A 144,179-nucleotide genomic window follows, 5' to 3' on the forward strand; every position below is an offset into this window, starting at 1 on the left:
GAATGGTGGTTCATCCTCCTGTTTCTTATTTTCTAAAGCACAAGTTTGCCTTTGCGGTGAGAGCACCTCAGATCCATCAGCAGCCGCTGCAGTTATTTCATGTTCTCGTTGTTTATTTCCCGAGAAAGATAAAAAAAAAACCGCTGGAGGAACTCAACGGGTCAGGCAGCAACTGCAGCGATCTGTGGGGGGAAGTGGACAATCGACATTCCAGATGAAGGATCTCGACCAGGAAGGGCGACTGTACATTTCTCACCACAATTCTTCCAAAATCATGTTTCTTACTGCAGGTTGCAGCATGTGCAGTCTGTTGGGCCTCTCTTTTCAGAACTTCTCCCTTTCAGTCCGGCCTCAGACTGAACCAGGCTCTTCTCTCCGGCTTCATTTCTGTTCTGCTTCTTCTTTAGCCCATCACGCCTACGGGTCGCCAACAGCAGCTCGCCAGAGACCCCAATCCAGGGCCTGGGTTGGTGGGCCCTGTGGCTTCTTTTTTCACCACACGACCTCAATCGTCTTCCAAGGGGATGGTCCTTCTGATCCCAGGGATGGTCCTTCTGATCCCGGGGAAGCTCCTTCTGATCCCAGGGGATGGTCCGTCTGATCCCAGGGATGGTCCATCTGATCCCAGGGGTGGTCCTTCTGATCCCAGGGGTGGTCCTTCTGATCCCGGGGATGGTCCTTCTGATCCCAGGGGTGGTCCTTCTGATCCCGGGGATGGTCCTTCTGATCCCAGGGGTGGTCCTTCTGATCCCAGGGGTGAGGCCTTTGGAGATTCAGTTGACGTTTCTGTCGCACTGTTTTTTTTTTCACAAGTCCAACCCTCCTCCTTTCGCCTGGGCTTAGGCAGTCCAGGGACACGTTTTCTTTACAGTTCCCACCTGTTTAACATTTTTCTGATCCCACCCTGATTTGGAAATAGCCAAATTGTTCCCCAATGAACACATCCAGCAAAACCACGGTCAGTGCCCGACACTGCAGCGTGCAGGGGATCAGCAGCTCCCCGAAAGTGAAAGCATTCTGAATCAGGAAAGTGCTGGAGTTAACATGGCTTTGAAAGGACCGGTCGAGAGTTGGGACAAGGAGGTAACTTGTCCCATCTGTCTGGATTTCTTCACCGATCCGGTGTCACTGGAGTGCGGACACAACTTTTGTCACTTTTGTATTACACGGTGTTGGGAAAGGGAGGAGAGAAACTCCTGCCCGGAATGTAGAGAGGTGATTGCTGACCGCACCCTCAGGGTGAATCGGGCCTTAGCAAATCTGGCTGAAAAAGCTCAAAATCTAAACCTGAATCCGAAAGGGAAGGAAAGTAAACGTCACTGCGAGGAACATGAGGAAGAACTGAAGCTGTTTTGTGAAACAGACAAGACACTGATCTGTGTGATCTGTAGAGACGCGCAGGAACACCGAGAGCACCGTTTCATGCCGATTAAAGAAGCTGTTAAAATGTACAAGGTAAAATCAACCTGAATTCGATACTGACCCCATTGTCAAGTGTATCTCCAAACTCCTACCTACCGCAACACGAGCCTCAATATCCAACTTATCCTGACATCTTTCACCATCTCCAGCCAGATTCTACCACCAAACACATCTCTCCCTACACCCAGCCCACTCAGAATCGCTGTCTACGTCACTCCTTTATCCACTCGCTCCTCTCCCTCCTGGCACTGACACCTGCAAGCGGGACAAGTGCTACACCTGTCTCCTACCTGTCTCCAGCTGCTGTTATGTATTGAACCAGAGGTGATTAGGTAAAATAACCCTTAGGAGACAGTGCTCACAACATGACTGAGTTCAACTTGAAATTTGATAAGGAGAAAATAAAGTTTGATGTTGTAGTATTTCACTGGAGTAAAGGAAATTACAGTGGTCTGAAAGAGGAGCTGGCCAAAGCAAACTGGAAGAAGATGCTGGCAATGATGACAACAGAGCAGAAATGGTGTCAGTTTCTGGGAAAATGAGGAAGGTGCAGGATCGATGTATTCCAAAAATAAATAAATACTCAAATGGTAAAATAGTTCAACCGTGGCAGACAAGGGAAGACAAACTATTGTAAAGGCAAACAAGAGGGGACACAACAAATCAAAAATTAGTAGGAAGACAGAGGATTCAAAAGCTTTAAATACCTACAGAGAGGAACTAAAATAATAATTGAGAGGAGAAGAATGAAATTTCAAACCAAGCTAGCAAACAATATCAAAGTGGATAGTAGAAATTTTTTTTTTCTTTTCTTTTTCTTTTCAAATCTTTTTATTAATTTTTAAGAAAAACATAAGTAAAATATAAGTACAAAACATTTGAGAGTACATAATAGATTAATTAACAATCAAATATGTATTAATCAATACATAAAGTCTCCCAAACACATAGTATAATGTAAAGGAATTAAGAAAAAAAAAGAAAAGAAACCCCCCCCAAAAAAAACAACTAAATAAAAAACAACTAAAAACTAACCAACATGGGCAATTGCATAATGTTAAATACATACAGTAGTGCCGATGACTCCCAACCTCCATCCACACAATTCAGGATAGTAACAATACGGTTCAGGATCAGACCATTTAATTCATATGAAAATGTTGAATAAATGGTCTCCAAGTTTCCTCAAATTTAACTGAAGAATCAAAAACCACACTTCTAATTTTTTCTAAACTCAAACAGGAAATAGTTTGAGAAAACCACTGAAATACAGTTGGAGGGTTAGTTTCTTTCCAATTCAGTAAAATAGATCTTCTAGCCATTAGTGTAACAAATGCAATCATTCGTTGGGATGAAGCGGATAAACGCTTCTTATCTATCATTGGTAGACCAAAAATTGCGGTAAAAGGATGTGGTTGGAGATTAATATTTAAGACTCTTGAAATAATATTAAAAATATCTTTCCAATAGTTTTGTAAACAAGGACAAGACCAAAACATATGGGTCAACGAAGCAATATCAGAATGACATCTATCACAGGTTGGATTAACATAAGAATAAAATCGAGCAAGTTTATCTTTAGACATGTGAGCTCTATGTACAACCTTAAATTGTATTAGAGCATGTTTAGCACAGATAGAGGATGAGTTTACCAATGATAAATTTTTTTCCCATTGCTCAGTAGATATAGGGCAATGCAATTCTTCCTGCCATTCCTTCTTAATTTTTTCTGATATATCTGGTTGTACATTCATAATCATATTATAAATGATAGCTACTAAGCCCTTTTGACAAGGATTAAGAGCTAAAATTCTTTCTGTAATGTCCAATGGACATTCTTTCGAAAAAGACTTTAGTTCATTATATAGAAAATTTCTAACTTGTAAATATCTAAAAAATTGGGTTTTAGATAAATTATATTTATTAGATAACTGTTCAAAGGACATAATGTTATCATCCAAAAACAGATCACGAAAACATGTTATACCTTTTGTTTTCCATAAAAGAAAAGCTTGATCTATAGATGATGGTCGGAAAAAGTAGTTAGATATTATAGGACTTGACAGCATAAACTTATTCAAACCAAAAAATTTACGAAATTGAAACCAGATTCGTAATGTATACTTGACTATAGGCTTAGTTATCTGTTTATTCGTTTTGAATAATGAAAAAGGAAGTGAAGATCCTAAGATTGAGATCAATGAGAAATCTTGCACAGATTTACAGAAGTTTTTTTTTCAAAGTAGGTAAATAAAATAAAAGAGATGAGAGTGGTAATAGGATCGCTAGAAAATGAGGCTGGATATACATTAACGGGGGACAAAGAGATGGCAGATGAGCTAAATGAGTACTTTGTACCAGTCTTCACTGTACAAAACACCAGCACTGTGCCCGGTGTTGAAGGGTTCGAGGGAAGAGAAGTGAGCGCAGTTACTGTTACAAGGGAGAAGGTGCTCAAAACTCTGAAAGACCTAAATGTACATAAGTCACCCGGACCAGATGAACTGCACCCTAGTGCTCTGAAAGAGGTAGCACTAGGCATTCTGGAGGCATTTGAAATGATCTTTCAAAACCATTTGACTCTGGCATCGTGTCAGAGGACCTGAAAATTTCAACTGTCGCTGCAGTCTTTTAGTAAGGAGGAAGGCAGCAGAAAGGAAATTATAGACCACTTAGCTTCACCTCTGTGGTTTCGAAGATGTTGGAGTCAATTGTTAAGTATGCCCATATGGAATACTTCGTGACACAGGACAAGGTAGGACAAAGTCAATATGGTTTCCTCAAGGGAAAATCTTGCCTGACAAACCTGTTGGAATTCCTTGAAGAGTTACAAGTAGGATAAAGGGGATGTAGTAGATCAGGGGTGTCATTTTAGGTCACGGGCCGGATTGGGCAAAATGCAGCTTCATGCGGGCCGGATCAGTCGGGCGCGTGCGAACGCAGCTTTCGTTGCCTCCGTTTTTTCAGCCTGCTCTCATGTGTCTCAGTCTCTGCTATAACTACAAAGTGTTTCACTTCACAAATTCCGTTTCTCATGAAGAAGACTGCCGAGCAAGCATTATTTTTATGATTGGTATTAACTTATAGTCATAGGCTACAAGAAAGTTGTGCTGAGGGAGAGAGAAAAGCGATGCTACGTTGGCTGAGATTGTTTTGGGAGCCACACCCTTTACGTTAATAAACTATTTGAAATTGAACATTAGCAGTCACAAATGTAGACCTAACGAAAAAAATTGTAAATGTAGGCTGCACAACTGCACCTAATTTTTAATAGCCTGCTTCCAGCAATCAAACCCAGAAAATGAACACATTTAGCCTCTATTTTTTTATTGAAGTGATCACACTTACAATAGTCAAAAAATGAATGAATCATAATATTATGACACTCAATATTCCATAATGCATTTTGCTTACATGTCGCAGAGCATCAAACAGTGTCACTCATTTTTCACTTGCTGCTTCCAGACACCTGACATCTGTTGGTCTTAACCAGCCTGTCAACATCAGGGACCAGTTTCTGGGCAGTTCCGATTTTCATAATGTCAGTTAGATGTTTGTGTGTCAGCTGCGAACGCAGTTTGGATTTGTTAATGTTCATTATGGAGAACGCCTGCTCACAGAGACATCTTGTCCCGACCATGCAAAGGATCTTTGAGGCAAAGTCTGTCATCTTAGGGTACATCGGTACGAGGTATTGATAGAATGAGTCCAGACTCACAGTCTCAAATTTATATTTCAAAGCCGAGTTACACTGAATGTCAATCAGTTCCATTTGGAGTTCCTCCGGCACATCTGATGCTGCGGTGACGGCAAACGCCGAGCAAAATAGTGAGAATTCCTTCTCGAGCTGACTGAAGACTTGAAAATGATTCTGAAACTTACTTTCCAGCCGTGATATTTTGTCCTTATAGCTGTCCATGTTGTCATTATTACCATGAGCGACACACACAGACTGCAAAGAGGGGAAATGAGCTGGGTTGCTTCGGGATAGTTGCATCTCCCACAGGCCTAATTTAATTTGAAAGGCACAAATGCTGTCGTAATATTCCGTAACAAGTTTGTTTGGGCCTTGCATGTTAACATTAAACACATTTAAGAGCTCTGTTATATCCACCAAAAATGCAAGTTCGTGAAGCCAGTCTGGGTCATCGAACTCTGCCACTGGCTTCCCTTTCTCATTGATGAATAGTCAAATTTCCGCACGTAATTGAAAGAAAATGTTTGAGTACAACACCTATGCTCAACCAGTAGACTTCAGTAGACTTTAGTAGACTAAAGGTGTGCCGTGTCCAATATTACTTTTGGTGCCAAGAGTCGCGAAGGTCGTGTTTAACACACCCGCACCACCCCCCCCCCCCCACCCCCGCTGTCCGCAAGAATATTCGCAATATTAAACCAGTCCACGGTACAAAACAGAGTGGGCACCCCTGGCACTTATGCATTATTTCTACTTCTGGTCTTTTCTGCCCCGGTGTGCATACGTGTGACTAATCAATTTGGAGTCGATCTCGCCTTTTACCGAGGCCGAGGTAGTAGATGTTGGGCTTATAAAGGTTGGTGACCACTACCCTAGAAAATGACACTGGAGAGGAGAAATGTGACAAAGGACATGGCAGAGGTACTTATTCAATATTGTCTGTCAATCCTCACTGTGAATGATAACAGCTGTGCGTCAGAAATGTGAGAGTGTCAGGAGACAGAAATGCGTGTTGTTGCTGTTACTGAGGAGAAAGTACGTGGGACGATTGAAGGTCTGAAGGTACCTGGACCAGGTGGACCACACCCCAGTGTTTGGAAAGAGATAGCTGAGGAGAATATGGGGACATTAGTAATGATCTTTCAAGAATCAGTAGATCATTCAAGATGACTGGAAATTGCAAAGGTCACTTCACTCTTTAAGAAGGCAGAGCAGCTGGGGAAAGAAAATTATAGGTGAGTTAGTCTGGATGTGGTGTGTTTGGGAAGATGTTAGAGTCCAGTGTTAAGGACGAGCTTTCGGGTACATGGAGGCACATGATAAAATAGAGCAAAGACAACATGCCTTCCCTTAGGGGGAAATCTTGCCTGACAAATCTGTTGGAATTCTTCGAGGAACACAAAGCCAAGATAGACAAAGAATGATTTGGATGACAGAATTGTTGCCTTTGTGGCCAAGCTTGCAGACGATATGAAGATAGGTGAAGGGGCAAGTAGTGCTGCAGAAGCTCGGAATCTGGAGAAGGACAGAGACAGATCAGGAAATGGGCAAATAAGTGATAGATGGATTATCGAATAGGGAAGTTGTGCATGCACTTTGGTAGAAGGAATAAAGGCATAGACAATTTTGTAAACAGGGAGAAAATTCAAAAATCAGAAGTACAAAGGGACTTGAGTGTCCTTGTGCGGGATTCCCTAAAGGTTAACTTGCAGTTTGTGTCAGTGGTAAGATCGGCAAACTCAATGTTTGCTGTCATTTTGGGAGGATTAGAATACAAGAGCAAGGATGTAATGCTGAGGTTTTATAAAGATTAGTAAGACCATATTGGCAGTATTGTCAGCAGTTTTGGGTCCCTTATATCGGAAAAGATGTGCTGGCATTGGAAAGGGTCCAGGAGGTTCACAAGAAAGATTCTGGGAATGAAAGAGAACATATGAGACATATTTGTCGGTTCTGGGACTGTACTCACTGGAGTTTAGAAGAATGGCTGATTTATTAAACGCCTCAACCCTATTCTCCCACCTCCTCCCCATAACTTTTGAGACTCTGACTAATCAAGAAGTTTATCTATCAACTTGTGCTTTAAAGATCACACATGAGAAAATCTGCGGATGCTGGTAATCCAAGCTACACAGGTCCTGATGAAGGGTCTTGCCTGGTCTCCTGTCTGGAGAGAGTTGATGTCTGGAGGATGTGGGTGGGTCGAGGACCAGATGACACAGCCTCCGACTGGAGGATGAAAATCTGCGGATGCTGGTGATCCAAGCTACACAGGTCCTGATGAGGGTCTTGCCTGGTCTCCTGTCTGGAGAGAGTTGATGTCTGGAGGATGTGGGTGGGTCGAGGACCAGATGACACAGCCTCCGACTGGAGGATGAAAATCTGCGGATGCTGGTGATCCAAGCTACACAGGTCCTGATGAAGGGTCTTGCCTGGTCTCCTGTCTGGAGAGAGTTGATGTCTGGAGGATGTGGGTGGGTCGAGGACCAGATGACACAGCCTCCGACTGGAGGATGAAAATCTGCGGATGCTGGTAATCCAAGCTACACAGGTCCTGATGAAGGTCTTGCCTGGTCTCCTGTCTGGAGAGAGTTGATGTCTGGAGGATGTGGGTGGGTCGAGGACCAGATGACACAGCCTCCGACTGGAGGATGAAAATCTGCGGATGCTGGTAATCCAAGCTACACAGGTCCTGATGAAGGTCTTGCCTGGTCTCCTGTCTGGAGAGAGTTGATGTCTGGAGGATGTGGGTGGGTCGAGGACCAGATGACACAGCCTCCGACTGGAGGATGAAAATCTGCGGATGCTGGTAATCCAAGCTACACAGGTCCTGATGAAGGTCTTGCCTGGTCTCCTGTCTGGAGAGAGTTGATGTCTGGAGGATGTGGGTGGGTCGAGGACCAGATGACACAGCCTCCGACTGGAGGATGCTCATTTAGAACAGAGATGAGGAGGAATTCTTTTCGCCAGAGAGTAGCGAATCTGCAGCAGGCAGCTGCGGAGGACAAATAATTGAGTATATTTAAAGTAGATTAACACACACAAAATGCTGGAGGAACTCAGCAGGCCAGGAAGCATCTATGGATAAGAGTAGACAGTCGACGGCTTGGGCTGAAACCCTTCATCAGGACCTGTATTGCTTAAGGATCTGTGCATTTTCATCCCGTGTCCTAGTGAGGGGTTGTGGGTGATTGGGTTGTGGGAAAGGGGACAAAGGAATACTCATCCCCCATCTTTGTTCCCCTCCAACTTCTTGTTATGTCTACACACACAGTTCACCCACAGGCATTCCACCCCTCTCCCACCTGGTTCAATCGCCCGTTCATCTCTCCCATACTGGTTCCCATTATCACCTTCTTTACTATCTCGAACCTTCAACTTCCCACTTCACACTCACAAATGAATGTGAACTTTGAATGAAGGGCCTGTTCCTCTGCTGTACTGTTCTATGTTCTCTGTTCCCGCTTTAGAAGAATGGGAGCAGATCTCAGGGAAACACAAAATTCTTTCAGGGGTCAACAGGCAGGATACAGGGAGGATGTTTCCCCTGTCTGAGGAGTCAAAGGTCAGGAGTCACTGTCCGTTTGGAATTCTCAGCCCGGGGGTGCGTACAGCATAGAAATGTTCCCTTTGACCCATCGCCTCTGTGCTGATTTATTTGCCCATCTACATTCATCCCATTGGCCGGCATTAGGTCAGTCTCCCTCTGTGCCTTGTCTATTGAAGTGTCTGCCCAAGTGTCTCTTAAACACAGAGGACTGGAGGCCTGTGACCTGCAGAGGTCGGTGCTGGGGCCGGGTTGTTTGTCATTCATATTAATGATTTGGATGAGAATGTAGATGACACAGTTAGTAGGTTTGTGGGTGACACTAAAATTCATGGTATAGTACACCGGGCTCTTGATCAACTGTAGAGTCGGGTACAGTGACAATGTTTTAAAATACATCTTGCCAGGGACGTGGATAACAAAGGGGGAAAGGAATAATGGGCAAATGGGACCAGCTCATTAAAGCAAGCTGGTCGGCACGAACAAGTTGGGCCGAAGAGCCTCTGTGACCTCCTGTTTAAATCCATTCACTCAACCCCTTCCCATCTGAATCCACCCCTTTCCTGCACTCGTTTCTGCTGTCTCTCTCCCCTATTCATTTTTGTTCTTGAGGGAAGATGTCGCCCTGAAACGTAGACTGTCCATCTCTCTCCACACATGCTGCCTGATCTGCTCGGTTCCTCCAGCATTTTGTGTCTGTTTGATTGGGAAATCTCTGCTCTCCGTCCAGCGGAAAGATATTGGAGAGATATTAGTTGCCCACCCGCTTCCCTGGGAAAGGTTGCCTGTCTGCAACCCGACTGCGCCTAAGGCCAACGGGCTTTCCACTGGTCCTGGGGACTCTTTGCCCGAGTGTTCCCCCAATCTCTGGGGCAGCACTGCCTGAGTCTCCCCACAATGCCCGGGGACTCTAATTCTCTGCTTCTCCCCCCAGCTCTGTCACCCTGGATGTGGAAACGGCGAATCCATGGATCGAGGTGTCTGTGGATTGGAAGAGTGTGAGATGTACCCGGACACGGAGAGAGCTCCCTGACACCGGGAAGAGATTCACAAATCGGGCTTGTGTGCTGGGATCGGAGGGATTCACATCGGGGAGACATTACTGGGAGGTGGAGGTGACGGGGAATCGGGACTGGTATCTAGGAGTCACCGCAGGGTCTGTGGAGAGGAAGAGAGAAGGGTCGGACTGAGTCCAGAGACCCGATTCTGGGTCATTGGGCGGTATTATGAAGTGTTACTCCGGAATTATGACATGATGAAAGTTCGTACCTCCCCCGAGTCCCGTCTCGCTGCCGTTCCCATCCCCGGGAGGGTGGGAGTTTATCTCAGTTACGAGTCCGGGTCAGTTTCATTTTACAACGTGGAGACCAAGTCCCATCTCCACACCTTCACTGGGAATAAATTCACGGGGAAACTTTATCCTTTCTTCGCGACTGGGGATGAAAACCAGTGGCTGAGAATCTGCTCCCATTATGCTCCGGGTCTGTAAATGGGTTGGGTCCTGGGACCGGCGTCAGGAGTAAGATCACTGTAAATGTAAATATGCGGAGAGTGAAATAATCATGAGATGAGAATTGTCGATCCATTAATTTTAACTTATTCACCGCGTCCAACAGCAGAATAGAATAGGGTCCTGAGCTCCCCCGGGTCCTACAGTCCACCCGAACTGAGACAGGTTAAATGGGACAAGTGGGTGTGGTGTTGACTGGGAAAGACAGTGAAGATTGTTCATTAAGTTCATCTGCCATTTCTTTGTCCTCCATTACTACTTCACCAGCATCATTTTCCAGTGGTCCAGTATCAACTCTCATCTCCCTTTCACTCTTCATGTAACTGAAACCTAAACTTTTAGTATCCTGATTTATATTACTGGCCAGTTTGCCCTCATATTTTGTCTTGATCATTCTTATGGCTTTTTTCATTGCCTTTTGTTGGATTTTAAGAGCATCCCAATAATCCAACATCCCACTCACCTTTGCTACCTTATATGCCATTTCCTTAGGCTTAACACAGTCCTTAACTTCCCTTGTCAGAGACGGATTCCTACCCCTGCCATTTGAGAACTTCTTCGGTGGGACATGTCTCTCCTGCTATTCCCACATCCGTCAGCCTCCTCTGTTAAGCCATCATTGTAACGTTCTCGCTCGGGTGTGAAGTAACGCCGAGGTAAACGTCGAGATAAACCAGAATCAATGCAAACGAGACCGCAGTAAGATTAACCATTTACTGTTCACTCTTCACATTAATGCATGGTGAAAACTGTTGAAAAACAATACAGGATTGGTACAGTGTTTGTTCCCTTCTAAATATCACATTTACATTGTGAATACTTGCAAAGGTAAAACTACAATAACTACATTACATTAAAGTGCAGCATACAGTCAGAATCTAGCTGCTCCATTGGCTGCTTTAGATACACTTCAATACAAACTATCCCGACTCTTTAACTGACGAAAAGGTAAACCTTACCGACCGTCGTTACTTTTAACAGAATCGGCGTTAACATTTTAACTCAAAATACCGATTATCTAATGACTTACAGCGTTGCTTTCACTGTGTCTTTGGTGCATAGAGAGACCCTAGTCAGCGTTATGGTCGCACATGTGAGTGACCCCCGCCCTTGCGTGAATCTCAAACCGGTAATTCCCCACAAGACGCGGCGAACCCGGATGTGACGTCATCGCAGCCGCGATGTATTACAGACAAATCAATTGATTTAAACAATCCTAACTTTAACTAAAAAATGCTAACAAATTACTATGCGAAAATATTATAAACTAAATAACTGCCATAAAGGCAGCACACTCCCCGCTTGACCTTCGTAAGGTCACAATGAACATAATACGAACTTCAGTCTCTAAATCAGTCGTTAGGTAGAAGTAGAATGACTTCTGTAACAGGCCTTTGGTAAATTTTCCCATCGCCTTGGTCGGTAGTTTTCAACTCGACTTCCCTGACATGTCCATCCCTACTAGGGAATGTGGCAGTGATTCTGGCCATTGGCCAGCAGTTGCCGGCGATTTGCTTGTCCTTGAGCAGGACTAAATCTCCAACTTGAAGGTCCCTTCTCCATTGCTTTGTGTACAGGTCCTTATCGGAGAAGTCCCCTGGTGGAGGGGCAGCTCCTGCCTTCTGCGTAAGGAGCATTGATGGCGACAGTATGAAGGGGTTTTCCGGGTCAGAAGACACGGGTAGGAGTGGTCGTGCATTCATAATGGCTGTGACCTCTGCCATTGGTGTGCCCAGTACCTCGTGGGTCGATCGGATGCTTTGCTGCATCTCAGGTCTCCTTTTCGTGTTTTTTTGCAAGGGCGTGAACCGCTTGACTACCTGCTCTTTGTTGTTTGGCAAGCACTGGCGTGGTTCTCTGAAAGGTAGTGGGGCGACCCCACTATTTGCTTTGTCTCTGAAGACCTTGGTGTCCTCCGTTTTTAAGATGATGGCGTCTTGAGTCGATGGAGCAAGTTTATTATCGTGCTCCTTATGAGCAAAGACAGACTGACCCAGCGTCTCGTCGGTTACTTTGCGCTTGTTAAAGCCTTGTGGTGCTTCCTGGACGCACATGGAACTTGTGCGGGGTTGAAGAATCATATGGCGGCTACTCTCTAGCACATTGGTCTTGAGTGTGTTAGCCGTTGATTTGTGTTCGTTGCCAGGGCACACCTCTCCTATCACCACCCAGCCCAGATCCAGGCGTTGGGCAAAGGGGGCGTCGTGTGGTCCATTGACCTGCTGCCTAACCTTGTGTACCCGGAGAACATCCCTCCCTAATAGCAGGAGTATTTCTGCTTCTGGATCCAGCTCTGGGATGTGTTTGGCAATGTGGTGGAGATGTGGTTGGTGTAGCACCGCACTTGGCGTCGGGATCTCAGTGCGGTTATTCAAGATTTTCTCGCACTCTACGAGTGGGGGGAGACAGATGAGGACTTTACCATCCAGGGACTCGATCAGGAAGCCTTCGGCCCTCCTTCCGTAAGTTTTCATGTTGCCTGAGCAAGTTCTAAGGTAGTATGGGAACTGCTCACTCTCAATGTTGAACAAGTTAAAGAACTTTGGACTGACTAGCGAGCGGTTGCTCTGATCGTCCAGAATTACGTAGGCTTTGATGGCCTTGTCTTTGGCTCCCTTAGGGTACACCTTAGTGAGACAGATCTTTGAACAAGAACGGCTTGCCTGAGCTTGACCGCAAACTTCCGTACAGCTCGAGCTGACAACAGGTGTGCTGGAGTGAGCTTCTCCCTCCCCGCCGTCCTGTTGTGGGGGTGAAGGAGCTTCGTCGGTTTGCGGTAACGGACCAGGATGCATGGCCCAGTCGTGATTAGTGCTATCGCATTCCAAGCACTTCACGGCGATCGTACACTCTCTCGCACAGTGAGAGGTCGAGGAACAGCATCTAAAACATATTCCTTTCTCCTTGAGAAGGGCCTTCCTCTCTTCGAGGGGTTTTTCCCTAAACGTTCTGCATCTTTTGAGAGGGTGGGGTTTGTTATGCAATGGACAATTCTTGCTAGGGTCGTTGTTAGTTGTAAGGACTTGAGTCTTAAACGCTGAGACTGGTTTAGTAATGTTGGAATTATTCGAAGTGGATTTATCTGGCTTGGTGTAAATTGTACTGCTTCCTGGACCTATGAGGCTAGGATCGTTTCGCTTCTTCGCCTCCTTGCACACGAACCTGGTGAAATACTCGAAGGGAGGGAATTGACCTTCGTGTTCTTCCTTGTAATCTGAGGCAACGGACAACCACCTGTCCTGCAGCCCAAATGGAAGTTTGTCCACGAGTTGTCTAATCCCAGTTGGAGTGTCTAGGTATACTAGACCAGCTGAGTGGCCATCTTCTTTGGCGCCTTGAATCTCCATGAGTAAATCTCCAAATTCTCTTAGCTTGGTGTGGTCCTTGGCTGACACCTTAGGAAAATTTCCCAAACGTTGGCATAGCGCCGCCTCAATAATTTCGGGGGCTCCGTAGCCCTCCTGAAGTCTCTCCCATGCTTTCTTCAATGCTAGCTCGGGTTTGTTGATGTACACTGAATGCATGCGTCTCACCTGTTCGCATGATTCTTTTCCCAGCCATTTTGCCATAAGATCCAACTCCTGGGTTGCTCTGAGCTGGACTCCGTCGATAGCGTTGGTGAAAGTGGAGTACCATGCACGGTAATTTTCAGGTTTATCGTCGAACTGGTATAGTCCTGAAGTGACGAGATCCCGTCGTGCGAAATACCGTGCTGCGGATTTGTCTGCAGGTGGCGTGCGGGCTGAGGGAACATGTCCACAGGTACATGACTGAGGGCGTACATCTGTTATGGGATTTGCTGGTCTGGACTCAGTCTTTGCCTCTCTTCTCCCCAAATCCGGTAAGTTCGGTGTCGAGAAGTACTTGTCGTGAGCCCTTGCATTCCTGGGTTCATCGCGGAGTTGCGAGGGTAAATTATCTTCCTCGGATGGACGTGATGCCGTCGGGCCTCTCCAAGACTCCTCGTGAAGTGGGACGTTATCGAATAAGTAAGGAGAGGAAGAAAGAGTCTTCCATTCCATTTGAGATTGGACATAGTCCCTTGTACGTTCCAATCCGATCTTTTCTGAGGTAGATTTTCCGTCCTTCGGATCATGCATTTCTTCGGCGTCTTCTATTAACTCTGCTTCCACCTTGGCAGCTGCTGCTTCTCGTTCTAGCTTCAGCGCTTCTAACCGTGCCTCTACCCTTTTCCTTTCCAATTCGTTTTCGGCTTCTCTGGCAGCCGCTTCCTTCTGGTTTTCGGCTTCTCTGGCAGCCGCTTCCTTCTGGTTTTCGGCTTCTCTGGCAGCCGCTTTCATCTTTACTTCTAATTCTTCTTTGGCAAAGCGCGCTCGCACCTTGGCGGCTTCTGCTTTCGCTCTTGCTTGGGTGGCCTTACTTGATGCCCTACTGCCCCTGTCGCAGGATGACGACGACTTTGACAACGACTTGATGCTGGATCGGGTTGACATGGCTGCACTTTAAACACCTGATAATGCCGCTTTTTCACTGTAACGTTCTCGCTCGGGTGTGAAGTAACGCCGAGGTAAACGTCGAGATAAACCAGAATCAATGCAAACGAGACCGCAGTAAGATTAACCATTTACTGTTCACTCTTCACATTAACGCATGGTGAAAACTGTTGAAAAACAATACAGGATTGGTACAGTGTTTGTTCCCTTCTAAATATCACATTTACATTGTGAATACTTGCAAAGGTAAAACTACGATAACTACATTACATTAAAGTGCAGCATACAGTCAGAATCTAGCTGCTCCATTGGCTGCTTTAGATACACTTCAATACAAACTATCCCGACTCTTTAACTGACGAAAAGGTAAACCTTACCGACCGTCGTTACTTTTAACAGAATCGGCGTTAACATTTTAACTCAAAATACCGATTATCTAATGACTTACAGCGTTGCTTTCACTGTGTCTTTGGTGCATAGAGAGACCCTAGTCAGCGTTATGGTCGCACATGTGAGTGACCCCCGCCCTTGCGTGAATCTCGAACCGGTAATTCCCCACAAGACGCGGCGAACCCGGATGTGACGTCATCGCAGCCGCGATGTATTACAGACAAATCAATTGATTTAAACAATCCTAACTTTAACTAAAAAATGCTAACAAATTACTATGCGAAAATATTATAAACTAAATAACTGCCATAAAGGCAGCACAATCATCCCTAGAGTAACGTCCCTATACAATTGGGACGTTTCCATTATTATATGCCTTTGCCAGTTCAATACTGTGAATTAATTTAAAGTCAGTCCTATAACTTAATAAAGTATTTATCTGAAAACTATCAACCCTCAAAGATTGTACTGAAGGCTGCATTTGATTTTTTTCACCCATATCTGCTTCACACTGAAATAGTATGTGTTTAAATGTTTCATAATGACAAAATGTACACGACAGTCATATGAAGCAAGGTTAGCAGAGCTGGGACTTTTGTCTTTGGAGCGTAGAAGAATGAGAGGGGACTTGATAGAGGTCTACAAGATTATGAGAGGCATAGATAGGGTGGATAGTCAGTACCTGTTTCCCAGGGCACCAATAGCAAACACCAGAGGGCATAGGTACAAAATTAAGGGATGGAAGTTTAGGGGAGACATCAGGGGTAAGTTTTTTACACAGAGGGTTCTGAGTGCCTGGAATGACTTGCCAGGGTTGGTGGTGGAGGCTAAAACATTAGGGGTATTTAAGAACCTCTTGGACAGGCACATGGATGAAAGAAAATTAGAGGGTTATGGGGTAGTGTGGGTTTAGTACCTTTTTTAAGGATTATATGGGTCGGCACAACATGGAGGGCTGAAGGGCCTGTACTGTGCTGTAGTGTTCTATGGTTCTATGGTCCTATGACACAGAATGAAGTTTTCTAATTAGATACAAGGCATAATTAGGCATAGTGCTGGCAATTCTAAGTCTTGTCAATATCATTCCTTCCCTTCCTGTTTTAAGCCCTTCTTCCATAAACCCAACTTGTTTATGTATTCTGTAAAGGCGTCAGTCTTTATGTCAATTTTCCTACAGATCTTGCCATAAGTCCTTAACTCTTAACCCTACCATCCCCTTAGCTTCTGATTTGCGAAGTGGAATGTCTATATCCTCAGTTGAACTTCTGACAGGTTTTGTTGCTAAACAGTCAACCCCATCATTTCCCTCAACAGTGCGATGTGCAGGGCCCATAAGGTGCAGACATATGAACCGAACTTTGTATATGTAATAATGCTTGATGAGTTTCCAACAGTCAATCTGACCTACTGCTAGAATGTCCTGTTTTAAGGCTCATCGAAACCAAAAGAGAATCTGAACAAATTACAAGTTTGCAAGGACCAATTTCCTCCACCCACTGTAACCCTAAAATCAAAGCAAAGAATTCTGCTCCATAGACCCACAAATGGCTGGTAAGTGATTTCTTTATCATTACCTGCAACTCAAAAAATGAAAACAGACACACCAACATTCCCAGTTAAATGATGTTTTAATCCATCTGTAAAATGCTGACCGTATGATAATAACTTTCATGAATATACTCATGAACCAACAGACTCTCAGGCAGAACAGAATCCAGTTGTGTAACCTAAAATTAACAAGTCATTGGAAAAAACAACAGAGTGGGGTTACCGAGAAAGCTACAGTGGAACTTACTGTATCATCCGATACACCCATATTCCCAGCGTGATAAGAACCCAGCCACCCAAAACTAAAAGTATTCTTCTTGTGATGTTCCCAACCACCCTTTAGCACAGGATGTTCAATCCAATTTGTTAATATCAACTTCCACCTCTGTCCCTGTAAGGGCAATTGTCCCATTTCAACCAGTAAAGCCGAAACAGGGGACGATCTGACTTAACCACAAAACAATCTTAAAGCACGAAATGAATCACACCCAAACATCATAAAGTTGAAGAGGAAGGTGATCTATAAACCACAAACATAATCAAGAACAGATCCAATTAAACAAACGAGATTGGTCAACAAATATTTTCATGTAACACCCCAGAATACTCACAGAGATAACAAAGAGTATTTAAAGTTTCTTTACATTTATCAATTATTTTCTGATCCGGTGTTTCTATGTCAGCTTATTATCGATCCACATGCCTGGAAATCTCACCACTGACACCTTTTAAGGAGTTTGACCATATAATTTCCAATCAAGTGCAGGTCTGCTAATCCTGTTTGTAAAGCACATAATTTGTGTTTTTGCTACTGAAACCTTAAATCCCATCTATTCGCCGACTGTTCGACCTTACTAATTGTTAAAACATCCTATATACAATAAAAGTGAAATTTCTACCTCTAATCCATAAACCTCCATCATTTGCATATAGGGATTTACAGAATGAAAAACTTAAGAAAAATATTATTAATTATAATATAAAATAATAAATACTGCCTGTGGGATCCCAGTCTCAATCTCATAACAACCTGAATATAACTTTCCCACCCATATCTGACACAAAACGTTCAATTAAAACAACTCAAAGTTAGATAATAGCCCCTCCATCCTCATTTCCACAATTTCATAAAAATTCTTTTCTTCCATAAATACCATCTGCCTTTTGAATAGTAAAAGTACTGCTGTTACAACATCTATATTTAACTGGCTTTCCTAATATCATCTTCCAAATATAAAAATGAATTCAATGTCATACTTGCCCATCAATACCTTTACAAGACGTACAAATAGAAACAATCAGAAAAAAATGTACAATAGCCCTCTCAATTGCATTTCCAAATATTAATCAAAAGTCCATCCTTCAATAAATATTATTTGCCTTTTCAATATCAAAAATATTGCTATTACAACATCTTTATTTAACTGTACTTTCCTAATATGATCTTCCAAACCCAAACTGATCCCAATGTTATTTAAGGCAGAGATTGCTGGGTATCTGAGTAGCCAGGGTATCAAAGGTTATGGTGAGAAGGTGGGGGAGTGGGACTAAATGTGAGAATGGATCAGCTCATGATAAAATGGCAGAGCAGACTCGATGGGCCGAATGTCCGACTTCTGCTCCTTTGCCTTATGGTCTTATTCTACCGTTTCAAATTCCCCTCTGATAAAACGTGAAATTATCTCTTTTATCGAAAATATAATTCAAACACTCGATTACCATATAGTCCACAAATTTACATAAATGAGACACTAATGATATTGGCCTACAAGAAGGAGGATCAGACGGGGAGATCCAAGTTTTAGAATGGGAACTACTACAACCATTTTCCATGAGAAAAGTAGATGGCCAAACCTCCAAATACGATTCAGAAAGTTAATATTCTCACAAAAGAAAATTACACACATGCCTGTTGAATCAAGATTTTCTACTACAAGTTCATGATACATTTTGTTCCCATTCACAACACTATACTCTGCCCTTCTCCTTATAAAACTGACAACACCACTCCTCTATCAACTAACCTGTCAAGCCAAACGACAATATAATCCTGCACAGGAATAAAACTCAAAATGTGCAGGTTTCCTGAACAGATATAACATCGGAAGAATCTGACAAATCAGAAATAAATTTCTTAAAGTGTTGACCATGTAAAATCAGGCTTCTTGCATTTCACTTCAATATTTCAATCCCATTACATATCTTCACAAGTAGACTGGGATGCAGAAACCCTCACAAATCAGAGCTTCATTTACAGCTTCCCACATAACACCAGTTACACCAAGATACCAGTCTGCAGCTTTCACAATAATTTTAATTTCCTCAGCAGGATGAGATGTCTGAGCAGTTCAATTCACCACATCGGTTATAAACATCACAAACTTCATTTTATCCAGCAGTGAAGTATCTTTGGTGAGAGAGCTGAGATGCCTGCATATATCCACTGACGTCACAGTCTGTTCTCCGAGTGGGATCACTTTATCCAGTTTACCTGTTCTTCTTGCTGTACTTGTCCTTGAACAGGCCCTTCTGCTCACTGGGTTGTTCTGAACCAATTGAACTGGTCACCTCATGCCTTACTAAACCAATCCCTTCTGCCTACACAAGGAACACATCCCTCCATTCTCCTCACATTCACGTGATATCTAATAGCCTCTATCACATCTGCCTCCACCACCACCCGATATTCACTCCAGACACCCACCTCTATGGAAATGAAAAACAAAACTTGAAACGCAAATCTCCTTTAAACATCCTGAGTCAGGTTTTCAACATCATTGTCTTTTCTAATTGTTTTGTTTTTCAACAGCAGCTACGCAGAGAAAAGATACAAAATTACACTAAATTACAAAATACTTCAACAGTACAAAAAGGACCAATGAGGATGTGTTCCCCCTTTCTCCTGAAGTGCATGCCCACTGGCATTGGACATTTCCTCCTCAGAGAAAAAATCCCGGCTGTTCACTCTGTCTGTGTCTCTCACATTCCTGTAAACGTCTGTCAGACCTCCCTCAGCCTCTGCCACTCCGGAGAAAATTCCCCGAGATTCTCCAGTCTCACTTTATCCAGGCAGCATTCTGTTAAGCCTCTTCCACTCACCATCCAAAACCTCCTCATTATTCCTGTCTTCGAATGCAATTCTCTAGATGTGGTTAAACTAGAGATTTATACAACTGCAGCATAACTGCCTAACAATGGAACCACTATCTGGGAGTTATGAACTCGGATTCCAAGATCCCCCTGTAGAGCAACACAGTCTAATCTCGCCCCATGAATATAACAGCAAAGAGATAATGCTGAGGCTTTATAAGACACGAGTCAGGCCGCACTTGGAGTATTGTCAACAGTGTTGGGCCCCACATCTCAGACAGGATGTGTTGTCATTGGAGAGAGTCCAGAGGAGGTTCAGAAAGATGATTTCCGGAATGAAGGGGTTAAAATATGAGGAGCACTTGGCAGCTTTGACCCTGTGCTCACTGGAACTCAGAAAAATGCGGGGGTATCTCATTGAAACCTACCGAGTGTTGAAAGGACTGGATAATGTGGATGTGGAGAAGGTATTTCCTGTGGTGGGGCACAGCCACAAAGTCGAGGAGCCACCTTTTCAAACAGAGTTAAGCAGCTTATTTTTTTTATTAGCTAAGGTGTATTGGATCTGTGGAATGCTCTGCCACAGACTGCGGTGGAGGCCGAGTGTGTGGGTATATTCAAGGCGGAAGTTGATCGTTTCCTGATCGGTCAGGGCATCAAAGGATATGGCAGGAGGTCAGATATCTGGAATTGAGTGCGATCTGGGATCAGCCATGATGGAAAGGTGGCTGACTCAATGGGCTGAATGGTCTAATTCTGTTCCTATGCCTTATGGACTTATGAACAGAAGCCCCCTCAATCGTGATGAATCTCCTCTGCACTCTTCCAGCACAAAACATCCTTTGTACAGAATGCTACGTGGAACTGAATGCAACTTTTCAAGAACGTTGTCAAGTCAGGCAGCATCTGTTGAGGGGAATAGAGTCGATGGTTGGGACAGAACCCCTCCCTTACGGCACTAACACAGGACCTTCGGCCCAACCTTTCAATGCTGTCCTCCTGTCCATTTAAACTAATCCCTCTGCCTGTCTTTGACACAGAACACAGAAATCTACAGCACATTACAGGCTCTTCAGCCCACAATGTTGTACCGACCACGTAACCTACTCTAGAGACTGCCTAGGATTTCCTAATTGTATATCCCTCTATGTTTCTAAGGTCCATGAACCTATCTAAGAATCTCTTAAAATATCCTATTGTATCCACCTCCACCATCGCTGCCGGCAGTGCATTCCATGTACCCACCACTCTCTGTGTAAGAAACTTACCCTGACATTCCCTCAGTACCGACTTCCAAGCAGCTTAAAACTACGTCCCCTCGTTTTAGTCACTTCAAGCCGGGGAAATGCCTCTGGCCATCCACATGGTCAAAGCCTCTCATCATCTTATACACCTCTATCAGGTCACCTCTCATCCTCCGTCGCTCCAAGAAGGAAAGGCCAGGTTCACTCAATTTATTCTCATAAGGCATGCTCCCCAATCCAAGAGCAACATCCTTGTAAATCTACTCTACACTCTCTATAGTATCCACATCCTTCCGGTAGTGGGGCCACCAGAACTGAACACAGGACTCCCAAGTGGGGTCCAACTAAGCCCACAGCCCTGCCGTGTTGGGGTACAATTACTTATGTACAGGTTAGGAGAAATATAGCTTCAACATCACCTCACAGCTCTTGAACTCAATCTCACGGTTGATGAAGGCCATCACACCAGACCCGTTCCTAACAACACTGCCAACCTCCAGAGAAGCTTTGAATGTCGTATGGACATGGACCCCAATATCTCTCTGACCCTCCACACTGCCAAGGGTCTTACCATTAATATTATATTCTGTGTTCAAATTTGACCTGCAGAAATGAACCTCTTCATCTGTGTTGAACTCCATCTGTCACTTCCCAGTTCTGCATCCGAGGCGAGGAAATAGATTGCTGAGCCTCCGGCTAGGATCATTATGTCCTCATTGTCCACGGGAATGGTACCGGAGGATTGGAGGGAGGCTAATGTTGTCCCCTTGTTCAAAAAGGGTCGTAGGTATAGTCCACATAATTATAGACCATTGAGCCTTACATCTGTGGTGGGAAAGCTGTTGGAAAAGATTCACAAAGATAGGATCTATTGGCATTTAGAGAATCAGTGACAGTCAGCATGGCTTTCTGAAGGGAGATCGTGTCTAACAAGCCTGATGGAGTTCTTTTAGGAGGTGACCAGGCATATAGATGAGGGTAGTGCAGTGGATGTGATCTACATGGATTTTAGTAATGCATTTGATAAGGTTACACACGGTAGGCTTATTCATAAAGTCAGAAGGCATGGGATCCAGGGAACTTTGGCCAGGTGGATTCAGAATTGGCTTGCCTGCAGAAAGCAGAGAGTTGTGTTGGACGGAGTACATTTGGATTGGAGGGTTGTGACTAGTGGTATCCCACAAGGATCAGTTCTGGGACCCCTACTTTTCGTGATTTTTATTAACGACCTGGATGTGGGGGTAGAAGGATGGGTTGGCAAGTTTGCAGAAGACACAAAGGTTGGTGGTGTTGTGGATAGTGCAGAGGATTGTCAAAGATTGCAGAGAGACATTGATAGGATGCAGGACTGAGCTGAGAAGTGGCAGATAGAGTTCAACCTGCAGAAGTGTGAGGTGGTACACTTTGGAAGGACAAACTCCAAGTTAGAGTACAAAGTAAATGGCAAGATACTTGGAAGTGTGGAGGAGCAGAGGGATCTGGGGCTACATGTCCACAGATCCCTGAAAGTTGCCTCACAGGTAGACTTTATGGGGTGTTAGCTTTCATAAGTCGAGGGATAGAGTTTCAGAGTCGCGATGTAATGATGCAGCTCTATAAAACTCTGGTTGGGCCACACTTGGAGTACTCTGTCCAGTTCTGGTCGCCTCACTATAAGAAGGATGTGGAAGCATTGGAAAGGGTACAGAGGAGATTTACCAGAATGCTGCCTTGTTTAGAGAGTATGGATTATGATCAGAGATTAAGGGAGCTAGGGCTTTACTCTCTGGAGAGAAGGAGGATGAGAGGAGAAATAATAGAGGTATAGTTGATATTAAGGGGAATAGATAGAGTCGATAGCCAGCACCTCTTCCTCAGGGCACCACTGTTCAATACAAGAGGACATGGCTTTAAGGTAAGGGGAGGGAAGTTCAAGGGGGATATTAGAGGAAGATTTTATACTCAGAGTGTGGTTGGTGCGTGGAATGCACTGCCCGAGTCAGAGGTGGAGGCAGATACACTAGTGAAGTTTAAGAGACTACTAGACAGGTATATGGAGGAATTTAAGCTTACGGAGGCACAACATTGTGGGCCGAAGGGCCTGTACTGTGCTGTATTGTTCTGTGTTCTATCTATATCTCGCTGGAATCTCTCTTTTGATTTAATTTTTTATTGAAGGCACGACACAGTACAGAAAACGTAATGCATTACATTTTCCTCCATTTTGCTTTTATACCTTACCCCTGAACAACACCACAATGTCATCAGTGGGGCCTTCTGGGGGTTGTAGTCATTGGTCCTCGCTCGCTCCCTGTCAAAGCATGTTTCTTCAGCCACCACAGACATCATCGAAACAGACCCACCGAGGCGCGAAGGGGAATCACACCCGTCCTTGTGGGCGCCGAGGCCAGCGACACCGACAGAAGCGACTCGCTGATCTCTGCCATGGCGATGGAGCGGAAGAGGAGGGGCTGATCATGTGCCGATTTCCTCCAGCCTATCGTAGCTCAGACGTAACACTGACCCCTGCTGTCACTGGCTGCAGTGCCTGTCACTCAAATGGGAACTCAGAGGGTGATTAGTTTATGTGAACGTCAGTCAGCCTTCCTGACTTTATGAGTTTGGATTTGGATTTATAACGGGACAGGAAGCAAATTGGGAGAAATGTGAGTTTTTATGTGATGGTGCATCAGTCTCCGAGTTACATTATTAACAATAAAAGGGCAAAGGCCGTGGTGAGGAAGGAGGTTATTTACTGGAGTTTATATGGAGATAATATTGGAAGGGATATCAAACTTGGAATTGTTTAGGATATGATTTAGAAAATGGGGGGATTTGTGGGGATCATAATATTCCAGTGTTGATTAATGAGGGTAAAATGATTGTTACTGAAACAGGGAAGGTTGTGTTACTGGTTGGGTCATTTGCAGAGATTCATAATCAGGATAATTTAAGTAAAGTTAAACAATGTAGGAATATGTTTTTCAGTGAATACCCTGATGTGCTGGAAGTCAGCTGTAGTAATGATAGTATCACTGATGGAGAGATTTCTTTGTATGAATTTAAGAAGTCTATTAATAATGAAGGTCAGGTGTTCCCAGGAAAGAGTGATATTTGAAATTGTAATTGTATATAATTCGCTTTTGTGAAAATATTAAATGTTTGAATTGTGCATCTACTTTCCTCATGGAAAATGGAAATAGTAGTGCCTATTCGAAAACCTGGCAGATCCCCATTTGATCCTTCTAGTTAAGGGCCTATATCGTGAATGTCTCATTTATGTAAACTTATGGAATGTATGGTAATCAAGCGCCTGAGTTATATTTTGGAAAGAGTGGTGATAAAGTGTTTTATTAGAGTGGATTTTGGAAGGGTGAAATGACAGTAGATTCAGTTTTAGGTTTGGAAGATGATATTCGGAAAGCACAATTAAATAAATATGTTGTAATAGCAGTATTTCTTGATACTGAAAAGGGAAATGATATGGAAGAAAGGACTTTTGATTAAATTAGGAGTGAGGGGGACATTGTATAATTTTTCTGAGTTTGTTTTGGATGGACTGTCCAAGTACCGGTCTGCATGTTATGTTTGTGTTTCTATGAGATAGAGAATGTGATCCCACAAGGCAGTATTTGTAGCCCTTCACTATTTAATATTATGATTAATGATATTTTCTCTGAGATGGGAAAATGGGATACCCTGGGTAAATCACAATATACAGATGACGTAGCTTTATAGATTAGAGGTATTAATTGCAATTTACAATTAATAGGTCAAACAGTGGGCAGATTGATGAGGATTTTAAGCTTTCAGTCGTTAAACACATTACGTGGTTTACAAACAGGATTAATAGACTTGCACTTGATTTTAAGTTATGTCATTAATATCTTGAAGAAGTGTCAGTGGTAAGATTTCTCAGTATGTGGATGGATAATAAGCTGACATGGAAGCACCTATCAGTAAAATCTCCTCAGACATCTATGTGTGTATTCTTGGGTGCAACATGAAAATCTTTGTTGACCAATTATATTTGTTTAATTTGATCTGTTCTTGATTATGTCTGTGTGGCTTATGGATCAGCTTCATCTTCAAATTAAACTCCTGTGGAAGTTTGGCTGGTCAGCAAAAAACAGAGAGTGGGAATAAAGGGATCCTATTCTGGTTGGTTGCTGGTTACCAGTGGAGTTCCACAGGAGTCAATTTGTGGTACAATTACAGACTTTAAGATTGTGTTCTGGTGTGGTAATGTTGTCTCCTGTTTTGGCTTTACTGATTGCAATGGGACAATTGCCCTCAAAGTAACAGAGGTTTAAGTTGATGTCAACATACTGGATTAATTTGCGGGGGCAAGGAAATGATCATCCTGTTAAAGGTGTGCTGGAGGACGGTTGGGGACATCACAAGAAGAGTGTTTTTTGTTTTGGGTGGCTGGGTTCTTACCATGCTGGGAATACGGGTGTATTTGATGATACAATATGTCCCACTGTAGCTTTCTCTGTAGCCCCACCTTGTTTTTTCCAATGACGTCAGTTGAATTTAGGTTACACGATCGGATTCGGTTCTGCCTGAGAGTCTGTTGGTTCATCAGTATATTAATGAAAGTTATTATCATACAGTAACCCTTTTTACAGATGAATCAAAAGATAATTTAACTGGGGATGTTGGTGTGGCTGTTTTTGTGTGCCTGAATTGCTGGTAATGATAAAGAAATGACATATAGCCATTTATCAGCATAGGAAGCAGAATTCTTTCCCAACAGTATAGGCTTACAGTGGGTGGAGGAAATCGGTCCTTATAATTTGCTCAGAATACATTTCGGTTTTGCTGAGTCTTAAACAGGTCATTCTGGCAGTAAGTCAGATTGACTGTTGGAAACTTGTCAAACGGTATTTCATATATAAAGTTTGATTTATATGTCTGCACATTATGGGCCCTGCACATCACACTGTTGAGGGAAATGATGGGGTTGACTGTTTAGCAACAAAAGCTGTTAAATATTAAGCTGTGGATATAGACCTTCCACTTAGCAAATTAGAATCTAAAGGGTTGGTAGTGTTAAGAATTAGGGGTTTATGGCAAGACGTAGGATAATGGACATAAGCACAGACACCTTTACAGAATACATAAACCTGTTGGGTTTATAGAAGAAGGGCTTAAAACAAGGGAAGGAATGATATTCACATGACATAGAAATGTCCACACTATGCTTAATTATGCCTTGTAACTAATTGGAAAAATTCATTCTGTGTCGTGTACATTTTGTCATTATGAAACTGTCGAAACACATAGTATTTCAATGTGAAGCGTACAAGGCTGAAGAAAAATCAAATGCAGTCTTCAGTACAATCTTTGCGAGGGTAGAAAGTTTTCAGATAAAAACTATGAAATTATGGGACTGACTTTAAATCAATTCACAGTTTGAGCTGGAAAAGGCATGTAATAATTGTGTTAAACCTAAGGAAATGACATATAGGGTAGCAAAGGTGAGTGGGCTGTTGGATTATTGGGATGCTGTTAAAATCCAACAAAAGGCAACGAAAAAAGCCATAAGAATGGTCAAGATGAAATATGAGGGCAAACTGGCCAATAATATAAATCAGGATACTAAAAGTTTAGTTTTCAGTTACATGAAGAGTGAAAGGGAGATGAGAGTTGATACTGGACCACTGGAAAATGATGCTGGTGAAGTAGTAATGGGGGACAAAGAAATGGCAGATGAACGTAATGAACAATCTTCACTGTCTTTTCCGGTCAGCACCGCCCCCACTTGTCCCATTTAACCTGTCTCATTATGGGTGGACTTTAGGACCCAGGGGAGCTCAGGACCCGCCGCCCGCGGCTGCTGCTGAATCCCCGGTGTTTCTGTTCGGTTGACGGATGCGGTGAACAAGTTAAAATTAATCGATCGACCAATTCTCATCTCGTGTTTATTTCATTCCATAGAACCATAGAACACTACAGCACCGAAAATAGGCCATTTGGCGCTTCTAGTCTGTACGGAAACTTTATTCCGCTTGTCCCATTGACCTGCACCCAGTCCGTAACCCTCCAGACCTCTCCCATCCATGTATCTATCCAATTTATTCTTAGAACTTAAGAGTGAGCCCGCATTTACCACGTCAGATGGCAGCTCGTTCCACACTCCCACCACTCTCTGAGTGAAGAAGTTCCTCCTAATGTTCCCCCTAAACCTTTCCCCTTTCACCCTAAAGCCATGTCCTCTCGTATTTATCGTTCCTAATCTAAATGGAATGAACCTACTCGCATTTACTGTCTATATCCCCCATAATTTTGTAAACCTCTATCACATCTCCCCTCATTCTTCTACGCTTCAAGGAATAAAGTCCTAACCTGTTCAATCATTCCCTGTAACTCAACTCCTGAAGACCTGGCAACATCCTAGTAAATCTCTGCGCTCTTTCAATCTCTCCAGCCTCTCCATGGATACCTCATGTCTGAACCTTCTGAACTAATCTCCCATGTGGGACCTTGTCAAAGGCCTTACTAAGGTTCATGTAGACAACATCCACAGCCTTTCCTTCATCTACTTTCTTGGTCACCTCCTCGAAAATCTCTACAACATTCATTAAACACGATCTACCACGCACAAAGTCATACTGACTATCCTTAATCAGCCCTTGGCTGTCCAAATATTTGTAAATCCGATCTCTCTTAACATCTTACAATAATTTACATACTACTGATGTCAGGCTCACTGACCTGTAATTACCTGGTTTACTATTGGAGCCTTTTTTAAACAATGGAATAACAAGAGCTACCCTCCAATCCTCCGGCACTGCACCCGTGGCTGAGGACATTTTAAATATTTCTGTCAGGTCCCCTGCAATTTCTACTCTAGTCTCTCTCAAGGTCCGAAGAAATATGAAGTCAGGGCCGGGGGATTTATCTACCTTTATGCGCTGTAAGGCAGCAAGCACCTCCTCCTCTTTAATCTACAAATGTTCCATGACACTACTGCTTGTTTCCCTTCCTTCCATATACACTATGCCAGTTTCTTGAGTAAATACTGATGCAAAAAAAAACTGTTTAAGATCTCCCCCATCTCGTAAGGCTCCACACATAGACGACCACTCTGATCTTCTAGGGGACCAATTTTGTGCCTTACTATCCTTTTACGCTTAATATACTTGTAGAAACCCTTCAGGTTTTCCTTCACATTATCTGCCAAAGCCACCTCATGTCTTTTTTTACTTCCTGATTTCCTTCTTTAGTATTTTCTTACGTTTTCTATACTCCTTAAGTAACTTATTTGCTCTTTGTTGCCTCTACCTGCTATACACTTCTCTCTTTTTCTTAACCAGATCGCCAATATCCCTTGAAAACCAAGGTTCCCTATGCCTGTTAACTTAGTCTTTAATCCTGGCAGGAAAATGCAAACTCTGCACCCTCAAAATTTCACATTTGGAGGCCTTCCACTTACTGAACACATCCTTGTCAGGAAAAAAAACACTTACCCCAATCCACTCTTCCTAGATCTTTTTTCATTTCCACAAAATTAGCCCTTCTCCAATTTAGAACCTCAATTCGAGGACCAGACCCATCCTTATCCATAATTAACCTGAAACTGATGACATTATGGTCACTGGACCCAAAATGTTCGCCTACACATACTTTTGTAACCTGACCTGTCTGGTTTCCTAATAGGAGATCAAGTATTGCATCCTCTCTCGTGGGTACCTCTATATATTGATTTAGAAAACTTTCCTGAAAACATTTCACAAACTCCAAGCCATCTAGCCCTATTACAGTTTGGGAGTCCCAGTCAATATGTGGAAAATTAAAATCCCCTACTATTACAACTTCCTGTTTCTTACATCGGTCTACTATCTTTTTTAATTAGTTTTTTATGCATTTTCTACATCGCTACAGATAGAAAAAAAAACCCAAATCAAAATGAAGAAAATAAATACAGTGCAAAAATAAACATACAATAATAATATAATACAAAAAAGATAATTGAGAAAGCAGCCAAATTGAAGACATGTAAAATTACTTCCTCCCCAAGCCCCGTAACAAAAAAAACTGCAGTCCAACCACAACTCCAGTCCATAAATCAGGACATTCAAACCCCCAAAACTGTAAATACACTTAAAAACAGAAAATAATAATGCCGACTACCAAAAAAAAAAAAGAGCTGAAAGCAAGGGACCGAAAAAAAACCTTAGTTAAGAGGAAGGGTATGAAAGTAGGTCTACTATCTTTATACAGATTTGCTCCTCCAATTCTCACTGACTATTGGGCGGTCTATAATACACCCCTATTAGTGTTGAGACACCTTTCCCGTTCCTCAGCTCCAACCATATGACCTCTGTAGACAAGCCCTCCGGTCTGTCCTGTCTATGCACAGCTGTGATATTTTCCCTGACTAGTAATGCCACTCCTCTCCCTTTCATCCCTCCCCCTCTATCACGTCTGAAACAACGAATATTTCTATCATGTATAAACCTTAGGTGGGAGGTTATCTTTTTGTAATAATGTATTAAAAATAAATTATAAATTCTACCAATGAGAATTACAAATTCTCTTACTTAAGGATTCATATTCAAAATATTATCCAACAAATCAGATTCTTGCATATATGGAAACTGAGATAATTATTTTTGTAAAAATGTCTAACCTGAAGATATTGCAGTAAGTGTGTATGAGAGAGAGAATATTTACTAATTAACTCTTCAAATGTCATCAATCGACCATCACAAAATAAACGAAAATAAAAATAAATAAATCTGCAAAAAAAACAGATCCCCTTAATCACTAAAGAACAAACAAGTTTGGGAAAGAGAACTTAATATGACCTTTGTTAATGAAGATGGTCAATTCTTCTTTAATATGAACCAATCAGTGTTTAATTCAATTTAAAATTGTTCACTGTTACTATTTAACAAAGGAGAGACTATCCAAAATATTTCCTAACATAGACAATTATTGCGATAGGTGTAAAACTGAAGTAGCCAATTTTTCACATATGTTCTGGTCATGTTCTTCATCAAAATCTTTTTAGAAATCTTTATTTTCTACAATTTCTAAAGCTCTGAAAATTAATTTACAACCTAATGTACAAACCTTTGATTTCTGTCTATACATGCAGTCCTCGCATGACCTTTATCCTCCTCCAACTCACTATCTGCTCTAACACTCTGGTTCCCCTCCCTCTGCAAATCTAGTTTAACCCCCTCCACCCGCCCCCCAGCAGCACTCCAAATCTACCCGCAACGTTGTTAGTCCCCCTCCAGTTCAGGGGCAAATCATCCCGTCGGAACAGGTCCCACCTTCCTGGGAACAAAACCCAATTGTCCAGAAACATGAAGCCCTCCCTCCTGCACCATCTCCTTAGCCACGTATTTAGCTGCACTCTCCGCACATTTATATTTACAGGGACTTTACTCCTGACGCCGGACACGGGACCCGACCCGATTACAGACCCGGAGCGGAAACGGAGCAAATTCTCAGCCACTGGTTTCTATCACAGGGCGCGAAGAAAGGATAAAGTTTACCCGTGAATTTATTCCCAGTGAAGGTGTGGAGACGGGACTTGGTCTCCGCGTTGTAAAATGAAACTGTCCCGGACTCGTAACTGAGATAAACTCCCATCCTCCCGGGGATGGGACCGGCAGCGAGACGGGACTCGGGGGAGGGGAGACCGGACACGTCACAATCCCGATGTAACACGTCATAATCCCGCCCGATGACCCAGAATCCGGTCTCCGGACTCAGACTGACCCATCCCTTCCTCTTCACAGACTCTGCGGCGACTCCCAGCCACCAGCCCCGAATCCCCGTCACCTCCACCTCCCAGTAACGTCTCCCCAATGTGAATCCCTCCGATCCCAGCACACAAGGCCGGTCTGTGAATCTCTTCCCGGAGTCAGGGAGATCCCTCCAGGTCCGCGTCCATCTCACACTCTTCCGATCCTCAGACACCTCGACATACGGACCCGCCGTTTCCACATCCAGGGTGACAGAGACTGGAGGGAGAAGCAGAGAATTAGAGAGTCCCCGGGGATCGGGGGGAGACTCGGGCAGCGCGGCCCCGGGGATCGGGGGGAGACTCGGGCAGCGCGGCCCCGGGGATCGGATGGAGACTCGGGCAGCGGGGCCCCGGGGATCGGGGGGAGACTCGAGCAGCGCGGCCCCGGGGGTCGGGGCGAGACTCGGGCAGCGCGGCCCCGGGGATCGGGGGGAGACTCGGGCAGCGCGGCCCCGGGGATTGGGGGGAGACTCGGGCAGCGCGGCCCCGGGGATCGGGGGGGGAGACTCGGGTAGCGCGGCCCCGGGGATCGGGGGGAGGTTTGACCCGACGAAAGCGGGTGGACAACTAATGTCTCCCCAAGGGTTTTCCACTGAATAGGGGAAACATCCTCCCTCACTCCTGCCTGTTGACCCCTGAAAGAATTTTGTGTTTCCATGAGATCTCATCTCATTCTTCGAAACAGGGAACAGAGAACATAGAGCAGTACAGCACAGGGACAGGCCCTTCATTCAATGTTCACATTCATTTGTGAGTGTGCAGTGGGGCAGTGTGATGATTTGTGACAGTAAAGGAGGTGATAATGGGAACCAGTAGGGGAGAGATGAATGGCAGATTGAACCAGGAGGGGGGAGGGGTGGAAACCCCGTGGGTGAACTGTGTGTGTAGAGGTAATGAGAAGCTGGAGGGGGCAACGATGGCAGATGAGGATGACTTTGTCCCCTTTCACACAACCCCATCCCCCGCAGCCCCTCATTAGGACGGGATGAATTTGCAGTGACCCTTAAGCAACACAGGTCCTGATGAAGTGTTTCAGTCTGAACCATGGACTGTTTACTCTTTTCCATAGAAACTTCCCGGCCTGCCGTTCCCCCAACAATTTGTGTGTGTTACTCTGCTTAAAATATACTCAATTATTTGACCTCCACAGTTGCCTGTGGCAGATTCACTATCCTGTGGATAAAGGAATTCCTCCTCATCTCTGTCCTGAATGGACATCCCTATAGTCGGAGGCTGTGCTTACCGTTCTCGACCCACCCACATCCTCCCAACATCAACTCTCTCCAGACAGGTGTCAGAGAGATCTGGCGAGACCCTTCATCAGGACCTGTGTAGCTTGGATTACCAGCATCTGCAGATTTTCTCCTGTTTGATTTTTAAAGCAGAAGTTAATAAGTAAAGTTCTTGATTAGTCAGAGTCTCAAAAGTTATGGGGAGGAGGCGGGAGAATAGGGTTGAGAGGGATAATAAATCAGCCATTCTTCTAAACTCCCGTGAGTACAGGCCCAGAACCATCAAACACTCCTCATCTGTTAACTCTTTCATTCCCGGAATCATTCTTGTGAATCTTCTGCACCCCCTCCAGTGCCAGTACATGTTTTCCGATAGAAGGGACCCAAAACTGCTCACAATACTCCAAGTGTGATCTGACCAATGCCTTATAAAACCTCAGAATTACATCCTTGCTCTTGTATTCTAATCCTCTCGAAATGAAAGCAAACATTGAGTTTGCCAATCTTACCACTGACACAAACTGCAAGTTAACCTTCAGGGAATCCTGCACAAGGACACCCATGTCCCTTTGCACCTCTGATTTTTGAATTTCGCCCTGTTTACAGAATTGTCTATGCGTTTAATTTTTTCGACCAAAGTCGTACCTGCCTACGTTTGTACCTGCCAAACTCTACCTGTGCTACAAGATCCTTATTATGTATACTGGTGCATTCAAATAAGACCATAAGTCAAAGCAGCCGAAGCCGGCCATTCGGCCCTTCGAACCTGCTCCGCCATTTTATCATGAGCGGATCCATTCTCCCATTTAATCCCACTCCCCCACCTTCCCACCATGACCTTTGATGCCCTGGCTACTCACATACCGACCAATCTCTGTCTTAAATACACCCAATGACCTGGCCTCCACTGCCACAAGAAATTCACAGATTCACCACCCTCTGGCTAAAAAAAAAATTCTTTGCATCTCCGTTCTGAATGGGCGCCCTTCAATCCTTAAGTCATGCTCTCTCGTACTAGACTCCACCATCATGGGAAACAACTTTGCCAAAACCACTCTGTCCATGCCTTTTAACATTCGAAATGTTTCTCTGAGGTCCCCCCTCATTCTTCTAAACTCCAAGGAGTTCAGTCCAAGAGCGGTCAAATGTTCCTCATATGTTAACCCTCTCATTCCCAGAATCATTCTAGTGGATTTGCTCTGAACCCTCTCCAATGTCAGAACATCCTTTCTTAAATAAGGAGCCCAAAACTGCACACAGTATTCCAAGTCATGTCTTACCAGTTCCTTATACAACCTCAACGTCACATCCCTGCTCCTATACTCTATTCCTCTAGAAATGAATGCCAACATTGCATTCGCCTTCTTCACCACTGACTCAACCTGGAGGTTAACCTTAAGGGTATCCTGCACGAGCACTCCCAAGTCCCATTGCATCTCAGAACTTTGAATTCTCTCTCCATTTAATAATAGTCTGCCCGTTTATTTCTTCTACCAACGTGCATGACCATACACTTTTCAATATTGTATTTCATTTGCCACTTCTTTGACCATTCTCCTAATCTATCCAAGTCTCTCTGCAGACTCTCTGTTTCCTCAGCACTACCGTCCCCTCCACTTATCTTTGTATCATCAGCAAACTTAGCCACAAAGCCATCTATTCCATAATCCAAATAGTTGATATACAACGTAAAAAGATGCGGCCCCAACACGGACCCCTGTGGAACACCACTGGTAACCGGCAGCCAACCAGAATAGGATCCGTTTATTCCCACTCTCTGTTTCCTGTCAATCAGCCAACGCTCGATCCACATATGTAACTTTCCCGTAATTCCATGGGCTCTTATCTTGTTTAGCAGCCTCATGTGTGGCACCTTGTCAAAGGCCTTCTGAAAATCCAAATACACAACATTCACTGCATCTCCCTTGTCTAGCCTACTTGTAATCTCCTCAAAAAATTTCAATGGGTTTGTCAGGCAGGATTTTCCTTTAAGGAAACCATGCTGAGTTCTGCCTATCTTGTCATATGCCTCCAGATACTCGGGAACCTCATCCTTGACAATTGATTCCAACAACTGCCCAACCACCGATGTCAAGCTAACAGGTCTATAATTTACTTTTTGCTTCCTTGCCCCTTTCTTAAATAACAGAGTGGCATTTACAATCTTCCACTCCTCCGGAACCATGCCAGAATCTATTGACTTTTGAAAGATCTTTGCTAATGCCTCCGCAGTCTCCACAGCTACTTCCTTCAAAACACAAGGGTGCATTCCATCTGGTCCTGGAGAATTATCTACCCTTAGACTATTCAGCTTCCTGAGTACTTTCTCTGTCGTAATTGTGACTGCGCACACTTCTCTTCCCTGACACCCTTGAGTGTCCAGTATACTGCTGATATCTTCCTCAGTGAGGACTGATGCAAATACTCGTTCAGTTCCTCAGCCATCTCCTTATCTCCCATTACAATTTCTCCAGCATCATTTTCTTTCTGTCCTATATCCACTCTCACCCGTTTTTTACTCTTTATGTACTTGAAAAAGCTTGTAGTAACTTCTTTGATATTATTTGTTAGCTTCCTTTCATAGTTCACCTTTTCCCTCTTAATGGCCTTCTTAGTTTCCTTTTGTAAGCTTTTAAAAACTTCCCAATCCTCTGTCTTCCCAATAATTTTTGTTTCCTTGAATGCCCTCTCCTTTGCTTTTACTTTGGCTTTCACTTCTCTTGTCAGCAACGGTCGCATCCTTTTTCCATTCGAAAATTTCTTCTTTTTTGGAATATATCTGTGTTGCACCTTCCTCACTTCTCGCATAAACTCCAGCCACTGCTGCTCTGCTGTCCTCCCGCTAGTGTCCCTTTTCAGTCAAATTTGGCCAGTTCCTCTCTCGTGCCACTGTAATTTCCTTTACTCCACTGCAATACCGACACATCGGATTTCGGCTTCTCTTTCTCAAATTTCACAGTGAACTCAATCATGTTACGATCACTGTCTCCTAACGGTTCCTTCACCTCAATCTCTCTAATCACCTCTGGTTCATTACACAATATCCAATCCAGTACCTCTGATCCCCTAGTGGGCTCAACAACAGGCTGTTATGAAAAGCCATCTCGTAGACATTCTACAAATTCTCTCTCTTGAGATCCAGTGTCGACCTGATTTTCCCAATCCACTCGCATGTTAAAATCCCCCACAATTATCATAACACTGCCCTTCTGGCAAGCCTTTTCTATTTCCTGTTGTAATTTGTAGTCCACCACACTGCAGCTGTTAGGAGGCCTGTATATAACTGCCATCAGGGTCCTTTTACCCCTGCGATTTCTTAGCTCAACCCATAAAGATTCTGCACCTTCCGATCCTATGTCACCTCTTTCTAATGATTTAATATCATTTCCATGCCACTCCCTCTGCCTACCTGCCTATCCTTCCGATAAACCCTGTATCCTTGGACGTTCAGCTCTCAGAGACATGCATCCTTTAGCTACGTCTCAGTGATGGCCACAAAATTATACCTGCCAATCTGTAGCTGTACGTCAAGATCATCCACCTTATTCCTTATGCTGTGTGTACTTAAGTATAACACCTTAAGTCCAGTATTTAATACTTTTTCTTTTGATTGCACTGCAACTCATCCCAGTGGCTGCAAATTTGCCCCATCACCTGCCTGTCCTTCCTGACATCTTTACTGCTCACTATCTTAGATTTATTTCTGTTTTCCCCCTCCTCCGCTCTATCATTCCGGTTTCCCATCCCCCTGCCAAATTAGTTTAAACCCTCCCTAACAGCTCTATTAAACATTCCCGCTATGGTTCAGGTGTAACCCGTCCTTTTTGAACAGTTAATACTTCCCCCTGAAGAGATCCCAATGATCCAAGAATCTGAAGCCCTGCCCCCTGCACCAGTCTCTCAGCCACGCATTCATCAGCCTGATCCTACTATTCTTGCCCTCGCTAGCACGTGGCACAGGTAGCAATCCTGAGATTACTACCCTAGAGGTCCTGCTTCTCAGCTTCATTCCTAACTCCCGGAAATCTCTCTTCAGGACCTCCTCCCTTTTCCTATCTATGTCATTGGTACCAACATGTACCAAGACAGCTGGCTGCACGCCCTCTCCCTTCAGAATATTCTGGACCCGATCCGAGACATCCCATACCCTGGCACCTGGGAGGCAGCACACCATGCGGGTATCTCTACCAGGCTCACAGAATCTCCAGTCTGTTCCCCTGACTATGGAATCCCCTCTGACTACCGCATTCCTCTTCTCCCTCCTTCCCTCCTGCATAACAGCGCCAGGCTCAGTGCCAGAAACCCGGTCACCGTGGCCGTCCCCTGTCAGGTCATCCCCCTCAACAGCATCCGAAACGATATACTTGTTGCTGAGGGGGGCAGTCACAGGGGTGCACTCCACTATCAGGGCATTTCCCTTCTCTCTCCTGACAGTCACGCAGTTTTCTGACCCCTGTAGCCTAGGGATGACTACCTCCCTGTAGCTCCTGTCTATCACCTCTTCATTTTCTCTAATAAGCAGTAGGTCATCAAGCTGCAGCTCCAGATCCCTAACACGGTCTCCGAGGAGCTGAATCTCGGTTCACCTGGTGCAGATGTGACTGTCAGGGAGGCTGGAGGTCTCCCAGGATTCCCACATCTGACACCCTGAACAAAGCACTAACCCTGCAGACATGCTACCTAATTCTACAGGAATGAAACAAAGAAAGATAGGTCTACTCACCCACTTACTTCGCCAAGCACACGGACTTTTTAAACCATTAGCTAATGTGCCCCTCTGTTCCCCCGTCCGTCCGGGCCGATTTGCCAAGGGGAGAAAAAGAGTCGGTGCCTCGCTCTCGCCTCTTCCCGTTACCGCCTAAGCCCGTTGAGCCAAAGCCCTACACTCTGCTGCCACCCACTCCGCTGCCCGCTGTATAGGGTGGTCATCTTTTCAAACTCTCCGCGCTGTCCTACGCAGTCTCGCCGTTCTTGTACGCAAAGTTTTTTAAAAAAAACTTCCTTCCTTCAGAATCTAGCTCCCACGCCGCCCTTCTTAGATAGATAGATAGATAGATAGATAGATAGATAGATAGATAGATAGATAGATAGATAGATAGATAGATAGATAGATAGATAGATAGATAGATAGATAGATAGATAGATAGATAGATAGATACTTTATTCATCCCCATGGGGAAATTCAACTTTTTTCCAATGTCCCATACACTTGCTGTAGCAAAACTAATTACATACAATACTTAACTCAGTAAAAAAAATATGATATGCATCTAAATCACCGTCTCAAAAAGCATTAATAGCTTTTAAAAAGTTCTTAAGTCCTGGAGGTAGAATTGTAAAGCCTAATGGCATTGGGGAGTATTGACCTCTTCATCCTGTCTGAGGAGCATTGCATTGATAGTAACCTGTCACTGAAACTGCTTCTCTGTCTCTGGATGGTGCTATGTAGAGGATGTTCAGTTATCCATAATTGACCGTAGCCTACTCAGCGCCCTTCGCTCAGCTACCGATGTTAAACTCTCCAGTCCTTTGCCCACGACAGAGCCCGCCTTCCTTACCAGCTTATTAAGACGTGAGGCGTCCCTCTTCTTAATGCTTCCTCCCCAACACGCCACCACAAAGAAGAGGGCGCTCTCCACAACTGACCTATAGAACATCTTCAGCATCTCACTGCAGACATTGAATGACACCAACCTTCTTAGGAAGTACATTCGACTCTGTGCCTTCCTGCACAAGGCATCCCAATCTAATAAAACACCTTCAGTCCTGTATTCATCACCCTGTTCCACACTGTCCACATGAAATTCAGCAAGGCCTTTGATGTCGATGATAGACCACACTTGGAGTATTGTCTGCATTTCCGGTTCCCGAATATGGGGAGGTTGTCATTACACTGGACAGGAGGCTTCAGGGGGATGTTACCAGGACTGGGGGGGCTTGGCTTAAAGGCTTGGGCTATTCAGCTGTAGTGTAGGATGTTCAGGTATGACCCCTTATCGAGGTAAATAATTCATAAGGAGCTTAAATAACGTTTCTTTTTCCAAGAAATGGGAGTACAGAACCAAAGGCCTCAGATTGAAAGTGAGACGGGAAATTTTTATGAGTGGTCTATCGGGTAACATTCTCATAGAGAGGGAGGTTGGTAAATGGAATTTGCCCTCAGACGCTGTAGAAGCAGGTAAAAATAAAATACTGTAAAATAAATTTAGACAGGTACACATATAGGAAATGGTTAGAGGGATGGGGGGGGGCAAACAAACACAAATGGGACATGCTCAAGAAGACATCTTAGTCTTGCAGATTGATGAAGTGGGCCGTGAGTTCAACATCCATCAAACCCTCCCTGATCATCCTCCTGAGGAATCTCACCCCGGAGTCTGTCTGTGAAGTGTTGATGTGACGTCACGTCAGAGGGCAGCTCAGTGCCACAGAACAGACAGACTGGGTAAGGACGGCAGATTTCAATCCTAAATGGGAATTTGTGCCTATTTCTGTGGCCGTGTGTCGCACTCTGATAGTGTGTGTGTGTGTGTGTGTGTGTGTGTGTGTGCGCGCACGCATATCATCTGCAAACTTGGAAACAAAGCCATCTACTCTAGGACAAGAAGGTATGAATTCAGGATTGAAGGACGTCCTTTTAGAACTGAGATGCGGAGAAGTTACTTTAGTTCGTGTGTGGAATTTGTTGCGACAAGTGGCTGTGGAAGCCAAGGCATATTTAAGGCAGAGGTATATCGGTTCTCATTTAGCCAGGGCAACAAATGGTATGGGGTGAAAGCAGGGGAGTGGGGATGTCTGAAAGAATTGGGTCTGCCCATGACTGAATGTTGGAGCAGACTCAATGGGCCGAAAGGCCTATTTCTGCTCCTATATCTTACGGTCTATTCCATCAGCTGAATCTTGATATACAGCATAAAATGATGGTGCCCTAGCACTGATCCCTGTGGAACACGAGTCACTGGCAGCCAACCAGAAAAGGATCCCTTTACATTCATCCGCTGTTCCCTACCAATCAGCCAATGTTCTAACCATGCCTGTAACTTTTCTGTATTACCATGGCCTCTTAACCTGGTTACCACCTTCATGTGTGGCAACTTTTCAAAGGCCTTCTGAGATTCCTAATATACAACATCCCCTGCATCCCCTTTATCTATCCTGCTTGTAATCTCCTCAAAGAATCCCAACAGGTTTGTCAGGCAGGATATTCCCTTAATGAAGCCATGCTGACTTGTCCTGTCTTGTCCAGTGTCACCAAGTATTCCATAACCTCATACTTATCAATTGACTCCAATTTCTTCCCAACCACATAGGTGAGGCTGACTGTCTATAATTTCCTTTCTGCTGTCTTCCTCCTTACTTAAAGAGCTAAGTGACATTTGCCATTTTCCAGACCTCTGGCACCATGCCAGGGTCCAGTGATTTTTGAAAGATCATTTGAAATGCCTCCATAATTTCTACTGTAACCTGTTTCAGAACACTAGGGTGCAGTTCATCTGGTCCGGGTAACTTATGTACCTTTAGGTCTTTTTGCGTTTTGAGCACCTTCTCCCTTGTAACAGTAACTGCACTCACTTCTCTTCCCTCGAACCCTACAACACCGGGCACAGTGTTAGTGTCTTCCACGGGGAAGAATGATGCAATATACTCATTTAGTTCATCTTTATCCCGAGTTATTATATATCCGGCGTCATTTTCCAGCAGTCCTATACCCACTCTCATCTGTTTTACAAACGTATTTTTTTAGCAATACTTGAATAACAATTTGATATTGTTTGCTAACTTGTTTTACAAAGACAGGTGTGTAAAAAGGTCCTGAAGGATCTTTGTAGACCAGAGTCACCCCAACCACAAACTGTACCAGTTGCTACCATCCGGGATACGGTACCGCAGCATAAAAGCCAGGAGCAACAGACTCCGGGACAGCTTCTTCAACCAGGCCATCAGACTGCTTAACTCATGTGGACACAACTGTATTTTTATGTTATATTGATCAGCATGTTATACATATTGTTTATAATAAATTACTATAAATTGCACCTTGCACATTGCGACAGAGATGTAACATAAAATTTTTTAATCCTCATGCGTATGAAGGATGTAAGTAAAGAGGTCAATTCAATTCAATTCAATTCAATTTCATGTTTCATTTTCCTATCAGGATCTCTTTGTTTTTACTTCCTATGTAATTGGTCCCAAAATGCAACAAGATATCTGGCTGTTTTCCCTCCCTCTCTAAAATGCTGCAGACGCGATTCGAGGCATCCCTGACCCTGGCACCCAGGAGGCAACATACCATTCGGGTGTCCCATTCACATTAATAGATTCTCCTGTCTGTTCCCCTGACGCTTCAGTCCCCGATCACGACCACTCCCCTCTTCTGCCTCTAACAACAGTGAGAGATGCTGATCCGGAAGGGGGAAGACCTGTGTCAGTCAGAGTCTGCACTCACAGGGCACATGAAGGACTTGCGTATTTTCCTGACAATCCCGGTCACCACACTGATACCCGCTTTTATTCCCTACAATATCATCAAGTCAGTATTAAATTCCCCGCTACTGAGGTAGGATTCAAATTCATGTCCTGGTGTGTTAGTGCAGTGTGTCTGGGATCAGGACACAGTGGTTCATCAGCCAGTCCGTGTATTGGTTGTATTGTGACCCTGTGCTGGTGTGTCCAGGGGTCTGACATCTCCAGCTGACCATGTGACAGTGATGCCTCCCAGTCAGTGGGGTTGATGTGAAATAAACTTCAGTTCCCCTTCAGCCCAGTATTACAGACAATCTTTGCCTCAGATTGGAACTAAATTAACCCTCATGAGTGGGGAGGAAAGAATCTTTGTAAGTTTTACCTCGATTAATAGCATCAAGCGTTTCTCTCAGCACTGTTTTCAACAAATAGGGGTGATCGAATTTTTCAACCGGTAGGGTCTCATCTGTCACTGACAATTCCTGGACATCGTCACTGATTCTGTAAATATTAAACTGCTGGTGATAAACTGGAATTTTGAACATTTTTACAAATCCATACAGGGTTTCAGTAAAGAGCCTGTCCTACCTTCTGTTCCGACGAGCTTCCTCCTGAAATAAATAAAAACACAAATCTGATTAGACTTGGACTTACTGTCCACATCCTGAATTTCATCCAAATCATTACAAGGTGTTGAAAATTCCCACTCCCACAGTCACACACACACACACACACCAGCAATACAGAACCATGGGGAAAATTACAGGGAATATTTCTCAAAATTAGACCAATACTGAGAGGATGGAACTGACAGGATGGAACTGACAGGAAAGACAGGACAGGCTGTGCATTACCATCTGGATAAGACGTCAGAATGATAAAATGGAACAATTTAAGATCAGTGATGGATTTGATTGCGCGAAGGTGGAAAAAGTACCTCGATTATGGCTCACACGAGAAGACACAGGTGCTTGGAAGTAGTACAGAGGAGATGGCCAGGGTAAGTGTTTTGGAATGGGTGGAATGAGCTGCCAGCAACGAAGGTGGAGGTGGATGCGATAGGGTCTTTCAAGAGATTCTACATAGGTACATGGAGCTTAGAAAAATAAAGAGCTATGGCTAACTGGAAGTAATTTCTGAAGTAAGTAGATGTTTGGCACAGAACTGTGGGCCAAAGAGACTGTATTGTGCTGGAGGTTTTCTTTGTTTCTATGTTTCGATTTATGGACAGACCTTCAGTCCAAGATAAAATGCCAGGTGGTTTTTAGTAAATCCCACAAGAAATTTAGTGAAGAGGATGTGGAACTCAGTGACACAGGAGTGGTTGAAATGGAAATGACTGTGATGGGGAGGCTGGATAAACACGTGAGGGACCAGGGAGTTCGGGGCACTGTTGCTGGTTGTGGTGAGTAGGTGGCAGGAGGATTGTGACAGAGGGGAAACTGATAGAAGATGGACAGAATGGCCTGCTCATGAAGGAGAATGGGACACAATCCCATGTAAAACTTATCTGAAAATGCAGAGACAGTGAAAGTTTCTGTAATCTGATGGAAACCGGATATGGAGGATAAGTCTGATGTGTGGGTCACATTCTTTGTTCTCACTGATTGACAGAGAGACCCTCACACCCACCGCACCAGACACACTCGCAGCCTGTGACTGGAACTGGGTGTTAATGGGAGTTTTAGAGGATATTTAATGTGGTAATTAAGGAAACAGTCAGCAGCTCTGTGTTATGATCAGAGTAAATCATTTCAGAAAAGATTGCTTTCTGTCCTGGGATGTACAGATGTTGTGGAAGTCCAGTTTTGGGGAAACAACAACCCTGAAAAGTTGCATCAATTGTATGGTGAGAAACTGTTTACTGCCATTTGTAAATGCTGTGTGCAGGAGCAACGCATCTGTTTTCTGTCTGCATTGTATTCTGTGTTACGTGTTTATTTCGATAATCAGTCACGTGAGTGGGGACCTGGTGAAAGTGAAGGGAATAAGTTACATATTTGTACTTTGCTCTGGGCTGTTTTGAGCCTGCGACTGGCAGATGCTGTATCTTTTGTTGACCGATTCATTGCAGTTTAATTTACGATGAATTATGCTGAAATTTCATTGCTTAAATATTGTATGTTGCTGATAAAGAATCGAATATCAATCTGTCTCCGATCTGTCTAACACTCTGTGTGAGGACACCAGCAGCGGCAATTGATTTGGTAGAATTGGCCGCTGTGCTGTGTTTATTTCAAATATACCACTGTTCATTTAGTTCAATTTTAAAGAAACAAATTGAAATGTAATCCCTCACCTTGAGAAATATCACACCGTCTTTTTGATCTATCTGTTCCTTTAACTCTGAGATTTCCTCCTGAATAATCCTTATAGTCTCTTGAATCTTAAGAAAATTTTTCTCCATTGGGTTGAGAATCCTCTTCTCTTCTTCCCTGAGATCCCTGAGTAAGCTCTGCTCTTTCTCAGTGATAATCTGTCGCAGTTCATCAAACTGGGATGTGATGTGGGATTGAAGACTCTGTGACTGTTTCTGTCAAATGAAAGGTGAAGATTAGTTTGCTGTATTGCTGTGTTGTATTTCCTTATGACATTATGGTGACCATTCGGTCCATTTGGGTCCATACTACTTCTGAGACATTCCCATCAACCCCATTCCCTCACGTTTTCCTGAAACCTATTCTCCCCATTGACCCATTAACTCCCACCTGATTCACATACACCCTTCCCCACCCTCACAGGGTTAACTTTAATTAACCATTCATCCAGCCTGTCCTTGGAAAGTGTCTGAAACTGTCATGGCCACAGGGAGAGCATGCAAACTCCACACAGACAGCAGCAGAGGTCAGGATCGAACCTAGGTCACTGGAGCTGCGACACTCGGCTATTCTGCATTAAATGGAGCAAAGCTCGACAGTAATATCACAAATTCCGCTCAGGAAGCCTCACCCGAACTCCGGATATCTTCTCTTTCTGTTGCTGCTCCTTTTCCTGGAAGTCTGATTTCTTTTTTGTGAGAGAGTCTAAGGAAGATTTTAGCTGATCCTGGAAGTCAGAGAGTGAAGGAAATAGAAACAAAGATGCATCAAAATAAACAGGTGATCAAACCCGATTATCACACAAAATGCCGGAGGAACTCAGTGAGTCAGGCAGCATCTATTCAGGGGAAATAAACAGTCGGTGTTCCGGGATGAGACCCTTCATTATGACTGGGAAGGAATGGGACAGAAGCCAGAATAAAAAGGTTGGGGACGAGAACCAGCTGACAGGTGACGGGTGAGACAACGTGAGGGGGAACGTGGGGGAGGGTGATGAAGTGAGGAGCTGAGAGGGGACAGGTGGAAGAGGTAAAGGGCTGGAGAAGAAGGAATCTGATACGAAAGGACAATCGATAATGTTAGAAACGGGAGGAATGCAACTGATGGGGTCCTGCGTGATGACGAGGGAGGAGGTGTAGGAATCAGATGTTGCTGTTGTCCCGCTCGCAGGCATCAGTGACAGGAGGGAGATCAGTGGAGAGGATCTGGTGGATAAGGGAGTTATGTAGACAGCGATCCCTACAGAGCCTGGAGACTTGTGTGGAGGGAGTGGAGGGGGGTTGTTGGACGGAAAGATGTGCTTGGTGGTGGAATCCCTTTGGGGATGGGGAACGATATGTTGCGAAGAACGATATGTTGGTTATGGAGGCTCGTGCGGTGTTGAGGATGGAGTGAGTATCGATTCAGGGTTAGTTTTACCTTGCAGATTTTAACAGCTTCTTTAATCGGCTTGAAGCGGTGCTCTCTGTGTTCCTGCGCGTCTCTACAGATCAGACAGATGAGTGTCTTGTCCGTTTCACAAAACAGCTTCAGTTCTTCCTCATGTTCCTCGCAGTGACGTTTACTTTCCTTCCCTTTCGGATTCAGGTTTAGATTTCGAGCTTTTTCGGCCAGATTTGCTAAGGCCCGATTGACCTTGAGGGTGCGGTCAGCAAACACCGCTCTACATTCTGGGCAGGAGTTTCTCTCCCCCCTTTCCCAACACCGTGTGATACAAGAGCGACAGAAGTTGTGTCCGCACTCCAATATAACCGGATCGGTGAAGAAATCCAGGCAGACGGGACAAATTGTCTCCTCGGTCCAACTCTCGACCTGTCCTTTCGAAGCCATGTTAACTTCCAGCACTTCCTGATTCAGAATGCTTTCACTTCCGGGAGCTGCTGATCCCCTGCAGTACCGCGACTGTCCACTACGCGCGCTGCAGACTCGTGGAATCAAACAACTCAGACACAACACAGATTAAGCATGTCGGAACAGTCTCAGGGAATGAACATTCTGCTGCTGGATGTGTTCAGTGGGAAGTAATAGTGGTAATCTCCATCGCAGGGTGGGATCAGCAATAGATTAAACAGATCAGAACATAAATGAAAACTCGGCCATGGACTGCCTACGCCCGGCTGCGAAAGAAGAGGAGTTGGGCCTCGGTTTGCAACCTCATCCCGAAAAGTGGCAGTGCACAGAACTCAAACTGAAAGGCCTCATCCATGACATCGGACGGACCTTCCCCTGGAAGACGATTGAAGTCGTGTAGTGAAAGGAGAAGCCACAGGGCCAGTACCCTTCGCCCTGGACAGGGGACTCTGACGAGCTGCTGTTGGCGGCCTGTGCTCCATAGGAGTGATTGACTAAAGAAGAAGCAGAACAGAAATGAAGCCGGAGAGAAGAGCCTGGTTCAGTCCGAGGCAGGACGGAAAGGGACAAGTTCTGAAAAGAGAGGCACAAGTGACTGCAGATGCTGGAATATCGAGTAAGGAACTCGAGGGACTGAGCGGTTCAGGCAGCATCTGTGGAGAGAAATGTAAAATCGACTTTCAGGTCGAGATCCTTCAGCTGGACTGTTTCAAACTGAAATCTCGATTGCCATTTCCCTCAGATGTTGCATGACCCGTTGAGTTCCTCCAGCATCTCGGTTTTTAATTTTTTTCTCGCGGTGTACAGAGTCAGACTGGGGTATAAAACCGGGGTTAAGTAACTATTTAAAACAACTATTAAATTAGTTCATGCCATGAAAGTGGGGATGTCGAGAGCGTATTGTGCTGTGACAAGACAGATGCTGTGTCTGCAGGGAAACGTCCAGGACTGGACATTCTACGTCACAGGGTGGAAAAGATAATTTTGGTCGGTGAAGTCCTGAAGAAACTTTCTGACTTTACCCATGACTGTCCCAGCTCCAGTGAAAGGCCAGTTTCCACAATTCTGGACAGAGCCCAGATGTTGATGTTTTTTTTAACATAAACATTATTTGCCATGAAATATTCACAGGGATAAATCGTGCAATGTCTTTACCCGAGGATCAGTGAGCCTTCTGTCACGCAGCTGCTGTGGCACAGGCCCTTGCATCTTTCTCCACGTATCTTCGCCAGCCCACAGTCCGCAAAGAGGTGAGTGACCGTCTCGTCTCCACTGCAGTAATCTCGGGGCAGCGCGCTGTGGGAGTGATCTCCGGGCATGCAGCAAGGATCAGACGGGGAGGGACCCTCTCCCCCATATCCCCAGTATGTCTCCCGATCATCAAAGTAGTTCATCGCCTTCCTGATGAACCGACACAAGGTATTGGTTTCGGCCCGGTACATCCCGGGTGGATCCTCCCAACCACTGAGCACATCTACATGAAACGCTGTCGGAGTAGAGCAGCATCCATCATCAGAGATGCTCACCACCCAGGCCAGGCTCTTTTCTCGCTGCTGCAATCAGGGAGAAGGTACAAGAGCCTCAGGACTCGCAACACCAGGTTCAGGAACAGTTACTACCCCTCAACCATCAGGCTCGGGAACAACACAGGATGACTACACTCACTTACCGTCCGTTGAGATGCTCCCACAACCAATCATCGTATCAAGATGAGTGAAATCGGAGGTAGTGTGAATGAGACTGATCGCATTGGGCCTGTCTCAGAATTAGAGAAGTAAAAGGGACAGGCTCAATCTCACAGGATATTGATAGGGTCGGGGCAGGAATGATGTTTCCCCGGGCTGGGCTGTGGAGCCAGGGTTCACAGACTGAATATCACAGTTCACCTCAGCAGGACTGAGATGAGGAGAAATTTCCTCACCAGTGCAGCGAATCTTTGGAATTTCCTCCAAAGGGTTTCTAAATTTAATAGACATATTCTGGGGCTCAGCGCTGATGGGGACATTGCGGGAAAGTGGTGTTGAGGTCAAAGGTCAGACATGGAGCGGGTTCAGATGAATTTCACAAGGATTATTCCAGGTATGAAAGGGACGTTTGATGGCTCTGGGTCTGTACTCGGTTGAATTCAAAATGGTGAGGGGAACCTTATTGAAACCTTTTGAATGTTAACAGGTAGAAGAGTTAGATGTGGAAAAGATGTTACCCATGGTGTGAGAGTCTCGGACAAGAGGCACAGCCTCAGGATAGAGGGGCGCCCTTTCAAAACTGAGAATCGGAGAAATGTCTTCAGGCAAAGCGAGATGAATTTGTGGAATTTGTTGCCACATGCAGCTGTAGAGGCTACCTCGTTGGGTGTATTTAAGGCAGAGGTTGATCTGTTCTTGACTGGACATGACATTAAAAGGTTACGGGGAGAAGGCCAGGAACTGGGGGTGAGGAGGGAAAAAAGGGTCAGCTGTGATTGAATGGCGCAGCAGACTCGATGGCCAGATGGCCTAATTCTGCCTTTATGTCTTATGGTCTTATAGTGTTATGTTCCGAGTGAAGGGCAGAACAGGCGCAAGGGGCCGAATAGCCTGTTTCTTATTTGCTAATCCAGGTGTTTACCTTTGCGACTTGTTCTACCCTGGTCTTCAACCTGTCAGAATGCACAGGGGAGCGGTGAGAGCTCCGGAGATCCGTCGGCAGCCGCTGCGGTTATTTCATGTTCCTGTTGTTTATTGCTATTTATTAATGTTTGCATTTGCACAGTTTGTTGTCGTCCGCACTCTGGCTGGTCTTTCACTGATCCAGTCATAGTTACTATCCTGCAGATTTTCTCCCCATCGCCGCAGCAAAATGCTTCTCGGGGTTGTATGTGGTGAGTTATCTGTGCTCTGACAATAAAATTTACTTTGAACTTTGAGCCTCGGGGAACTTGCTTTGATTCGGTGAACAAACTGTGACTGACATCTCCAGCTCCCAGCAGCAGCCCGTCTTCAGACACACTCACAGCCAATCAACGGCACCGCCGGGGAAGTCTTCCTCCTATTGGCTGAGGGGTGTCAGTGGGCGGGATGCTGAATGTTCGGAGCGGTCCGAGGTTTGGAACTGAGAGCGAGTGGACCCGAGGAGAGGCCGGAGATTGGGAGTTAAATTTCGGGTAAAGGTTGCAACACCAGCCGGGTGAATCCTTCCCATGGCAGAGGTAAAGCGACTGGTGGAGATTCCGTGAGATGTTTCAGCTACACGGAGGGTGCCCGGTCTTTCCCCGCCGAGAATCGGGGCCTGTTGTCTGGACTTTCCTCCCAGACCTGTCCCCTGCTGCTGGGAGCCCGGGTCTGACCCGCAGCGGCTGCCGATGGATCTCCGGTGCTCTCACCGCTCCCCTGTGCAATCGGACAGGCTGAAGGCCAAGGAGAACAAGGCGCAAAGGTAAATTCGTGCTTTCGAAAATAGGAAACAGGAGTAGGCGTAGCCATTCGGCCCCTTGCGCCAGTTCGACATTTCACTCCGATCATGGCTGATCTTTGATCTCAGCGCCACTTTCCTGCAACGTTCCCATCTTCGCTGAGCCCTCTAATATGCCTTTTGACTTTAGAAAACTTATGGAAAAAATCCAAAGATTCGCCGCACTCTTCTTCTAAGTTCTGTGAGCTGACATCTGATTCTGAGTCTGTGACCCCTGATTCAACACCCAGTGAGGAAAAACGTCATTCCTGCCCCCACCCTGTCAATACCTTGTGAGACTGTGTCTGTCTCAGTCAGACCACTTGTTATCGCTCTAATTTTGAGACAGGGCCAGTCAGTGTAATCTCTCTGACTGGGAGGGAGACCAGACCTGTGCACAGTGTTCCATGTACGCTCTCACCAGGACCCCATATACCTTCAGAGGAGATCTTTATTCTTGTATTCAAACCTTCCTTCCCATTCAATGCTCTTCATTTAATATCGAACTCAAACAGTGAACAGACACAACACAGCCTCAGCCATGAATTTAAAGGGCATGTGTTGCAATAGTTTGAGCTTCATACCGGGGGCCACGGAGCAAGCAGACTGTCACAAAGGGAGGAATGTGGGAGTGTTGTATGTCTGAGCCCAGCTGTGTGTGTTTGTGTATCAGAATCAGGTTTAATATCACCCGCATAAATGGTGAAATTTGTTGTTTTGTGACAGCAGTACATTGCAATACATGGTAATAAAAAGTATAAATTACAGTAAGTATTTATAAATTAAATTTAAACGTTAGTACAAAACGGGAGGGAAAATCCTGAGGAAGTGTTAATGGGTTCATTGTCCATTCAGAAATTTGACGGTGGAGGGGACGAAGTTGTTTCTGAAACATTGAGTGTGTCTTCAGGGTCCTGTACATCCTCCTTGATGGTAGCAATGAGACGAAGGCATGTCCTGGGTGATGGGGGTCCTTAATGATGGATGCCACCTTTTTGTGGCATCATCTTTTGAATGTGTCCTGGATGCTGTGGAGTCCAGTGCCCATGAAGGAGCTGGCTGAGTTTACAACTTTCTGCAGCAATTTCCGATCCTGTGCAGTGGCCTCTCCACACCAGGCAGTGATGCAACCAGTTAGAATGCTCTCCACAGTACATCTGTAGAAATTTGCAAGTGTCTTTAGTGACAGACCGATTCCCCTCAATCTCCGAATGAAATATAGCAGATATTGTGCCTTCATTGTAACTGCATCAATATGTTGGGCCCAGGATAGTTCCTCAGAGATGTTGACAGGCAGGAAATGGAAACTGCTCACCCTTTTCACTTCTGATCCCACGATGAGGACTGGTGTGTGTTCCCTCGACTTCCCCTTCCTGAATCCACAATCAATTCCTTTGTCCTCAGGATGTTGAGTGCAAGGTTGTTGCTGCGACACCACTCAACTTGCTGATCTATCTCACTCCTGTACTCCTCCTCGTCACCGTCTGAAATTCCACCAACAATAGTTGTGTCGTCAGCAAGTTTATAGATGAGCCTAGACACACAGACGTGGGTGTAGAGAGAGTAGAGCAGTGGGCTGAGCACGCATCGTTGAGGTGTGCCAGTGTTGATTGTCAGCAAGGAGCAGATTATATTTCTGGTCCACACAGACTGGGGTCTCCTGGTGAGGATCCAGTTGCAGAAGGAGGTACAGAGGCCCAGGTTTTGGAGCTTGTTGATTACAATTGAGGGTCTGATTGTGTTGGACGCTGAGCTGTAATCAGCAGCCTGACTTGTGTATTGCTATTGTCCGAGAGATCTAAGGCTGAGTGGAGAGCCCTCATGTTCGCCGACACAACCCCTTATTCTGCGCACACCCCCAAATCCGTCTGCATCCCCCAAAGTCATGTGCCTATAAACCACCAATCCATAGCTCAATCACCAACTCAGTGCGCACCCACACATGCTGACATCCCCCGCAAACATAGCCCTCAGAGCAGGAATTATTTCAAACAGTTCCCGAAATGCCGGTCTCAGTATTAAAAATCGCCACTCCAGATCGGCCGATACATCCAATTCTGGGAGTCACTCAAAATCCGTGTACAGCCACATGTGAACCTCCATATTTGACGACACAGCCCTACGTCTGCACAATTCGCGAATCAGTGCGCGCCGCCATATTGGAGAATGAATACACCCTGTGTCCGTGCGCAAACCCAAATCCCTAAATGTGCGCTATCACCATTTCTGTGCGCACCCCAAATCCCTAAATGTGCGCTATCCCCATTTCAGTGCGCACCCCAAATCCCTAAATGTGCGCTATCCCCATTTCAGTGCGCACCCCAAATCCGCTGACACTCCAGATGCACTTTAGATTATCTCAGAAGCAGAATCGTGTCACAGTTCAGAAAATGGCTGCCTCGACAATGAAATTCTAATTCAATCCATGCTCGCCATGCCCATCCCCAAATCTTTGTGCATCCCCCAAAGCCGAGGGCTTCCCTACATGCACAACAGTTTACAATCATTTCAAACAGTTCACAAAATATTTTCCGCCGCATGGAACAATAGGAAAAACAAAGTTCAACGTGCAAAGAGCAAAGACTTGCTGTACATTCCCAAACCAAAAGCTGTGGATGCACCATGAGGTATATCGTCTGCTGAAGCCTAAATCTGTGGCATTCAAATCCGCCGACACAGGTCTGTACCAGAAAACCGGGTATGACTTGCGCTTGGCTACTTAAAGCGAGAAAAGAATATTAAAGCAGAAAGAGGGGGGAGGGAAAGATGTGCTTGGTAGTGGGATCCCGTTGGAGGTGGCGGAAGTTACGGAGAATTATACGTTCGATCTGGAGGCTGGTGGGGTTCTAGGTGAGTACAAGGGGAACCCTATCCCGAGTGGGGTGGATGGCAGATGGGGTGAGGGCAGATGTGCGGGAAATGGGAGAGATGCGTTTCAGAACAGAGTTGATGGTGGAAGAAGGGAAGCCCCTTTGTTTAAAAAAGGAAGACATCTCCTTCGTCCTGGAATGAAAAGCAGATGCGGCGGAGACGGAGGAATTGTGAGAAGGGGATAGCATTTTTGCGAGGGACAGGGTGGGAAGAGGAATAGTCCAGGTAACTGTGAGAGTCTGTAGGCTTATAGTAGATACCAGTAGATAAGCAGTCTCCAGAGATGGAGACAGAAAGATCAAGAAAGGGGAGGGAGGTGTTGAAAATGGACCAGGTAAATTTGAGGGCAGGGTGAAAGTTGGAGGCAAAGTTAATGAAGTCATGCGTGTAGGAGGCAGCGCCAATGCAGTCGTCGATGTAGCGAAGGAAAAGAGGGGGATGGATACCCGTATAGACTTGGAACATAGACTGTTCCACAAAGCCAACAAAAAGGCAGGCATAGCTGGGACCCATGCGGGTGCCCATGGCTACATCCTTGCTTTGGAGGAAGCGTGAGGAGCCAAAGTAGAAATTATTGAGTGTAAGAACTACTTCCGCTGGACGGAGGAGAGTGGTGGTAGAGGGGAATTGGTTTGGTCTGAAATACGAAAAGGAGCGAAGAGCTTTGAGATCGTTCAGGTGGGGGATGGAGGTGTATAGGGACTGGACGTCCATGGTGAAAATAAGACGGTGGGGGGCAGGGAGCTTAAAATCATTGAAAAAATTCAAAGCGTGAGAAGTGTCACGAAACTAGGTGGGAAGAGATTGAACAAGGGGGGATAAGACAGTGTCAAGGTATGCAGAAATGTGTTCGGTGGGGCAGGAGCAAGCTGAGACAATAGGTCTACCTGGACAGGCAGGTTTGTGGATCTTGGGTAGGAGGTAGAAACGGGAAGTGCGGGGCATGGGAACTATGAGGTTGGTGGCAGTGGATGGGAGATCCCCAGAGCTGATAAGGTTGGTGATGGTATATGAGTCAATGGCCTGGTGCTCCTTAGTGGGGTCATGATCAAGGGGTAAATAAGAGGAGATATCAGAGAGTTGTCACTGTGCCTCGGCCAGGTAGAGGTCGGTACGCCAGACAACAGTAGCGCCCTCTTATCAGCGGGTTTTATAGTGAGATTGGGATTGGTGCGGAGGGAGTGGAGAGCAGAGCGTTCGGAAGGAGTTAGGCTGGAATTGGAACAGGGTGTGGTGAAGTCGAGACGGTTGATGTCCCGTCGGCAATTAGTAATAAAGAGATCCAGAGCAGGCAGAAGACCAAAGCGGAGTGTCCATGAAGAGGAGGAGGGTTGAAGACGGGAGAAGGGTTCATCGTTGTGGGTAGGAGAGACCTTGCCAAAGAAGTAAGCTCGGAGAAGTAGCCGGCGGAAGATGAGTTCAGCGTCCTGGCGTACGCGGAACTCGCTGAGGTGTAAATCCGAGGCCCTTACTGAGGACAGAGCGCTCTGCCTCAGAGAGTTGAAGGTCGGAGGGAATGGTAAAGACCCGGCACGGATGAGAGATGGGAACAGAGCGGGGAGGGAGGCTGGTAGTGCCAGTGGAGAGGGAAGGGTTGGGGTGAGAGGAAGATGGAGCCTCTGAGGGCCCAGGAGCTGACGATGGGATCTGAGGGAGAGGGGATTGCAGAGTGGTGGTGGGGGAAGGGGAGACGGCCTTTAATAAAGCCCGTTTGATTCATAGAGATGATTTAAGTTAAAATATTTTCAGATAAAGTGATCGAAAATGGCGGAGATGAACAACAATAAAAATAATCCGGGATTCCACAATGGGGGTAAAAAAAGAAAAAAAAACAGATTACAAAGCCCGGAAAAAAAGTCGGTATCTATCGACGCAAGCCCCAGGAAAAGCATCGATGCTGTTATAGCTCCGCCGACGTGAATAATGAAAAAAGTAATCTCTGTCTCCCTCTCCCGGACATAAACCTCATTACAGTCGACATATAGTTAACTGGAAAGGATAGTGTTTTTCTTATCAAACAAAACGACCTTCAATTTGAAAGTTACCTTCATAGTATTTGATAAGGGAAGAAAAACACATCCAAATCAATTCTTGAAATATTTACACAAAAGAAAAAAAATCGCCATCTTTAAAGTATCCAATCTATTTTTAAAACACAAGAAAAAGCAAATAATGACTTAAAAGATCTTCAATAAAGCATACATAATAAAAAAACAATTAATTCATTTAAATGCTGCAAAATGTAAAAAGTTCTAGATAGTTCAAACTTAACTACAGCCTATCAACAGTTCTCCTACTATATCTTCTGAGGTTAAAACCGTCCAAACCAGGCTTTTTCAGAAATAAAAAGGAATTTTAAGCTAAAAACTTTCTGTGACCAAAAGATCTTCCAGTCTTATCAGTCTTTACACCGTGAGACACTCAAGCCATTATAAATCATTCAAATTCAGGCTTCAGACTCGTCGGGAATGAAGTATTTGCACAAAAAGAAAAGCACTCGCCATCTTTGAATTATCCAGTCTTTCTTTAAAACGTAAAGAAATCCAAGCAATTACTCAAAAAAAAGACTTTAAAAAAGCATACAGAACAAAAAAATTCAGTTGGTTCATTTAAATGCTGCAGTGAAAAAAAATGAGATGTTTCAGAATTATCTACACTCTTTCAACAGTCCTCCTGCTATATCTTCGAAGGTTAAAACCATCCGAACCAGTCTTTTTCGAAGCTAAGAATACATTTTAAAGTAAAAACTTTCTATAACCATCAAATCTTCAAATTTCATCGCTTTACACCACGAGGCAATCAAATTATTATAAATTATTCAGACTTCAGACTCGCCATTGGACTCGTCAGACAAAGAGTTAATAAAACGCAATGCCTCGGCTGGATCATCAAAAATATGAACTCCAGAATTTTTAACAAAAAGCCTTAATTTGGCTGGCTATTGTAATAATGGAAAGAGCTTTTTTTTTGAAAGGCTAATTTCATAGAAGAGACAAATACAGCACGTTTCTTAACAATTTCATGTGGAAAATCTTGGGGAAAAAAACGAACTTCTGAACCTTGAAATTGAAAAATTTCTGTTTTCTTGCAAGTTTAATAATGCGGTCCTTGTCTCTAAGACGGAGAAAACGCACAACGACATGCCTGTTTTTACCTTCATCCAAAGATTTTAAAGCACCGGTTCTGTGAGCCGATTCAAGCTCCGGGGGTTGCGAACAAACCTCCGGAAATAAAGACTGAAACAGTTTAGCAAAATAATCCAGTGTGTCGGCAGATTCTGATTTCTCTTTTAATCCAACAATTCGAATATTATTCCGACGCGATCGAGCTTCCAAATCCACGATCCGTTGTTGAGCCTTTTCCAAACGGGAAGAAAGGTCAGCCGCATTTCGATTAACTTCTTTAAGATCGAGGCTCAGAGAGTCAATTTCTTCTTCAAATTTCTCTTTTAGGTGAGTTATTTCAGTGCAGATACTGGTGATTCGTGATCCCAATCTCTTGACTCAAGGGGCTTCTTCCGAGAACTCGACAGCTTTGTTTTAGATTTTCCATTAGAGGGGTCGGGATTTCGTCTGGTGCTCTTCGAAGTAGCCATAATTATAACTATTTTTTAAAAAAAAACTTTTTTTATTGTTTTCAAATAGTTACAGAATAAATGGTATGAAGTGTTACCTAGCCCCCCTCCCCTTAACCCCTCCCCCCTAACATCCCTATTAAAAAAATAAGAAAGAATAAAAAAGGAATGCCTGGATGTTGGAAGATCCCCACATTACTATATGTTAAAATTCTTTTTCCTTTTACTGGCCCATTAACATTAAAACTTAAAAAAATTAGTAGATTAGTCATTATTTTTTATTATATTACTCCAATCTATAATAATACCTAATCTTTCCACTTTCGTGGTATCCTGGGAAATCGTTATAAAAATCTCCATGTTGCTATATGTGTCCCCACCAATCATCCAGGCAAAAAGATAGAAAAAAATTAAAATATAAAGAAAAAAAAAACAAAATACCCCCCTACTAATGTTGTGGAAAAAAAACACAACATTACCCCCCTCTGCTGTACGGGTCATGGCAACCGCCATGATTACACACGTGAATCCCGCAGTAACCGATCCACAGCCTCCCAGCCCCCCCGCAACATAAAAAAGTATATGTATAAGAAGAGAAAAAAAAATACTATTCTCATTTAGTATTTCTAAAATTTTGCTTTTCTCTTCTAAAATATCCATAAATGTCCATCACCTCTGTTCCTTGGCTCTATCTTCATCTTTAATCCATTACGTTTGGAAGACTCTATGTGTAATTAGCGAATAGATGGAAGTTCTTTTACAAACTCCTCCGCTTTTCGATAATCGGAAAAAAAAAATTTCCCTCCTCCAAAAAAATTATCCGTGTTGCTGGATGACGCATTGCAAATTTATAACCCTTTTCCCAGAAGGCTTTTTTCACTGGGTTAAATTCCTTCTTTCTCTTCAACAGGTTGTATCTTATATCCGGATAAAAAAGAACTGGTTTCCCTGCCATCATCAGTGGCCCGTTTCTATTTTTGGCACTTTGGGCAGCGGCCTTCAGGATCTTTTCTTTGTCTTGGTATCGTAAGCATTTTATCAAAATTGATCGTGGGTTTTGATCAGCTCGAGGTCTTGACCTTAAAGATCTATGAGCCCTTTCAATCTCAATTGGAGTTTCTCTTTCCATTTTCAATTTTTTAGGGATCCATTTTTGAAAAAAAAATATTGGATCTTCTCCTTCTATATCTTCTTTAAATCCAACAATTTTAATATTATTTCGTCTACTGAGATTTTCAAGCTTATCAATTTTTTCCATAAATTGTTTTCTTTCTGATGTCCAAGCAGTATTTTCCTTTTCCATTTTGTCCATTCTTTCAACCATGTCTTCCGTTGTAGTTTCCAAGTCCGTAATTCTTTTTCCCATTTTTTCCTGTCTCTTTGCCATTTTATCAAGCATAGTCTCCATATTGGTCATTTTTTTTCGAGTATTTTTTGATTATTTTTAATTACTTTTAATGTGTCTAATTTACGCATTATTTGCCTCAAAGTCTTTTCTATATTTCTAGAAGGACTTTTATCTCCTTCTTCAGCTGATCCTTCCGAGAGATTTGACTCTCCCTCCGATTCGCTATCACTTTCAGTTGCAGTGGTCGCTGGGCTTTGTAGTTTTTGTTGCTCCCGTTTGCGCATGCTCCATCCTTCGCGTTTGCGCAGCTCACGATGGTCTTTTCCTGTGGCCAATGTTGCCACAGTCTCCTGTTCCGTATCGCCGGTGATATAATGTACCTGAGACCGCGGTTCCTCGGTAGACGTGGGCCTTGTTCTTGTTCCAACTTGCGTAGTCTTCCCGGTATTAGTTTTCTTCATCTTCCTTCCTTGAGGCATAGCTTGACACAGTCCGGAGTCGTTTATAAGTAACTTTTAGAAAGTATTGACTAACTTTTCTTCATTTAAACATTAATTTAATAACTTTTTACGGGAGAGCTGGTTCCCTGCGTCTCGATCCTACGTCATCACGTGATGTCCCCCAATTATAACTATTGTTATACAAATTTGACTGAATAGAGTTAAAATTTCGAAATTTAAATCGGGAAAGGGAGAGATTAAAGGCGGACAATAAGCAACTAAGTCTTACATGTCCGTAGCGGGAGGCGGAGTCCGGAAGGACTTTGGATTGAATTATGGAAAGGATGTTTCCCATGGTGGGAGAGTTTAGGATAAGAGGGCATAGCCTCAGGAGAGAGGGGCGCCGTTTCAAAACAGAGATGTGGAGAAATTCTTTCAGACAAAGGGTGGTGAATTTGTGGAATTTCTTGCCACATGCCGCTGCAGAGCCCACGGCGTTGGGTGCATTTAAGGCAGACATTGATAGTTTCTCGATTGGACATGGCATCAAAGATTCAGGGGAGAAGGCCGGTAGCTGGGGTTGAGGAGGACGGAAAGAAAGGATCAACCATGAGTGAATGGTGGAGCAGAGTCAATGGGCCGGATGGCCTGACTCTGCTTCCATGTCTTATGGCTTTATGGAAATGAGGATCGAGCAGGAGACTGCGAGACTTTGTCTAAGTTTTATATTTGGACGGTCGGTTCTGGTACGGGTGGGAACCCACAACGCCGTATTTGTAACCCTTTATTATCTAATGTTATGATTAATGATATTCTCTCTGAGAAACGCACTGAGGTGTGTAAATCTCTATATGCAGATGATTGAGGTCTATGGATCCAATTAGCAGCTAATAATTTTGAACAGTCAGCAAATATATGAGAATTTAAGCTTTCAGTCGCTAATGAACAAGTTCTGTGTTTTATATGTAACCCCTGGGTCGCCTGAGGCATCGCTCAAACTCGTTCTAGTCTAGGGGGAGCAGCCTTCGGCCCCGCCAAACTGGGTAATCAGCTGGTGTGGATGCTGTGTGATGTCCCCGCCTCGCCCAAAAAACAGACAGTACACCTTATGCGATTAAATAAGTACAATTTATAAAGATTACTATAACTAAGCGATTACTAACGATACAGTATATATGAATAAGAGAAAAAAAGAAAAGGCGCCAAACTTATCAAAGTCCAAACCACTTCGTGCACAACAGTTGGAGCTCAATTACTGAAGTCTTTTGGCCACCATTCGATCCCCTCGACTCCTCGACCCGCCTCCTGGGACCCCCACGGAGGTCGACCAGACGCTCCACACTCCTCTGTCTCCGTCTCCTCTCATCACCGAAACCTTGGGCCGGGGACCGTCGCCCAGCTTCCAGCATCCCGTCCTCTCTCTCTCACTCCATCGCCCCGACTCCCCAAAATCCCGCCAACAATCAGTTTACAGTCCCAAACAAGCTTCCAGCACTTATCATAACAAAGACGCTAGCATTCCTACTATTAACACAGGCGCCAGCATTCCTACTTTTAACAAAACAAAGACGCCATTTTGATTACATACACAGTAACAAAGAAAAAGAAAAAAAAACCGTTACACTCTCCCCCCACCAAATAAAAGTCATGTCCTCATGACTATTAGATAACTCGTCACCTTTCCTGCCAACACACCGTAACCCAAGCACAAGCAATGACATCTCCTCCCCACACAGTAAACCTCACGCCCTGTTCCTTAGGCGCTATATAGGCCAACTTAATGGGCGTTCCCTAACCCTTCTGAGACCTCCGTACCCCCCTCACCTAAACCCTTAGGCTAGGACACAGCTGGGGATACCTTGGGTCCACTACCAACTCCTCTTTCAACCTCTCACTCATGCCCCACACTGCACACAGCTAACCCTCCCCACTACACCTGACTCAGTGGAAGAAGGGCCAAAGGTCTCTTCCTCAATCGAGGGAAAGTCAGCAAAAGGCAGCATGTACCACACATCCAGCATATCAGCCTTTGAATCCGTATTCTTCCTCATTTCTTTGATCAGTAGCTGCTGTTTGACCTTCTCCAAACGGAAACTTGTGACCTGCACTGCTCCTGCAGTCTCTTCAGCTTCCTGCAATTGAGATTATCATCTTCTCTGGCCCCTGGCTCAGCAGTTCTGACTCCCGCATCCCGGCCATCTCAATCTGGAAAGCAGTTACTCCAATAGCTTCTTCCACCCCGACCTGAAAAGCAGCAGTTAAAGATTGGTCACCCTCCAGTTCAGTATTCACTGCACTTCTCTCCTGCTTTTTTTCTCCTCATGACTTCTTCCAGATCAACCTTCAGGTTTTGCACTTCATTTGAACTGTCGATGGTCATCTTCAGGTTCCCTTCAAGCTACCGCTTCCCCCTTCCAAGATTTGTCCGCAATTTCTTCACCTCCGCAAGCTCCCTTCTCCAGGCTCTCAGTTTGCTGTGGCCCTCAGTCAAACAACTTTCTTCGTTCTCTCCAACTTGTACATCTTTCAAATGGTTCCAGATCACTCTCTCCGGTCTCTCAGTCTTCATTTCAAACTTGATTCCGTAGAGACAGACACTCACGAGCTGCGACCTTCGCCAGCCCTGGCACGTGTCCAGAAAACACGTTAACTCTGTAGTTCTCAGCCGCTCCGGCAACGACCTCACTTCATATTCTCCTGAGGCAAATCCAAATACCAGGAGATCATCCACATACGTCAAAATTCCAAACGCCTCCACACCCCATGATCTTCCACATGCCCTGCAGGAAGGTTGCAAGGGCTCCGGAGATACCCTGTGGTATCTTTTCGGACCGGAAAGACTCCTAGGGAACTTTTAACTGCCGTCTTCTCCTTGTCGGCCTCACTCATCGGGATCTGGCAACATCCACTCCTCAGATCCAGCACCTTAAACCTCTTCGCACCACTCAGATAGGCATCGCCTCTACGGCCCAATATAATCCACACACACGCTGCCTACGTCTGCCACGCTGTAGGGGCCAGTCGCCGCAACCTCTGCCTCACCGAAGTGTCTTCAGCAGTCAACTCCCCTCCCTGGTGGTATTTCGCAGCGTCCACTAAGAGGGTCTCACCCTCAGATACTCCTCCAGGCCATACCACCACCGGCTCTTGTTTGAATTCAGTATCGGCCCAAGGCTGCTACACACGTCCGCACAAGCAGCTCGAAACTCTGGGTGCATCGATAATGCCTCCAAACAGCTCTCACCCGCCTCCTCCGGGCAGGCCCCCAAGCGCACCAACAGGATATTGGTTCTCTCCATAACCGAAACGCTGCCCGTCTCAACAGTGTCCGGACACATCAGCATTAACGATTCACGAACCTAGTCACCTCCACATTTGCCTCTAAGAACTCCATTTTCACTGACCAACAACCGTCGTCTTTATAATCACCGGCACTGGTACCCCAAATCTCCAGTGCCGTCAATGTCATCAAGGGTAAAGGCTTCCAAAAACGGTTATAAAACAAACTGTACAGCAACTTAACCGGTGCCCCGGTGCCGAGGATGGCTTTAACTTGACTTCCATCCATCCGTAACAACACCTGAGTGCGTGGTCCCTCTAAGCCTTCAGGAATAGGGTCTGTTCCTTGCGGGAGTTCCTTGGTACATTGCTGGCAACGTGCTCCCCCAGAGACCCCAAGCCGTTCGCCCACTGGGCCTCCTCTAAGTTTCCCGACACCTCTCGGATCAACGGAACAACTGATCCCCTTGACAAATCCCCCTGTCTCCGCAAGCAATTTATCTGCCCTCCTAACCAAAAGGGATACCCTAAAAACTTCCCACCAATCTCCTGCCACTGATATGATAAGACCCCCAGCTGCGGTATTTGACTTCCAGTCGAACCACACGCATTTTCCCACACTTTCCCAGAACTGGCAGCTGTCACTTCGAGATAATTTCGCCCGACAGTTCTAACAACGCTACCAGCCCGCCTACTCAAACTTTCAACCAATCCCTGTCGCTTTCCCTCAGCCAAGCACTGCCACTCACCCAACAACTGAGAGGTCTGCTCCGCCCACGTCTCAGCCCCTTTAGGGCTAGACATTATTCCAACAACCGGGCGGAGCCCACCATAGCTGAAACATCCCAACCTGTCACTCCTCACTCTCCAAACAGTACGGACACCCCATGGTACCACCACCATTTCGTCAGCGCTAGTCGGAACTCGAACAACGACCTCCGGGCTACCAACAGCAGCCACCCCACCCAACACACATGCAGAAACAACCGGCAATCGCACACCCACAAAGGCACACCAGCTCTTCGCCGCAGACACAATTCAAAGAGGGCGATCACACAGCTTCCACAGAAATCAATCCCGGACGAACACCCCCACAATGTAACCCCTGGGTCGCCTCAGGCATCGCTCAAACTCGTTCTAGTCTAGGGGGAGCAGCCTTCGGCCACGCCAACTGGGTAATCAGCTGGTGTGGATGCTGTGTGATGTCCCCGCCTCGCCCAAAAAACAGACAGTACACCTTATGCGATTAAATAAGTACAATTTATAAAGACTACTATAACTACGCGATTACTAACGATACAGTATATATGAATAAGAGAAAAAAAAAGAAAAGGCGCCAGACTTATCAAAGTCCAAACCACTTCGTGCACAATCGTTGGAGCTCAATTACTGAAGTATTTTGGCATTCGATCCCCTCCGACTCCTCGACCCGCCTCCTGGGACCCCCACGGTGGTCGACCAGACGCTCCACACTCCTCTGTCTCCGTCTCCTCTCATCCCTGAAAACCTTGGGCTGGGGACCGTCGCCCAGCTTCCAGCATCCCGTCCTCTCTCTCTCACTCCATCGCGCCGGCTCCCCCAAAATCCCCGCCAACAATCAGTTTACAGTCCCAAACAAGCTTCCAGCACTTATCATAACAAAGACGCTAGCATTCCTACTATTAACACAGGCGCCAGCATTCCTACTTTTAACAAAACGAAGACGCCATTTTGATTACATACACAGTAACAAAGAAAAAGAAACCCCCGTTACAGAGAGTATCCGTCTCCCGGGATTGTAATGTCTAATACCACAGGCCATGTATTGAACGTGAGAGACATAGAGGGTGTGGATAGAGAGTATCCGTATCCCGGGGTTGTAATGTCTAATACCACAGGCCATGTATTGAACGTGAGAGACATAGAGGGTGCGGATAGAGAGTATCCGTATCCCGGGATTGTAATGTCTAATACCACAGGCCATGTATTGAACGTGAGAGACATAGAGGGTGCGGATAGAGAGTATCCGTATCCCAGGGTTGTAATGTCTAATACCACAGGCCATGTATTGAACGTGAGGGACATAGAGGGTGTGGATAGAAAGTATCCGTATCCCGGGATTGTAGTGTCTAATATCACAGGCCATGTATTGAACGTGAGAGGCATAGCGGGTGTGGATAGAGAGTATCCGTATCTCAGGGTTGTAATGTCTAATACCACAGGCCATGTATTGAACGTGAGAGACATAGAGGGTGTGGATAGAGGGTATCCGTATCCCGGGATTGTAATGTCTAACACCACAGGCCATGTATTGAACGTGAGAGGCATAGAGGGTGTGGATACAGAGTATCCGTATCTCAGGGTTGTAATGACTAATACCACAGGCCATGTATTGAACTTGAGAGACATAGAGGTTGTGGATAGAGAGTATCCGTATCCCGTGGTTTGAATGTCTAACACCACAGGCCATGTATTGAACGTGAGAGGCATAGAGGGTGTGGATAGAGAGTATCCGTATCTCAGGGTTGTAATGTCTAATACCACAGGCCATGTATTGAACGTGAGAGACATAGAGGGTGTGGATAGAGAGTATCCGTATCTCAGGGTTGTAATGTCTAATACAACAGGCCATGTATTGAACGTGAGAGACATAGAGGGTGTGAATAGAGAGTATCCGTATCTCAGGGTTGTAATGTCTAATACCACAGGCCATGTATTGAACGTGAGAGGCATAGAGGGTGTGGATAGAGAGTATCCGTATCTCAGGGTTGTAATGTCTAATACCACAGGCCATGTATTGAACGTGAGAGACATAGAGGGTGTGGATAGAGGGTATCCGTATCTCAGGGTTGTAATGTCTAATACAACAGGCCATGTATTGAACGTGAGAGACATAGAGGGTGTGGATAGAGAGTATCCGTATCTCAGGGTTGTAATGTCTAATACCACAGGCCATGTATTGAACGTGAGAGGCATAGAGGGTGTGGATAGAGAGTATCCGTATCCCGGGATTGTAATGTCTAACACCACAGGCCATGTATTGAACGTGAGAGGCATAGAGGGTGTGGATAGAGAGTGTCCGTATCCCGGGGTTGTAATGTCTAATACCACAGGCCATGTATTAAACGTGAGAGACATAGACGGTGTGGATAGAGAGTATCCGTATCCCGGGGTTTGAATGTCTAACACCACAGGCCATGTATTGAACGTGAGAGACATAGAGGGTGTGGATAGAGAGTATCCGTGTCCCGGAGTTGTAATGTCTAATACCACAGGCCATGCATTGAACGTGAGGGACATAGAGGTTGTGGATAGAGAGTATCCATATCTCAGGGTTGTAATGTCTAATACCACAGGCCATGTATTGAACGTGAGAGGCATAGAGAGTATCCGTATCCCGGGATTGTAATGTCTAATACCACAGGCCATGTATTGTACGTGAGAGAAGGTATGTTGAAGTTTGATATGAGGGATGTTTTTACTCAGAGAGCCATGAATGCATGGTATGATGTTAGAAACAAATATATAAGAGGTTTTTAAGGGAAGTGTGGACAGGAACGTAGATGAAAGGAGAATGGGGGTATATGGATGTGGTGTAGGTCGGAGGGAATAGTGTTTGGGTGCTTTTGATTTGCTCTGTAGCTGGTTGAGCACCACACGGCGGGCCGAATGGCCTGTTCATGTGCTGTAGTGTTCAATGCTCTAATTGAAATATTTCTGCCACTGTTGGCCTCCCACTGGACCTTAGGGAACAGTTTGTCAGGCCCTGGGTATTCGTACACCCTCATTTGCCTCAACACAGCCAAGACCCTACCCCACCCCCATAATCTGTAGGTGGTTCATGAAGATGATGCCGTTTTGTCGAACTTCTATACACCCTGTGTTCATCTCCTAATTAAATACAAATGCAAAAAACTATCTACGGTCTCCCCTATCTCTCTCGTCTCCAGAAATTGATTACCGATCTGATCTTGCACTTCTCTCCTTTGCAACCTCGTTGCTCTTAACGTATTTGTGGAGTCGCTCAGGATTCACCTTTCCTCGGGCTATTGAGACCGAATGAAATCACTGAACCTTGTGGATATAGAAGACATTAATCAGCAAAAAGAATCAGACACCCTTTGGAGTTAGGACCTGCCCGAACCAATATTACACGACATCTTTATATGCTGAAGATCAGCAGGACTGTTTTACATTTACAATGTTTTCATAATGCTTCCTTTGAATTACATACACTTTTGAAACACCGCAATCTCCCCTGCAACACTCACGACACCGAGAATGAATTTGAATCACCGCTGACTCTGGGCTGCATTCATGAATTTGCGTCTCAGGACCATGGAGTGTTTCTTTGCTTGCGATCAGCCAGTCTGTCCAGGAAAAGTATTGTTCTGGTCTGCACTTTAAACTCATCAACAATTGATACTCAGGTCTGAAGACTGGTTCCTGTTGAAATTCACATTTGCTATACTGTATACCAGCACTCCGGAATTACCCTAACAGGGATACACCACGCCTTTGTTTAGATACCTGGATACTTTAAAGCGGCCTCTTGCATGCCTTCTACTGCAAACATCCCTCATTTGTTACAACCCGCCTGCAGCTATGACGCACCTCCGTTCTTCATAACCAGGGCCTCAACACCTCTTCAAAGCCAATATTCCCTAAACCAGTTATCTTTTCTTTTTTTTCCCTGACAGACACATGCAAGCTTTTCACTCTCAAAACTTCACATATTTGCAGGAAAACCACGTGTCCCAGTCTTTCACTTTCCAGATCTTTGCTCACAGCGTTAAAATTGACCTTTCTTCAGTTTAGTATCTGAATACGTGGACCAGAATTGGAAAGGTGAAGCAGTGGGTATAGGCCCGAGATCGCAGCGTACCAGCATGGCGCAGATCTGAGAGCAAGAAATGACCGGGGATTTGGATAACTTAAGCAATGGGCCTAATAGAAAACGCCAGCAATTAGAGTTGGAGGTGAGGGACGGGCCAGTGTTTAGTTTTACTCTTCCCTGTGCTGAACGAAGTCTGTGCCCTGCAACTAACGGGCTCCTACAGCAGCACCTGGCTTTATGTCTGTGGACTCACTTCCCTGAACTTCAGTTCTGAATGCTCTTTGCTCACTGCTATTGTTTGAGCAATTTTATATTTTTCTGTACAGAAGGTGTTTGACAGTTTTGTTTTTTTTTTGAATGGCTTCCACAGGGTTTCTTTGTGTTGTGACTGCCTGTAAGGAGCCCAATTTCAAGATTGTAAATATTATACACGGCTTGATAGAAAATGTATTTTGCCCACTGGTGGACAGCTCTGGAGGTAGAGGTCACAGGGAATCCAGGGATAGCTGACTAAACTGATACACAATTGGATTGATGGTAGAAAACAGATGACAAAGGTGGAAGGTTATTCCTCTGACTGTAGACCTCTAACCAGCAGCGTGCCGTGGAGACTGTAATTGAGTAATTCTTAATGTTTGGAATATATCTATCCTGCACCTTCCTCATTTCCCCCAGAAACACATTCCATTGTTGCTCTGCTGTCATCACTTCCAGCATCTCCTTCCAATTTATTTGGCAACTCCTCTCTCATACCACTGTAATTTATTTTACTCCACTGAAATACTGCAACATCAGACTTCACTTTCTCCCTGTCAAATTTCAAGCTGAAGTCAATCATATTGTGATCACTGCCTCCTAATAGTTATTTTACCTTAAACTCTTTATTCACTCCCGGTTCATTACATAACACCCAGTTAAGTATTGCTTATCCCCAAGTAGGCTCAACACCAATCTTCTGTAAAAAGCCTTCTCATAGGCATTCAATAAACTCACTCTCTTGACATCCATTTCCAACCTGATTTTCCCAATCGACCTGCATGTTGAAATCTCTTATGACTATCATTACATTTCCCTTTTGACACACCTTTTCTATTTCCTGTTGTAATCTGCAGTCCACATCCCAGATACTGTTGTGAAGCCTGTATATAACTGCCATCAGGCTTCTTTTACACTTATGGCTTCTGAACTTAACCCACAAGCATTTGACATCTTCCGATCCTACGTCACATCCTACTACAGATCTGATGAAATTCTATACCAGCATATCCATGCCGTCCTCTCTGCCTTCCTTCCTATCCCTCCATTACGAGTAACCGTGGACATTCAGCTTCCAACTACAACTATTGTTCAGCACGATTCAGTGATGACCACAACATCATACCTGACAATTCGCAACTGTGCAACATGATCATCCTCATTTCTTAAACTCTGCACATTGCAATATCACACATTGAGTATGTTATTTGCGACCCTTTTTGATTTTGCATCCCGAATGCCCTGATACTCACCCTGCTCGCTGCAATTATGTCCTATCATAATTATGCCTTCGTGACAGTCTGACTGCACACCAACTTTGCTTTTTTAGCATCCATCCTACCATGAGTTTCCCACCCGCCCCCTGCCGGATTATTTTAAACCATCCCCAACGGCTCTTACAAACTTGCCCATGAGAATATTAGCTCCCCTCGGTTTCAGGAGTAACCCATCACTTTTGAACAGGAGAGATCCCAATGATCCAAGATCTTGAATCCCTGCCCCCTGCATCAGCTTCTCAGCCATGCATTAACCTGCCAAATCATCCTGTTCCTACCCTCACTGGTACGTGGCAGATGCAACAATCCAGAAGGGAGGAGAATATACAAGACAGTTTTAGTAAGTTTGCAGATGACACTAGAATAGGTGGTATAGTCGACAGTAAAACAGGTTATCAAAAATTACAGGGCAATCTTGACCAGCTGAGTACATGGGCTGAGGACTGGCAACTGGAATTTCCTTCTGATCAGTCCAGGATGTTGCATTTTGGGACGTCAAATTCAGGTTGGACTTTCGTAGTGGATGGGACAGTCTTGCGGAGTATTGCAGGGCAGTAAAATCTTGTAGTACACATCCATGGCTTCCTGAAACCTGAGTCCAAACCTAACAGGGTGCTGAAGAAAGCTTTTGGCACCCTCACCCTCATAAATCAGGGCACTAAGAGTAACGGGTTGGCTGTTATGGTGCAGTTGCTTAGGACACTGTTGAAACCACACTTGGGGAATCATAAACACAGGTGATACTTGAGAATTTAAGCTTTTAGTCGCTCCTGAACAATTTCTGTGTTTTATAAATGTGATTAATCGGCATGCAGTTGATTTGAAATTATATGGTCAAACTCTTCAAGACGTGACAACGGTAAGATTTCCAGGCATGTGGAGGGATAATCAGCTGGCATGGAAGCGCCATATCAGAAAATAATAACATTAAATATTCTCAATTGTCTATATGGGTATTCTGGGGAGCTACATGAATACCATTGTGGACCATGTTCATTTGTTTAATTGGATCTATTCTTGATTATGTCTGTGTGACTTGTAGATCAGCGTCATCTTCAATTTTAAAGTGTTCGGAAGTGTTCTGGCGCAATAAGGTGGTTCCCTGTTTCAGCTTTACTGGATGAAATGAGCCAAGTGTAATTGCGGAGATTGCAGTTGATATTAACAAACTGGATTCATTAGACGGGACAAATAAATTACCATCCTGTTGAAGTTGTGTTCGAGGACGGTTGGCAACGTCACACGAAGAGCGTTTTCAAGTTTAGGTGGCTGTGATCTTATCGCACTGGGAAGATGGGAATGTGGGATTACGCAATATTCCCCAATGTCACGTTCTCTGAAACCCCATCTTGTTCTGCCTCTGACTAGCTGATTTTGGGTCACAGAGCTTAATAAGTCTGAGAATTCTGCAATGTCCGAGAGTCTGTTGATTCATCAGTGTATTTTGGAAAACTATTATGATATATTAACTGTTGCAGAAGAATCAAACGATAACAACTGAGATGTTCCTCTGGCTGTTTCTGTGCCTTAATTACAGATAACGACAAAGAAACAACTTACTAACCATTATATCAGTACATAGAGAAGAGTTTGTTGCCATCATTTTAAGCTTACACCGGGTGGAGGAAATTTGTCCGTGTAAAGCTCTAATTTATTCACATGCCTTTTCGGATTTGATGTTCCTTAAAACAATTTATTCTAGCGGTCGGTCAGAATTACTGTTGGAAACTCATTGGCTCACTTCTTATGAGTTTTATGGGTCTTCTTATGGGTCTCAACCTGCACGGAGAGGTTGAGTTACAAAAGCTGATACAACTCCAGCGGTGGATAAAGACCTTCCACCCCGCAAATCAGAAGCTAAATGGTTGGTGGGATTGAGAATTATAGCAAGACTGTTGGGATAATGAGCATAAAGGAAACACCACTGCAGAATGCGTAACTGTTAGCTTAATGGGGGAAAGAAGTAAACAAGAAGGGAAAGAATTTTATTCAAAAAAGAAGCAGTGAAGGTTTTATTTTCTAATTCTCTGCACCACACTCCAGTCCAGTTAATGGCGGGAATGCGACTTTAATTTGATCTGTCAAACGCCTTTTAACCAAAACCCGCCCCATTTCGTTACATTAGCAAATCATTCAAGGGGAAGGCGGAGAGTAGTGTGATTGACATTGGATTAGGTAGCCGGTAATCGACTAGATTCACGCCGTTTTGTGGTCTGTAAGGTTGATTGGCCGCAAAGGGAATAGATGGACATATGCACAGACCAATGGCTGGACAGCGTTTCCGTGCAGGTCTTTGACTGTCATCTGGCAGGTCAATGCGGTACTGAGTCTCCAGGACGGGATCTTGCCCCTCACAAAACACATACTATCCTAACGTTCCAGAGCTGCCGGTCGATGCGACAACCTGCCGGGAATAACACCTGGGTGATCAGGGGGTGAATGTGAGGAGCTGGAACCCTCACTGCAACCGCTTTTGGCTTGTGCTCAGGTCGCGGCTTTATTAATGAACTGAAACATCGAAGTGACGGGATATTTCACCGCGCTGATCACCTGCTCCCTGAATTTCGACTGAGTCACCGCGTAAATAAATGTGTTCGTGCAGCAGCTGAAATCTCTCAATAAATACCCGACGTAGATGAAGATCCATTCAGAATAGTTGAAATCCCGTCCTTTTCCTGAGACCTGATAATATATGAAATTTACAACCAGTGTCATCCACAGGAGGATGAAGCTGCCGGAGAGAGTGAAGAGTAAACCCACAGACCTCCTCCTGCTCTTCATCTCCGGGTCACTGCTGTTCGTTCCCTTGCTCTGACCCTTCAGCCCCTTACGGACACGACTGGCCACTAAAATGTGTCTGACTGTCAGAGCGTTGAACAGCAGGATCCCAGCGAAAGGAAGAAACGCGGTTAAAACCGTATCGAGCCAGTCATATCCTATCCACCCAGGGTCAGTGAAAACATTGTCCAAGAGATCACAGAACCACGGTATATTGTCGATGATTATTAAAGGTTCCCAAGTGAAGTATCGGGGAACGTTTTTCAGACAGGACAGTACGCCGGTTGTTGTTAGAACCGCAGCCGCAGTTTTCCCGGTGCAATATTTTGTTTTCAGCTTCTGGCAGCAAATGGCGACAAACCGGTCAAAGGTGAAAGTGACGGTGAACCAGACAGAACAGTGTGTGGCTGTCAACATCAGTACCTCAGTAACACTGCACACAGGGGTGATACCCAGAAAACTCCACCGGAAGTAATTCATTCTGATTCGATACAAAATGACCTCAGTGACAATGGTCAGTAGATCCGCCGCTGCCATGGCCACCAGGTAGCGAGTGGTGCAGGTAGAGAGGCCGCACTTTCCCCGGGACAGGATCACAATCGCCACTACATTCACTGGAGAGAGAGATGGAGAGAAACAGACACTGGGCATTACTTGACACATTCTCCGGGAATTAACACCGGATTGAGTTGCAGCTAAAGATGTCTGTGAACGGCTGCTAATCTCGCACCAGACGGGTCACACTATCTCTGAACTGTTTTCTTCAGTGTGGAGATAAAGCAATGTGTGGGCAATCGTCGGCGATATAAACGAGCTGAATGAGCAACAACGATCGCTGCTGATCCCGATTCCAGTCGCTGATGGGGCCGGTTTCACTGACTTAACCGTGGCTGACCAGGCCTGTGGACACTCAGCATCTGATATTTACAAGATGAGAGACAGAGGGGAGAAACACAATGAAAGTACTAGAGGGACAACTTAGCAAACAGAGCCTGAGTGGCTTAGCAAATGGATTAAGTCTACACCACTGTTCAATTCAATAACACTCGTGAGCAGATCACTGGACACTGGATCAGATGATCAGACCAAATTATTCACCAAAAGGCAGTGGGATACGACTGAGACAGACTCCACAGGGAGACGCGAAACACAGCACCAGGGGCTCTCTTTGATCGATAATTCAGAAACAATGAACCCCCCCTCCCCCCCCCCCCAAGTCACACCTTCTCGGAGAGCTACCTGTCCTCAGCACTGGGACAAATCTGGACAAGGTATCATTAAAGGCAAGAACAGCGTATGAGTCGATCCCGTGAGTTAGAGGAGAGACAGGGGTTTAGTTCCCTTTGTCATTGAATATGATAAATCGGAAAGTCGAATTGACAGGATCGATATCTCTGACGGATATTTGTACAATGATCATCAAGTTGGAAGATTGTAAAATGATCATGGATAGGATTACAACGGTAACAATCAGAAATTCCAAACATGAATCCTTCTGCTCACTCACCAAGAACTCCAATGATGGCGACGAACACGTACAATATTTTCTCCACACTCCTGTACATATCGAACAATGCAGACATTTTCTCTGTCCAGTGATTCGGCCCCCCTGTGTTACACGCGATCTCTCGGAATGAAATGCTGAGGCAGCACATGCCTCGGGTTTTTAATACAATTCAGTGACTCCACAGGGACAGATTTCAACAGATTTAAAAATAAAGATTTTAAATTATTCACTATCGATTACATCAGACAGGTGAAATACCCGCGGTGACGGATTGCGATTAAACTATTCAATTAATAGGAAGACCTTTGGGAATTAATTTTTCCCAACCCAGGTGACTGAACCGTCCGAGTTATCTTATCCATTAAATATGCTTCCATTGTAAATATGCACTTCAAAGTAACCATTTATCAGAAACAGAATATTGAAATAAATTATGCCATTGTAGCTTGTGAAAATGTATTGAATCACGAACACTACATCGGCTGGTGACGTAGCGGCATCAGCGCCGGGCTCCCGAGTTCCAATCCAGCCGGTTCCAAAAACGCCTGGAGAGGGATGGGCTCCACCAGGTTTCAGATGCCCAAGACACGTCGTGTGATGAGCAATCACCAAAAAGATCGGAGCAAAAAGTTCGTAACGGCGCCCCGCCCGCCGACTCCACCAGGACTTAAGGGTGCACGCGCACACACACACACACACACACACACACACACACACACACACACACACACACACACACACACACACACACACACACACACACACACACACACACACACACACACACACACACACACACACACACTCGTACTGTTACTATTATCCTGAGTAGTATAAACTGTTGTTTGGGGGCCCAACCGAGAGGGATTACATAAACAGTACGTCTCTGGTGATGAATAAACGATTTCATGTACATGAAACCCTCCAACGACTTCAGTGACTCAGTCACAGACAGAATATTGGATGGTTCGTCCAGGACCCATCCCTAACCGTAACGCATGGCATCAAACTCAGCAGTCTAGTGTGGGGGAGTATGTTTTAATTATCTCACCCTCTGTGTTTCAAAGAACATGATTGAGGGCTGGAGAGGTCGAGAAGAAAGTGTGTGTGTGTGTGTGTGTGTGTGTGTGTGTGTGTGTGTGTGTGTGTGTGTGTGTGTGTGTGTGTGTGTGTGTGTGTGTGTGTTTGTCTGTGTGTGTGCGCGCGCGTGTGTTCGTCTCTCACTGTGTGTCAGTGTGTGAGTGTGGGTAGACTGACTGTCTCTGCCTGACCCTGCCGGACTATACACGTGTCCATCTCCAATTCACTTTATCGCCTTGGTTTAGTCCCTTCTCATCTGTATCCGCAAACTGCACAGTTCCAACACTTCACAAAATGGCTGCCTGAACAATAATAATGTAAGAACAGAGGGCAGAATTCAAATTGCATTTATTAGTAATGTATGTACAAATGGACTAACTGTGAGACTTGTCGCAGCTCCAAATCAGGAGGCACCCCCACATGCACATTAAATTATCCCAAAGCAAGAATCATTTCAAAGAGTTCACAAGAAGTTCGTCTCCATTTAAAACATAGCAAGAACAAAGGTCAAAGTTGATATTGCATTTATATCCATATAAGTTTGGATAAACGGAAAACCCTTGAGATTCGACACACTCCAAATGCTCCGGCTCACCCAAGTTAGTGTTCACTCCCAAATCCACAAATCCACACGCAACTCTGTGCAGATCAGCGTGCATCCACAAATCTGTGCTCACCAGAAAACCCTCAATGAACCTTCAAATCAGTGTCCACCCCAAAGCCTCCGACACCACGAAATCCTTGTGCACTCACACATTCGCTGACATACCCCTGAAGCTGAGCACATCCGCAAAGCTGGATGCTCCGCCATACCCGCCCGCTCCACTAGATTCACTGGCAAACCCAGAAATAAGCCTGCATCCCCATTTATCTGACCAAACAATAACACGTATCATCCTGTCCTGGTGACGTCTGACCTACCAATCCCCTGCAATATTGTCACAGTATGTCCCCAGAAAATCTTTTTCGCAATCTTCACCACTTTCCTCACCACGGCTTCTGCCCTTTTATACTTAATAAGGTTACTGGGACACTGATACATTTTCACTTTCCTAAACGCCTTGTCCCACTCCCTAATCGCCTCTGCACACTCCTCAGTCCACAGTGGTACAGTCTTTCTCCTATTAATTCCGTTTGTAATGGGAATCACTTCCATCGCAGTTTGCTGAATAACGTGACATAACCTTTCATTGTAAAAATACACATCTTCGTCAATATTCTGCAGCAGTTTTAGAACTACTGTGATTATTAAATCTCGTACCCATTCAGACACACAAGTTGAAAAACTGTTCTTTAATCAAACCATTACCATCATTCCGCAAACAAACCCTCAGTGAACTGCGTTAAAATCTCAGCAGCAGACAACTCTTCCTGAGCGAGAACAAAATATACTTTCTCACAACTCAGTAGAAAGTTTTCCACAAGCGTTGTAAACCACATTCAGTTTAATACAACTATCTGCTGAATCAAATATTTCTAAGGCAAATCCCACATACGGTTCATTCACATTCACAACTCTACACCCTGCCTCCTTCCTTATAAAACTGTCAGCACTACCTCTCTATCAAATGACCAATCACGCCAAACGACAATACAATCCTGCACAGAAAAAAACTTAACTGTGAAAATAATCTCTTTTCCTGAATACTCAAACCATCGGGGGATTCTGACAAATGAGCAAGAGACTTCTCAATGTGTTGTCGATGAAAAATCAGGCTGGGATAGACTAGGATGCAGATACTCCACCCATCAGATCTTCATTTACAGCTTCCATCATAACACCGGTTACACCGAGATACCTTTCTGCAGCTTTCACAATCATTTTATTTTTTGCCAGTAGGACGAGATGTCTGATCAGTGCAATTCACCACATCCATTATAAACATCACAAACTCCATTGTATCCATTGTACAGTATCTTTACTGAGAGAACTGTGATGCGGACATATATCCACTGACCCTCTAGTCTATTCTCTGACTCGGAACACTTTATTAAGTTTAGCAGTCAGAGTCAGGTTTAACTTTTTGCAAGGTCTCTGCATAAGACACACCCAACTGTACTTTAACCTGCTGAACTGATCCGCCTCAATTTTCCTGAGGCAACATAGTTGCTGTTTCCACATTCCCACCTCTCTCCATGACTGAAATTCACATTAACTAATCATCTCATTTGACCGACAGGTTCCTCTGCCAGTGACAGCAGGGACAGTGAAGGGTCTGAACTACGATCGGCCTGGTGGAAATCTGCCCCAAACTCAGACCCTCCTCGTCTGCTCTATCGCTATGGCGGAATTCAGCGATACTGCTGTCGGTGGTCGCCGGCCGCGGCATCTACAGGGACGGGCGTGGCTCTCCGTCCACACCTCCGAGTGTCTGTTCCGGCGATGTTTGTCAGACCTCCCTCAGCCTCCGCCGATGCAGAGAAAATTGCGCCACCAGCTGGCAGCAGGCACTCTGGGAGTTATGAACTACGATCCTCCACACTCCTGGTGAATCTCCTGTGGAGACCTCCTGCACAAAATATACTTTGTATAGAATGCAACAGTTTAAGAAACATACCAGGTCAGGCACAATCTCCTGAGAGGAATAATGTCGAAGGTTTGGATAAAACCCTGCAGTTTCAGCATTGAGAGTGGCCCTTCCAGGCTGCACTGGTGCCCACCAAAATTATCCCATCTGCCTGCGTGTGAGCCATTTCCTCTGGACATGAGTCAGCTTGAATAGTCACATGGGCACAGGTGCTGAAAGTTTATTTTCCCTGCTGCAGGAGTCTTTAACTAAACCTTTCTTATTGTATACTTAATCACAATGCTTTTTAAATTTGTATCAGTACAGGACCACAAAGGAGGTAGTGTTTAGTCTCTTATCGAGCAGTAAGGTGGATTATTTACTCAGAGCCTGGTAGGATATACTGCAGATTATTGAGAGAGGCTTCTCTGCTTCCACAAAGCTACCAGCCCCTTCACCGACATTCATATCGTCCGTAAACCCTATGACAAGGCTACCTGCCCCTTCACCGACCATATGCCATCATCCAATTCGCTGACATATAATGTAACAGTGATCGGTCCCAACACAGACGTCTGTGGAACAACACCAGTCACGGAAGCCAAACGAGAAAATGCTCTCTCACTTCAGACACTTTGCATTCTGCTACTCAGACAATGCTGGAATCCTCCTTGTTTGTTAAGCAGCCTCATGTCCGGCACCTTGTCACCCTCGGGATCTGAAACAAGCAGCTGAGAGATTGCGGAGGCGTTAATAATGATCTTTCCAGAATCGGTAGGTTCTGGCGAAGTACCAGATGACTGGAAAATTGCAAATGTTACTCTGCTATTTAAGAAGGGTGGAAGGCGGCATAAATGAAACTATAGACCCGTTAGCCTGACACCAGTGTTTAGAAACTTGTTGGGAACGATTGTTAGGGATAAGATCATGGAGTACCTGGAGGCACATGACGAGATAGGCCAAAGGCAGCATGGGTTCCTGAAAGGAAAATCCAGCCTGATAAAGACCTACTACAATTTCTGAGGTAATTACAAGCTCATAGACAAAAGAGATGCAGTAGATATGGTGTATTTGGAAATTCCTAGCAAGATTGGAGTCTATGGCAATGCAATCAGGCCAGACTGGAAAAATCGTCTAATGATGCGTTTTGCGTGGAACCGATGAATAAAAAAAAGCTATGACCTCGTTCATGGGGCTGTATTACAGAGAACTCAACACCCCGACGGATTTAGAGGAACATATCTGCAGAGAGATCGTAGATCGCAAGAAACATAAGGTTGGTGTTATCGTGGGATATTAGTTCCCTTGCAATTCAGGTGCAAATCGTCCCTTCTGTGCAGGTCTCAAAATGTTCCCTTACACACATCTGTCAGCTGCTATCTATCACAGAGACTGGGAACAAACTAAAACCTTTCTGGTTGACTTCCAGTAGTGCCTGTGCTGGGAGTATTTCTTTTTAACCTCTCTCTCAGTGACTTGGATGACGCATTTGATGGGTTTGTGGCCAGAATCGTCAGACTATGAGGTCACTGTGCATGAATGGGAATAGATGGACATATCCAGAGACCCATTATTCGGTGGCATTCCGAAATAGTTCTTTGACTGACATTTAGCAGGCCATTGAGGATCTGAGTAAGATTCAATTTTGTTATGAACATGGAAATAACTGCAACTGGAGAGAGTGCGATACTTGATCTGCGATTAGAGAATGAGAGAGGGCGGTGGCAAAGGTTTGTGTAGAGAACACTTTGCATCTAGTGATCACAAGGTCATTTGTTTCAGGGTAAATACGCATAAAGTTAGGTCTGGTGTGCGGGGTGAGATTCTAACTTGGAGAAAGGTCAATTTTAATGGAATCAGAAGTAATCTGTCAAGTGTGGATTAAGACAGGCTGTTTTCTGGCGAATGTGAACTTGGGAAGTGGGAAACTTCAAAAAGTGTAACTTTGGGAGTAAAATTCTTATATATGTCTGACTGAATAAAAGGTAAAGTTGAAAGATGTAGGCATCTTCGGTCCTTTTAGATGTTGAGGCCCTGGTGAAGATATAAAAGGAGGTTCACTGCAGGTATAAGCAGACCGGAACAAATGAGGTGCTCATGGAGTATAAAAATGGAAGAGAACATCAGACACTGACGCAACAGCAATTGACATTTTTACGACAGTTGATTGAAGCATCCAGACTGCACACCGTGATTTCCATTTAACTAATTATATGAGTTCTAAAACAGATTGACTGCACCAGTGACTATTTGGTTTGTCATATTAAAGGGGTGAATATCACTTTTTAGACATCACTTTCATTTTGACACGAAATCGTCTTTCTGTTATTCAGTGTCAAAAAGCCAAATAAAACCACTGTGGATTAATGTTGTAAAACGATAAAACATGAAAACTTCCAAAGTGGGTATGAATACTTCTTAAAGTGCTGTAAAATACAAAACATCCTGCGTACAATTAAGAAACATTAGGACCGATGTTGTCCTTGATCCTGGTGCTGTGTGTTCTCACTCCTTTATGTCTGCTGCCCAATGGAAGGTGTGAGAAGACAGAATGTCCGGGTGGAAATGGTCTTTGTTTATGTTAACGGCTTTCCAGGGGCAGCTAGAAATGCAGCTGGAGTCAATGGAGGGGAGTAATGTTTCTGTGACAGACAGTGCTGAGATCACAAAGTCCTTCTCTGACATGACTTCACAAATTGCCACACCTCACTCATCTGGACTGAACACCATTTGCCATCCCTCAGCCTACTCAACAAGCTGATCAAGAGTCACTTGTATCAGAATCAGAACCGGGTTTTTTTATCACCTGTATGTGTTGTGAAATTTGGAAACTGTTACCATCAGGTAGGAGGTACAGAAGCCTAAAGGCAAACACTCATCGATTCAGGAACGGCTTTTTACCCTCTGCAATCCGATTCCTGAACGGGCATTGAAACCTTGGACACTGTAATTGTTATTATTATTTTATTTTGTTTTCTCCTTCCATACTATGTATCGCAGTGAACTGCAGCTGCTAAGCTAACAAATTCCACGACACATGCCAGCGGTAATAAACCTGATTCTGATTTGTTAACTTACCAGCAGCAGTTTCATCCAATACATGAAAACATAGAAAGGGAAAAAACAAAACAAGTAAAACAATAACAGTAAGTATATATGCATATTTAAATGATGAAATATGCTGCAAATACAAAAATAATATATATTATAAAAGTGAGGTGGTGTTCATGGATACAATGTCCATTTAGGAATCGGATGGCAGAGGGGAAGAAGCTGTTCCTGAATCACTGAGTGTGCGCCTTCAGGCTTCTGTATTTCTTTCTTGCCTTTAACAATGAGAAGAGGGCATGTCCTGGGTGATGGAAGTCCTTCATTGTTGATGTCGATTTTCTGATGCACCGCTACTTGACGATGTCTTGGATACTACGGAGGCTCGGGCCCAAGATGGATCTGACTAATTTGACTAATTCTGGAAGCCTCTTTTGGTCCTGCGCAGTAACTGCCCCCATCCCTACCAAAGAGTGAATCAGCCTGTTAGAATATCCTTCACTGTACATTGAGAGAGGTTTTTGAGCGACTTCCATTACTAGTTCTCAAAGAGAACTCTGGTAGGCCAATCAGATGGTTCACTGCTGCTCAGTGATAAAATACAAAAACATCATGTGCACTATTCAGAAACATTAAAGAATAGTAGAAATACTGGAGTCATGATGATCATGATGATGTCTGCTGGATAGAGACGTTTATACACATTCTGTCCTCAATAATTCAAAGAGATTGAAGGATAAGGTTGCAGGGTGACAAAACGTGGCAGGAGCACTTGGAAAGAAAAACAAATCCCGACCGGGAGAAAACAGCACCCGTTCTTTCAGCACTGTTCTCCAGCAGTTTAAGGACTGAGTCCAGTCGGAACATAACTCACAAGTATTCTTGAAAGTCAAGTATTAACCCCTACCTCCCAACAACCAAGCATTGCCATCCTGGTCCCCTTCATGATAGCTTATGAAGAAGCATGTGACTTCCCTCCCAGAGATGATAGGTGTTTGTGCGCTCAACTCTTGAAGGCTTGGACCCCATCGTCGGAGATGTTTCCAATCACAGCATCTGGAAGGCTGATCCCAATTCTGATAGCACAGTGAAGGAAGTTTCTATCCAGTGAGCAGATTCTCGCATTGGGCATAGAAAAGGCATGAGCAGGCACAGATAAATTTGATCGTGTGGTGCGCCGTCTCTCATAAGATGAAAGCAGCATGGCGCGAAGGTCTTCAGGGCTGCGGCTGGTGAGCATTTTGTAAAGCACATTGAGAAATTACATCCTTTCAAACTCTAATGGAATATAGCTGCTGTCTTGTCTTCTTTACAGTTACATTGTTATTTTGGGACAAGGATAGATTCTCAGAGATCCTAACTCCCAGGAACTTGAAACTGCTCACTCTCTCCTATTCTGATTCCTCTATGAGGATTGTTTTGTGTTCCCACGTCTTACCCTTGTATTAGTTAATACCTTCATTCTTTCTATTGGTTTGAAGATAGTGATGGGAATCTATGGTCAAGTTCACAGTTTAGGGATCTATTCTGGAGAAAAGGTGAATTTTAATGGATTTGACTGGATCTAGCAGAGGTGGAGTGAGAGAATCTCTATGACAGAAAATGAACAGATGGCAAGTGGGAGTTTTTTTTTATATGAGTGTGATTGCAGCTGTGCAGAAGAAGCATGTTCCTTTTAGAGTGAAGGATAACCTGGCAAGTTGAGGGAACCTTGGCCAATGAGAGACATAAAGGTCGGGTTTAGAAATAAAGGAAGCATACACTGGGTGTAGTAGGTCAGATTCGGGCAAATTACCTGATAAAAATAAAATTGATTAAGAATACTCTTAAGAGGGAAACCAGGAGGACAGGCCAATGTTATGTGATTGATCAGGTATTCAGGAAAATACCAAGAGGTTCTGTAGCTCTGTTAGGAGTAACAGTGTGGATTGGGAGAGAGAGGCCCCATGGAGAACAGCAGGGTCTCCATGTCTTGAGCCACAGGGAATGGGTGGGATCATGAATCGATCCATGATTTCTACTTTGTGTTTACTGAGTACAATATCATGGTTGCTCAATGGATAATGCAAACTCGTGGAGTTGATTTGGAGGGCATTCATATTACCAGCGAGCAGTTATTAGCAGCCTACACTGCATTAAGGTGAGGGAATCATCAGGGCTTGACCCACTGCTTTGTGGGAGGACAGAGAAAATTATTGAGGTCCACTGAAGGTTGCCTCAATGACTGAAGAGTGGCTAATGTTGTTTTACTGTTTAAAGAGCTGTCAACGACAAGCCTGGGAACTGCAGGTCAGTTAGCCTGACTTCAGTAGTTCGGACGCTACTGGAGGGGATTCTGGGGAACAGGAATCACCTATATCTGGATGGACAGTGTCTGATTAGCAGGAGTCAGCGTGGCTTTGTTTGCGGGAAGTTGTGGTTGATGGATCTACAGATGTTTTTGAAGAGATAAATAAAACAGTTTCGCAGAAAGCAGACTGGGGAATAGTGATGTGCTCCAGCGGGCAGAGCTGAGACTCTTGTCGTTCATTATTTTAAGTATGTATTTGCATACAAATGTAGAAGACTTCATCAGTAAGTCCGGACATGTTGGTTACAGTGAGGAATGTTCGCATAGATTACAGGGAGATCCTGATCAGTTAGGGGAAAGGGCCAGAGTGACAAATGGCTCACAACAGAGATGGAGATGAGAGAGAAATTTGTGAATCCTGTAGGGTTTTCTCTATTTCTGCATAAATATGATCTAAATGTGATCTTATCACCAATATCCTAAATCTAGATAAGAGTATACAATTAAATTAATAACACCAAAGGATTATACTTCTTAATTTATTTTTTCAGAGTCTGTGGGTCTTTGAAAGTAGTGGCAGTGTACACAGGGTGGTGAGGAGATCCTCTGACATTAATCCTTCATCAGTCAGGGTACTGAATACAAGAGTTAGGATGTATCCTCACAACTATACAGTATTTCGTTGAGACTGTAGTTGGATTGTTGCTCAGCAACAGAAAGGATGCGATTCAGCTGGAGAGGGTGCAGTAAATATTCACAAGGAGCGACTGGGACTGAGTTACAAGGAGAGACTGGAAAGCCTCGGTCTTTGTTCCCGGAATGTAGAAAGCTGAGTGTGGAGCGTATAGAAGTGTATAAACTCTGAGGGACATGGCTGATAAAGTGAATGGCTACAGTCTCTTTCACAACATCTAAAACTTAAACAAGGTGTGTACCCTAGTGTTCCATTTAACCTGTGTTTGGCCCATATCCCTCTCAACCTCTCCGATCCATTCACCTGTCCGAATGTCTGCTAAACATTGTGATTGTGTCTCCTCTGCAGCTTCTCCTGGCAGCTCGTACCATACACCCACCACTCACTGTGTGGAAGAAGTTGCCGAGTGTCCCTTTTGATCTTTCCCCTTTCAAAACATTCTGCCCTTTCCCAGCTCAGTGATTTTTATCCTATAAATGAGACACCAGAACTGCCCACAATACATTGTGGTCTCACCAATGACCTGTACTGTCACAACATGAAGTCCCATCTCCTGTACCCCAAACTCTAACTGATGAATGCCTTCTTCACCACCTTACCTACGCTTCCAGAGCACTATGTGCTTGTAATCCTTGTTCTGCCTGCTCTCCAACACTCTTGAAGATCTGACTAGCTGCCACAGATACCCCTGTCGGTTCCCCCTGTTAAATAGTTTTCTGTCACTGGGGCTCAGTCAGAACACTGAACAGTGCGGTATAGGAACAGATCCTTCTTCCCACCATGTCTGTGCTGAACACAATGCCACATTAAACGGAATCTCTTCTCTCCCTTCAATGTCACTATCATATCTGCTTCCATCACTCCCCATGGCAGCCCATACCGGGCCCCACCACTCTGTAAATAAAACTGATCTATCTCTTGCCCTGTTCACCATCTTTAAATGATCACCCTGTCACTGTAAAGGCAGCCTTCTTGAATTTGACATTTCCACTCTGGGAAAATGACTCTGACTGTTTCCCTTATCTACAACTGCATAGTTTTATAAACTTCGGTCAGGTCCCCCCTCAGCCTCCTTCACTCCAGCAAAAGCAGCCCGAGAGTGTCTGATCTTTACCTGTAACACAAGACCCCAGTCCAGGTAACATTTCTGTGAATCTTTTCTTCACCTTTCCAGCTTAATCACTTCTTCCTTATTTTGCTGACCAGAATTGCACAGGTTACTGCAGCTGTGATGTAATTAATATTTTGTGCAACTGTAATGCAACTCCTCTGCTGCCAAAGGGAGGCATGCTGTTCACCTACTTCACAACCATGACAATCTGTGTTGTGACTTTTCGGGAACTATGTACCTGTATCCCAAGATCTCTCTGTTCACTAACACTTCACAGGACATTGTGTATGTCCTGGCCTGCTTTACCTTCCCAAACTCCATCGCTGTGTACTTGTCTGACACTGTAACAACACTTCTCCGTCTCTCTGCACAGATCACACAGAGATAAATGTCCATCAACCGTTCTATGCACCTGTCTGCTGTTTGTGTGTAACTTGTACAAGAGAACACTTGGACCCCTCTGTACTTGAATCATGTGCTGTTTCTCTCCATATAAATAATAGTCCGCGTTTTGATTCTTTCCATCACTGAACACGCCATCGCTGTTTACCACATTAAACACCATTTTCCAAGTATTCTCTCTTTTACCCAGCGTCTCTATATCCTGTGGCAGAGACCAAATGTCCCATCACAACATTACCCCCACCACATTCTATGTCATTGACAGACACCCTTGGACACCTCACACTCTGTCCCCTCGTCCGGGTGAATAATATCGATTGTGAATAATTGACGGCCCTCAACTTACCCCTGCTCCCTTAGAAAATCCAATACCAACCCAGCCTCCGCCTACTCCACCAAAATTTTAATATTGATAGTATGTAATTGAGGGTGGTTTTTATCCATGGATATTCCAGTGGTTACATCCTCCAATCCTGAAACAAACCTGATAACTGAGTTTCTGTCTTCTATGTAAAAACCAGTCTTCTATTCTTGTGAACTCGTCTTGTGATATCTGGTGTTGTGCACCAGCCTTTCATGTGGCACCTTGTTAGATGCATTCTGAAAACCCAACCACGTCTATAGGATCCTTTCTAGCAGCTAGACAAACTTTTTTCATGTTGATCAAACATGAGTTGCCTTTCACTCACTGAGGTGACAGGGTCTCAAATTGGGTGAAAGTCTGGGAAGTTGATGATGAAACATTTGGACACTGGCCTTCATCAGTCAATGCACCGAGGATAGTTGTCGGGGTGTTATGTTGTAGTTGTATAAGATGTGAGTTTCCATTGAAATATCGTGTTTAGTTTTGGTCACACTGTCACAGGAAAGATGTCATTAAGCTGGAAATAAGGAAGGGGAAGTTTGCAAGGTCATTGTTGGGTCACAAATGACTGAGTTATGAGCAGTTTAGGATTGTGTTTCTTGGAATGTGGGAGAACGAGGGGCAATATTATAGAGGTGTATGAATCAAGGAAGTTCGCAGATAGTGTGGATGCATAGAGACACCACATAGAAAAACAGGGATGTGGAATCCGCAACTACAGGGCACCAGATTGCGAGAGGGCAGAGATTAAACAGGAATCTGTTGCTCTATATCTCTCAGTCAGACGGTGGTCAGTTTCGCACATCATGCCCACTGGGGCACAGACCACTGCCCCGAGTTCTCAGTGCTGTGCCAGTCGTTCAAGCTGTCCCCAGGTGCAGCCAGTCTTCGTGGTGGATACATCCTTTCTCAGAGATGAAGACTTTGGAGCTTCTGTGGCTCCGGGTTTTTGTGGGATTGGTTTGCTGGAGTTAGGATGTTTAACTCTACTCCATTTGCATCCGGGCTTTGGACAGTGCTGGTACACTGAATATGTTCGAACACTGAGGTCCCTCTCCCGGTCAGCCTGCAACCATCTCCCTAAAGAGCTGTAAGATCCAACACGTTTCTCACAATACAACGCATTCATTCACCCTATCTATACCCTTCATAATTTTGTATACCACTGTTTAATCTCCCCTCATTCTCATACGCTCCAAGGAATAAGGTTAAAATGCCTTGAGATTTTTCTTGATTCTGCTCACCAAGGACAGTTTATGTCCCGTTTTGGCTTTTCTAATCACCTGTTTAAGCACTTTCTGCTATCTTTCTGCATACCGCCGTTAAAGTGCTCTGTGTTAATATCCCGCGAAACATCAAACTAGCCCTTTTCCCCCTGTCTCCTACTACCACATTTCAGGCTGCAGCAATACATGTTGAGGGACACACTGGGGCTTGGTGTACCCGACTGTGTCCCTGTAGAATGATGTGTGTAGAGATGTGCACAGTCCAGCTCTCATCAGCCTCATCAGAAAGTACATATCTGTATTGTAATCCATTTGTCACTCTGTGGCCCTCTTCCCCAAATGGTCAGGGTCTCCCTGTAATCTATAATAGCCTTCATGAACTGGTGTTTAACTCTCTATGCCAATTTGCATGTCGCTCAGGTGGTAATGCAAACATCCTCTTTCCTCGTTCTACCTATGTTGTTCGTACCCACATGCACCTCCCACTGCAAGTTCCTCTACAGGGCAGATAAGGCGTCCCGAACCCGGGCAGAGGCAGGCAACACAGTCAGTCTGTGACTCTGCTATAAGGTCTTCCACCATATCCAGTGTACATCAGTGAGCAGGGGCGACAGCATGCTCAGGTGTAACCTGCAGGCTAGTGGTGGGATGGAGCGCCTCACGTCTATTCTATTAGGTCTACCTACACAGAAATAATTCCGGACATTGTCCGTGGAGTAGTGGGAAAAGAACCTACAATATGAAAAGAGGTGCAGCTTGGGTTCAATGATGCAGATAATGAAACACACTGGGGAACATAAAAATATCGAGTCTCCGTCACTTACAGCTTTACACAGCTGCTTCTTTTTCTGATCTCGCAAACTGCCAAGAACAGAATAAATAAATATAATTGTTAAAACATCCCGCATGGAGGTAAACATACGTATAACGTAGTTAAACACTCAAAAATATTGTGAATAGTGCTGCAAATAAACGTTCAGGTTGATGTTGTTCCGAGCAGGCTGTGCACAACAAAGAGAATTATTGCGCATCACAAATCTGATTAATTACAGTCAGAAATAGATGTTCTTAACCCGTTGTAGTTCAGCACATGCTGAAATACGGGATATACCACATGTTGGTATAAAATTCATATAGGACACATTATTATTAAAGGTTTTGTAATAATTATATTTGTTGCTCTGATAGGAGTAAACATTCCAACGAAGATTTCTCTGCAGATGGGGAAGGATGTGAAACACAGACTTGATGAATCCGCCCAAATTCTCCATTAGTCACATTCAGACTCTTCTCTCTGACCTCCTGGAAAACCTCTTCCTGGATTGGAACTGCAAGACAGCGGACACGAACAGACACATTGCGTGTGAAGAGGGAACGTCAGAACGGTTACGGGCTCTTGTAGTCAATATGCAAAATGGTCTGTACTTTCAAAGCACGTCACTGACCACTCTGATGTCGTCATTGCTTCTCTGGATCTCAGCTCACTGAACTGAGATGATGATATCACTGCAGGCCAAGCTGCCGAAGTCATTACTATTCCATGCGCACCGTTGACCATGATGATAATGTTGCCTCTGGAGCCTTCAGACTGACCACAGTGGTATCGTTACTGTGTGTCCTAATCATTCCCAAGACACCCATATTTGAAATTCCTCCTCTCTGCGTAGAATTCAATTTGGAAATTATCGAGTGAGAGTTCCCTGCAGTCAGCTGATCGCGAATATCTAGCTCAAAGGCACCTATAAATCGTGTACATCAGCGATTCTCAATGGGGGCCATATGGCTCCCTTGGGGGCCTTGGCATATTTGAAGGGGGCCACCGACTGAAAACTGTAAGAAGGGGAGCCCCGAGGGTTTATGGGGGCCCTGGTAACTGAACCGATGAAATACCGAAACATCAAACTTCATTGGAGTCAATAGTTTCCCTCCTATTTATAATATCTTTCCAACACACCGTTTGAATTCGGTACAACTGGTACATTCATTGTTTAAGCTCCGCCCACACAGCCTCACTTCAGAGTCAGTCGCGAATCAGACTGCACCGGTCAACATATTCAATCAAGGGTTCTCGCATCCATTATCGCCGCGCTTCATTCTCCGAAGATCTGCGTGTCTTGCTAGGCTTAATTTCTCCCTGTTAACTTTAATGTATATGTGTTTGGATGTATTATACGTTAAGGTAGGTTGTGAAAAGTGTTTATTACTGCATATGACGTCACCGAATAATCCCTAGGTCTGGATGACAGCATTTTTGTCAGTAATGTATCTATATTTCGCGCGCTCATTCCCGATTCATAAGCTTTTAAACAGCCTTCCTAAACCATTTCCCCGTCAATGTTGTCAATTTAGCGAGGAAAAAAAAATCAATTTTGTTTCATTTTTGGTAGTTTTTAGCAAATGTGTATGACAAGAAAAATTGAAATATTGTATTACCATGCATTTATATTATGTCGTTTGTTAAATCTCAGTTGAAATTGTAAATTTTCACGGTAATTTGGTTAATTTGGCTGTAGAATTTAATCAGTCAGTTTCAAAAAGATTTTTAAATCAAGAATAATCTGCTGAATAAATTTACAACACAGTGGGAAAATGCCCAATATTTTTAATTGCCTTTCCTTCAACATATTTGGGTGAGAGCGCATTCTGGAAGTCTCTGGAAACCAACCAGAAAAGGCCCGTTTAATTCACAGACGTTGCCTCCTGCCTGTTAGCCATTCCGCTGTCCGTGTCAGTAACTTTCCCGCAACACCATTGGATTTCATTCACACGCTGCCTCCTGCCTGTTAGCCATTCCGCTGTCCGTGTCAGTATCTTTCCCGTAACGCCATTGGATTTCATCTTGTTACGTAGTCTAATGTGCGGCCCCTCATCAAATGACTTCTGAAAATCCAAGTCAGTGACAACCTCCGCCTCTCCTTTATCCACACAGCTTGTTACTTCCTCAAAGAATTCGAACAGGTTCATCAGGGAAGATTCCTTTGACAGAATCCATGCTCACTTTGACTTATTTTATCATCCGTCTCCAAGTACCTCGAAAGATCATTCTTAATAAGACTCCCCCACCACCCCCCCCCCCAGACCAGACAGTGATGCAGCCAGTTGGCATGCTCTCCATGGTACATCTATAGAAGTTGTTTTTTGATGTACAAAATCTCTTCAAACACCTGATGAAGTATAGCTGCTGTATTGCCTTCTTTATAACTGCATCGATATGTTGGACCAGGTTAGATCCTCAGAGATCTTGACACCCACCTCTGATCCCTCTATGAGGATTAAAGTGAGCTAGAATGATTGTAACATCCAATGCATTGGTGCTTTTCGAATGCCTTTTCGTTCTGGAAACGCGTGGTCCTTTACATAAACGGAAGTTTAATAACGACCCATAAATGGACATGCTTAGCAGCTGACTTCTCTGGGTTGTTATGCAGCTGCGGCGTGTAAATGCAAGCCGGTTTGTCTTCCACTGAGGTTTGGTGCTTATACACAATCTAGAACCATGGTAATTCTAAGATCAGAGCCGCTTCTCTTTGGAAGGATGTGCTGAAACTGGAGACGGTTCAAAGGCGGTTACTAAAATGGTCCAGGATTGAATGGCTTATCAAATAAAGAACATTTAATGGTTGTCACTACAGATTTATTCCCGATTGGTTTGATTCTATTGGTGAAAGTGATATTTGTAATGTTGTTTCGCTTAGGAAGCACGCGGCTCTTTATGAAAACTGGTTTAAAATGTCTGGTAAACGAAACTCTCATTTGACCTGTGTTACGTACCCAGTAACTGGGTTTACAGAGCAGCAGAAATAGAAGGATCCGTTGGAGTCTGGTGGTACCAAAAAACTAAAGGTGTTTATTAGTAAACTACACAATACAGTATCAAAAATACAAATATACATATAAAACAGGTTAGCAATAATAAACATAGAAGTGTAGGAATAATAATCAACAATAATAAACAAGCTCTATCAATGTCTAGGAGTAAATGAATTGTCATAGAAGAATATAAAGTTCAGTTCAGTCCATGTGTGCTGAGGTAGTTATGGTTGTGTTGCAATCGAGAGAGAGAGAGAGAGAGAGAGAGAGAGAGAGAGAGAGAGAGAGAGAGAGAGAGAGAGAGAGAGAGAGAGCAAGAGATTGAGCAGCTGCAGCCAGCAAACCTTCTGTTGTATTTTGATTCCGTTGTACCGTTGTGGTCATTCGGTTATGACCCTCCGTTCTCGGCCAGACCGTTCTTCTGTACTGGACTCATCACTCTGGCATGAGTGGACACACACACAAGTCCCCACCGGCCCTGCCGTCACACTGTAAGCTTTGTTGACCGATCTTCTGGTGTTTCTGAGAGTGTCACCCCACATCTGCCTTTTATCCCCATTGACGGGGTATCAGCCATCCGTCAACTCAAAATGACCATGTCCATCAAATCAGGCCACACCTGCTGTCTCCTTAGGAATGTTAAGGAGCAAAGTAACGTCCTTGTAGCGAAAGGTATTACAATCCAGGAAGAAGCCATAATACATAAATCAAATGTGTGTCTCTCTCTTATCTGTAGCAGATGTTCCTGCCTCTGTGCTTCATCTCTCTCTCTCATTAGCAGCATAGCAATAGCAATAGTTCATAGCTCTCAAAAGGTTAACTCTACACCCCATTTCCATCAGGTCTGTTCAGCACTCATAACACCGGTAAATGGACATGTTTAGCAGTCTGACTCCGTGGAGTTCTTATCAGAAATTAAGTTGGTGAGTGAAGCAGTGCTTCTCTGTACAATCAAGCATAGCTAAATAATGTTGTATTCTCGGGCGTAGGAGAAGTGACTGATCGCATCGAAGCTCTTGATTCTACCAAATACACCGCACCGAAAACCAGATGCACAGAAAGTTCCTGACTTCGTTCACCTCCGATGCAGTCTGGCGTCTGAACCTCTGGTTTCTTCCTCCTGAAACCAATAACCAGCTCCTTGGGTAACAGGTTGTTATTGTGGAACCACGCTTCCAGTGCTGTTGATTTATTTTCTTTATCTCCCTGCTATGGCTGCAAGGACGAAGCTGAGGATGAACCCTAGCGCAGGACAGAGGCGCGGAGGCAGAGTTGTGAGGCATTAGCACCGTGGCAAACGGGGAACCGGTATCCAGCAGAGTCTTTACACGGAGACAGTGTTTACGTAGAGTATCCAGGAAATGATGCGGAGCTTAGAACTGACAGTCCTAAGGAATCAGGAAACGAGGTTTACTCTCACTAGAGTCGACTAACGAACTGGCAAAGCATGGCTGTGACGCCCGAGTTTTACCCTGTTTTCGCTAATGAGAACCATGTGTTCTGTAATTAGTGGAACTGAGAATGATCGGAAATCAGACGAGGGGATTAATGCCCAATTAAGGAGGTAATAGCAAGATGGGGAATTGCCAGACGGGTCCATGATAGTACCGAACCCCCCCCCCCCCCCCTTCAGCGGGAGCCTCCAGGCGATCCTCCAGGCTTGTCCCGATGGTCCGGATGGAAGTCTTGGATGTGAGTGTAAACTGAAATTTACCAGACCAAATAACTACACCACAAACAAGTCTTTATTTAATCTTTCACCCATTTATTTGTTCGAACTCAGCCGGCGAGAAAGGACTCGGAGCCGATCATCAGGAAGACTGAGTATCTCTCTCTCTCTCTCTCTCTCTCTCTCTCCCCGGCAGCTCGCAACGAGCTTTCTGTCTAACACTCAGAAACATGACAATTTATAGAACTGGCGGAACAAAGAACATTCCGTTCCATGGATATTCCCACCAAATCAGTTACAGCAAAACTTAATTAATTAGATAAGAGTGTACACTAAATCACAGGCTTTACTTACAGACAAATTCTAGCTTCATCAGTAAAACTTCAACAGACAAAGGTGGGAACATAGATCAATGACGTCACATCGTGGGGCATGATGTCGGCAACCTAGGGCTAAGGGTAAAACCTTCAACCAGGTCAGTCCAGTTTCTGGTGTAAGTTTGGGCAGCTGATCATTCACGGTACTATTGGCTGGTTCCACTATGCCGGCTGCTTTCGGAAGGCAGGTGCAGTGGAACTGCTGTTTTATAGCAAGTTCTTTACAGACTTCCGCATTTATTTTGGCTATAAAATGTGGCCCATTGACCGAGTTTATCATTTCTGGAAGTCCACAGCGAGGAATTACTTATTTTAGAAATATTTTCACAACAGTCATAGTGGTATTATTAGTTGTAGGAACAGCGTCAATTCATCTGTTAAATCAATCTACTGTCACTAAGCAATACTGATAACAATGTACTCTAGGAAATTCTATAAAACCAAGCTGTAAACAAGAAAAAAGGCCCGCCAGGCAAGGGGACAGTTCCGGAAACAAAAGGCACTTTCTTTCCAGCATTCATTCTTTTACAAATTAAACATGCTTTAGCTCGCTTTTCAAGACGTCAAGTCACTTTTATTGTCATTTCGACCATAACTGCTAGTACAGTGCATAGTTAAAATGAGCAACGTTTTTCAGGACCATGGTGTTACATCACACAGTACAAAAACTAGACTGAACTATGTAAAAAACAACACAGGGAAAGCTACACTAGACTACAGAGCTACACAGGACTGCATAAAGTGCACAAAAACAGTGCAGGCATTACAATAAATAATAAACAGGACAATAGGGCAAGGTGTCAGTCCAGGCTTCGGGTATTGTGGAGCCTGGTGGCTTGGAGGAAGAAACTGCTACATCGTCAGGTCGTGAGAGCCCGAATGCTTCGGAGCCTTTTCCCAGACGGCAGGAGGGAGAAGAGTTTGTATGAGGGGTCCTTCATAATTGTATTGTAGGAAAAGACTGTGGGACTTGAGAGGTTAATGGGTTGCTATAAGCTCCCACTGAGCAGGTGGTATTTGGTGGGGTAGTGGGCTGTTAATGTAGCAGAATGGATGGCGTCGGGCCAGGAAATGGAACAATGCAATCGGTCCCAGCTCGTCAACCGCAACGCGTCCTATATTGTCCTGTGGTAACTGTACCATGTAGGCATGTAGAGGCAAAACAGGATGTCCTTGTACCGTGTAGGCATGTAGGGGCATTGTACAGGACGTTATTATGTCATTGTTTTAAGAAGATATTAATTGCTCCCATTGTTCTAAGGGGATATAGAAAGGGGCCAGGGGCTGTGAGGTGAGAAGCAGGAGAGAGAGAGAGAAGAGAAGCAGAAGCAGAGGAGAGAGAGAAGACAAGCAGGTAGACAGAGAGAGGACGACATGCAGTCCGTGGAGAAGGACAACAACTAGCAAGACCAGAAGGAACCCCAGGTGGGGACGAAACATCCCAGGTGAAGACCGCGTTCGCTGGCGTGGGTGCTTCATCACACCTGTTCCTGGCCCCGTATGAGTCGTGTGGGAGTGGGATTAACCACACGTTGATAAGTATTGCTTGTATCGGGAAAAGGGCAGTTGCACAGCGTGCGCGTTGATAAGTGTTGCCTGTATCGGGAAAAGGGCAGTTGCACAGCGTGGGTAGTTAAGCTAAGCCGCTTTTCGCAATGAAGTGTCATTTATGCTAATATTTTACCTTACCAATAAACAAGTGTAATCCTGTGATCTGGTGTACAGTCTCATTCTTGTCGCGGGTACATTTTCTCTGATACCACGTTCCTGCTTGGTCGGATAACTTTCCGTCCATAACAATTGGCGCTGCGAGCAGGGTATCAGGATGAATTTGTTCCGCCGCAAGAAGGAGGCCACTCCCGAACAGTTCCTTATTCCCGGCTGGACGGATAATTCGGCCGGGTTCGGGATGCTGGCAAATACATTGTCCCAGTTGGGCTCTCCTCTCAGTTGGGAGGATCGCCTGCTACCACGGGAAACCCCTATCGGGGAAAGTGTGGCACGGTTATTGCGAGAGCTGAATTTTCCGAAACTAAAGGGGTCCCTGACGGATGCTTTTTGGCTGCTGGCCACAGCCCTGAGGCATCAATCAGGAGTGCTATCTGCAAAGAAGAAGGAATTGGGTGAATTAAGGGAGGAAGTTGAAGCATTGCAACAGAGGTGTGCTATGATGGGCGAAGTAGTGCGCACCAGTCAAAATCGGGCTTCTGAGCTGGAAGAAACGGGGGTCAAATTGGCATGTAGGGCCCTCCAATTGAAACACCAGTTGTATAAGCAAAAGGGATCTATGTCCCCGGATCCCGCCCGAGTAAGGGCAATGTTAGTAAAAGGGGATGACATTGATACCTGGGATGGTGATATCTGGTATGATGATGACGACCGATATCCGGACCAACCATCTTACCCACCGTTCCCGGGCCCTGGCTCGGGAGAGGATACCGCCCAAGCCCAAGCCCGGCCGGCAATGGTCACCACGTATACTTATCCTACCCCCCAGGGTGAGGCGGAGGGAAACGATTTTGATTCTGACTATGCTCAGGCCGAGGGCGATGCGCGGGTAAGACCGGGGGAGGCCCTAAATGCGGGTCGGAGGCAGGTACAATATAAGGATTACACCATGAAGGAATTGTCCGGGATGGGCCAGAGGTTCCGGCAGAAACCATCGGAACCTTTGGCGGCTTGGTTATTACGGATATGGGAAGAAGGAGGGGGGCATATCTATCTAACTCCGGAGGAGTTGGTAGGTATGGGGACGTTAGCCACAGACCCTCGCCTTAATCAAGAGTTGCGGGGTCGGAGCGTCGACACTGATTATTTGTTCTATACTGTTACTGCAGCCGCCCATAGAGTCTTCCCTTCCGCTATGGATTGGGACCATAAAGTTGCGGATTGGGAGACGGGGGAGGAAGGAGCACAGGTGCTGCGGCAGCAAGCCCTGGCGGCTGCCCTATATGCCCATCGGCTGGGCCAGTGGGCCCATGGGGGAGGGCCAGAGGATGAACTCTTCACCGCCGGTATGCAGACCCGCCTGGTCCGCTCAGCGGCTCCCGCATTACGGGGAGTTGTGTTATCAATGACGGGACGCTTGATCAGGAGCCCTATCGCCCGTGTTATAGGGGCCCTGCAGACTTTGTCTGAAATAGCCACCCCCCGTAGCCGGGCTCGGCCCGTGTCTGCGGATCGGCAGAAGAAAGAGGGACCGCCAGGACCGAGTAGGCGAGAACTGTTCCTCTCACTGTTGCAGGCAGGTGTCCGTAAGGAAGAAATAGATGGTAAGCCCACCTCTGTCCTGCATGCATTGTATAAGACCAAAGTGAAGGGAAAGGTGGAGGGAGGACCGGGTCTGAAGAGTAATGATGTGAGCAAGTCGTCCCCTTCCCTTTATCCCAGCTTGGACGATGTGCAACAGCTGGTGCGTAAAACATTGCAGGAGGAGGCGGCTAAATGGAAGGCACCAGTGCCATGTAAAGAATAGGAGGTTGGCGGGGTTGCCCTGGTGTATCGCATCACCACAGAGTGGACAAAGGGTGACCCCCGGCCTTATATACCTGTAATAGTCCACTGGGGTAAGGGGAATGACCAGCGCCATCTAGCCTTGGTTGATACTGGGGCTGAACATACGGTAATACCGGGCAATCCAGATAAGTGGAAAGGACCACCGTACCACATTGAGGGTATGGGAGGAGCTCTGACGCGGGCCCGAGAGATTTCGGTCCGCCTCACTATTGGCAATCATACCCCGGTGGTGCGGCGGGTACTGGTGGCTCCCACGGAAGAATGTATACTGGGTATGAACATCTTAAGAGGGTTACAGCTACAAACCACAAGGGGTGCGTTCACTTTTGGGATAAGGGCTACCAGAGTAATTGTGGGAAAGGCAAGGTGGGAACCGGTCCACATCCCCGCTCCTCTTTCTCCGGTCAGCGTTCCCCAATACCGCATTCCTGGGGGGCATGATGCCATAACCGAGACGGTACAGGCTTTGGTCCAGGAAGGCATTGTGCGACCAGCCACTTCCCCGTTTAATAGCCCAATATGGCCAGTACAGAAACCAGACGGCTCGTGGCGAATGACGGTCGATTACCGCCGGCTGAATAGAGCGGCTCCTCCATTGGCGGCGGCCGTTCCGGACATAGTAACTATTATTGAAAATATCGCCGCGCAGGAGAACGGGAGTTGGTATGCTGTGATTGACCTGGCCAATGCCTTCTTTAGTATTCCTATTAGCCCCGAATCGCAGGATCAATTTGCCTTCACTTGGAAGGGGCGACAGTATACATTTACCCGACTACCTCAGGGTTATCTCCACTCTCCCACCGTATGCCATGGATTGATAGCCCGAGACCTGGCAGAATTCACCACCATACCTAGTATTATTATTCACCATTATATTGATGACATTATGGTTCAGGGTTGTGATATGGACACAGTACAAGAGGCCCTGGAATCTCTAACCGCATACCTCACACAACGGGGCTGGGCGGTTAACCCCGCTAAAGTCCAGGGACCAAGTCAGTCAGTCGTGTTCCTGGGCATTCAGTGGCATGCGGGAGAGCAAGTCATTCCGGAAAAGGTGCGGCAGAAAATAATTAATATTGCCACCCCCTCTAACAAGACGGACACGCAACGATTCCTTGGGTTGCTAGGTTACTGGCGGAGGCATATTCCGCACCTGTCCGGCCTCCTGCGCCCTCTCTATGTGGTCACCCGGAAAAAGGCCCCCTTTGAGTGGGGCGAAGAACAACAGAAGTCGTTTGAAGATGCTAAGCTAGCTGTACAACAAGCGCTACCTTTGTCTCCAAGGGTACCTGGTGTGCCGTTTGAACTGCAGGTGACCGCCGATGTGGATGCGGCGCACTGGAGCATGTGGCAAAAACAAGCAGGAGAGAGAGAGAGAAGAGAAGCAGAGGAGAGGAGAGAGAGAGAGAAGACAAGCAGGTAGACAGAGAGAGGACTATATGCAGTCCGTGGAGAAGGACAACAACTAGCAAGACCAGAAGGAACCCCAGGTGGGGACGAAACATCCCAGGTGAAGACCGCGTTCGCTGGCGTGGGTGCTTCATCACACCTGTTCCTGGCCCCGTATGAGTCGTGTGGGAGTGGGATTAACCACACGTTGATAAGTATTGCTTATATCGGGAAAAGGGCAGTTGCACAGCGTACGCGTTGATAAGTATTGCCTGTATCGGGAGAAGGGCAGTTGCACAGCGTGGGTAGTTAAGCTAAGCCGCTTTTCGCAATGAAGTGTCATTTATGCTAATATTTTACCTTACCAATAAACAAGTGTAATCCTGTGATCTGGTGTACAGTCTCATTCTTGTCGCGGGTACATTTTCTCTGATACCACGTTCCTGCTTGGTCGGATAACTTTCCGTCCATAACAATAAATATTGGGCGTGGGTACGGTTTAATAACAACACGGGGGAAGTAGATCCGCCCTCAGATAATGTTACCAACTTACCGATGTACCAGCACCTGTTTACGGGGTGGTACATTCCCGTTTATGATAAAGGGAGTGCCCCGCCGACCTTCCCGGTCGCGGCCGGGATAGTAGGTCGGGATTGTGTGTGCAGGCGTACGCGTAGGGGGATTAGGGTTGGTAACAGTTACTGTAACGGAACCACGACCCATACCACAGGTAGGGTACATGGGGGAAAAGGGGCTTTGAATGGTACGTATTGGATCTGTGGTGATACGGCCTACCCCTGGTTACCCTATCTGTGGAACGGTTGCTGCTATTTGGCTTACGCAGTCCCCTACTTACACCATGTGACCAGACTGCGAGATCATCAGTCTGCCCGGGTCCGTAGGGGGCTGAGTGCTGCTGAGCTATTTTTCGGGGCTATTATTCCCGGGTATGGGGTAGTTAAAGTTTCGCGAGAAGTAGACAAATTATGTGATTTAGTAGAGTCTATTGCTAATGAAACGGCCAAGGGATTGGTGGAAACAACTGGTGCGGTTGATGCCTTGACGTCCGAGGTGGTTGCCATCAGAACAGTAGCCTTGCAAAACAGGATAGCTTTAGATTTTCTGTTAGCTAAGGAGGGCGGTACCTGCGCTGTGATCGGCGCTGAGTGCTGCACCTACATACCGGACGTCACGGAAAATGTCACTAACTTAATACATCATGTACGCGAGGCTGTGGCCAATCTGCATGAAGTAAGCGCGGATATTGAGCGGGATAAGCAACCGCACGAGGGTGGGCCTTTCTCTTGGTTTGCAGATTTATTTGGTGATTGGGGACATACTATTGTACAATGGGTTGTGTTTGTTATTCTGTTCATAATTTTTGTGGCTTTATGTGTTTTTGTGATCAAGCAGGTTATTCAACGCTGTGTAACCCCTCGCCGCCGTTGACGAGTTGGTACCGAAGGGGTGGAGTGTATTGTAGGAAAAGACTGTGGGACTTGAGAGGTTAATGGGTTGCTATAAGCTCCCACTGAGCAGGTGGTATTTGGTGGGGTAGTGGGCTGTTAATGTAGCAGAATGGATGGCGTCGGGCCAGGAAATGGAACAATGCAATCGGTCCCAGCTCGTCAACCGCAACGCGTCCTATATTGTCCTGTGGTAACTGTACCATGTAGGCATGTAGAGGCAAAACAGGATGTCCTTGTACCGTGTAGGCATGTAGGGGCATTGTACAGGACGTTATTATGTCATTGTTTTAAGAAGATATTAATTGCTCCCATTGTTCTAAGGGGATATAGAAAGGGGCCAGGGGCTGTGAGGTGAGAAGCAGGAGAGAGAGAGAGAAGAGAAGCAGAAGCAGAGGAGAGAGAGAAGACAAGCAGGTAGACAGAGAGAGGACGACATGCAGTCCGTGGAGAAGGACAACAACTAGCAAGACCAGAAGGAACCCCAGGTGGGGACGAAACATCCCAGGTGAAGACCGCGTTCGCTGGCGTGGGTGCTTCATCACACCTGTTCCTGGCCCCGTATGAGTCGTGTGGGAGTGGGATTAACCACACGTTGATAAGTATTGCTTGTATCGGGAAAAGGGCAGTTGCACAGCGTGCGCGTTGATAAGTGTTGCCTGTATCGGGAAAAGGGCAGTTGCACAGCGTGGGTAGTTAAGCTAAGCCGCTTTTCGCAATGAAGTGTCATTTATGCTAATATTTTACCTTACCAATAAACAAGTGTAATCCTGTGATCTGGTGTACAGTCTCATTCTTGTCGCGGATACATTTTCTCTGATACCACGTTCCTGCTTGGTCGGATAACTTTCCGTCCATAACAATAATGTTGTTTCCTTTGCGGATGCAGCGTGTAGTGTAAATATCGGTGAATGCGGGAAGAGAGACCCCGATGATCCTCTCAGCTGATCTCACTATCCGCTGCAGGGTCTTGCGATCCGAGATGGTGCAATTTCCGAACCAGGCAGTGATGCAGTTGCTCAGGATGCTTTCAATACAACCCCTGTAGAATGTGATGAGGATGGGGGTGAGAGACGGAATTTACTCAGCCTTCGCAGAAAGTAGAGACGTTGCCGGGCTTCTTTGCTATGGAGCCGGTGTTGAGGGATCCGGTGAGATTCTCCGTCAGGTGAACACCAAGAAATTTGGTGCTCTTTACGATCTCTACCGAGGAGCCGTCGATGTTCAGCGGAGAGTGGTCGCTCTGTGCCCTCCTGAAGTCAACAAGCATCTCTTTTGTTTTTGTTCACATTAAGAGACAGGTTGTTGGCTCTGCACCAGTCCGTTAGCTGCTGCACCTCCTCTCTGTAAGCTGACTCGTTGTTCTTGCTGATGAGACCCACCACGATGGTGTCATCGGCGAACTTGATGATATGGTTTGAGCTGTGTGTTGCAGCACAGTCGTGGGTCAGCAGAGTGAACAGCAGTGGAATGAGCACGCAACCCTGGGGGACCCTCGTGCTCAGTGTGATGGCGTTGGAGATGCTGTTCCCGATCCGGACTGACTGAGGTCTCCCAGTCAGGAAGTCTAGGATCCAGTTGCAGAGGGAGGTGGTCAGGCCCAGTAGGCTCAGCTTTCCAATCAGTTTCTGAGGGATGATTGTGTTGAATGCTGAACTGATGTCTATGAACAGCAGTTGAACGCATGTGTATTTTTTGTCCAGGTGGGTTAGGGCCAGGTGGAGGGAGGTAGCAATGGCAGCATCTGTTGAGCGGTTGGGACGGCACGCAAACTGCAGGGGGTCCAGTGAGGGAGGCAGCAGGGTCTTGATATGCCTCATGACGAGCCTCTCGAAACACTTCATGATGATGGATGTGAGTGCAACGGGACGGTAGTCATTCAGGCAGGACACTGAAGACTTCTTCGGCACGGGGACGATAGTGGCGGCCTTGAAGCGCGTTGGAACGGTGACGCTGCTCAGGGAGATGTGGAAGATGTCAGTGAGAACATCTGCTAGCTGGTCTGCAGGTGATGTTGTCCTGTAATTGGTGATGTCCTGGATGCCCTTCCACATGCGCCTCGTATCCCCGCTGTCCTGGAAGTGGCTGTGGATTAGCTGGGCGTGTGCACGCTATGCAGCTGCTTTCTGGAAATCAGGGTGCCAGCAAGATTGTAATAATGTATTAACCATTCAACCATTCCCTCCTTGCCCAGTCGTGTACAATTATGTACATCATCTATCAAAATAGGTAAGAACACAGAGGGAACACAGACCTGACCTGCAGAGGTCACCCATACATTGTTCCGAGGTTCAAGGTGGCAAACCATGTGGGACCATAGTTCACGCTCTCCTTCAGGGGCGTCCTCCTGAAACGTACGTATCTCCTCCATGTCTGGCATGCCCATCCTTAGATTTTGTCTAATAGGAGCTTGCTGGGCTCCCAAGGGGTCAAAAATTGTAGGATTCGAGGCTGTCTGTCTAGCTGCTGCATCAGCCCTGGCATTGCCAATAGATATCTCATCAGATACCCCAGTATGGGCTGCACATTCTATAATAGCCAAAACTCGAGGTAGCTGTAGAGTGCTGAGTAAGTTGTTTGCAAAGGTAGGTTAAAATGGGGTAGCCAAAACAAGTCAGGAAACCCTCAAAGCTCCGTAGTCTGTGCATAACGGGAGTCTGTGTAAAAGTTCTCATTTAAATCTGTTGCTAGGATACAGGCACGAGTCAGAGTGAACAGCTCAGCCTTCTGGGCGGAAACAGCTGTTTTGAAAGAGGCTTACGTCACTGTCCGTCATTATCGAATAGCCAGAACATTGTTTCCTCGCTGGATTACCAGAGACCTTCCATCCTCATAAAACGTTGCCTTGGGCTTGAGGGGGTAATGCCGTAGGGTGGGAGAGTCTGTCCTTCGTTCACGGTGATCCAAACAGTGGGGTGAATTTGGTGCGGCCAACTTCATGGACCGAAATTATCCGGAGATGTGGTACAACGTCTTGGGTTCGGTCAATATTAAGAGTGTCTTACAAGATGTCCCGTCTTCACCTCTGACTCCTTCCAGCATCGGAGTTGGCCAAGTCTTGCCAGTCTCCCTTGGTGCTAGAGGACTGTTTCGTCAGTTTGTAGGCAAGAAACCCAAGCTCTTTAGCTTGAACCCAGGGCAAACCCTAATGGTGGTATGGGGAAGCACTAATCCTGTCTGTCACCAAAGGAAACCTGGAACTTCGGCCAGTAATGCACTGCCCTCTTTTCCTTTAACCTCTCCAGTCATCTTTTGAGGCTTCCAGGGTGCATACACAGGAATCACTGAGAGCTGTCCCTCCTCCGCTGCTCATGGATTAGGCAGCATTCGGGTGGGCAATTGTCTCTGTGGAGCCATTAACTCTGGGGTTTCAGTGGATTCTCCCCTCCCTGTCTCGGAATAATCCTCTGTATTCCCTTTCTGGATCTGAGGATATAGAGAGCCTCCCCTTCCCCGCTGCCGCTGTTTTACCCGAGCGGCCACCGTATCTGAGTACTGGGAGGATTGGGGTTCGGGAGCACTGGGTGCACTCGGCCCCTGGTAAGGTGGGGGGAGTACGGTGGGTGCCCACTCCTCATCACGGTCACCGTCCTCAAACAGGATCTGTATCCCAGACATGGGTTCGGGATCCCTTGTTTCCCTGTCAGTTCGAACTTCAGACTGACGTTCCTGCCCTTCTCTCCTATCTAGGCCGGCCTTGGTTTGCTGACGTTGTTTTTCCTGCTCTCGCTTTCGGCGCACATTCGCCCATTCACACTCCGCCTTTAGTGTCTTCTGCAGTACGTACCTCTCTCCCTTTGTCACACGCATTATCCCTCCAACTTGCTAATCATGTACTGTTCCACTTTGCATCTGCCTTATCCTTCCATTGCCTTTTCAACAATTTCCACTTTTTCCCACAGTTCATCTTCCATATCAAATTTACTGCTTGTTCTCAAGAGGTGATATCGCAGGCTCCCGCTCAGTGGCCACATCCCCCCCCCCCCCAATCTTTTTATTCTGCGCTGCGGTCAACATTCACAAATCTTTTTCCTTGTCTGGAAAACTCTCACACACATTGTGTAGGGCTGCTCTCGGCCCACTCGTATCACTCGACTCCATGCTCTCTAAGTAATTTACCCAGCACGAAGCCTCCTGCTCGATTAACAATCAGATAAATTCACCCAGCGGGCACCACGTGCTCAATTGATAAATTTACCCAGCACGTCTGTCTCCTGCCCAGTTAGTAAAATTTACCTGGTACCTTCTTCTGCTCAATTAATATATTTACCAGGATCCGACTCCTACTCAATTAATAAAATTTGCCTACTTTCTACAAGTCTTCCGACAGATACTTTCCCGATCCTGTCAAGGTATGCAAGCAGCCCTCGGCGAAGAACCGTACCTCCAAAGGAACTGACGGAGAGCGACAAAAGGTGAAATACCCGTTGGGCGCCCGGTCGGTCTCCGCAGCCCCGGAGTGGTCCGGCCGCTTACTCAGTCTGTCTGCTTCGCACTCTCTGTATTGGGATCCTGTTCGTGACACCCAATGTTAAAGTCGAATCTGAATAAAACTCGGGAGACCAGTTTCCTCTAGGCACCACAGTTTATTGGATTCTCTTGCAAGAGTTTGAGACCCAGTTATCAAAGGGAAGGCATGTCAGTGCTGCCAACCATCTGACAAGTGCACTCTCTCAGTCAGGTTACAGCAGTATATTTATACATACTAAGTCCCATACGTCACTGTTGCAAGCTGCTATTAGAACCAAGTCTGTTAGTGCAAAACTTAAGGTCTTAGATAACAGAGTGCACTAACTCAAGGCTTGAATACAGATGGATATACAGTCCAGTCCTTATCAGCTATTCCCTTTGCAAGGTCCTGACTTCATTCCAGACAGATGTTCATTGCTGTCCTTATCGATGAGTGCTTACTCAAACACGGGTACAACATACATTATCAAATTCTCAATGTCCCTCTGACAATTAAAAGGAAACCAGTATAAGCCGTTTACTTTCCTAACTGATGAAGACAGAGTTTACTTTAGTTCAAAAATTCCTGTTCAGTCCCAATTATTCTTTTAGCTGGAGGTTACTTGGGTTCAAAATGATTTGTTATATATCCGCATTTCCTCACAATGGTTTCTCCCCAGTGTGAGTTTGCTGATGTCTCGAGAGCTGAGATGAACGACTGAATCCTTTCCCACATTCAGAGCAGGTGAACGGCCTCTCCCCAGTGTGAACAAGCTGATGTTCTTTCAGCTGAGCTGAATCGGTGAATCCCTTCCCACATTCTGGGCAGATGAATGGTTTCTCCCCAGTGTGAATTCGCTGGTGTCTCAAGAGCTGAGATGAACGACTGAATCCTTTCCCACATTCAGAGCAGATGAATGGCCTCTCCCCAGTGTGAACTCGCTGATGTAACTTCAGTTGAGATGACTGAGTGAATCCCATCCCACATTCAGAGCAGACGAACGGCTTCTTCCCAGTGTGGATTCGCTGTTGCTCCTTCAGTTGAGATGACTGGATGAATCCTTTCCCACATTCAGAGCATGTGAATGGTTTTTCCTCACTGTGATCTAACTGGTGCGTTAATAGACTAAAACGCCGAGTGAATCCTTTCCCACAGTCTGAGCAGGTGAACGGCCTCTCCACAGTGTGATCAAACTGATGTTCTTTCAGATGAACTGAATCAGTGAATCCCTTCCCACATTCTGAGCAGATGAATGGTTTCTCCCCAGTGTGAATTTGCTGGTGTCTCAGGAGTTGAGATGAACGAATGAATCCTTTCCCACATTCTGAGCAGCTGAACGGCCTCTCACCAGTGTGGACTCGCTGATGTACCTTTAGTTCAGAAGACAGAGCGAATCCTTTCCCACATTCAGAGCAGGTGAATGGCTTCTCCCTAGTGTGGACTCGCTGATGTCTCTGTAGGTTGGACGAGTGAGTGAATCCCTTCCCACAGTTTAAGCAGGTGAATGGCATCTCCCGAGGATGAACTCGCTGATGTGACTTCAGAACAGATGACCGAACGAATCCTTTCCCACATTCTGAGCAAGTGAACGGCTTCTCCCCAGTGTGGACTCGCTGATTGGACTTCAGTTCAGATGACTGAGCAAATACCTTCCCACATTCAGAGCAGATAAATGGCTTCTCCCCAGTGTGGACTCGCTGGTGTCTGTGTAGGTTGGACGAGTGAGTAAATCCCTTCCCACAGTCTGAGCAGGTGAATGGAATCTCCCCAGTGTGAACTCGCTGATGTACCTTCAGTTCAGATGACCGAGCGAATCCTTTCCCACAGTCTGAGCAAGTGAACGGCTTCTCCCCAGTGTGGACTCGCTGATGTGACTTCAGTTGAGATGACTGGGTGAAACCCTTCCCACAGTCTGAGCTTGTGAATGGCATCTCCCTCGTGTGAACTCGCTGGTGTCTCTGTAGGTTGGACGAGTGAGTAAATCCCTTCCCACAGTCTGAGCAGGTGAATGGCCCCTCCCCAGTGTGGACTCGCTGGTGTCTATGTAGTGTGGACGAGTGAGTGATTCTCTTCCCACAGTCTGAGGAGGTGAATGGCCTCTCCCCAGTGTGGACTCGCTGGTGTCTGTGTAGGTTGGACGAGTGAGTGATTCTCTTCCCACAGTCTGAGCAGGTGAATGGCCTCTCCCCAGTGTGGACTCTCTGGTGTCTATGTAGCGTGGACGAGTGAGTGATTCTCTTCCCACAGTCTGAGCAGGTGAATGGCCTCTTCTCAGTGTGAACTCGCTGCTGTTCATTCAGTTGAGATGATTGAGTGAACCCGTTCCCATATTCAGAGCAGGAGAATGGCTTCTCTCCGGTGTCACTGGTCTCATTGGTGTCACTGTGGTCTGGTTGAGCATGTGAATGTCTTCCCACCATCCGAGCAGGTCAATGTCCTCTCACTGGTGAACTTTAGCAGATATCTTCAGCATCGACAATGGAATGAATTGCTTCCCACAGTCAGAACAGGTGGAGCATCTCACTGTGGTGTGAACTTGCTGATGTATCTTCAGACTGGATGACTGAGTAGTTCCCCTCCCTCAAACAGAGCAGGTGAATGGCCTCTCCCCACGGTGAACGCACTGGTCTGTCTGTGGGTAGGCTGAGAGTGAATCCCCTCCCACACTGAGAGAAGGAGAATGATATCTCCCCACGGTGAACTCATTGGCCTGTCTGTGGGTAGGCTGTGAGTGAATCCCTTCCCACACTGAGAGAAGGAGAATGATATGTCCCAACGGTGAACTCACTGGCCAGTCTGTGGGTAGGCTGTGAGAGACTCCCTTCCCACACTGAGAGAAGGAGAATGATATCTCCCCACGGTGAACTCACTGGTGTGTCTGTGGGTAGGCTGTGAGTGAATCCCCTCCCACACTGAGAGAAGGAGAATGATATCTCCCCACGGTGAACTCACTGGCCTGTCTGTGGGTAGGCTGTGAGAGAATCCATTCCCACACTGAGAGAAGGAGAATGATATCTCCCCACGGTGAACTCACTGGTGTGTCTGTGGGTAGGCTGTGAGTGAATCCCTTCCCACACTGAGAGAAGGAGAATGATATGTCCCAACGGTGAACTCACTGGCCAGTCTGTGGGTAGGCTGTGAGAGAATCCCTTCCCAAACTGAGAGAAGGAGAATGATATCTCCCCACGGTGAACTCACTGGTGTGTCTGTGGGTAGGCTATGAGTGAATCCCCTCCCACACTGAGAGAAGGAGAATGATATCTCCCCACGGTGAACTCACTGGCCTGTCTGTGGGTAGGCTGTGAGAGAATCCCTTCCCACACTGAGAGAAGGAGAATTATATCTCCCCATGGTGAACTCACTGGTGTGTCTGTGGGTAGGCTGTGAGTGAATCCCTTCCCACACTGAGAGAAGGAGAATGATATCTCCCCACGGTGAACTCACTGGTGTGTCTGTGGGTAGGCTGTGAGTGAATCCCTTCCCACACTGAGAGAAGGAGAATGATATCTCCCCACGGTGAACTCACTGGCCTGTCTGTGGGTAGGCTGTGAGTGAATCCCTTCCCACACTGAGAGAAGGAGAATGATATCTCCCCACGGTGAACTCACTGGTGTGTCTGTGGGTAGGCTGTGAGTGAATCCCTTCCCACACTGAGAGAAGGAGAATGATATCTCCCCACGGTGAACTCACTGGCGTGTCTGTGGGTAGGCTGTGAGTGAATCCCTTCCCACACTGAGAGAAAGAGAATGATATCTCCCCACGGTGAACTCACTGGCCAGTCTGTGGGTAGGCTGTGAGTGAATCCCTTCCCACACTGAGAGAAGGAGAATGATATCTCCCCACGGTGAACTCACTGGTGTGTCTGTGGGTAGGCTGTGAGTGAATCCCTTCCCTCACTGAGAGAAGGAGAATGGTATCTCCCCACGGTGAACTCACTGGCCAGTCTGTGGGTAGGCTGTGAGTGAATCCCTTCCCTCACTGAGAGAAGGAGAATGATATCTCCCCACGGTGAACTCACTGGCCTGTCTATGGGTAGGCTGTGAGTGAATCCCTTCCCACACTGAGAGAAGGAGAATGATATCTCCCCACGGTGAACTCACTGGCCAGTCTGTGGGTAGGCTGTGAGTGAATCCCCTCCCACACTGAGAGAAGGAGAATGATATCTCCCCACGGTGAACTCACTGGCCAGTCTGTGGGTAGGCTGTGAGTGAATCCCATCCCACACTGAGAGAAGGAGAATGATATCTCCCCACGGTGAACTCACTGGCCTGTCTGTGGGTAGGCTGTGAGTGAATCCCCTCCCTCACACAGAGAGAAGGAGAATGATATCTCCCCACGGTGAACTCACTGGCCAGTCTGTGGGTAGGCTGTGAGAGAATCCCTTCCCACACTGAGAGAAGAAGAATGATATCTCCCCACGGTGAACTCAATGGTGTGTCTGTGGGTAGGCTGTGAGTGAATCCCCTCCCACACTGAGAGAAGGAGAATGATATCTCCCCACGGTGAACTCACTGGCCTGTCTGTGGGTAGGCTGTGAGAGAATCCCTTCCCACACTGAGAGAAGGAGAATGATATCTCCCCACGGTGAACTCACAGGTGTGTCTGTGGTAAGGTTGTGAGTGAATCCCTTCCCACACTGAGAGAAGGAGAATGATATCTCCCCACGGTGAACTCACTGGCCAGTCTGTGGGTAGGCTGTGAGTGAATCCCTTCCCACACTGAGAGAAGGAGAATGATATCTCCCCACGGTGAACTCACTGGTGTGTCTGTGGGTAGGCTGTGAGTGAATCCCCTCCCACACTGAGAGAAGGAGAATGATATCTCCCCACGGTGAACTCACTGGCCTGTCTGTGGGTAGGCTGTGAGAGAATCCCTTCCCACACTGAGAGAAGGAGAATGATATCTCCCCACGGTGAACTCACTGGTGTGTCTGTGGGTAGGCTGTGAGTGAATCCCTTCCCACACTGAGAGAAGGAGAATGATATGTCCCAACGGTGAACTCACTGGCCAGTCTGTGGGTAGGCTGTGAGAGAATCCCTTCCCAAACTGAGAGAAGGAGAATGATATCTCCCCACGGTGAACTCACTGGTGTGTCTGTGGGTAGGCTATGAGTGAATCCCCTCCCACACTGAGAGAAGGAGAATGATATCTCCCCACGGTGAACTCACTGGCCTGTCTGTGGGTAGGCTGTGAGAGAATCCCTTCCCACACTGAGAGAAGGAGAATTATATCTCCCCACGGTGAACTCACTGGTGTGTCTGTGGGTAGGCTGTGAGTGAATCCCTTCCCACACTGAGAGAAGGAGAATGATATCTCCCCACGGTGAACTCACTGGTGTGTCTGTGGGTAGGCTGTGAGTGAATCCCTTCCCACACTGAGAGAAGGAGAATGATATCTCCCCACTGTGAACTCACTGGCCTGTCTGTGGGTAGGCTGTGAGTGAATCCCTTCCCACACTGAGAGAAGGAGAATGATATCTCCCCACGGTGAACTCACTGGTGTGTCTGTGGGTAGGCTGTGAGTGAATCCCTTCCCACACTGAGAGAAGGAGAATGATATCTCCCCACGGTGAACTCACTGGCGTGTCTGTGGGTAGGCTGTGAGTGAATCCCTTCCCACACTGAGAGAAAGAGAATGATATCTCCCCACGGTGAACTCACTGGCCAGTCTGTGGGTAGGCTGTGAGTGAATCCCTTCCCACACTGAGAGAAGGAGAATGATATCTCCCCACGGTGAACTCACTGGTGTGTCTGTGGGTAGGCTGTGAGTGAATCCCTTCCCTCACTGAGAGAAGGAGAATGGTATCTCCCCACGGTGAACTCACTGGCCAGTCTGTGGGTAGGCTGTGAGTGAATCCCCTCCCACACTGAGAGAAGGAGAATGATATCTCCCCACGGTGAACTCGCTGGCCTGTCTGTGGGTAGGCTGTGAGTGAATCCGTTCCCACACTGAGAGAAGGAGAATGATATCTCCCCACGGTGAACTCACTGGCGTGTCTGTGGGTAGGCTGTGAGTGAATCCCTTCCCACACTGAGAGAAGGAGAATGATATCTCCCCACGTTGAACTCACTGGCGTGTCTGTGGGCAGGCTGTGAGTGAATCCCTTCCCACACTGAGAGAAGGAGAATGATATCTCCGCACGGTGAACTCACTGGCCTGTCTGTGGGTAGGCTGTGAGTGAATCCCCTCCCACACAGAGAGAAGAGAATGATATCTCCCCACGGTGAACTCACTGGCCAGTCTGTGGGTAGGCTGTGAGTGAATCCCTTCCCACACTGAGAGAAGGAGAATGATATCTCCCCACGGTGAACTCACTGGCCTGTCTTTGGGTAGGCTGTGAGTGAATCCCCTCCCTCACACAGAGAGAAGGAGAATGATATCTCCCCACGGTGAACTCACTGGCCAGTCTGTGGGTAGGCTGTGAGAGAATCCCTTCCCACACTGAGAGAAGGAGAATGATATCTCCCCACGGTGAACTCACTGGCCTGTCTGTGGGTAGGCTGTGAGTGAATCCCCTCCCACACTGAGAGAAGGAGAATGATATCTCCCCACGGTGAACTCACTGGCCTGTCTGTGGGTAGGCTGTGAGAGAATCCCTTCCCACACTGAGAGAAGGAGAATGATATCTCCCCACGGTGAACTCACAGGTGTGTCTGTGGTAAGGTTGTGAGTGAATCCCTTCCCACACTGAGAGAAGGAGAATGATATCTCCCCACGGTGAACTCACTGGCCAGTCTGTGGGTAGGCTGTGAGTGAATCCCTTCCCACACTGAGAGAAGGAGAATGATATCTCCCCACGGTGAACTCACTGGCCTGTCTGTGGGTAGGCTGTGAGTGAATCCCCTCCCTCACACAGAGAGAAGGAGAATGATATCTCCCCACGGTGAACTCACTGGCCAGTCTGTGGGTAGGCTGTGAGTGAATCCCTTCCCACACTGAGAGAAGGAGAATGATATCTCCCCACGGTGAACTCACTGGCCAGTCTGTGGGTAGGCTGTGAGTGAATCCCTTCCCACACTGAGAGAAGGAGAATGATATCTCCCCACGGTGAACTCACTGGTGTGTCTGTGGGTAGGCTGTGTGTGAATCCCTTCCCACACTGAGAGAAGGAGAATGATATCTCCCCACGGTGAACTCACTGGCGTGTCTGTGGGTAGGCTGTGAGTGAATCCCTTCCCACACTGAGAGAAAGAGAATGATATCTCCCCACGGTGAACTCACCGGTGTGTCTGTGGGTAGGCTGTGAGTGAATCCCTTCCCTCACTGAGAGAAGGAGAATGGTATCTCCCCACGGTGAACTCACTGGCCAGTCTGTGGGTAGGCTGTGAGTGAATCCCTTCCCACACTGAGAGAAGGAGAATGATATCTCCCCACGGTGAACGCACTGGTGTGTCTGTGGGTAGGCTGTGAGTGAATCCCCTCCCTCACACAGAGAGAAGGAGAATGATATCTCCCCACGGTGAACTCACTGGCCAGTCTGTGGGTAGGCTGTGAGAGAATCCCTTCCCACACTGAGAGAAGAAGAATGATATCTCCCCACGGTGAACTCACTGGTGTGTCTGTGGGTAGGCTGTGAGTGAATCCCCTCCCACACTGAGAGAAGGAGAATGATATCTCCCCACGGTGAACTCACTGGCCTGTCTGTGGGTAGGCTGTGAGAGAATCCCTTCCCACACTGAGAGAAGGAGAATGATATCTCCCCACGGTGAACTCACAGGTGTGTCTGTGGTAAGGTTGTGAGTGAATCCCTTCCCACACTGAGAGAAGGAGAATGATATCTCCCCACGGTGAACTCACTGGCCAGTCTGTGGGTAGGCTGTGAGTGAATCCCTTCCCACACTGAGAGAAGGAGAATGATATCTCCCCACGGTGAACTCACTGGTGTGTCTGTGGGTAGGCTGTGAGTGAATCCCCTCCCACACTGAGAGAAGGAGAATGATATCTCCCCACGGTGAACTCACTGGCCTGTCTGTGGGTAGGCTGTGAGAGAATCCCTTCCCACACTGAGAGAAGGAGAATGATATCTCCCCACGGTGAACTCACTGGTTTGTCTGTGGGTAGGCTGTGAGTGAATCCCTTCCCACACTGAGAGAAGGAGAATGATATGTCCCAACGGTGAACTCACTGGCCAGTCTGTGGGTAGGCTGTGAGAGAATCCCTTCCCAAACTGAGAGAAGGAGAATGATATCTCCCCACGGTGAACTCACTGGTGTGTCTGTGGGTAGGCTATGAGTGAATCCCCTCCCACACTGAGAGAAGGAGAATGATATCTCCCCACGGTGAACTCACTGGCCTGTCTGTGGGTAGGCTGTGAGAGAATCCCTTCCCACACTGAGAGAAGGAGAATTATATCTCCCCACGGTGAACTCACTGGTGTGTCTGTGGGTAGGCTGTGAGTGAATCCCTTCCCACACTGAGAGAAGGAGAATGATAGCTCCCCACGGTGAACTCACTGGTGTGTCTGTGGGTAGGCTGTGAGTGAATCCCTTCCCACACTGAGAGAAGGAGAATGATATCTCCCCACTGTGAACTCACTGGCCTGTCTGTGGGTAGGCTGTGAGTGAATCCCTTCCCACACTGAGAGAAGGAGAATGATATCTCCCCACGGTGAACTCACTGGTGTGTCTGTGGGTAGGCTGTGAGTGAATCCCTTCCCACACTGAGAGAAGGAGAATGATATCTCCCCACGGTGAACTCACTGGCGTGTCTGTGGGTAGGCTGTGAGTGAATCCCTTCCCACACTGAGAGAAAGAGAATGATATCTCCCCACGGTGAACTCACTGGCCAGTCTGTGGGTAGGCTGTGAGTGAATCCCTTCCCACACTGAGAGAAGGAGAATGATATCTCCCCACGGTGAACTCACTGGTGTGTCTGTGGGTAGGCTGTGAGTGAATCCCTTCCCTCACTGAGAGAAGGAGAATGGTATCTCCCCACGGTGAACTCACTGGCCAGTCTGTGGGTAGGCTGTGAGTGAATCCCCTCCCACACTGAGAGAAGGAGAATGATATCTCCCCACGGTGAACTCGCTGGCCTGTCAGTGGGTAGGCTGTGAGTGAATCCCTTCCCACACTGAGAGAAGGAGAATGATATCTCCCCACGGTGAACTCACTGGCGTGTCTGTGGGTAGGCTGTGAGTGAATCCCTTCCCACACTGAGAGAAGGAGAATGATATCTCCCCACGTTGAACTCACTGGCGTGTCTGTGGGCAGGCTGTGAGTGAATCCCTTCCCACACTGAGAGAAGGAGAATGATATCTCCGCACGGTGAACTCACTGGCCTGTCTGTGGGTAGGCTGTGAGTGAATCCCCTCCCACACAGAGAGAAGGAGAATGATATCTCCCCACGGTGAACTCACTGGCCAGTCTGTGGGTAGGCTGTGAGTGAATCCCTTCCCACACTGAGAGAAGGAGAATGATATCTCCCCACGGTGAACTCACTGGCCTGTCTGTGGGTAGGCTGTGAGTGAATCCCCTCCCTCACACAGAGAGAAGGAGAATGATATCTCCCCACGGTGAACTCACTGGCCAGTCTGTGGGTAGGCTGTGAGAGAATCCCTTCCCACACTGAGAGAAGGAGAATGATATCTCCCCACGGTGAACTCACTGGCCTGTCTGTGGGTAGGCTGTGAGTGAATCCCCTCCCACACTGAGAGAAGGAGAATGATATCTCCCCACGGTGAACTCACTGGCCTGTCTGTGGGTAGGCTGTGAGAGAATCCCTTCCCACACTGAGAGAAGAAGAATGATATCTCCCCACGGTGAACTCACAGGTGTGTCTGTGGTAAGGTTGTGAGTGAATCCCTTCCCACACTGAGAGAAGGAGAATGATATCTCCCCACGGTGAACTCACTGGCCAGTCTGTGGGTAGGCTGTGAGTGAATCCCTTCCCACACTGAGAGAAGGAGAATGATATCTCCCCACGGTGAACTCACTGGCCTGTCTGTGGGTAGGCTGTGAGTGAATCCCCTCCCTCACACAGAGAGAAGGAGAATGATATCTCCCCACGGTGAACTCACTGGCCAGTCTGTGGGTAGGCTGTGAGTGAATCCCTTCCCACACTGAGAGAAGGAGAATGATATCTCCCCACGGTGAACTCACTGGCCAGTCTGTGGGTAGGCTGTGAGTGAATCCCTTCCCACACTGAGAGAAGGAGAATGATATCTCCCCACGGTGAACTCACTGGTGTGTCTGTGGGTAGGCTGTGAGTGAATCCCTTCCCACACTGAGAGAAGGAGAATGATATCTCCCCACGGTGAACTCACTGGCGTGTCTGTGGGTAGGCTGTGAGTGAATCCCTTCCCACACTGAGAGAAAGAGAATGATATCTCCCCACGGTGAACTCACCGGTGTGTCTGTGGGTAGGCTGTGAGTGAATCCCTTCCCTCACTGACAGAAGGAGAATGGTATCTCCCCACGGTGAACTCACTGGCCAGTCTGTGGGTAGGCTGTGAGTGAATCCCTTCCCACACTGAGAGAAGGAGAATGATATCTCCCCACGGTGAACTCACTGGTGTGTCTGTGGGTAGGCTGTGAGTGAATCCCTTCCCACACTGAGAGAAGGAGAATGATATCTCCCCACGGTGAACTCACTGGCGTGTCTGTGGGTAGGCTGTGAGTGAATCCCTTCCCACACTGAGAGAAAGAGAATGATATCTCCCCACGGTGAACTCACTGGCCAGTCTGTGGGTAGGCTGTGAGTGAATCCCTTCCCACACTGAGAGAAGGAGAATGATATCTCCCCACGGTGAACTCACTGGTGTGTCTGTGGGTAGGCTGTGAGTGAATCCCTTCCCTCACTGAGAGAAGGAGAATGGTATCTCCCCACGGTGAACTCACTGGCCAGTCTGTGGGTAGGCTGTGAGTGAATCCCTTCCCTCACTGAGAGAAGGAGAATGATATCTCCCCACGGTGAACTCACTGGCCTGTCTATGGGTAGGCTGTGAGTGAATCCCTTCCCACACTGAGAGAAGGAGAATGATATCTCCCCACGGTGAACTCACTGGCCAGTCTGTGGGTAGGCTGTGAGTGAATCCCCTCCCACACTGAGAGAAGGAGAATGATATCTCCCCACGGTGAACTCACTGGCCTGTCTGTGGGTAGGCTGTCAGAGAATCCCTTCCCACACTGACAGAAGGAGAATGATATCTCCCCACGGTGAACTCACTGGCCAGTCTGTGGGTAGGCTGTGAGAGAATCCCTTCCCACACTGAGAGAAGGAGAATGATATCTCCCTACGGTGAACTCACTGGTGTGTCTGTGGGTAGGCTGTGAGTGAATCCCCTCCCACACTGAGAGAAGGAGAATGATATCTCCCCACGGTGAACTCACTGGCCTGTCTGTGGGTAGGCTGTGAGTGAACCCCCTCCCACACTGAGAGAAGGAGAATGATATCTCCCCACGGTGAACTCGCTGGCCTGTCTGTGGGTAGGCTGTGAGTGAATCCCTTCCCACACTGAGAGAAGGAGAATGATATCTCCCCACGGTGAACTCACTGGCGTGTCTGTGGGTAGGCTGTGAGTGAATACCTTCCCACACTGAGAGAAGGAGAATGATATCTCCCCACGTTGAACTCACTGGCGTGTCTGTGGGCAGGCTGTGAGTGAATCCCTTCCCACACTGAGAGAAGGAGAATGATATCTCCCCACGGTGAACTCACTGGCCAGTCTGTGGGTAGGCTGTGAGTGAATCCCATCCCACACTGAGAGAAGGAGAATGATATCTCCCCACGGTGAACTCACTGGCCTGTCTGTGGGTAGGCTGTGAGTGAATCCCCTCCATCACACAGAGAGAAGGAGAATGATATCTCCCCACGGTGAACTCACTGGCCAGTCTGTGGGTAGGCTGTGAGAGAATCCCTTCCCACACTGAGAGAAGAAGAATGATATCTCCCCACGGTGAACTCACTGGTGTGTCTGTGGGTAGGCTGTGAGTGAATCCCCTCCCACACTGAGAGAAGGAGAATGATATCTCCCCACGGTGAACTCACTGGCCTGTCTGTGGGTAGGCTGTGAGAGAATCCCTTCCCACACTGAGAGAAGGAGAATGATATCTCCCCACGGTGAACTCACAGGTGTGTCTGTGGTAAGGTTGTGAGTGAATCCCTTCCCACACTGAGAGAAGGAGAATGATATCTCCCCACGGTGAACTCACTGTCCAGTCTGTGGGTAGGCTGTGAGTGAATCCCTTCCCACACTGAGAGAAGGAGAATGATATCTCCCCACGGTGAACTCACTGGCCTGTCTGTGGGTAGGCTGTGAGAGAATCCCTTCCCACACTGAGAGAAGGAGAATGATATCTCCCCACGGTGAACTCACTGGTGTGTCTGTGGGTAGGCTGTGAGTGAATCCCTTCCCACACTGAGAGAAGGAGAATGATATCTCCCCACGGTGAACTCACTGGCCAGTCTGTGGGTAGGCTGTGAGTGAATCCCTTCCCACACTGAGAGAAGGAGAATGATATCTCCCCACGGTGAACTCACTGGTGTGTCTGTGGGTAGGCTGTGTGTGAATCCCTTCCCACACTGAGAGAAGGAGAATGATATCTCCCCACGGTGAACTCACTGGCGTGTCTGTGGGTAGGCTGTGAGTGAATCCCTTCCCACACTGAGAGAAAGAGAATGATATCTCCCCACGGTGAACTCACCGGTGTGTCTGTGGGTAGGCTGTGAGTGAATCCCTTCCCTCACTGAGAGAAGGAGAATGGTATCTCCCCACGGTGAACTCACTGGCCAGTCTGTGGGTAGGCTGTGAGTGAATCCCTTCCCACACTGAGAGAAGGAGAATGATATCTCCCCACGGTGAACTCACTGGTGTGTCTGTGGGTAGGCTGTGAGTGAATCCCCTCCCTCACACAGAGAGAAGGAGAATGATATCTCCCCACGGTGAACTCACTGGCCAGTCTGTGGGTAGGCTGTGAGAGAATCCCTTCCCACACTGAGAGAAGAAGAATGATATCTCCCCACGGTGAACTCACTGGTGTGTCTGTGGGTAGGCTGTGAGTGAATCCCCTCCCACACTGAGAGAAGGAGAATGATATCTCCCCACGGTGAACTCACTGGCCTGTCTGTGGGTAGGCTGTGAGAGAATCCCTTCCCACACTGAGAGAAGGAGAATGATATCTCCCCACGGTGAACTCACAGGTGTGTCTGTGGTAAGGTTGTGAGTGAATCCCTTCCCACACTGAGAGAAGGAGAATGATATCTCCCCACGGTGAACTCACTGGCCAGTCTGTGGGTAGGCTGTGAGTGAATCCCTTCCCACACTGAGAGAAGGAGAATGATATCTCCCCACGGTGAACTCACTGGTGTGTCTGTGGGTAGGCTGTGAGTGAATCCCCTCCCACACTGAGAGAAGGAGAATGATATCTCCCCACGGTGAACTCACTGGCCTGTCTGTGGGTAGGCTGTGAGAGAATCCCTTCCCACACTGAGAGAAGGAGAATGATATCTCCCCACGGTGAACTCACTGGTTTGTCTGTGGGTAGGCTGTGAGTGAATCCCTTCCCACACTGAGAGAAGGAGAATGATATGTCCCAACGGTGAACTCACTGGCCAGTCTGTGGGTAGGCTGTGAGAGAATCCCTTCCCAAACTGAGAGAAGGAGAATGATATCTCCCCACGGTGAACTCACTGGTGTGTCTGTGGGTAGGCTATGAGTGAATCCCCTCCCACACTGAGAGAAGGAGAATGATATCTCCCCACGGTGAACTCACTGGCCTGTCTGTGGGTAGGCTGTGAGAGAATCCCTTCCCACACTGAGAGAAGGAGAATTATATCTCCCCACGGTGAACTCACTGGTGTGTCTGTGGGTAGGCTGTGAGTGAATCCCTTCCCACACTGAGAGAAGGAGAATGATATCTCCCCACGGTGAACTCACTGGTGTGTCTGTGGGTAGGCTGTGAGTGAATCCCTTCCCACACTGAGAGAAGGAGAATGATATCTCCCCACTGTGAACTCACTGGCCTGTCTGTGGGTAGGCTGTGAGTGAATCCCTTCCCACACTGAGAGAAGGAGAATGATATCTCCCCACGGTGAACTCACTGGTGTGTCTGTGGGTAGGCTGTGAGTGAATCCCTTCCCACACTGAGAGAAGGAGAATGATATCTCCCCACGGTGAACTCACTGGCGTGTCTGTGGGTAGGCTGTGAGTGAATCCCTTCCCACACTGAGAGAAAGAGAATGATATCTCCCCACGGTGAACTCACTGGCCAGTCTGTGGGTAGGCTGTGAGTGAATCCCTTCCCACACTGAGAGAAGGAGAATGATATCTCCCCACGGTGAACTCACTGGTGTGTCTGTGGGTAGGCTGTGAGTGAATCCCTTCCCTCACTGAGAGAAGGAGAATGGTATCTCCCCACGGTGAACTCACTGGCCAGTCTGTGGGTAGGCTCTGAGTGAATCCCCTCCCACACTGAGAGAAGGAGAATGATATCTCCCCACGGTGAACTCGCTGGCCTGTCTGTGGGTAGGCTGTGAGTGAATCCCTTCCCACACTGAGAGAAGGAGAATGATATCTCCCCACGGTGAACTCACTGGCGTGTCTGTGGGTAGGCTGTGAGTGAATCCCTTCCCACACTGAGAGAAGGAGAATGATATCTCCCCACGTTGAACTCACTGGCGTGTCTGTGGGCAGGCTGTGAGTGAATCCCTTCCCACACTGAGAGAAGGAGAATGATATCTCCGCACGGTGAACTCACTGGCCTGTCTGTGGGTAGGCTGTGAGTGAATCCCCTCCCACACAGAGAGAAGGAGAATGATATCTCCCCACGGTGAACTCACTGGCCAGTCTGTGGGTAGGCTGTGAGTGAATCCCTTCCCACACTGAGAGAAGGAGAATGATATCTCCCCACGGTGAACTCACTGGCCTGTCTGTGGGTAGGCTGTGAGTGAATCCCCTCCCTCACACAGAGAGAAGGAGAATGATATCTCCCCACGGTGAACTCACTGGCCAGTCTGTGGGTAGGCTGTGAGAGAATCCCTTCCCACACTGAGAGAAGGAGAATGATATCTCCCCACGGTGAACTCACTGGCCTGTCTGTGGGTAGGCTGTGAGTGAATCCCCTCCCACACTGAGAGAAGGAGAATGATATCTCCCCACGGTGAACTCACTGGCCTGTCTGTGGGTAGGCTGTGAGAGAATCCCTTCCCACACTGAGAGAAGGAGAATGATATCTCCCCACGGTGAACTCACAGGTGTGTCTGTGGTAAGGTTGTGAGTGAATCCCTTCCCACACTGAGAGAAGGAGAATGATATCTCCCCACGGTGAACTCACTGGCCAGTCTGTGGGTAGGCTGTGAGTGAATCCCTTCCCACACTGAGAGAAGGAGAATGATATCTCCCCACGGTGAACTCACTGGCCTGTCTGTGGGTAGGCTGTGAGTGAATCCCCTCCCTCACACAGAGAGAAGGAGAATGATATCTCCCCACGGTGAACTCACTGGCCAGTCTGTGGGTAGGCTGTGAGTGAATCCCTTCCCACACTGAGAGAAGGAGAATGATATCTCCCCACGGTGAACTCACTGGCCAGTCTGTGGGTAGGCTGTGAGTGAATCCCTTCCTACACTGAGAGAAGGAGAATGATATCTCCCCACGGTGAACTCACTGGTGTGTCTGTGGGTAGGCTGTGAGTGAATCCCTTCCCACACTGAGAGAAGGAGAATGATATCTCCCCACGGTGAACTCACTGGCGTGTCTGTGGGTAGGCTGTGAGTGAATCCCTTCCCACACTGAGAGAAAGAGAATGATATCTCCCCACGGTGAACTCACCGGTGTGTCTGTGGGTAGGCTGTGAGTGAATCCCTTCCCTCACTGACAGAAGGAGAATGGTATCTCCCCACGGTGAACTCACTGGCCAGTCTGTGGGTAGGCTGTGAGTGAATCCCTTCCCACACTGAGAGAAGGAGAATGATATCTCCCCACGGTGAACTCACTGGTGTGTCTGTGGGTAGGCTGTGAGTGAATCCCTTCCCACACTGAGAGAAGGAGAATGATATCTCCCCACGGTGAACTCACTGGCGTGTCTGTGGGTAGGCTGTGAGTGAATCCCTTCCCACACTGAGAGAAAGAGAATGATATCTCCCCACGGTGAACTCACTGGCCAGTCTGTGGGTAGGCTGTGAGTGAATCCCTTCCCACACTGAGAGAAGGAGAATGATATCTCCCCACGGTGAACTCACTGGTGTGTCTGTGGGTAGGCTGTGAGTGAATCCCTTCCCTCACTGAGAGAAGGAGAATGGTATCTCCCCACGGTGAACTCACTGGCCAGTCTGTGGGTAGGCTGTGAGTGAATCCCTTCCCTCACTGAGAGAAGGAGAATGATATCTCCCCACGGTGAACTCACTGGCCTGTCTATGGGTAGGCTGTGAGTGAATCCCTTCCCACACTGAGAGAAGGAGAATGATATCTCCCCACGGTGAACTCACTGGCCAGTCTGTGGGTAGGCTGTGAGTGAATCCCCTCCCACACTGAGAGAAGGAGAATGATATCTCCCCACGGTGAACTCACTGGCCTGTCTGTGGGTAGGCTGTCAGAGAATCCCTTCCCACACTGACAGAAGGAGAATGATATCTCCCCACGGTGAACTCACTGGCCAGTCTGTGGGTAGGCTGTGAGAGAATCCCTTCCCACACTGAGAGAAGGAGAATGATATCTCCCTACGGTGAACTCACTGGTGTGTCTGTGGGTAGGCTGTGAGTGAATCCCCTCCCACACTGAGAGAAGGAGAATGATATCTCCCCACGGTGAACTCACTGGCCTGTCTGTGGGTAGGCTGTGAGTGAACCCCCTCCCACACTGAGAGAAGGAGAATGATATCTCCCCACGGTGAACTCGCTGGCCTGTCTGTGGGTAGGCTGTGAGTGAATCCCTTCCCACACTGAGAGAAGGAGAATGATATCTCCCCACGGTGAACTCACTGGCGTGTCTGTGGGTAGGCTGTGAGTGAATACCTTCCCACACTGAGAGAAGGAGAATGATATCTCCCCACGTTGAACTCACTGGCGTGTCTGTGGGCAGGCTGTGAGTGAATCCCTTCCCACACTGAGAGAAGGAGAATGATATCTCCCCACGGTGAACTCACTGGCCAGTCTGTGGGTAGGCTGTGAGTGAATCCCATCCCACACTGAGAGAAGGAGAATGATATCTCCCCACGGTGAACTCACTGGCCTGTCTGTGGGTAGGCTGTGAGTGAATCCCCTCCATCACACAGAGAGAAGGAGAATGATATCTCCCCACGGTGAACTCACTGGCCAGTCTGTGGGTAGGCTGTGAGAGAATCCCTTCCCACACTGAGAGAAGAAGAATGATATCTCCCCACGGTGAACTCACTGGTGTGTCTGTGGGTAGGCTGTGAGTGAATCCCCTCCCACACTGAGAGAAGGAGAATGATATCTCCCCACGGTGAACTCACTGGCCTGTCTGTGGGTAGGCTGTGAGAGAATCCCTTCCCACACTGAGAGAAGGAGAATGATATCTCCCCACGGTGAACTCACAGGTGTGTCTGTGGTAAGGTTGTGAGTGAATCCCTTCCCACACTGAGAGAAGGAGAATGATATCTCCCCACGGTGAACTCACTGTCCAGTCTGTGGGTAGGCTGTGAGTGAATCCCTTCCCACACTGAGAGAAGGAGAATGATATCTCCCCACGGTGAACTCACTGGCCTGTCTGTGGGTAGGCTGTGAGAGAATCCCTTCCCACACTGAGAGAAGGAGAATGATATCTCCCCACGGTGAACTCACTGGTGTGTCTGTGGGTAGGCTGTGAGTGAATCCCTTCCCACACTGAGAGAAGGAGAATGATATGTCCCAACGGTGAACTCACTGGCCAGTCTGTGGGTAGGCTGTGAGAGAATCCCTTCCCAAACTGAGAGAAGGAGAATGATATCTCCCCACGGTGAACTCACTGGTGTGTCTGTGGGTAGGCTATGAGTGAATCCCCTCCCACACTGAGAGAAGGAGAATGATATCTCCCCACGGTGAACTCACTGGCCTGTCTGTGGGTAGGCTGTGAGAGAATCCCTTCCCACACTGAGAGAAGGAGAATTATATCTCCCCACGGTGAACTCACTGGTGTGTCTGTGGGTAGGCTGTGAGTGAATCCCTTCCCACACTGAGAGAAAGAGAATGATATCTCCCCACGGTGAACTCACTGGTGTGTCTGTGGGTAGGCTGTGAGTGAATCCCTTCCCACACTGAGAGAAGGAGAATGATATCTCCCCACTGTGAACTCACTGGCCTGTCTGTGGGTAGGCTGTGAGTGAATCCCTTCCCACACTGAGAGAAGGAGAATGATATCTCCCCACGGTGAACTCACTGGTGTGTCTGTGGGTAGGCTGTGAGTGAATCCCTTCCCACACTGAGAGAAGGAGAATGATATCTCCCCACGGTGAACTCACTGGCGTGTCTGTGGGTAGGCTGTGAGTGAATCCCTTCCCACACTGAGAGAAAGAGAATGATATCTCCCCACGGTGAACTCACTGGCCAGTCTGTGGGTAGGCTGTGAGTGAATCCCTTCCCACACTGAGAGAAGGAGAATGATATCTCCCCACGGTGAACTCACTGGTGTGTCTGTGGGTAGGCTGTGAGTGAATCCCTTCCCTCACTGAGAGAAGGAGAATGGTATCTCCCCACGGTGAACTCACTGGCCAGTCTGTGGGTAGGCTGTGAGTGAATCCCCTCCCACACTGAGAGAAGGAGAATGATATCTCCCCAAGGTGAACTCGCTGGCCTGTCTGTGGGTAGGCTGTGAGTGAATCCCTTCCCACACTGAGAGAAGGAGAATGATATCTCCCCACGGTGAACTCACTGGCGTGTCTGTGGGTAGGCTGTGAGTGAATCCCTTCCCACACTGAGAGAAGGAGAATGATATCTCCCCACGTTGAACTCACTGGCGTGTCTGTGGGCAGGCTGTGAGTGAATCCCTTCCCACACTGAGAGAAGGAGAATGATATCTCCCCACGGTGAACTCACTGGCCTGTCTGTGGGTAGGCTGTGAGTGAATCCCCTCCCTCACACAGAGAGAAGGAGAATGATATCTCCCCACGGTGAACTCACTGGCCAGTCTGTGGGTAGGCTGTGAGAGAATCCCTTCCCACACTGAGAGAAGGAGAATGATATCTCCCCACGGTGAACTCACTGGCCTGTCTGTGGGTAGGCTGTGAGTGAATCCCCTCCCACACTGAGAGAAGGAGAATGATATCTCCCCACGGTGAACTCACTGGCCTGTCTGTGGGTAGGCTGTGAGTGAATCCCTTCCCTCACTGAGAGAAGGAGAATGGTATCTCCCCACGGTGAACTCACTGGCCAGTCTGTGGGTAGGCTGTGAGTGAATCCCCTCCCACACTGAGAGAAGGAGAATGATATCTCCCCACGGTGAACTCGCTGGCCTGTCTGTGGGTAGGCTGTGAGTGAATCCCTTCCCACACTGAGAGAAGGAGAATGATATCTCCCCACGGTGAACTCACTGGCGTGTCTGTGGGTAGGCTGTGAGTGAATCCCTTCCCACACTGAGAGAAGGAGAATGATATCTCCCCACGTTGAACTCACTGGCGTGTCTGTGGGCAGGCTGTGAGTGAATCCCTTCCCACACTGAGAGAAGGAGAATGATATCTCCGCACGGTGAACTCACTGGCCTGTCTGTGGGTAGGCTGTGAGTGAATCCCCTCCCACACAGAGAGAAGGAGAATGATATCTCCCCACGGTGAACTCACTGGCCAGTCTGTGGGTAGGCTGTGAGTGAATCCCTTCCCACACTGAGAGAAGGAGAATGATATCTCCCCACGGTGAACTCACTGGCCTGTCTGTGGGTAGGCTGTGAGTGAATCCCCTCCCTCACACAGAGAGAAGGAGAATGATATCTCCCCACGGTGAACTCACTGGCCAGTCTGTGGGTAGGCTGTGAGAGAATCCCTTCCCACACTGAGAGAAGGAGAATGCTATCTCCCCACGGTGAACTCACTGGCCTGTCTGTGGGTAGGCTGTGAGTGAATCCCCTCCCACACTGAGAGAAGGAGAATGATATCTCCCCACGGTGAACTCACTGGCCTGTCTGTGGGTAGGCTGTGAGAGAATCCCTTCCCACACTGAGAGAAGGAGAATGATATCTCCCCACGGTGAACTCACAGGTGTGTCTGTGGTAAGGTTGTGAGTGAATCCCTTCCCACACTGAGAGAAGGAGAATGATATCTCCCCACGGTGAACTCACTGGCCAGTCTGTGGGTAGGCTGTGAGTGAATCCCTTCCCACACTGAGAGAAGGAGAATGATATCTCCCCACGGTGAACTCACTGGCCTGTCTGTGGGTAGGCTGTGAGTGAATCCCCTCCCTCACACAGAGAGAAGGAGAATGATATCTCCCCACGGTGAACTCACTGGCCAGTCTGTGGGTAGGCTGTGAGTGAATCCCTTCCCACACTGAGAGAAGGAGAATGATATCTCCCCACGGTGAACTCACTGGCCAGTCTGTGGGTAGGCTGTGAGTGAATCCCTTCCTACACTGAGAGAAGGAGAATGATATCTCCCCACGGTGAACTCACTGGTGTGTCTGTGGGTAGGCTGTGAGTGAATCCCTTCCCACACTGAGAGAAGGAGAATGATATCTCCCCACGGTGAACTCACTGGCGTGTCTGTGGGTAGGCTGTGAGTGAATCCCTTCCCACACTGAGAGAAAGAGAATGATATCTCCCCACGGTGAACTCACCGGTGTGTCTGTGGGTAGGCTGTGAGTGAATCCCTTCCCTCACTGACAGAAGGAGAATGGTATCTCCCCACGGTGAACTCACTGGCCAGTCTGTGGGTAGGCTGTGAGTGAATCCCTTCCCACACTGAGAGAAGGAGAATGATATCTCCCCACGGTGAACTCACTGGTGTGTCTGTGGGTAGGCTGTGAGTGAATCCCTTCCCACACTGAGAGAAGGAGAATGATATCTCCCCACGGTGAACTCACTGGCGTGTCTGTGGGTAGGCTGTGAGTGAATCCCTTCCCACACTGAGAGAAAGAGAATGATATCTCCCCACGGTGAACTCACTGGCCAGTCTGTGGGTAGGCTGTGAGTGAATCCCTTCCCACACTGAGAGAAGGAGAATGATATCTCCCCACGGTGAACTCACTGGTGTGTCTGTGGGTAGGCTGTGAGTGAATCCCTTCCCTCACTGAGAGAAGGAGAATGGTATCTCCCCACGGTGAACTCACTGGCCAGTCTGTGGGTAGGCTGTGAGTGAATCCCTTCCCTCACTGAGAGAAGGAGAATGATATCTCCCCACGGTGAACTCACTGGCCTGTCTATGGGTAGGCTGTGAGTGAATCCCTTCCCACACTGAGAGAAGGAGAATGATATCTCCCCACGGTGAACTCACTGGCCAGTCTGTGGGTAGGCTGTGAGTGAATCCCCTCCCACACTGAGAGAAGGAGAATGATATCTCCCCACGGTGAACTCACTGGCCTGTCTGTGGGTAGGCTGTCAGAGAATCCCTTCCCACACTGACAGAAGGAGAATGATATCTCCCCACGGTGAACTCACTGGCCAGTCTGTGGGTAGGCTGTGAGAGAATCCCTTCCCACACTGAGAGAAGGAGAATGATATCTCCCTACGGTGAACTCACTGGTGTGTCTGTGGGTAGGCTGTGAGTGAATCCCCTCCCACACTGAGAGAAGGAGAATGATATCTCCCCACGGTGAACTCACTGGCCTGTCTGTGGGTAGGCTGTGAGTGAACCCCCTCCCACACTGAGAGAAGGAGAATGATATCTCCCCACGGTGAACTCGCTGGCCTGTCTGTGGGTAGGCTGTGAGTGAATCCCTTCCCACACTGAGAGAAGGAGAATGATATCTCCCCACGGTGAACTCACTGGCGTGTCTGTGGGTAGGCTGTGAGTGAATACCTTCCCACACTGAGAGAAGGAGAATGATATCTCCCCACGTTGAACTCACTGGCGTGTCTGTGGGCAGGCTGTGAGTGAATCCCTTCCCACACTGAGAGAAGGAGAATGATATCTCCCCACGGTGAACTCACTGGCCAGTCTGTGGGTAGGCTGTGAGTGAATCCCATCCCACACTGAGAGAAGGAGAATGATATCTCCCCACGGTGAACTCACTGGCCTGTCTGTGGGTAGGCTGTGAGTGAATCCCCTCCATCACACAGAGAGAAGGAGAATGATATCTCCCCACGGTGAACTCACTGGCCAGTCTGTGGGTAGGCTGTGAGAGAATCCCTTCCCACACTGAGAGAAGAAGAATGATATCTCCCCACGGTGAACTCACTGGTGTGTCTGTGGGTAGGCTGTGAGTGAATCCCCTCCCACACTGAGAGAAGGAGAATGATATCTCCCCACGGTGAACTCACTGGCCTGTCTGTGGGTAGGCTGTGAGAGAATCCCTTCCCACACTGAGAGAAGGAGAATGATATCTCCCCACGGTGAACTCACAGGTGTGTCTGTGGTAAGGTTGTGAGTGAATCCCTTCCCACACTGAGAGAAGGAGAATGATATCTCCCCACGGTGAACTCACTGTCCAGTCTGTGGGTAGGCTGTGAGTGAATCCCTTCCCACACTGAGAGAAGGAGAATGATATCTCCCCACGGTGAACTCACTGGCCTGTCTGTGGGTAGGCTGTGAGAGAATCCCTTCCCACACTGAGAGAAGGAGAATGATATCTCCCCACGGTGAACTCACTGGTGTGTCTGTGGGTAGGCTGTGAGTGAATCCCTTCCCACACTGAGAGAAGGAGAATGATATGTCCCAACGGTGAACTCACTGGCCAGTCTGTGGGTAGGCTGTGAGAGAATCCCTTCCCAAACTGAGAGAAGGAGAATGATATCTCCCCACGGTGAACTCACTGGTGTGTCTGTGGGTAGGCTATGAGTGAATCCCCTCCCACACTGAGAGAAGGAGAATGATATCTCCCCACGGTGAACTCACTGGCCTGTCTGTGGGTAGGCTGTGAGAGAATCCCTTCCCACACTGAGAGAAGGAGAATTATATCTCCCCACGGTGAACTCACTGGTGTGTCTGTGGGTAGGCTGTGAGTGAATCCCTTCCCACACTGAGAGAAAGAGAATGATATCTCCCCACGGTGAACTCACTGGTGTGTCTGTGGGTAGGCTGTGAGTGAATCCCTTCCCACACTGAGAGAAGGAGAATGATATCTCCCCACTGTGAACTCACTGGCCTGTCTGTGGGTAGGCTGTGAGTGAATCCCTTCCCACACTGAGAGAAGGAGAATGATATCTCCCCACGGTGAACTCACTGGTGTGTCTGTGGGTAGGCTGTGAGTGAATCCCTTCCCACACTGAGAGAAGGAGAATGATATCTCCCCACGGTGAACTCACTGGCGTGTCTGTGGGTAGGCTGTGAGTGAATCCCTTCCCACACTGAGAGAAAGAGAATGATATCTCCCCACGGTGAACTCACTGGCCAGTCTGTGGGTAGGCTGTGAGTGAATCCCTTCCCACACTGAGAGAAGGAGAATGATATCTCCCCACGGTGAACTCACTGGCGTGTCTGTGGGTAGGCTGTGAGTGAATCCCTTCCCACACTGAGAGAAGGAGAATGATATCTCCCCACGTTGAACTCACTGGCGTGTCTGTGGGCAGGCTGTGAGTGAATCCCTTCCCACACTGAGAGAAGGAGAATGATATCTCCCCACGGTGAACTCACTGGCCTGTCTGTGGGTAGGCTGTGAGTGAATCCCCTCCCTCACACAGAGAGAAGGAGAATGATATCTCCCCACGGTGAACTCACTGGCCAGTCTGTGGGTAGGCTGTGAGAGAATCCCTTCCCACACTGAGAGAAGGAGAATGATATCTCCCCACGGTGAACTCACTGGCCTGTCTGTGGGTAGGCTGTGAGTGAATCCCCTCCCACACTGAGAGAAGGAGAATGATATCTCCCCACGGTGAACTCACTGGCCTGTCTGTGGGTAGGCTGTGAGAGAATCCCTTCCCACACTGAGAGAAGGAGAATGATATCTCCCCACGGTGAACTCACAGGTGTGTCTGTGGTAAGGTTGTGAGTGAATCCCTTCCCACACTGAGAGAAGGAGAATGATATCTCCCCACGGTGAACTCACTGGCCAGTCTGTGGGTAGGCTGTGAGTGAATCCCTTCCCACACTGAGAGAAGGAGAATGATATCTCCCCACGGTGAACTCACTGGCCTGTCTGTGGGTAGGCTGTGAGTGAATCCCCTCCCTCACACAGAGAGAAGGAGAATGATATCTCCCCACGGTGAACTCACTGGCCAGTCTGTGGGTAGGCTGGGAGTGAATCCCTTCCCACACTGAGAGAAGGAGAATGATATCTCCCCACGGTGAACTCACTGGCGTGTCTGTGGGTAGGCTGTGAGTGAATCCCTTCCCACACTGAGAGAAAGAGAATGATATCTCCCCACGGTGAACTCACCGGTGTGTCTGTGGGTAGGCTGTGAGTGAATCCCTTCCCTCACTGAGAGAAGGAGAATGGTATCTCCCCACGGTGAAATCACTGGCCAGTCTGTGGGTAGGCTGTGAGTGAATCCCTTCCCTCACTGAGAGAAGGACAATGATATCTCCCCACGGTGAACTCACTGGCCTGTCTATGGGTAGGCTGTGAGTGAATCCCTTCCCACACTGAGAGAAGGAGAATGATATCTCCCCACGGTGAACTCACTGGCCAGTCTGTGGGTAGGCTGTGAGTGAATCGCCTCCCACACTGAGAGAAGGAGAATGATATCTCCCCACGGTGAACTCACTGGCCTGTCTGTGGGTAGGCGGTGAGAGAATCCTTTCCCACACTGAGAGAAGGAGAATGATATCTCCCCACGTTGAACTCACTGGCCAGTCTGTGGGTAGGCTGTGAGAGAATCCCTTCCCACACTGAGAGAAGGAGAATGATATCTCCCTAGGGTGAACTCACTGGTGTGTCTGTGGGTAGGCTGTGAGTGAATCCCCTCCCACACTGAGAGAAGGAGAATGATATCTCCCCACGGTGAACTCACTGGCCTGTCTGTGGGTAGGCTGTGAGTGAATCCCTTCCCACACTGAGAGAAGGAGAATGATATCTCCCCACGGTGAACTCACTGGCGTCTCTGTGGGTAGGCTGTGAGTGAATCCCTTCCCACACTGAGAGAAGGAGAATGATATCTCCCCACGGTGAACTCACTGGCGTGTCTGTGGGTAGGCTGTGAGTGAATCCCTTCCCACACTGAGAGAAGGAGAATGATATCTCCGCACGGTGAACTCACTGGCCTGTCTGTGGGTAGGCTGTGAGTGAATCCCTTCCCACACTGAGAGAAGGAGAATGATATCTCCCCACGGTGAACTCACTGGCCAGTCTGTGGGTAGGCTGTGAGTGAATCCCTTCCCACACTGAGAGACGGAGAATGATATCTCCCCACGGTGAACTCACTGGCCAGTCTGTGGGTAGGCTGTGAGTGAATCCCTTCCCACACTGAGAGAAGGAGAATGATATCTCCCCACGGTGAACTCACTGGTGTGTCTGTGGGTAGGCTGTGAGTGAATCCCTTCCCACATTGAGAGAAGGAGAATGATATCACCCCACGGTGAACTCACTGGCGTGTCTGTGGGTAGGCTGTGAGTGAATCCCTTCCCACACTGAGAGAAGGAGAATGATATCTCCACACGGTGAACTCACTGGCCAGTCTGTGGGTAGGCTGTGAGTGAATCCCTTCCCACACTGAGAGAAGGAGAATGATATCTCCCCACGGTGAACTCACTGGTGTGTCTGTGGGTAGGCTGTGAGTGAATCCCTTCCCACACTGAGAGAAGGAGAATGATATCTCCCCACGGTGAACTCACTGGCGTGTCTGTGGGTAGGCTGTGAGTGAATCCCTTCCCACACTGAGAGAAAGAGAATGATATCTCCCCACGGTGAACTCACTGGCCAGTCTGTGGGTAGGCTGTGAGTGAATCCCTTCCCACACTGAGAGAAGGAGAATGATATCTCCCCACGGTGAACTCACTGGTGTGTCTGTGGGTAGGCTGTGAGTGAATCCCTTCCCTCACTGAGAGAAGGAGAATGGTATCTCCCCACGGTGAACTCACTGGCCAGTCTGTGGGTAGGCTGTGAGTGAATCCCCTCCCACACTGAGAGAAGGAGAATGATATCTCCCCAAGGTGAACTCGCTGGCCTGTCTGTGGGTAGGCTGTGAGTGAATCCCTTCCCACACTGAGAGAAGGAGAATGATATCTCCCCACGGTGAACTCACTGGCGTGTCTGTGGGTAGGCTGTGAGTGAATCCCTTCCCACACTGAGAGAAGGAGAATGATATCTCCCCACGTTGAACTCACTGGCGTGTCTGTGGGCAGGCTGTGAGTGAATCCCTTCCCACACTGAGAGAAGGAGAATGATATCTCCCCACGGTGAACTCACTGGCCTGTCTGTGGGTAGGCTGTGAGTGAATCCCCTCCCTCACACAGAGAGAAGGAGAATGATATCTCCCCACGGTGAACTCACTGGCCAGTCTGTGGGTAGGCTGTGAGAGAATCCCTTCCCACACTGAGAGAAGGAGAATGATATCTCCCCACGGTGAACTCACTGGCCTGTCTGTGGGTAGGCTGTGAGTGAATCCCCTCCCACACTGAGAGAAGGAGAATGATATCTCCCCACGGTGAACTCACTGGCCTGTCTGTGGGTAGGCTGTGAGAGAATCCCTTCCCACACTGAGAGAAGGAGAATGATATCTCCCCACGGTGAACTCACAGGTGTGTCTGTGGTAAGGTTGTGAGTGAATCCCTTCCCACACTGAGAGAAGGAGAATGATATCTCCCCACGGTGAACTCACTGGCCAGTCTGTGGGTAGGCTGTGAGTGAATCCCTTCCCACACTGAGAGAAGGAGAATGATATCTCCCCACGGTGAACTCACTGGCCTGTCTGTGGGTAGGCTGTGAGTGAATCCCCTCCCTCACACAGAGAGAAGGAGAATGATATCTCCCCACGGTGAACTCACTGGCCAGTCTGTGGGTAGGCTGGGAGTGAATCCCTTCCCACACTGAGAGAAGGAGAATGATATCTCCCCACGGTGAACTCACTGGCCAGTCTGTGGGTAGGCTGTGAGTGAATCCCTTCCCACACTGAGAGAAGGAGAATGATATCTCCCCACGGTGAACTCACTGGTGTGTCTGTGGGTAGGCTGTGAGTGAATCCCTTCCCACACTGAGAGAAGGAGAATGATATCTCCCCACGGTGAACTCACTGGCGTGTCTGTGGGTAGGCTGTGAGTGAATCCCTTCCCACACTGAGAGAAAGAGAATGATATCTCCCCACGGTGAACTCACCGGTGTGTCTGTGGGTAGCCTGTGAGTGAATCCCTTCCCTCACTGAGAGAAGGAGAATGGTATCTCCCCACGGTGAAATCACTGGCCAGTCTGTGGGTAGGCTGTGAGTGAATCCCTTCCCTCACTGAGAGAAGGACAATGATATCTCCCCACGGTGAACTCACTGGCCTGTCTATGGGTAGGCTGTGAGTGAATCCCTTCCCACACTGAGAGAAGGAGAATGATATCTCCCCACGGTGAACTCACTGGCCAGTCTGTGGGTAGGCTGTGAGTGAATCGCCTCCCACACTGAGAGAAGGAGAATGATATCTCCCCACGGTGAACTCACTGGCCTGTCTGTGGGTAGGCGGTGAGAGAATCCTTTCCCACACTGAGAGAAGGAGAATGATATCTCCCCACGTTGAACTCACTGGCCAGTCTGTGGGTAGGCTGTGAGAGAATCCCTTCCACACTGAGAGAAGGAGAATGATATCTCCCTAGGGTGAACTCACTGGTGTGTCTGTGGGTAGGCTGTGAGTGAATCCCCTCCCACACTGAGAGAAGGAGAATGATATCTCCCCACGGTGAACTCACTGGCCTGTCTGTGGGTAGGCTGTGAGTGAATCCCTTCCCACACTGAGAGAAGGAGAATGATATCTCCCCACGGTGAACTCACTGGCGTCTCTGTGGGTAGGCTGTGAGTGAATCCCTTCCCACACTGAGAGAAGGAGAATGATATCTCCCCACGGTGAACTCACTGGCGTGTCTGTGGGTAGGCTGTGAGTGAATCCCTTCCCACACTGAGAGAAGGAGAATGATATCTCCGCACGGTGAACTCACTGGCCTGTCTGTGGGTAGGCTGTGAGTGAATCCCTTCCCACACTGAGAGAAGGAGAATGATATCTCCCCACGGTGAACTCACTGGCCAGTCTGTGGGTAGGCTGTGAGTGAATCCCTTCCCACACTGAGAGACGGAGAATGATATCTCCCCACGGTGAACTCACTGGCCAGTCTGTGGGTAGGCTGTGAGTGAATCCCTTCCCACACTGAGAGAAGGAGAATGATATCTCCCCACGGTGAACTCACTGGTGTGTCTGTGGGTAGGCTGTGAGTGAATCCCTTCCCACATTGAGAGAAGGAGAATGATATCACCCCACGGTGAACTCACTGGCGTGTCTGTGGGTAGGCTGTGAGTGAATCCCTTCCCACACTGAGAGAAGGAGAATGATATCTCCCCACGGTGAACTCACTGGCCAGTCTGTGGGTAGGCTGTGAGTGAATCCCTTCCCACACTGAGAGAAGGAGAATGATATCTCCCCACGGTGAACTCACTGGTGTGTCTGTGGGTAGGCTGTGAGTGAATCCCTTCCCACATTGAGAGAAGGAGAATGATAACTCCCCACGGTGAACTCACTGGCGTGTCTGTTGGTAGGCTGTGAGTGAATCCCTTCCCACACTGAGAGAAGGAGAATGATATCTCCCCACGGTGAACTCACTGGCCAGTCTGTGGGTAGGCTGTGAGTGAATCCCTTCCCAAACTGAGAGACGGAGAATGGTATCTCCCCACGGTGAACTCACTGGCCAGTCTGTGGGTAGGCTGCGAGTGAATCTCCTCCCACACTGAGAGAAGGAGAATGATATCTCCCCACGGTGAACTCACTGGCCTGTCTGTGGGTAGGCTGTGAGTGAATCCCTTCCCACACTGAGAGAAGGAGAATGATATCTCCCCACGGTGAACTCACTGGCCAGTCTGTGGGTAGGCTGTGAGTGAATCCCTTCCCACACTGAGAGAAGGAGAATGATATCTCCCCACGGTGAACTCACTGGCCTGTCTGTGGGTAGGCGGTGAGTGAATCCCCTCCCACACTGAGAGAAGGAGAATGATATCTCCCCACGGTGAACTCACTGGTGTGTCTGTGGGTAGGCTGTGAGTGAATCCCCTCCCACACTGAGAGAAGGAGAATGGTATCTCCCCACGGTGAACTCACTGGTGTGTCTGTGGGTAGGCTGTGAGTGAATCCCCTCCCACACTGAGAGAAGGAGAATGGTATCTCCCCACGGTGAACTCTCTGGCCAGTCTGTGGGTAGGCTGTGAGTGAATCCCTTCCCACACTGAGAGACGGAGAATGGTATCTCCCCACGGTGAACTCACTGGCCAGTCTGTGGGTAGGCTGCGAGTGAATCCCCTCCCACACTGAGAGAAGGAGAATGATATCTCCCCACGGTGAACTCACTGGCCTGTCTGTGGGTAGGCTGTGAGTGAATCCCTTCCTACACTGAGAGGAGAATGATATCTCCCCACGGTGAACTCACTGGCCAGTCTGTGGGTAGGCTGTGAGTGAATCCCTTCCCACACTGAGAGAAGGAGAATGATATCTCCCCACGGTGAACTCACTGGCCTGTCTGTGGGTAGGCTGTGAGTGAATCCCCTCCCACACTGAGAGAAGGAGAATGATATTTCCGCACGGTGAACTCACTGGTGTGTCTGTGGGTAGGCTGTGAGAGAATCCCTTCCCACACTGAGAGAAGGAGAATGATATCTCCCCACGGTGAACTCACTGGTGTGTCTGTGGGTAGGCTGTGAGTGAATCCCCTCCCACACTGAGAGAAGGAGAATGATATCTCCCCACGGTGAACTCACTGGCCAGTCTGTGGGTAGGCTGTGAGTGAATCCCTTCCCACACTGAGAGAAGGAGAATGATATCTCCCCACGGTGAACTCACTGGTGTGTCTGTGGGTAGGCTGTGAGTGAATCCCTTCCCACATTGAGAGAAGGAGAATGATAACTCCCCACGGTGAACTCACTGGCGTGTCTGTGGGTAGGCTGTGAGTGAATCCCTTCCCACACTGAGAGAAGGAGAATGATATCTCCCCACGGTGAACTCACTGGCCAGTCTTTGGGTAGGCTGTGAGTGAATCCCTTCCCAAACTGAGAGACGGAGAATGGTATCTCCCCACGGTGAACTCACTGGCCAGTCTGTGGGTAGGCTGCGAGTGAATCTCCTCCCACACTGAGAGAAGGAGAATGATATCTCCCCACGGTGAACTCACTGGCCTGTCTGTGGGTAGGCTGTGAGTGAATCCCTTCCCACACTGAGAGAAGGAGAATGATATCTCCCCACGGTGAACTCACTGGCCAGTCTGTGGTTAGGCTGTGAGTGAATCCCTTCCCACACTGAGTGAAGGAGAATGATATCTCCCCACGGTGAACTCACTGGCCTGTCTGTGGGTAGGCTGTGAGTGAATCCCCTCCCACACTGAGAGAAGGAGAATGATATCTCCCCACGGTGAACTCACTGGTGTGTCTGTGGGTAGGCTGTGAGAGAATCCCTTCCCACACTGAGAGAAGGAGAATGATATCTCCCCACGGTGAACTCACTGGTGTGTCTGTGGGTAGGCTGTGAGTGAATCCCCTCCCACACTGAGAGAAGGAGAATGGTATCTCCCCACGGTGAACTCTCTGGCCTGTCTGTGGGTAGGCTGTGAGTGAATCCCTTCCCACACTGAGAGAAGGAGAATGATATCTCCCCACGGTGAACTCACTGGCCAGTCTGTGGGTAGGCTGTGAGTGAATCCCTTCCCACACTGAGAGTCGGAGAATGGTATCTCCCCACGGTGAACTCACTGGCCAGTCTGTGGGTAGGCTGCGAGTGAATCCCCTCCCACACTGAGAGAAGTAGAATGATATCTCCCCACGGTGAACTCACTGGCCTGTCTGTGGGTAGGCTGTGAGTGAATCCCTTCCCACACTGAGAGAAGGAGAATGATATCTCCCCACGGTGAACTCACTGGCCTGTCTGTGGGTAGGCTGTGAGTGAATCCCCTCCCACACTGAGAGAAGGAGAATGATATCTCCCCACGGTGAACTCACTGGTGTGTCTGTGGGTAGGCTGTGAGAGAATCCCTTCCCACACTGAGAGAAGGAGAATGATATCTCCCCACGGTGAACTCACTGGTGTGTCTGTGGGTAGGCTGTGAGTGAATCCCCTCCCACACTGAGAGAAGGAGAATGATATCTCCCCACGGTGAACTCTCTGGCCTGTCTGTGGGTAGGCTGTGAGTGAATCCCCTCCCACACTGAGAGAAGGAGAATGATATCTCCCCAAGGTGAACTCACTGGCCAGTCTGTGGGTAGGCTGTGAGTGAATCCCTTCCCACACTGAGAGAAGGAGAATGATATCTCCCCACGGTGAACTCACTGGCCTGTCTGTGGGTAGGCGGTGAGTGAATCCCCTCCCACACTGAGAGAAGGAGAATGATATCTCCCCACGGTGAACTCACTGGTGTGTCTGTGGGTAGGCTGTGAGTGAATCCCCTCCCACACTGAGAGAAGGAGAATGGTATCTCCCCACGGTGAACTCACTGGTGTGTCTGTGGGTAGGCTGTGAGTGAATCCCCTCCCACACTGAGAGAAGGAGAATGGTATCTCCCCACGGTGAACTCTCTGGCCAGTCTGTGGGTAGGCTGTGAGTGAATCCCTTCCCACACTGAGAGACGGAGAATGGTATCTCCCCACGGTGAACTCACTGGCCAGTCTGTGGGTAGGCTGCGAGTGAATCCCCTCCCACACTGAGAGAAGGAGAATGATATCTCCCCACGGTGAACTCACTGGCCTGTCTGTGGGTAGGCTGTGAGTGAATCCCTTCCTACACTGAGAGGAGAATGATATCTCCCCACGGTGAACTCACTGGCCAGTCTGTGGGTAGGCTGTGAGTGAATCCCTTCCCACACTGAGAGAAGGAGAATGATATCTCCCCACGGTGAACTCACTGGCCTGTCTGTGGGTAGGCTGTGAGTGAATCCCCTCCCACACTGAGAGAAGGAGAATGATATTTCCGCACGGTGAACTCACTGGTGTGTCTGTGGGTAGGCTGTGAGAGAATCCCTTCCCACACTGAGAGAAGGAGAATGATATCTCCCCACGGTGAACTCACTGGTGTGTCTGTGGGTAGGCTGTGAGTGAATCCCCTCCCACACTGAGAGAAGGAGAATGATATCTCCCCACGGTGAACTCACTGGCCAGTCTGTGGGTAGGCTGTGAGTGAATCCCTTCCCACACTGAGAGAAGGAGAATGATATCTCCCCACGGTGAACTCACTGGTGTGTCTGTGGGTAGGCTGTGAGTGAATCCCTTCCCACATTGAGAGAAGGAGAATGATAACTCCCCACGGTGAACTCACTGGCGTGTCTGTGGGTAGGCTGTGAGTGAATCCCTTCCCACACTGAGAGAAGGAGAATGATATCTCCCCACGGTGAACTCACTGGCCAGTCTTTGGGTAGGCTGTGAGTGAATCCCTTCCCAAACTGAGAGACGGAGAATGGTATCTCCCCACGGTGAACTCACTGGCCAGTCTGTGGGTAGGCTGCGAGTGAATCTCCTCCCACACTGAGAGAAGGAGAATGATATCTCCCCACGGTGAACTCACTGGCCTGTCTGTGGGTAGGCTGTGAGTGAATCCCTTCCCACACTGAGAGAAGGAGAATGATATCTCCCCACGGTGAACTCACTGGCCAGTCTGTGGTTAGGCTGTGAGTGAATCCCTTCCCACACTGAGTGAAGGAGAATGATATCTCCCCACGGTGAACTCACTGGCCTGTCTGTGGGTAGGCTGTGAGTGAATCCCCTCCCACACTGAGAGAAGGAGAATGATATCTCCCCACGGTGAACTCACTGGTGTGTCTGTGGGTAGGCTGTGAGAGAATCCCTTCCCACACTGAGAGAAGGAGAATGATATCTCCCCACGGTGAACTCACTGGTGTGTCTGTGGGTAGGCTGTGAGTGAATCCCCTCCCACACTCCGAGAAGGAGAATGGTATCTCCCCACGGTGAACTCTCTGGCCTGTCTGTGGGTAGGCTGTGAGTGAATCCCTTCCCACACTGAGAGAAGGAGAATGATATCTCCCCACGGTGAACTCACTGGCCAGTCTGTGGGTAGGCTGTGAGTGAATCCCTTCCCACACTGAGAGACGGAGAATGGTATCTCCCCACGGTGAACTCACTGGCCAGTCTGTGGGTAGGCTGCGAGTGAATCCCCTCCCACACTGAGAGAAGTAGAATGATATCTCCCCACGGTGAACTCACTGGCCTGTCTGTGGGTAGGCTGTGAGTGAATCCCTTCCCACACTGAGAGAAGGAGAATGATATCTCCCCACGGTGAACTCACTGGCCTGTCTGTGGGTAGGCTGTGAGTGAATCCCCTCCCACACTGAGAGAAGGAGAATGATATCTCCCCACGGTGAACTCACTGGTGTGTCTGTGGGTAGGCTGTGAGAGAATCCCTTCCCACACTGAGAGAAGGAGAATGATATCTCCCCACGGTGAACTCACTGGTGTGTCTGTGGGTAGGCTGTGAGTGAATCCCCTCCCACACTGAGAGAAGGAGAATGATATCTCCCCACGGTGAACTCTCTGGCCTGTCTGTGGGTAGGCTGTGAGTGAATCCCCTCCCACACTGAGAGAAGGAGAATGATATCTCCCCAAGGTGAACTCACTGGCCAGTCTGTGGGTAGGCTGTGAGTGAATCCCTTCCCACACTGAGAGAAGGAGAATGATATCTCACTGCGATCAATCATCTGGCAATTCAGAAAGTCAGATGTTTGAATCCCTTGTACAATCAATGCAGTTGAAGAACTGATCTCCAGTGAACAAATGCTGGTGTGTTCTCAGCACCCTGGTTCCAGTGGATTTCACTGAGTTACAACAGAAAACTTCATTTCAGAGACAGAACACATTTTTAGCTGGGATGAGATAATTCTTCATCTCCGTAGATAAACAAAAGATGTGTTGGTGTTGCAAAGAAAATATTTGGTCACTCCTTAAAAATCCAGGCAGAGTCAGCAAAACTGATGTGTTGTTGTGCTTGAGATTCCCGTGCACAAGTGTTCTGCCATTTCAAACCTGTAAAAATATTTGCAAAAGACATCAATGGGTGAAGGACAGTATTTCAGCAGAGATTTCAGTCTGTGGTGAGAACATAAGAAATAGGAGCCGGAGTCTGAAATAAGAAATAAGACCATGGCTGATCTGGCGATGGATTCATCTCCACCTACCTGCCTTTTCCCCATAACCCTTAATTCCCTTACTATGCCAAAATCTATTCAACCTGGTCTTAAATATATTCACTGAGGTAGTCTCCACTCCTTCATTGAGCAGAGAAATCCACAGATTCACCACCCTCTGGGAAAAACAGTTCCTCCTCATTTCCATCCCAATTTCCCCCAAATCTTGAGGCGACGTCCTCTAGTTCTAGCCTCATCTACCAGTGGAAACAACTTTCCTACCTCTATCTTATCTATTCCTTTCATAATTTTACACGTTTCTATATGTTCTCCTCTGAATGAGAGCTCTGGCAACAGAATTTTACCAATTTCAACTCAAGTTGGGGGTACTCATCTTGAGATATACCCCAGGCTACCGTGGGAAGTGAGGGAGGAAAATGCTGGACGTCTGGTGATGATCTTTGCACCATCAGTAGGGAAGGGAAAAGTACCAGAGGATGAGGAGACATTGTTCTCTTTTCAGGTAAGCCAGATAAGCCAGGAAATTACAGACCAGTGGTTCTTACTTCAGAGGAGGGCACGCTGTTGGAGAAGCTCCTGAGAGGCAGCATTTCTGAGCATTTGGAGAAACATCATCTGATGTGGGATAGTCAACGTGGCTCTGTCTAGGGCAGATCGTGCCTTACGAACCTGATTGATTTATTTGAGGATGTAACAAAACACACTGGTGAAGGTACAACATTGGATGTCGTGTGCGTGGCTTTCAGTAAGACTTTTGATAGGATTCCTCATGCAAGGCTCATTCAGAAAGTAATGACGCAAGGATCCAAGTAGACCTTGCTTTGTGGATCCAGAATTGGCTTGCCCACAGAAGCCAAAAGGTGGCTGTAGATGGTTCGTATTCTGCATGGAGGACGGTGACCAGTGGTGTTCCACAGGGATGTGTTCTGAGACTCCTTCTCTTTGTGATCTTTATAAATGATCTTGATGAGGAAGTAGAAGGGTGGGTCAGTAAGTTTGCTGATGACACAAAAGCTGAGGGTGTTGTGAGCAGTCTGGACAGTTCTCCAGCGGTCACAGCAGGACATCGATAGGATGCAGAACTGGCAGATGGAGATCAACCTAGATAAGTGTGCTGTGGTTTATTTCAGTACATCAGATTAGGACTCTCGGCAGTGTGGAGGATCAGTGAGATCTTGGGGTCCATGTCAATTTTACACTTAAAGCTGCAGTGCTGATTGACATTGTTGTTAAGAAGGCCTTCATCAACCATGGAACTGAGTTCACGAGTGGTGAGGTAATGTTGCAGCTATATAAGACCTGATTTATACCCCACTTAGAGTATTCTATTACCTCATTACAGGAAGGATGTGGATACTATAGAAAGAGTGCAGAGGAGATTTACAAGGATGTTGCATGGATTGGAGAACATGCCTTATGAGAATAGGTTGAGTGAACTTTAGAGCGACGGAGGATGAGAGGTGATCTGATAGATGTGTATAAGATGATGAGAGGCATTGATCGTGTGGACAGCCAGAGGCTTTTTCCTGGGGCTGAATTGGCAGACACAAGGGGCATTGTGTTAAAGTGCTTGGAAGTAGGGTCCATGGGGATGTCAGAGGTAGGGTTCTCACACAGAGAGTAGCAGGTGTATGGAATACACAGCCAGCGATGACAGTACAGGCAGATACCATACAGTCTTTTGAGAGACTCAGATAATTTCATGGAGCTTAGAGTACACAGAGTGCAATGCAGTTGGGAAATACGAGACAGTTTCTAGAATAGGGTACATGGACGGCACAACACTGTGGGCCTAAGGGCCTGTATTATATTGTAGATTTCTATGTTTCCGTATGCACTCATCTTCTAACAAGGCACGGATCAGACATTCTGACTGACCATCAAATTATCTGACTATATCCCTGTCTTTATGAGAATGGGCTGTTTCTGACTTCAATCAACCTGTGACTTTGCTCAATTTGTCTCTCTCCTTTGGGATTATTTCAAGTTCTGGTCATGTTCCACAATATTACAAAGATCACTTGTTACTGCATGTACGATCCTGGAGATTTACTAATTACTTGGATCGCCCCCCCCCCCCCCCCACCTGCTGATTGACAGTGATGAACCCATCGATGGCAATGCCAATGAATATATAGTGGAGGGCAATGGTTATTCTCATTGGAGTGCGGCACCTTTGTGACCTGAAAGCCAGAAGTCACTTGTCATCGAGGCAAAGGTGTTTCATACCGTTACTGACCCAGAGAGAACTAAATCTGATGGAAGGTTTTATTTCCAAACAGCACTAATTGACATTTTCACTGACTGGAGGGTAAACTCTTCAACCGAGCTTAACTGGGAACTATATTTTCGTTCGGATTCATAATCCTCGGATTTACATAGTGGACTTCGGCAATGTTTGGGAGATACATCCGCTCGCACTTCCTTCGACTGTACGGAACAACACCGGTACTACCACACATGGCTGCCTCTTTACCCAGAAACCCTCACGAAGAGAAACCTCCCGGTGTTGTTGGGTTGGTTGTGGGCTGGGCTGAGAGTTTGGAAGGTGGTGGTGCATGTGTGAATGTGGTTTGGAATTTGTTGAGGGAGAGTGGGGAAGGAGCGGGAATTGCTGGGAGGGGGTTGCCTGGGTCTGGTAATGGCAGACAAGGTGAGAGGAGGGGCTGAGGGAAAGAGAGTGGAGAAGGAGCGAGACAGGGATTTGGGATCAGAGGTAGGCAGCTGGGGAGAAATGGATTATTGTGAAGGGAGAAATAAAGGGAATAAGGAGATAGTAAGGGGATGGATGAATGAAAACCGAGACAAAGGGAATAAAAGAATAAGAAATGACAGTGGACAGAGTTCTGAAAGTGAGGAAGATGAAGAAGTTCAGAGAGGAGGTGTTGTCATAATTAGGTTTAATGAGAAGGCGCAAGGACACATGAAGAAAATTAAACCGTTTGTGCTATCAACAACTCTGGCAAATAAGATAGGGGAAATAGTATTTGCAAAAGTCCTTAATGATGGCAATCTATTGGTAAGATGTGCGAATCAGGAACAACTTGAGAAAGCACTCAAGCTAAAAAAGATAGGAAAATGCAAGGTGGAATATACAGGGAGGGTGGGAGCACGAAATGGTGATTGTAAAGGAGTGATCATGGGTGTACCAATGAGTATAAACATGGAGGAATTGAAGAGGAATATCAAACGGGGGAAAGTAATTAATGTTCTAAGACTGAAAACAACAAAGGAGGGAATGAAAAAGGAAAGTGAAACAGTATTGATTGAATTTGAAGAAGAAAGAGTGCCAAGGAAAGTGTTACTGGGTTTCATGAGTTACCCAGTAAGGGTATATGTGCCAAAGCCATTGAGGTGCTATAATTGTCAAAGGTTTGGACACATAGCTAAAAACTGTAAAAGGCAGATGTGCCAGATGTGGGGATGACCATGAGTATGGAAAGTGCGGAACAGGAGTGCAACCAAAATGCTGTAATTGTGGAGGAGTTCATAATGTGGCGTATAGTGAGTGTGAAGTTATGAGACGGGAGAATAAAATTCAAGAAACAAGAGTGAAAAGAAAGATCACTTATGCAGAAGCTGTAAGAATGTCAAGAGCACAGAATAATGCTCCTAATGACCAGACAGCAATAGGGATGCAAGAGATGCAGCGAAGAGTAAATGACAGGATTAATGTGGAAAAAAAAGTTCTAGTAACATTCATTGCAGGAGTCATTATTAGTACGGCAGAGGTAAAGTCAAAAAGTGACAAAATTCAGCTGGTGGTCAAAGCAGCAGTAAACCATTTAGGGTTAGTAGGACTGACATGGGAAAAAGTGAGGGAGAACCTCACTAATCAGTCAAGCCAGGAAATGTCATAGGTTGGTTAGTACTCATTATGGTGATTCTTTTGCAATGGAATGAAAGGAGTTTACTGGCCAATGGCCAGGAATTTAAGGAATTTATTAAGGAAATGGTTGTAAAACCAGATGTAGTGTGTATTCAGGAAACTTGGTTGAAACCAGCTTTAGACTTTGTGGTACATGGGTATACAATGATAAGGAAAGATAGAAATCTAGGGGGAGGTGGAGGTTGTGCTGTTAATCAAGCAAGCTATACCGTATAGAGTACTGGAAAAAGGAGACGAACAGGAATACATAGTGGTGGAAATATGGGAGAGAGGGGAGGGAGTGGTTATAATTAACTACTACAATCCATGTAAAAGGTTGGATTTGGATAGCCTACTAAGGATACAAGGACAAAATAGACATAAAGTGGTGTGGTGTTCAGATTTCAATGCTCACAGCACAATATGGGGGGATCCGATTACAGATTCAAATGGAACGATAATTGAAGATTTGATGGAAGAAAGGGATTTGGTATGTATGAATGATGGTAGAGTAACAAAGATAAACATACAACAGGAACTGAGTTGGTATTAGATATTACGTTAGTATCTAATGTCTTGGCTGGCATCAGTAACTGGGGAGTTTGGACTGCTTCAACACTAGGCAGTAATCACTACCCAGTTTTATGTTCAGTGGGTGAAATAGTTGAAATAAGACCAGGTTGGGGAGTCCCAAAGTGGGTGCTTGGAAAAGCAGATTGGGGTAAGTTCCAGAAGTTAAGTGAAGAAGCATTGACAAAGATTCACATTCCTGGAGATATAGATGAATTCAACAGTCAGGTGACTTCAGCAATTATTATGGCAGCAGAAGGATCTATACCCAGGAGTAAAAATAGGATGAATAGAAAAACAGTGCCATGGTGGACAGAGGAATGTTGTCAGGCTGTATAAAAACAGAAATAGAGCATTCAGGCTAGTTAAAAGAACCCATAATATGCAGCATTTGATTCAATATAAGAAGGCACAGGCAGTGGTGAGAAGAACTATACGTCAAGCTAAAAGGGCAAGTTGGAGGAGTTTTTGCAACAAAATAAGAACAACGCCTGTGGGAGAGGTATGGGGAATGATTAAGAGGATGGGGGGAGATAGAAGGGATTAGGAGTATCCAGTAATGACATCTGAGGAGGAAACAGCGGTCTCCAGCAGGGATAAGGCTGAGATCATGGCCAAGTCATTTGTAAAGATACATAGTTCAGAAAATTTGTTAGAGGTAAAAAGGAAAGGAAAGTATAAAACTGATTTGGTAAGTGCATTTAACTGTTTTGTGATGGAAAAGTATAGTGATTATACTCAGGTCTATACAGATGGTGCTAAGGAACCTGAGACAGGAGTGACAGGGTTTGGGGTGGCTATACCAGCAAAAGCAATTGCAATCAGCAGAAGAGCATCTGATAAGTTAGCGGTGTGTACAGTGGAGATGATGGCAGTGTTGGTTGCGTTGCGTTGGGTGGAGAAAACTAAACTAGTCAAAGCGTTGATATGCTCAGATTCATCTTCAGTACTAGCAAGTTTAAGGCCTTCTCACTCTAACAGCCGGCAAGATGTACTTCATGAAGTCCTTCAGTCAGTGACAAGATAGATAGATAGATAGATAGATAGATACTTTATTCATCCCCATGGGGAAATTCAACTTTTTTTTCCAATGTCCCATACACTTGCTGTAGCAAAACTAATTACATACAATACTTAACTCAGTAAAAAAATATGATATGCATCTAAATCTTTTAAAAAGTTCTTAAGTCCTGGAGGTAGAATTGTAAAGCCTAATGGTTGTAAAGCCTAATAAGAGTTGCAAATCAGGGAGGTCAGGTTAAATTTCTATGCGTTCCAGCTCATGTAGGGGTGAAGGGCAATGAAAGGGCGGATGAGTTGGCAAAGAGGGCAATAAAGAAAGAAAATATAGAAATGCACATTAGTATTAGTAAAGCAGAGGTTAAGTGTGTAATCTGGGGAAAAAATTAACCAAATGTGGCAAGAAAGATGGGACAGGGAGGGGAAAGGGAGGCATTTATATCAAATACAAAAAAGTGTTGCAGGTACTAGGGTAGGAAGTAGATACAGAAGAGAGGAAATTGTGTGGACTAGGTTAAGGCTGGGGCACTGTGCACTAAACCAAACACTGAAATTGATAGGGAAACACCAGGCAGGACTGTGTGAGGAATGTCAGGAAGAGGAGTCAGTAGAGCATGTAGTTCTGAGTTGCAGGAAGTATGGGATACAGAGAGAGATGATGAGAATTAATCTAAGGGAACTGGGAGTGCAGGAATTCACATTAAAAGGGTTGCTGGGCATGGGTGAGAGAACACAGGTCAGGGTATTTTTAGCTTTCTTAAGGGGTACAGGGGTTTTTAATAGGATATGATGGATAAACAGAAATAGGGTACTAGGATGGGGAGGATAAAGTGTAGGTTAGGTTATGTGTATGTGTTCGATTGGATGAAGGGATTTAGAATGTGAGTCCATCGCATACTCCGGAGCAGAAGGTGTCGGTAATGCACCATTAAGCTGGGTTCCAACCGCTGTAAAACAAGAGAGGGAGGGGGAGAGAGAGGGGGACGGAGAGGGGGAGAGGGAGAGAGGGAGAGGGAGAGGGAGGGGGAGAGGGAGAGAGAAACTTCCCTGGCCGCATCGAAAGGCCCGAGAATGCGCATGCGCCGGTAAGCATGCTCTGGGGCCGGGTATGGATCATGGGGCTCAGACAGCGGGAGAGGACCAGGACCGTCGTGGGGTGCAGCACCAGTGTTGCTGGAAATCACAGTAATTGTCCTTCGGTCGCGTTTCAGACGCCGGTGAATTAGAACCCGCCTGGAACCCGCTCTTACCTTTGTCCGGTCGTTTTCGGCCTCTGGGCTACTCAGCGCATGCGCGATATTCGGGATTGGTGGCGACGACCACGCATGCGCAATGATTTATCAGGCGAGAATCTGCAGATACGGAACCCAAAGCAACACAGACAAGATGCTGGAGGAACTCAGGGGGGCAGGCGGCGACTATGGAGAGGAGTGAACAGTCGGCGTTTCAGACCGACACCCTTCTTCAGGACTGGAAAGGAAGGGAGGGAGTCAGATTGTGGGGCGACATAAGGTGATAGGTGAAAACGGGAAAGAGGGAGGCGGTGAAGAGCGCTGAAGTCGGTGAATGTACCAATGTGCAATAATAATGTATGAAACAATATTGCAGAGACTATTGAACTATGATCTGTCGCAGAAAGATGTATTGAATTGACTTTATTTTTTACATCCTTCCCATACATGTGGAGTAAAACTGTTTACGTTACGCCTCCGTCTAAATGTGCAATGTGCAATCGTAGTATTTCATAGTAATTTATAATAAACAGAACAGTCAAGGTAACATAGAAATGCACTCAAATCAGCGTGAGTTAAGCAGTCTGATTCCTGGTGGAAGAAGCTGTCCCGGAGCCTGTTGATCCTGGCTTTTCTGCTGCGGTAGCGTTGCCCCGATGGTAGCAGCTGGAATAGATCATGATTACCGTGACTCGGGTGCCCATGATCCTGCGGACCCTTTTTACACACCTGTCTCTGAAAATTCCCTGAATCATGGGAAGTTCACAACTACAGATACACAGGGCTGTCCGCACCACTCTCTGCAGAATCCTTCGATTAAAGTAGGTAAAGATCCCATACCAGGCAGTGATGCAGCCACTCAGGATGCTCTCAGTTGTGGCCCTGTAGAAAGTCCTTAGGATCTCGGGGGCCCATACCAAACTTCCTCAACGGTCTGAGGTGAAAGAGGCGCTGTTGTGCCATTTTCACCGCACAGCTTGTGTGTACAGACCACGTGAGGTCCTCGGTGATGAGGATCCCGAGGAACTTAAAGCTGTTTACCCTCTCAACCCCAGATCCATTGTTGTCAATAGGGGTTAGCCCGTCTCCATTCCTCCTGTAATCCACAACCAGCTCCCTTGATTTTCCGACATTGAAGGAGAGGTTGCTTTCTCGACACCATTGTGTCAGAGAGATGACTTCTTCCTTGCAGGCCACCTCATTATTGTTTGAGATTGGGCCAATCAATGTGGTGCTGTCGGCAAATTTAATGAAGAGATTGGAGCTGTGGGTGGCCGGTTAGCAGATGGACTGTTGTATGTGGTTATTACATCTGATAGGAAAGAGCTTCTGTAATGATCCTTGTGACAGCGGTGCTGAGTGAGTCTGTTCGAAAGGGTGCTCCGCTGCCTGTGCAGTCGGTCATGGAGAGGATGTGCCCGATCGTCCGTAATGGGTGTCCATTTGTTTAGTGACACCACTCCTCTCCACCACTCACTCGAAAGAGCCCCGGTTGTGGCCAAGGACGTTTCCAACCTTTCTGATGAGTTTATTTTGCATCGATGCTGCTCCCCCAACGTAAAGCCGCAATCCTGCCTCACACATTCATGCATCTCGGCTTACTTAGAAAATGGAGCCCGCTCATTCCCTTCTTGTAAACAACATTACTGTTGGTTTTCCAGTCGTGTCTATTGCCAAGGTGAACCCCCAAGTATTTGTATTCCTCCACCTCCGAACGTCTTCTCCAAAACGTATACAGGACTCGTCATGACCTCTTCTTCCTAAATCAATCACCATTTCCCTGGTCTCGGCCACATTCAGGAGCAGGTGATTCCTCCCTCACTATTCCACAATCCTGTCCACCAGTCCTCTGTACCCCGACTCTTGCCCATCTCTGATGCACCCAACTACCGCAGAGTCATCAGAGAACTTCTGCAAGTGGCCAGACTCAGAGTTGTACTGAAAGTCTGAGGTGCACAGTGTGAACAGAAACGGAGACAGGACAGTCCCTGGTGGGGCTCCAGTGACACTCACCTCCACCTCAGGCACAGAACCGCCCAGCGGTACAAACTGGGGTCTGTCTGCCAGGAAGGCAGTGAGCCAGGAGAGAGTGGATTTGTCTACGCCCATCCTTTGCAGCTTCTTGCTCAGATGACGTGGCTAGATTGTGACTAAAGGGTGAGTAAAGACAAAGCAAAAGAAAAGAAAGGGCCCGTTTTAATGAGACAGTCGAATGTGCACAAGTTGGAGATCCCGGTTTCCCCTTCGCTGCTCCTCCTTCTATCACCCCGACCCTTGTCGGATCAGTATCCCATTCAGGGGCGGGGCCGGTATAATCTCTCCTCCAGTCGCTCCACGTCGCCATGGAATCCTCTCACTAGGTGTCGGCTCCAGTTCGGGCTCCGGGTCAACCTGCACCTCTTGTCCCAGAGGCAGAAGGTGGTTCCCATGGAGAATCTTGACAGGCCCGTTCCCATCCTCTGGTTTCACCCGGAAAACTGGTACGTTTGGCATCTGACTCTCCACTACATAGGGCGTAGCCACCCAGTGTCCAGACAACTTATGCTTCCCAGGTAGACCCACATTCCTGATGAGGAGTCTGTCTCCCGGCATGAGTTGGGAGATCCTAACGTTTTGATCACAGCTCCTCTTATTTCTTTGATTCTGCTGGTTTGGAAGACTTTTCCCGGCTCCCTTCTCATATCAGACACACACTTCAGATCAGTGTTCGGTGGCCGGTCCTTCTCCTCAGCCCCAGAATAAAGGTTATGGGTCACATCGCCTCGCGCCCGAACATGAGATAATATGGCGAGTACCCGGGAGCTTCCTTACATGTACAGTTGTAGCAGTGGAACAGATGTCCAACATGTTGACTCCAATTGCTCTTCTTGCTGATTTCCAATTTTCTGAGCATGTCTGGTAAGGTCCGATGAGACATCTCCGGCCGGGGATCACCCAGCGGGTGATAAAGCGTAGTCCACGACTTCTCCACCCCAAGCAGGCTCAGTGAATCATGTATTCAAGTATGAGCCTACTCTGGAAATCCCGTCCCCGATCACTATGTATCCGCCTGGGGAGGTCACAATAAATTAAATACTTCTCCCATAACACTTAGTCCACCGTGGACGCCCTCTGATCGTCGGTAGGGAAAGCCTGCGCGTATCTGGTGCAGTGATCCGTGATGACTGAGACATTCGCCGTGTTGCTGGCATCGGGTTCTATTGACAGTAAATCAATACACACCGGGTCAAAGGCCTCGCACATTTCTCTGACATTAAATGTACCTTTGAAACCTTTGAATTAAAATGGGGGTCGTTTGGAGATCCTGCTTTTCCTGGCGGATGGAGCGGTGGTGCTCGGCGAAGCGGTGTCCCAGTCTACGTCACCAATGTACAAGAAGTCACAGCAGCTACGATAGATAACCCCAACCGACTCACAGTCCAAGTGTTGCCTCACCAGGAAGGACTGTTTGGAGACCTGAATGGTAATGACGGAGGAGGTGAAGCGGCGGGTGTAACACTCATTCCACTTGAAAGGACAAGTGCCAGAATGGAGATCAGTAGGGAGGGGAGAACGGACAAGGGAGTCACGTAGGAAGCGATCTCAGCGGAAAGCAAAACTTGTTGAGGGGGAGGGAAAGAAGTGCTTGGTGCTGCGATCCTGCCGAAGATGGCGGATGTTTCAGAGAATTATGTGCTGGACACAGACGATAGTGGGGTAGTAGGTGAGGACAAGAGGAATCCTCACTCTGTATCCC

General features: G+C 47.1%; 2 protein-coding genes across 2 annotated transcripts in view; both read right to left on the reverse strand.

Annotated features, from left to right (window-relative positions):
• Positions 1-30,316: 30,316 nt before the first annotated feature.
• Positions 30,317-71,982, reverse strand: LOC140722674 (zinc-binding protein A33-like). The gene is made up of 5 exons (XM_073037380.1): positions 71,941-71,982; positions 42,648-42,881; positions 40,937-40,959; positions 40,731-40,849; positions 30,317-30,867 (listed from the first exon to the last, which is right to left on the reverse strand). Exons 1-5 carry the CDS (start codon positions 71,980-71,982, stop codon positions 30,317-30,319), a joined length of 969 nt encoding a protein of 322 aa, XP_072893481.1.
• A 27,373-nt stretch (positions 71,983-99,355) lies between these two features.
• The window catches only part of LOC140722675 (uncharacterized), a 136,568-nt gene continuing 91,744 nt past the window's right edge, over positions 99,356-144,179 (reverse strand). Inside the window, exon 6 of the mRNA XM_073037381.1 lies at positions 99,356-99,555. Within this exon, the coding sequence (XP_072893482.1) occupies positions 99,356-99,555 (200 nt within the window). The remainder of the gene's footprint in view (positions 99,556-144,179) is intronic.

This window comes from Hemitrygon akajei, unplaced genomic scaffold (assembly GCF_048418815.1).
Source record: "Hemitrygon akajei unplaced genomic scaffold, sHemAka1.3 Scf000083, whole genome shotgun sequence".
Taxonomy (NCBI): Eukaryota; Metazoa; Chordata; class Chondrichthyes; order Myliobatiformes; family Dasyatidae; genus Hemitrygon; species Hemitrygon akajei.

Excerpts from the sequence above, each read along its gene's own strand:
- LOC140722674 (XM_073037380.1), bottom strand. The coding sequence starts at position 71,982 with ATGGCGGAGCATCCAGCTTTGCGGATGTGCTCAGCTTCAGGG. Across the intron at positions 42,882-71,940 it reads GGATGTGCTCAGCTTCAGGG|AAACAGTCACAGAGTCTTCA; the intron begins GTATGTCAGCGA and ends TTCATTTGACAG. Across the intron at positions 30,868-40,730 it reads GCTTGATGCTATTAATCGAG|TCTCTGTCACCCTGGATGTG; the intron begins GTAAAACTTACA and ends TTCTCCCTCCAG.